At 34.2% G+C, this 144,179-nt stretch overlaps 1 pseudogene across 1 annotated transcript; it reads right to left on the bottom strand.

The window, feature by feature from the left end:
- Positions 1–70,326: 70,326 nt before the first annotated feature.
- Positions 70,327–126,319, bottom strand: LOC149575903 (uncharacterized; annotated as a pseudogene). Its single transcript, XR_016354214.1, has 8 exons — positions 125,871–126,319; positions 125,326–125,733; positions 125,132–125,240; positions 97,133–97,200; positions 96,976–97,032; positions 83,572–83,814; positions 83,143–83,400; positions 70,327–70,398 (listed from the first exon to the last, which is right to left on the bottom strand). The product of XR_016354214.1 is annotated as an uncharacterized LOC149575903 (transcript).
- Between the last annotated feature and the right edge of the window lie 17,860 nt (positions 126,320–144,179).

The following is a 144,179-nucleotide window of genomic DNA, read 5'->3' as shown; positions in this document are numbered from 1 at the left end:
TCGATATAGTTGTAAAGGTCAAACCTTGTCTTTTTGTTGTACCAATATCAATTGTTGTTCATTGAAGTGTTAATCCTTGGAACATGTGTATGGTGAGTGCCTATGACATAGATAGTGGGATCTGTCTATAATTACCTAAGGTTATAGGTGTTAATAGTAAACTATTTGGGTCATCTTAGTCCCAAGGTGGGCTATTATAATTATCAAATATGACAACCACATATAGAGGTAGGTCAAGGGGCTTACAACTAGGTGTGTACACAATACCTATTAGCTCCCTAAGCGATCCATTTATAAGGCCCATTTGAATCCGAAGGTTTGTTGTTAACATTGTTCGTTGGCCTTTACACAACGATAGTTCTTTTGGAAGTCGATCGATATAACTATCGAGGTTTGGTTGTAAGCGTGTTTTTTAATTTATTGAAATACTAAGTGCAATGGGAAGATTGAGTAATTTAAGCATTTTTCAATTGTGTATCCCAACTAAATTGTTTTTAGAGTAAAGGTGCATTGACTAATCAAATGCTCTTTGTTTGGAAACAAACATTGTTTTATTTCTACGTTGCATAAGTAATTCCCAATCTTGTTTAGTCGGATTTGCATTTCACATGTTGTACAACATGCAACATGCAACAAAAGTTGATTTGATCTTGAGCGTCACCTTGTTGGCGAAATATGGTTGTCAATGTGATACCTTTGTAAATTTATCCCAAAGGTATTTGGCATTTGAGTGTGATGCATATATTGGTTTATCCATGACAAGGGGTAGTGGTGCTAAGTCACCAACAAGAATTATAGATGTATCACTGAAGCATTTTTTTTTGTTGATGGGGGAAAGCCTCACACAATCTACTATCTATTTTCAAAAGCAATTTTGACCCTACAAAGCTAAATTCATCAATAAGGAGTTATTTCACATGTCTCATCTCTTCTTGAAAGACTAGTAGTGATTGTCCACACAGTGGGTACATTTCTATTATTGGTATTCTAAGGGTAGCATGTATGGTTGAGGCATGTATGTTGAATGCTGCAACTCCTGTAGGTGCAACAGTAAGGAGTGGACTATTATTTTTAGATGATAAAATCCAAAGTGCATGTTTGATGCAATTTATCAAGTATGATTTGCCTATGCCTATTGTTCCTTGTATGATCACATAGGGGGGTTGGTTTGAGGAACTATCATTATAATGCTCTTTTGAAGTCACAAGTGCTAGTTCTTGTTTGGGAAATAATGGATATAGTGGAGCATGCTCTTGTAATATAGAGTGGTCATCCATCTGGGATGTCTTGTTTGTACTTATGAAATGCTCTGTAGTGTTGTGCAAGTGGGGAGGTATATAACATTCATCCCAATTGTTGATATTATCAAAGTCACGTCGATCGAGTATTTCAAGGGCATTCAAGTTCTCACCACTAGTAACTCCCATATGTGATAACAACTCCCATTCATCCAAGGCACTTGTATTTCTTGGATCCACCTCACTTGTATCATTTAAATCCTCTTCATGGTCAGGGTCAGTAACTATCAAGTGGTCCACATGCCAGATATGGTAGTTATTTAATTTTAATTGTTTCCAATTTGTAACAATGTCATCTTTAGTGAGACCAATATCTGTAGTGATGCTATGATAGTGCTTTTACAAAAGTAGCTCACTCCAACAACACGTCTCAAACTATTCAGATTCCTCTTCAGGGGTACTATAGAAACGAGGAAAAATATTGACAATTGCCTTCTATTTTCTAACCTTCCACTTGCACCCTTTGCGAGTAGATGAAAACAAGAACGATCTAGCAGTTCCAATCAATGACATTAGTTCCATCTCAGCAAGTTATTCTATGTAGGAATGTAGATAACTCACTAGTAATGTCTTATCATTTGGATTTTTGTTAATCCGATGAAAAACTTTGTCCAACATTTAGTGTTATAAAAGAGAGACTACTAACAACAGGTGGTAGCTTTTGTAGCATATGATACATCTCTTGCGCTCTAATATCACAATCTGCAATAATCTTAGACATAAATCTACGTTATGTTGATAGTGCATGGTCTTCACCCACTTGTTGCTTGCATATGCGCATTAGCATATCAATACAACTCTATGATTTCCTTTTTGCCTTTGATGTGTATTTTGCTATATATTTAAGAACAAGCAACTTTGATACAATTGGTTGGCAATCCATATTGGCCCTCCATATTGAAATCATATCTAGGTTGTGTATATTCAATCTATCATCATTTCAAGATGAGGCATACATTTTTTTTTTCCAAACTCATCACAAGCCAAGGATGAATTAACACTTTCTAGCTAAGGGGCTTTGTAGCGACACTCTAAAATATTACCTCGTTTACGTAAGCACGTTGCTTTAGTACATTGTGTGTGTCATTGAACACGGTTGATCAATTCCTCATAGTCAACACACATGTCTCTAGAGAAGATAGTATTTGTTTCCAACAAGTAAGGATCTTCTTGCAATAATTGATGTTGTGTGTGTTTCTACAAGACAAAGTGCGGGGATTCCATGCACTCACATATTTGTCAAAGAATGACGTCGCTTGTCTTGATCCTCAACATTGCCATTCATATCTATACCAGTAATCTGTCACATGAAAGAGTTTTTCTATTACTTCTTCATGAAATATTGTGAACCTTTCATGCAAGAATAGAGAGGTCATATGTGGGTTATTGATAATGTTGTTTGTGCATTCTTTGTTGGTTTGAAGCATCGGTTGGTTTGAAGCATCGGTGGGAGGCCATTTGGAAAAAGTCATTGTAATTTAGGCTATTTAGTATCTACGACACTAAATGTGAAGAAAAGAGTAGGGGTTCCTATCTAGTTGATCATATTTGTAAGTTGACCACGATGTTTACTCCAATTCACACACTTTCCCCTCAAGGAAGATCCAAAGTGCATCAACTCTCCAACCAATTGAGTGTTGGGCATATGTTGTATGCGCAAACGAAGGTTTACAATGGTGGTTGGGATGGAGTCCTCTAGATTTTTCTTGACAAACACATAATAGATTCCTTGAGTTCAATGTCACATCATTAAACTGAGTACAAAATAGCAGAACCTTGGGTGGCTCCCAAATCTACTATCATGGTATCTCATTAAGTGCAACACATATTCATGCATCTTAACTTGTTGATAGTGAGGTTGCATTGGTAATGCAACACCATTTGGGAAAAGTGTGAGAAAAGTCATATCCAACAGTCCTTTAGTATTGCATTCATTTACTAGAGAAGGATCAAGCTTTGGCCAACAAATAAGAGAGTCATTTGCATTTGAATTTCGCATTGTTTCTTTGATGATATCTATCTCATGTCGTCTATTTGGTAAGTTAGCCATAAATGATGATGAGTATGCTATGCCATTTTTAGTTTCATCCTCACCACATGGATATGCAAATTCAGTTGAGAGCTCATGTTCATTGTGTACATCATTAGTATGAAGCATGCTTAAAATGTCTATACTTGTATCTGGGAGTTGTAGACATTCATCAGAAATAAGAACATCCTTATAGTATGGATCATATTTGATCTTATATTTTAATGCAACCCAAACACAACCCTTACTTACATAGCAATCATAGTAAGTTCCATGGGTTTGGAGTCTTCGAACTATTAAGACATCAAAATCCAAAATTCTGTGTGGGAGGTACTTCGTTATTGATCTAATGTCTTGTGGAAAGCTAATTGTATGATCATAATAGTTTAATTTTCCACCACGAGCATGGGTTACTTGCACTATTGGATTTACCTGTGTTATGGGCATCTCTTCAACTTGGGTTAGATTTTTTAATTCATCTGGTTGTTTTTTTGGATTCATATTATTAGATGTCGCAAAGTGATGTCTCCCTTTTTCATGAGAACATCTAGTGCAAATTACGACCCAATCTGCTGAAGAGGTGTGCATGCCAGGGTAACATTCATTGCACACTTCACATATTTGTCTATTAAGATAATATCTTATACTTTCTATAATAGTCAACTACTTGTTTGTAGTCCGTCTTTCAGTCTAGATAGGAATGTTTCCTATCCCGTCTCTTTTTTCTTCAGTCCAGATAGGAATGTTTCCTATCCTGTCTCTAGTTTTGTTTCTAATTCCGTCTTCAGTCTACGTTGTTTCTTTTAGAAACAACGTCCTTGTAATTCTTTATAAGGAACACATTTGTTCCACTGTTAATCAATGAATCATCCGAAAATCTGTTAATCTGCCAACTCTTGAATCTTGTAACATGGTATCAGAGACATGATAAGGAATTTTTCGAAAAATTTATAATTTCTTTTGAAATTATCTGCACACCACGACAGTCGTCTCTTTTTTGCAGCCTCCTAGTCTGCAAAATCTGTGCCTATATCCTTGGGAAAGCTCGGAATTTTTTTCTGCAAATCGCGTCAAAATCACACGCATTTGAAGCAACTCGCGTCCATATATTTTCCAGCTCATTTGACAACAAAATCGCGATTGTAGGGTCAAGGATTAGTTCGTTTTGTTTGCATTCTTCATCATTTGCGCTCTCCCTGAAAAAAATCTGCCATTTTTATCAAGAAATCTGAAGTTTTTTCAAGCCTTTTTCAGCCAGGGCCATTTTTTTTCGAAACCCTAATTTTTGGGGTCGAAAATTTTTTTTGTTTGCAAATTCTTGGTGGGTTTTTCGAGAGCTCAACTGAGTTGTCATCCGTTTTTCTGGGTGCCTCGATTTTTGTGCCTCAAATTTTGAGCCAGTAGATCCAGAAAATGACAACAAATTCCTTCTGGGTTTTTCGAGCTCTCTTCTGGGTCATTCTCTGATTCTTCTGGGTCTTTTGTATTATTGCCTCGAAAAATGTGCCTTCACAAATTTTCACAATTTTCATTGAAAAACGTGCCATGGCATCTTTGACAAATATTCTGCTCGAACATAATTCCAAATTCAATGGTCGCAATTATGGAACCTGGAAGCAGCGCATCATCGCAATCTTCGAATATCGAAACACCGATCAACTTGTTCTAGGTGTTACGCAGCGTCCGACTTCTTCGGGTCCTGATCAAGGCGAAGCTGCATTTTTCGCCTTTTGAATTTGTTTCTGAGATTTTGGGTTTGTTGATTTTCTCCTCAAAAATCATTTCAAGTTGTCTGTAATACGCAAGGTTGTGTGAGATTTTGGGTTTATTGATTTTCTCCTCAAAAATCATTTCAAGTTGTCTGTAATACGCAAGGTTGTGTGAGATTCTGGGTTTGTTGATTTTCTCCTCAAAAATCATTTCAAGTTGTCTATAATACGCAAGGTTGTGTGAGATTCTGGGTTTGTTGATTTTCTCCTCAAAAATCATTTCAAGTTGTCTGTAATACGCAAGGTTGCGTGAGATTCTGGGTTTGTTGATTTTTTCCTCAAAAATCATTTCAAGTTGTCTGTAATACGCAAGGTTGCGTGAGATTCTGGGTTTTACCATTTTTTCCACAAAAACGAAGTTTTGTAATTGCAATTTGTTTTGGGTCATAGCACTCTTCTGGCAAAGCTTCTTGGTTTCAGCATTCTGTAGATCTAGGGAGGGTCTCAGTTATCACAGAATGTTTCGACATCCGTACGTTGACCATTAAGGGAGGGTATTAAGATAATATCTTATACTTTCTATAATAATCAACTACTTGTTTGTAGTCCGTCTTTCAGTCTAGATAGGAATTTTTCCTATCCCGTCTCTTTTTTCTTCAGTCTAGATAGGAATGTTTCCTATCTTGTCTCTAGTTTTGTTTCTAATTCCGTCTTCAGTCTACGTTGTTTCTTTTAGAAAAAACATCCTTGTATTTCTTTATAAGGAACACATTTGTTCCTCTGTTAATCAATGAATCATCCGAAAATCCGTTAATCTGCCAACTCTTGAATCTTGTAACATTGTCAATGCGTCTATCCTAGTACAAAAGTTTTTAGAAGCTATTGCAAAGTCTATATCACTTTGGGGTACAAGATTGCCTGAATTAATTGTTGGTACTTGAGTATTCATTCCTAGATCTATGCTACATGTTTTCTTTTTTTGTTTGCATCGCATACAATGATGAATACTGATTTCTTCTTTATGGTAAGCATAGTACTTGCGATCTCTTTTACGATGCTAATTCTTTTTATTTTCAATTGCTGAGAGCAGTGTCTCACAATTTCAAGAGGAGGAGCTCATTATCTGCAAACAACATTTCACACTTCACAATAAATATTATATTGAAAATACTTCATGAAATAAGATGTGAATAATATTAATGTTAAACAAAAAAAGCATTAGCATTTCCAAATATGTGTAAACAGTGGATGTTGCAAGGTAGTAGAAACATCATTTATAGATTCAAACACCAAATATTTAATTCACAAAAAGTATATCATAAAGAAATAAGTTGTTGCTAAAGATATCATTGGATTGAACTAAATACAATCATAAACATTTGAAATCGACCACCAATATTCTCATTGGCTAAGGATACAAAAAGCTTGTAAATACAATCATAAACATTTGAAATTGACCACCAATATTCTCATTGGCTAAGGATACAAAAAGCTTGCTAACTTCAAAAAACATTATTGCAGAGGTAATCATTCATTAAAATTTATTTTCATATAATGGACTTAACCTAATGCAATCATAAATATTTAAATTTACCAAATATATGTTAGTTTAATATATTGGTACATAGCATGAATGTTAGGAGTACTAAATATAATTATAAACATTTAAATTCACCAAATATATTGTACTAACCCAGAGTGTGCCTGTATGATATGCTAGCTTTAGCTGAAGTATGTACCTATAAATACAATCTACAAATGTGTCTTTGCACTTTGTACAAGTCCATGTTTCATCAACATTTCTAACAACTTTTTTCTTACATTGTTTTCCATTCAAGTGAAGAGGGCAAGATGGATAGTAATCTGAATTCATTTTAATGAATTTAATTGTTGCCTCTACAATGTACTAAAAAGGTTGAGAGACATTCCTGGTTTTTTCCTCAATCTCAATAATTGTTTTCCTTGGAATTCATAGATAAGATAAGATAATATTAATGTCCTACAAGAGACCACAACACGGGTCTATGGGATTGGGAGCTTACAACCAAGAAGATAGCACCAAACAGAACAAAAAATGGTGCCGATAAAAGAGCAAGCACACAACCTAAAATAGAAGATGAAGAAGAGAGCAAGAGTCATCCCAAACAAGATTAGGGTTTCGGGTAGAGGCACATCTATAGCTTGTGTTGATGATGTTAAAATATCCTTCCCATTATCATCAAACCATAACCTCAATTTTGTTGCCTCCTCTATGTCTGGAATTATGAAGAGTAGCGAAAGTGCTTATGACATTTCCATTATATTTAGTAGCTTTTCCAATTTTAATTGCAAGAAAAACAACATTGTGTAAATGGTACATTTCTTGGAGTCATGTCCCCTCTTTTTGAGTTGTTGGTCTCCATAAAGTTACATTTATAGTAGACGAAGGCATATCCATCAATTGGACACTTCTTATAAGAACTTCTGTCTCATGAAACCTCCTTATTGTGGTACATGGATCCACACAAACAACTATGTCGATAACATCAATAAGGAAATAATTGGTCACGTGCACGATTTGATCAAGAGGGGTGAAAGTAAATTTATGTTTTGGAATTGACAAGTCATCATTTAAGAGAGAAACCCTCAAGTTGTCTTCCAAACAAATTTCAAGCTGGCTATTAAGTTTGTTGTAGAGCCTATTTACTATCTTGACGGTACCACTTGCTATTGTATATATATAGATCCTAATTGGATATTTACGTAATGAAGATATACAATTTTGTTGAAGCAAGTGATACATACCTCAGTTTTATCACAATCTATAATATCAAAGGAGAAGACTTTACCTTCTTCATATTGGGTCTTGAATGGGCGAATCAATTTTTTGGTTGTAATGTGACCCCTTATTAGGCACCTTGTTGATATGGGTTCAAGTTTCTAATTAGAGTAATAGTAGGGTTGATTTATTTATTCTTTAACAAAGATGTTATCCTAAGAACCACTCTTTGGGAAGGTAGTCATGAAACATCAATTTTTTAAGCACATCTGTCGATGCAGAACCCCAAGTCTAGTGCATGTAATTCTAGGCCTTGTTCCTTGCATATGTAGATGGGTTCACCAATAATATCATGATTCAAACAAGTGATGTCTATTTTAGAAGCAACAATCCACCTGCATGAGCACATTGAGTTCAACTATTATACATTGTAACATATCATGAAATGTTGGATTTAAAGATGTTTTTGTATTCATAACTAGAAATTATTGGATAAGTTTATAAAAGTACATACCTAGATTTATAAATAACAAGGTAACTATACCCTTTAAGTAACACTATAAAGCCCTTTACAATTTTTTCTGAGCTAATGTAATCATTATATTTCTTTAGAATGGTTGCTTTTTGTTTGGAAACTCCATCGAAGAGGTCCATTCTATATCGAGGTGTCGCCTTGCGATTCACACCCAACTCAACAATGTCTACAACTTGAAGGTGTGATTGAAATTGTAGGTTGTTGAAAATAGATTGATACAAGTATGAGAATGTGTTTCAATCATTGTTCTATCATTGATGTCAAACTTGCTACTTGCTGGTAACACAATTGTTATCATTTATTTGATTGGTAAGAAGGTTTTGATCAAATGAGTTAACAATAACACCTAGAGGAAAGGTTGAGTTATGGTATGAAAAAGAAGTACAAAGATCAATTAAGAAAATTATGTTATATACATTGATTATCTACTTAAGGTTGCAAAGGATGGATACACTGATTAAAGTTCAGAAGAACAAGACAAATTAAGTCTGCAAGCCCAACAAAAAAATAGTTGGAGTTGAGCAAAGTCAAGTTTCAGTATATGTCGAGTAATACAGTATAAGCCGAGTATAGTTTAGTTGATGCCGAGCACTTGTAAACTTTAGTTTGTGTCGAGTGATTTGATAGTGGATGCTGAGAAATGTAGTATGTGCCGAACATCAGAAGCAAGTTAATGCCGAGTGTTAGCATTATGAGAAAGATCGTGAATTTGATGAATCTAAACCGACAAGTTTGATTTTGTGGATTGTGTGAACCATGAGGAAGATAAGCTTGATGAGTTGGTGGCACAAAATTCAAGATGAACCATTTTGTGGCGAATTCAAAGAGGATGGAAGGAGAGGTTTCTAAAAGGGAATAAAATGAAAAGATGGGTAGATTAATTGAATCCTACCTAATCCTACCTAACCCTGAAATGGACGATAGAGGTTGAATGACAAAAGATCTTAATTTTCTATTTATAGAGATGGCTGGTCAAAAGAAAAGGTTGTCATGTGCGAGAACCTAAGGAAGACAAGGAGTCTAAGGTATTGATTCATATAGTGACCAAAGAGAAGAGACTACTATTGGCAAGAAAAGAAAGAAGGCTTAAGGGTACGAATGCTTGAAGTATGAACAAGCTATCAGAGCTAAAGTGTGTGAAAGCCAAGTAGAATGGATGACTGAAATAGAGATTTGTAATCGGCAAAGTGAGTTGTAAGTTGTTATCAGATCAAGCCTTACTCTTACTTTCTAATCATTGTACCAGTCTAGGGTAAATCCTTTGGATTAAGGTTGACCTAGCAGTCATTTTTAAATCTTTTAATCAAGTGACATTCCAAGTGAATGATCTAAAGTCCTCTAACAAGGCTTACTCCTAATAGGGTGATTAAAATCCTCTGACCATGTCACATTTAACAACATGCATTGTAACCTTTAACAAGGTTGGCCTTTCATAGGGCATCACTTTAGAAGAGTGAGAATGAGTAGCATGTTACTGATGTTTTTTTAAAAATTGGGTTTCCACGTTAAATCATTGTGTCAAATGTGTTACTAAATCTATTATGTTTCATGTTTACATTTCTACAAAGTTGATTTGATAATAACCTACAAGTTTAAATAATTGTATGATCTAATGGATGCATGCACGATGAAAATGATTTATGGATATGGGTTCACCAAGTTGTGAAAAGTTTTATGTACATCTAGACCTTGGATAATTGATCCACCACCCCTCTCAATTATTCTAAAGAATTCCAAGAATTGGTATCAGAGCCATCTACTTAAGAGGACAAGTTTGAAGGTACTAGAATAAAAAAGATCAAGATGTCAAAAAGAGAGGTATCCAAGTTTAATAGAGATAAATTTCTTGCATGGAAAATTTTGATGAAGCTACACCTAGGAGGTCTTGGAGATCATGTACAATCTACCATTGCTAATGAGCATGTTGATCTTGTTGGAGCCTTAATTGCTGAAGATATGAAAAAGAAGAAATAATACAACCAGACAATGTTGGAGATCGCCTTTACCCTAAATTATGCCTAGTTTGATGATATCAAGGGTTGTGACAGTGCAAAGAAAATGCGAGATGCTCTACACACCATCTATGGAGGTGATGCAATGTTTTAAGAGCCAAACTTGAAAGTCTCAGAGGTAAGTTCGATGATATGAGAATGCAAGAAGGTGAGAATGTTGCTCAATATTGCTCTAGGATAAAGGATGTTGTTAATGCTATAAGGGGATCTACTAGTAAGATAGATGATGAGACTATACACAGAATTTTTTTGAGAACGTTGCTGCCCATTTATGCTATTAGAGTTTTTGCAATACAAGAACTGAGATGTGTCCCAGGTTCTAATCTGACTCTTGAAGGTTTGATAGGTAGGCTCATTGTTTTTGAGCTATCTAATTTTGATAATTTCAAAATTTCCTTTGTTGAATATGCTTTCAAAGCCAAGCTATCATTGAAGGAACCTAATGAGAAGAAGAAGAAAAAGGTAAAATATGTGTCCAGTGACAATGAAACAGATGAGGGAGATGTAGAAAAACTTGAAGTACTACTAGCAAGGAGATTTTACAAAGGTAAAGGCAAATTCAAAGGTAAGTTTCCTATCATATATTTCAATTGTAATGAGGTTGGATATATTGCTCCTAGATGTCCAAAAAAGAAGAATTATAGAGGTGGAGACAAATACAAAAGTACAAGAGATGAAGACAACAAAGATTACAAAGACAAAGGCAAGAAATCTTGCTACATTGTTGAAGAGAAAACTAAAGATGGATCTGACAGTCATGATGATGAAGTGGTGTATGTTGCAATGAAGGATGATTCTAATGATGATGAGGCAACTACACTGGTGTCTTGTGTGAAAAATAATGATAGACGAATCATTGGTAGTGGGTGTTCACATTACATGACTGGAGATAAAAGTAAGTTCATTACCTTTAATTATTATGATAGAAATAGTGTAAGGTTTGGTAATGATGCACCTTGTTTGATAAAAGGAAAAGGTTATATCAAACTCACATAAAAGATTTTATGTGACAATGCCTATTATGTTGAAGGACTTAACTATAATTTACTGAGTGTGTCACAACTAAATAGTTTAGGTTGTAAGGTTGAGTTTGAAAACAAGATTGTTAAGATATATGATATTGATGGAAAACTAATTGGAAAAGGTGATCAAACTAGAGGTAATCTATTCTACCTTGATATAGAGGATGCTACTTGTTTAGTTGTAGAATTTGATGATGTGTGGCTATGGCACAAGAGGTTATGTCATGTTATCTTTGATAACTTGGTTAGTATCAGTAACATAAGAAGAGTCAGAGGTTTTCCTAAGTTGAAGAAACTTGACAATATAATTTGTAAACAATGTCAATTAGGCAAAATGATAAAGTCTAGTTTTAAGAGTAAGACTCATACCTCTAAAGGAATATTAGAGATTTTTCATATTGACTTGTGTGGACCAATCAATGTGCAAAGCTACAAAGGAGATAAATAAAATATGCTATTTGTTGATGATTATTCTAGAATGATGACAATCATATTTTAATAGAAATCTAATGCTTTCCAAGTGTTTAAGTGGTACTTAGCAAGAGTTGAGAAGGAAATAGGTAAAAGTTTGAAATGTTTAAGATGCGACAGAGGAGGAGAATTTACGTCAAATGAGTTTGAGATGTTTTGTAATGATAGAGGAATAAAAAGACAAACATCTGGTCCTATGACCCCTCCACAAAATGAAATTGTTGAAAGGAGGAACAGATCTATAATGGACCATGCTAGGACACTCATGATGGAGAAGAATGTTGCTTTGAATTATTGGAGAGAAGCTATATGTACAACTTTCTATACCTTGAACCATGTACAAGTCAAGAAAGGTACTCATTCAACACCTTTTGAACTATGGTATGGATACTCACCCAATGTAAAATATTTTAAAGTATTTGGAAGCAAGTGTTATATTCTCAAGGATTTCAAGAATGGTAAATTAGATGCAAAAAGTGAAGAAGGTATATTCCTTGGCTATTCCACAAGAAGTAAAGCTTATAAGTGTTTAAATACTAATACTAACAAAGTTGTGGAAAGTGCAAAAATGAAATTTGATGAATATACAGAAGTACATGAGGCTAAACCTATGAAGGAACTAGAGGAATACAAATCATTTGTATACTTTTATGAAGGTATGTTTGCTGATAAAGATGCTATAAATCAAGCTGAAAATCAACAATAAGTTTTAGTGACTGCAAAGTCACATACTATGAATGCCAAGTTGCATTCAGGAACCGAGCTACATTCAGGTGCCAAGTTATAGAATGAAGTTGAGGCACATTTTGATTGTGAGATTAGTGTACATGAAAGAGATGTTGAACTAACTGATAGAGATGTACATAGTGATTCAGAAGTTGAGAGACCAATTGAGGAAAACAGAGCAGATCCAAGATTGTCAAAGTATGTTAAGAGACATTGCCTTGATGCACAAATCATTGGAGATAAAGATGAAAGACTAATGAAAAGGAACAAGTTGAGGAATGATACATGTTTACTTAGCATGCAAGAACCTAAAATAGTGAAAGATGCCTTAGAAGATGTGGACTGGAGTAAAGCCATGAAAGAAGAGATTGAACAAATTGAGAAAAATAAGACATAGACTCTAGTTCCTAGACTAGAAGATAAAAATTTGATTGGCATCAAATGGGTGTACAGAAACAAGTTAGACAAAAATGGTGAAGTCACAAGGAACAAGGTAAGATTAGTTTATGAAGAATATGCACAAGAAGAAGGGATAGACTATGGAGAAACATTCACTCCTGTTGCAAGATTGGAAGGAGTAAGAACTTTGCTTGCTTACTCTGCATACAAAGGTTTCAAAGTTTATCAAATGGATGCTAAGTCTACATTTCTAAATGGCATATTTGAGGAAGAGGTTTATATAGAACAACTAGAAGGATTTATTGATTCTAACAACAAAAACATGTTATGTAGACAAAATAAAACTTTATATGGTTTGAAGCAAGCACCAAGAGCATGGTATGAAAGGCTTCATAATTATCTTGTGAAGATTAGATTTGAGAGGACTGATGATAACAACAATCTATACTTGAAGACAAAGAAAGGAAAATGTATTTTACTATCTAAATTTTTTGTTGATGATATCATATTTGGAGGTCAAGATACTTTATGTAAGGCTTTTGTAAATGAAATGAAGAAAGAATTTAAGATGTCCATGTTTGGAGGAATCAAATTCTCTATGGGTTTGCAAGTACATTAGATATGATATATACATCACTTAGTCAAAATATGTAAAGGAAATACTAATTTTTTTTGGATTGGAAGATTCCAAGCCAGTAAGCACACCTATGGTGATGGGACATAATTTTTCAAAGAATGATGATTCCGCTGAGGTGAATCAAACACTGTATAGGTCTATGATTGAAAAATTACAATATGTAGTACACAATAGACCTAATATTGTATTATCTGTTGGGATAGTTGCAAGATTCTCTGCTAATCCTAGGGGGAATCATTTGATGGCTATTAAGAGAATAATGAGATATCTGAAAGGAACATAAGACTATGGTCTATATTATAAGAAAAATGAGAAATTTGAATTGAGAGCCTACACTGATGCTGATTAGGCTTGAAATATTGATGATAGAAAGAGCACCAGTGGAGAAGTATTTTTTTTAGGAAAAAGGCTAGTTACATGGATTAGCAAGAAACAAAACCACATAGCTCAATCTACTGCTGAAGCTGAATATGTTGCTGCTGCAGTAAATTGTACAAACATTGTATGGATCAAACAACTACTCAAAGGTATGAAGGAGGAAATCACTGAACGTGTGATATTTTATTGTGATAATACAAGTGTTATGAATATATCAAAGAATCTTGTGATGCATACAAAGACTAAGCACATTGTAATCAAGTATCACCACTTGAGAGAGTTAGTTCAAGATAAAGAGGTGAAGATGAAATATGTTAACACAAAAGAGCAAGTAGTTGATATTTTCATAAAAGCATTACCTAAGGATGCTCATGAGTATCTAGGAGGTAAACTAGGGGTGATACACCTATCAAAGGCTATTTAAGAAGCATGAGAAGTGCCCTGCATCAAACAAGATGATTGACATATATTACACATTGATGCAATGGATCTTACTTTAGGACCTGCCTAAAGTAATCAAAGAGCTAGAACTACAAATTAGTCACAAGCTAGGTGACAGAGGGAGAAAATGATTTTTTTTTATATCTACATATTAAGATGACAAGGTCTTTGGCATTGTTCTCAAAGAGGGAGAAATCCTAAAGAGAGCAAAAATAAAGGGAGACAAACATAAATAAAGGGAGCAACCCAACAATCCAGAAAGGGAGAAAGAAGATATAGAAGAAACATTGAATACCTAGTCAGAGGGAGATAATGTCAAAGGAGATATAAGAAGTGATCCAGAGGGAGTCATAAGGATGAATTGTGTTAGTGAATAATTTTTCTCAAGAATTTTTGAAAATTTGAACAAGAGAGAAAATTGTCAACTAACAAATTGAATTCCCAATTATTGATAAGGAATTCTTTGCTTAAGAAATTTTCTTTATATTGTCCACGGTGCAACTATCCTTCATGAAAAGATAATTGTTTTTTCCTCTATTGAGGGAAAATCTTCCCAATAAGTATTTTATTGAAAATACTTAAAAGCCTAAAATTATTTCATAAACACAAGATAAATGCTAATGCTGAAAAACCATTTGATCTTAACAATCAATATCATCACATGATTGAATGTTAAAACAAAGGATAGATGATAAAATAATACAGATTCAACCTCCCACAACCTTCAATATTTGAAAACAAATAATTCCAGAACACGCAACAAATTTCAACTTCACCTCTACATATAACATACACTCTCAAGAATGCAAATTATCATAAAGCAGACAGTAGTATCTAACTCAAGAAGTTTTAGTATATAAAACTATAGAGTTTTACTTCAAATTGCTGCTAACCCAAGGAATATTATATTTCAAAATTTAAAGTGTAGAGTATCAAAACAAAAGTATTTTTTTTTAAAAGTCTATAGAGAGATTAACCCCATAAGATATTATCTATTACACACACACACACACACACACACACACACACTTTTACACACACACACACACACACACTTTTACACACACACACACACACACACACACACACACACACACACACACACACACACACACACACACACACACACACACACACACACACACACACACACACACACACACACACACACACACATAGGCAATAGGGTTGGATATTTGTCCAAAATTACCCCGACAGGAGTAAATTGTCTCTTAGTTAACACAACTGTGTTAACTAAAATGCATAAAAGAAATAAATAGGAAAATGAAAAACAACTGCCCAATGAACAAGTGCCATGTCAGGAGGAACTATTTGCACCAGCTGCGATCCTTATAGCCTTCCATGTTTTGTATGCAGTGGGAAATGCAGAGATAACTGATTTGTGAGGTAAGCCGATGTATGCAATCCTTTGCTTCTAGATTTCCTTTTCCCTCTTCAGTTCTGTTACCTTTTCTCTCTGCATCTCCAAATGCTTCAAGTTTATTATTAACATAGCTTCTATATGGGAAAAATTCAAAAAATCCTACCTACATGGTGTCTTCTTTTACTGGACTTCCTATAACTTCTTTTGGATTTCATTTATCAATTCTTCTACAGGGTCTATGGAGCCATTTTCCTTTCCTGCACAATGTTTGTTGAACCACTTCAAATTAACTTGGATTATCTCATCCACGAGCCTAAGACCATCCAAGATTTCTTTGATTTTAGTTATTGTCTAGACCAGTGCCTCATTTTTCTATTCGATGCAATCCTTAATCACATGTAAAGTTTTATCATCTAGACTAGCCATAGGGCATTCAACTTGAAACTTCTGCAATCTAAATCCTTGAATTTCCTCAATCTAGAGCACCACTTTTACCCAGTTATTTCTTTCTTTTTCAAATCCTTTGTTATTAGACTCCACCTTTTTAACAATGACAACAGTTTCTTTTGAATTTGTTTCCAAAAGTCTGATTTGTTTCCTAGTTTCCTTCAAGACAAATTGCAACCACTCCTCAGATGTCCTAGCAATAGCTTTGCACTTCTACAAATTATCAAGAAACTACTGGTTGGATGAAGATGATACATCTACCACTCCTAACATCTCATTCGAAGGTTTGGGTTTTGGATGCAGGATAATGTTGATGTACTGTGCCATGCTCTTCATCACTTCTTTCATATCCTACGTATCCTGGGCATCATTCCAAACTCTGTCTGCTATCTTTTTGTTTGAAGCTTTGAAAATATTCATATAAAATGCATGACTCCCCTTTCCAAGATCAATTCTTGATGCTTGATAATCTTGAGGAGTGAAGTCCTCATGCGTACTACCTTCTAGGGGTTTGGCTATTTCAGCAGTCTAGTGTCCTGAATCTTTATCAAACTTCAACCTGGACTCAGTCCTAGTTGTTTCAGTTTTTGAAGACTTTCCTAGGCACTTACTAACCAGGTCATTGATGGGCATGGATAATGGTACCAAACTCCTTTTCTTCTCTATAGAGGTTTCCAACCACTTGGGAGTAATGGGTTCCTTGCCTGACATGGGGGAAGCTTTGATTAAGGTGAGGGCACCAAATTGAGTACTAGTGCTTTTAGAAGACTTCTGAGGATCCAGAGTATTATCATCTATGGGAGAATAAGAGACTTCCCTAAACTTGTCTTTGTTTCGGTAGGACCTAGATCAACTATAATTGTCCCCTTTTCTTTGATTGGTATTGCTTTCTTAGTATTGGAGCGAGTTACCCTTCTGAGCTTCGACCTCTTTAGGAACTTGAAGTTGAAGTGGCTAGGGAGTTACTTCACCTTTAGCTTCCGGTGAACTTGCAATAGGGTCAACAATATCAAGGTTAGTGATGGCCTTTAGTTTTGGCTGGGCCTTTTTGCGTTTGCTCTTGAGTATTTCTCTGGGACTCCAGGGGCATTTGATTCAACATTCTTTGACTTCAACCTTTTTTCAGTTCTCCTCAACACATTTGAGATACTGGAAAATAGGTCATCTTCTTCCCTTCTAGTCTAGTCAAGCTCAGGGATGGGTATGCATTCAATTTGATCAACATAGAATGGGTCAATCACGTCCTCAACTTCATCTTCTATTATCTTGCAGGTGTTGAGGTTCACCTTAAACATATTAATTTGGCTGATTGCCAATCTAGACCATAACCTTTTTTAGACTTCGAATTCATCGGGACAATTGGCTCAATAATCTTCCAAATGTGGAACATGGACTAATGAGGATGCATGCTTGAAATTATCCCTAGCAAAACCTACATAATCAAATTCTTTTCTAGGAGCATATGGTTTGAGGCAAAAATGTGACAATGCGATTTTTGCCAGGGTATTTTTTAGTGGCTAATATTCGTTAATTGGCTAATTTTAGAAAGTTTTGGCTAATAATTTAGTAACTAAAATTATTTAAAATCACCACAATTTTATAAAATTTTAGTTCTAAAAATATTTAAATAATGTAAGATTTGCCAATTAATAAAAGAAATTATTTTATTTTTTCAAAATAATGTAAGATTCACCAATATTTTTATATCCTTTTTAGGAGGGGGTTGCTTGAAGCTTACCCTAGTTTTTGCTAAGATAGCTTGTTTGAAGTTTGAACATCTATAATGACCAATTTCAATGGGAAATAAGAAAGAGGCTAACTTCTTGTAGTTTCAGGGGGCTTGAACATATAAATGAACTGCCTACATATCTAAGATAAGACAATGCTGTCTAAACAATAGCGTGGCAACTTAAGAGGTTCACCAGAAAAACCCCCAACTCTAAGATACATAAATTTAGGGGAATATAGAAACAACCATAAATTTTGATAGCTTGCATTGATTCTTCTAAGAATCTTTGATTTTCGTGTCCTTGGAGCTCAACTACTAATCTCCTGAAGAAGACATCATTAACCCTCCTAAATTCCTTGCAAGATTTAATTGCCTGAAGGTCTTTTTAGTATTGGTAGATGGTCATCTCTTCAGTCCAGGGAATGTGTGGAAGTCCCTTCCATTCCTTGGATGTCACTAAAATGTAGACTAAGAAGGAATACAAAAAGAATGAGCTGAAACTACTCACTGCTATGAGGCCCCTATGTAAATTTTTCGCTATTAAATCTTCCAATCAATGAATTTTTCCCCTTCAACAATTTTTTGAATAAAAAGGTACATCCAACTCTCCCAATGGAAGGCGTGGTAATTTCCCTTGACTCTATTCAAAAGTAACACAATATCTACAATCTCACTAATGAAATGTTCAATTGTTAAAGGCTTAGGCAATCTTGAACCTCCTTCAGCTGACTTCAAAAGCTAGGTTTGAGTTACAATGTTATTGTAATCTTTCTTCTTGTCACAATACAAATGCTCAGATTCCTAAAAGGTCCAAGGCTCATAAGGTTCTTTATGAGGGATTCTCAGAGCCGAACTAACACTTGTCCTATTTATTTTAACCAACACCTCTCCTGAAACTTTCTTTATACACCTGCTATTGGGGTCATAGTGGTTCGCACACTCAACAACTAGTTCTGCGAATTCTATAGCTGATGGGAAAGTGACAAGTTTTAGTAACCCACTACTGGCTAATTTTTGATATATGGGACCAAACTAAACATTCCTCGCCCACTCAATTATATCAGCTGGGTTTTTGTTTACCAGGAAAGTATCTCAAATTTTAGGTAGGGAACTCAAAAGGAAAGGTTTTTCAAGCTTAGGCAATTTGGGGTGGAAAAGCGTCATGTTTTAATTTGAAAGATATAGATTTACAGAATTAAACCAAAACATTTCAAATGAAAACTAGGCACATAATTGACAAGGTAGGAGATAATGCACTTACAGTTTTCAGTAGAGATCAAACTTCCACTTTCCTTGCTTACCAGTCAGCGCTAAGAGCTCAAAATGGTTAAATGAGAAATTGTACAGGACAGGGTGTAATTGTAGGAAGTGATTTCTTGAAAATCCTAGGACAGATATGAGCGAGCAGAAATATTTATTACAATCATGCCACTTGTACCTTGACAAGACTTGCAAGATCATTTGTAGTTAACATCCATCAAATCCACACATAGCTCAACCTTTCATGATGTCACAAAATCTTTGCGACACCTTTTCCCATAAAAGTAACTATACTTTAGGACAATTTTTCATAATTGCCATAATTATTGCCTTTCACATCTTTGAGATCACCATGAGGTGGGACCCATTTCTTCGCTTTGCTAAAATAAGTTCATAATCTCTTAATGTACATCTTGCGAGAAAACAAGCAAACATTAGAAAACCTTGAAGTCAAGGTTGAGGTTGAAGTTTGAATCGATTCCCCCTTCAACTTCAACTTCAAGTATATGAAACTAGGCTGACGAGAAGAAATTTTGCGAGGATGATGGGAGGTGAGCGAAGTCGAACTTGAACTTGAAGTAGGTTGAACTTCAAGTTACAAAAGGACTCTTGGCTAGTAATATTGCACATTGCGAAAAAGGTTGGCTAACAAATTGATTGATTGTCTGTTGATTAGAATAGAATTTTGTAACCTATTTAGAAGATGAAAGTTGTTGATAGAGGGAGATTTTCAATACAAGGTTTTATTTTCTTTTTGGTATTTTTTTGGTTGTACTAATTAAGTTTGGTAAGTTTGGTTCTCCATCAATGCCAAAGAGGGAGATTGTTGAAAACAAATTGATACAGGTATGCAAATGTGTTTCAATCATTGTTTTGTCACTGATGTCACACCTACTACTTGTTGGTAAGACAATTGCTCAGATGATTTGAGTACTATCATTTTTTGATTGATGAAGAGGATTTGATAAAATGAGGTAACAATAGAACCTAGAAGAAAGGTTGAGTTCTGATATGGAAAAGGAGTACAAGGATCAGTTAAGACAGTGATATTATAGTGCATTGATAATCTACTTAAGGTTGCAAAGGATGGATACACTAATTAAATTTAGAAGAAAAAGTTAAATGAAGTATGTTTGCCAAGATTAACAATTTGCATAGTAGGTGCCAAGCAAATTTAGTGTAAGCCAAGCATAAAATCAGTTGGAGCGGAGAAAAGTCAAATTCCAGTGTATGCCGAGTGATATAGTGTAAGCCGAGTAAAGTTTAGTTGATGCCAAGCACCATTAAGCTTTAGTTCTTGCTGAGTGTTTTGATAGTGGATGTAGAGAAATACAATATGTGCCAAGCATCAGAAACAAGTTAATGCCAAGTGTCAACATTATGAGAAAGATTGTGAATTCAATGAATTTGAGCTGACAAGTTTGATTTCTAAGATTGTGTGAATTGTGTGGAAGATAAGCTTGATGAGTTGGTGGCACATAATTCAATATGAACTATTTTGAGGCAAATTCAAAGAGGATTGAAGGAGAAGTTTCTAGAAGGGAATAAAATGAAATGATGGGTAGATTCATTGAATCCTACCTAATCCAACCTAACCCTAAAATAGATGATGGAGGTTGAACGAAAAAAGATCTAAATTTTCTATTTATAGAGATGGCTGGTCGAAAGCAAGGGTTGTTATGTATGAGAACCTAAGGAAGACAAGGAGTCTAGGGTATTGCTTCATTTAGTGACATAAGAGAAGATTTTGCTATTGGAAAGAAAATCAAGAAGGCTTAAGGATTGAACAAGCTATCTGAGTTGAAGTGTATGAAAGCCAAGCAAAATGGAGGACTAAAACAAAGATCTATAATTTACAAAATGGAGTTGTAAGGTGATATTAGATCAATCTTTACTATTACTTTATAATCATTTTATTAGTCTAGGGAAAATTCTTTGGATTAAGGTTGACCTAATAGTTATTTGTAAATCCTTTAATCGGGTGACATTCCAAGTGAATGATCTAAAGTCCTCCAACAAGGCTCACTCCTAAGAAGGTGATGAAAATCCTCTAACTACGTCACATTTAATAGTGTGCATTGAAACCTTTAATAGGGTTGGCCTTTCACAGGTCATCACTTCAGAAGAGTGAGAATGAGTAGCATGTTACTGGTGTTTTTTCCCAAATTGGGTTTCCACATCAAATCATTGTATCAAATGTGTTATTGAATCTACTATGTTTCATGTTTACATTTCTACAAAGTTGATTTGACAGTAACCTACAAGTTTAAATAATTGTATGATCTAATGGATGCATGCATGATGAAAATGATTTATGGATATGGGTTCACTAAGTTGTGAAAAGTTTTCTTTGTACATCTGGATCTTGGATAACTGATTCACCCCCCCTTTCAGTTATTCTAAAGAATTCCAACAACATAGCAGGAGAATAAGCCAGTCTTCAAAAAAAGTTTTATCCTTTCAATTCTACAACTCAGATTATCTCATAGATCCCAAGAATTGTTGTTCATTCCATCTTCAGAATCACAAAAAAAATTGGAATACTATGAAAAAATTTGAATATTAAAACCATTTCAATATCTTATGTGCAAATTTAGTGGAATATAGACCCTACTTTCAAAAATGACCTACTTACCTCCTCCTAGTTCATCATCCTCCAACTACTTAAAATTTCTCCTCTCTAAAGCTTAAAATTCCTTACTGGAGACAAGAGTAATCCAACAATTTGCTTCAAAGCCACAAACATAATCTTTAAGAAAATATTATAGTTTCGAAATAAGAAAGACTCATAGATTGCAACTTTAATATATGTTTACTTGTGTCTCTACAAAGGTCCACAATTGTAAATACATATTTACATAAAAATGGCTCCTCTTGTGTGTCTTATTAGTGCTCAATATTAATTAATAGTGGTAATGTTTTGGTGTACAAAGATATGACATAGACGATTTGATTATATATCTCTTGTCATAAACTCTTGTCAATTTTATATGACATTCCATATTAATTACTATTGGAAAACCATAAGCTACAATTAGCCACCCAATTGTTACAAGCAATTCGTAGATAAGTAGTCTGAAAATTGATAATTGTAGTTTCTGCACAAGATAGATATGTTGAGAAGGTGATAGAAACTCTCGATCAAATGTAATAGTTGCACATAAAAAAAAAATGAACCTCTTCTAAAATTGATTTCTCTCATCATCAAAAGCTTGTTAATTTCATCGTGACATAAAATTTGAGTTGTTTCTAACTCTTTTAATTTTATTTAAAAAAAAAATCAAAAATTTATAAGTATATGTTATTATCAGTTAAACCATTGCACTTCATTTGGTGCAAGCGTTAGTCCCTAAAATCAGTGATTAATAATGCCTCATGATCAAACCGAGTTTGTTTCTATCAATGTAGCTTTAATTAAGACAAACTAAATTCTATTGTACTATTACAACAAGTTCCATGTAATGACTAGTACTTGCCAGTTAATAATTAATTGTAATTATAATATTAAATATAATCTAACTTTGATTTAAATAAATGGATTAAATATAATTAAATATAATTTTAATTAATAAAAAATTATATGATTTTAATTATAATAATTAAAAATTCATTTTTATAAAATTAATAAAAATATTCAAAAAATTGGAATAATTTTTTACAAATCTTAATTTAGATTCAAATTTTAATAAATGTGTTATATTAATTCAAGTATAATTCTATTTAATTACTCTCATTGACAACATTCTTATGAAGATTGACCTTTCAATTTCAAAAGAAGTTATGATCAATTTGCATGAATCCAAGTCTTCCATCTTGATCTTCTCCTCTTTGGACAATCAAATTCTCAACAAATGGTCTCATATCTTGTTGTCTTTTAATTGTTCCACCATACTATTCCAAACTTGACAAGATAAATAGGAATCTTAGTATTTGAAAACCTCACTCCCTTTCTCTTTTGAAGTCAAACTTCAATGATGCTTTAAGAGGTGACCATAAGGAACTTGGAGGGTAAGCTAATTGTTGCTAAAGAAATCCCTTCAAGCCAATTGTCGCTAAAGAGAACCCTTCATGTTAAGCATCTAATAACATGGTAGAGACCTAAACATTACTTCATGGAGTAAGCTTGGCAAACAAAATCGGGATTTCTCATTTACATGTTGTAGGGCATTTGTTGTTAATTTGGGATTTAAAAAAAAAGAAGTGTCCTAGATGGAAGATTAATTATGTTTTGAAGTAGGCTTGGTCATTCTTAGACAAGTTTGAATAATTTTTCATCTCCATACCAAGAGAGAAGGCAATTTTCAAGCTGATTGACTAGCAAATTTACCATGTGATGTATTCAAATTTCAAGTTGGAGGTAACATGGAGTACCTTAAGAAATATCAACACATAGTAGAGGCTTTGCATAAACAGAGTTTGGAGGTAAAAAGTCAATCATTATTTGTCTTGATAGATTAAAAGGATTGGTATCTAGATTTGTTCATACTACAAGAGCATCCTGGGGTAGCAAGCAATCCTACAGGAGCATCAAGATTAGCTTTGTGGACCTTATGTTTCACCCAGTTAGGGTTATGTTTGATCTTGATGCTCCTGTAGGATTGCTTGCTACCCTAGGATGCTCTTACAATATGAATAGATCTAGAAACCAATCCTATGTTCAACACTACATAATGTTATTTTACCTTATGATTTAGTTATGAATTGTAAACTTGGGGCTTGTCCTATGTGTGTATTTAATTTAGCCTATTAGGTCAACTTATGACTTGAGTGTTTATTTAAGATGAGTGTTTATATAATGTAACATTCCAGGCTGACCTGTGGCTTGGTTTAGTATAAGTAGAGGTCTTGTGATGTCTAGAGTCATTCAATTAAACATGGAGAAAATGGAGTAGCTAAGAGGAGCAAAGTTTAGCAAAGCTAGTAACTAAGTGTGGGCTTGGGAATAAAGAAGGTTGCATAGTGGCTTGTGAACATAGGTTTAGACTCTTCTTGAATTTTTCTACCAAATTATGGAGCTAGGCTTGCTAGGGTTTGGATCTTGTGAGGTCTTGCATAACTATTGCTGTAATTGCTTATGTATTCAATTGTAACTAGAAAGACCTTACAGTCAAGCATGTTGTAAGTTAATTTATTGATTCTATTATGAGAATATATGTTGCACTTGATCTAAATCTCTATTTTATTGTTTATCTTTCATAGTGTGGTTATTTTTTGGGGGCTAAGTCATCTCCTTTGGGGATACACCTACCTTTTATTGTATCAAGTGGTATCAGAGCTGGTTGCGAGTTGGTTAGTTGATTTAGTTGATCTTGTGGATTTGTGTCTTTGGGTTTATGAAGATCTTGAAAGATGCCTCCAAGAAGATTAGATCCTAGGGGAATTATAAATCTTTATGACGCTATGGAGACTAAGATTTTAGAGAAGGTTAGATCAGATTTTAGATATTAGACGAAGCTGATGAAGAATGATGTGATTGCTAAGATCATGAGAGCTATAACTAGTGTGCCAAAGAATGTGGGGAAAAAGGTGGGTAGGAAGAAGCTATTGAAGACTTTGAAGTTGATGGATCTAGCGAAGAAGGAAAAGTTGATAAGATGGAGAGACTTGTGGAAGACAAATCTAGTCAGTTGGATAGAACTAAAGCTTGGTTGAAGTTGAAGCATAAGATGGCCGTTTCTAAATTTTTAGGTACTTTGAACCCTGAAGACCTAATTGATTGGACTGGTGAATTTGAAGACTAATTTGAGTTAGAGGACATTGGAGATCCACTTTGAGTGAGGTTGGCACAGATTAAGCTGCAAGGACATGCTACTTTATGGTGAAAATAATTATAGTGGGATAGAGAAGAGGAAGGTGAAATGAAAATCACTAGGTGAAGACTGATGGTGACAAAACTGAAGGCTAAGTTCAGTCTTGTTGATTATGAACTTGAATTGTTTAAGAGACTATAGAATTTGAAGCAAAAGGATATGACTATAAATTATTATATTGAGGAGTTTACAAGTTGACTATATGGTCTGGGCATAGAGATATTTCTAAAGAAAAGGTGGCTATATATATTAATGGCTTGAGATTCAATAATCAAGATGAGATTGATATGCTAAAGATTGATTTAGTTGAGGATGCTTATCAACATGATATGAGGGAAGAAGATAAGTTGAAGAGAAGACATCAAGATAATTTCTGAGGGAAGGAGAAGTAGAATACTTGGTGAAGAAAAAATAGATTACTGAGGATGAACAAACTATTGAGCAGAGGAGGAGAACAGGTAGAGGTTCATTTAAGGGTACTTGTTTCAAATGTGGTGAGGAAGGACATAGATCTTTTGAATGTCCCAATGTTGATAGGAAGGTTGGAGATAGAAAATATGTTGTGGTGCATGAAAATGTGGATTCAGTGAATGAGCCTAAGGTGGAGGACAACTTGTTGGTTCGGTGAGCATTGCTAGGTAAGAAGGTGTTGGAACCTTGTCAAAGGAGGAATTTGTTTAGGACCTATTGTAAGTATGGAGGTAATTACCAAAATATGATTGTGGACAGTGGCAATACTGATAACATAGTTATTCAGGAGATAGTTTAGAAACTTGGTTTGAAGAGAGTGAGACATCCTTGTCCTTATATGATCAGTTGGTTACAAGATGAGCATGCTTTGGAAGTTAGAGAGAAATATCTTGTTAACTTTTAGAATGGACAGTATGTGGATCAAGTGTTGTATGATATTGTAGACATGAGTAGTTATCACATATTACTTGGTAGACCTTTCCAGTATGATTGTAGGGTAGTGCATGATTGTATCAAGATTTTTTCTACTATTGAGAAGGGTGGCATGAAGTTTTCATTGATTCCTTTACAGGATGCAGAATTTGGTAGGAGGAACCTGAATTTTGGTAGGTGAATTGAGTTTAAGTATTCTCGAAGGGTTAGAGACTAGCATGGAAAATAGATATATGTCACACTAAAGACAGATGTAAAAATGGAAATTGCAGGAAAGGATTTGTAGAAGTGGAACAAAGGCAAGAATGCATAAGTTGATAGCGTGGAAGATGTGTATATGAAGAACCAATTTAGGGTTTATGTGCTAAATCCTAGAAGATGTTCTTCGAGCTATTGAGAACAATTTTTTTGTGCATTTGGGGTGTTTGATGCAAGAGCATCCTGGGGTAGTAGGTAATCCTATAGGAGCATTAGGCTTAGATTTTGTGGACCTTATGTTTCATGCAATTTGGGTTATGTTTAAGGCATATCGATGGACCTTTTCCTATGTGCGCATAAGGTTTGGAGTGATCATGTTGGAGTTAGAGCCTTTTTGGTGGTTGTTGGTAACATGTTCCTATTTTCTAGTAGACTTTGGAGATTGTTCCTGTGAGCTTTGACTTGTGCGAGTTGGCTTTTGTGATCTTATATTTGGATCATTAGATGGTGTGTGGTCCTATGTCTAAGGCCACATAACATTATTTCACCTTATGATTTAGCTATGCATTATAAACTTGGGGCTTACCCTAAATGTGTATTTAATTTAATCTATTAGGCTGACTTATAGCTTGAGTGTTTAATTAATATGAGTGTTTATTTAATGTAACTTGATAAGCCAACCTTTGGCTTGGTTTAGTATAAGTAGAGGGTTTTGTGATGTCTAAATTCATTCAGTTCAACATGGAGAAGATGGAGTAGCTGATAGGAGCGAAGTTTAGCATAAATAGTAGCTAAGTGTGGGCTTGGGAAACAAGAAGGTTGCTTTGGCTTGCGAGTACGAGTTTAGATTCTTCTCAATGTTTTCTACTAGATTGTGGAGATGGGATAGCTAGGGTTTGGATCTTGTGAGGTCTTGCAAAATTATTATTGTAATTTCTTATGTATTTGGTCATAATCCAAAAGGCTTTACAATTGGGCATGTTGGATGTTCATCCATTAAGAGAATATACATTGCATTTGATCTAAATCTTTCTATTATTTTTTATCTTCTATTATGTGGTAATTTTATGGGGGATAGGTCATCTCATTTGGGGATACACCTACCTTGCACTGCATCAGTTTATGACCTAAGCATAGGGATACAACTCTTCTTATGTGTGATACGACTCTATTTTTTTTAATGACAATCCTTGAAAGTCATTGCTAATAGTGTACAATGGGATTAATTTTTTTAATGTTATTAATCAATTTTTATGGAATATGATGATATACCTTTTTGGAATGAATTCCCACTTTCTCACATGTAATTTTTTGTCAGGTTTCTTAATTACAAAGGATGTCACTTGACTCCACTTATATGAATTCAAATACGTGAAGTATGAGTGTAAGGAAACTAGCAAGAAAGAATATAACCATTTCCACATAACCCATAATAGATTTGAAATAAATATGTACTTAAAATCCACATGCAAGAGAATAGACAACATACCCACAAAGATATAATACAAGATATACCTTGGGAAACCCTCATTGAGGAAAAAAATCTAGCCTCCAAAAACATCCATCACCATGTATTACTCAGCAAAAAACTATTGCAATACAGCCATTGAAGCCTTCAAAGCCATATCCACTACCAAGAAATCCATGTGAACAAGCATGAATCCACATATCCCATGCCATGCTTCCAACCTTCACAAATGCTCCCTTCGCTAACCTATCAAGCCTTGTTCCACTCGACTCTTTCCTTTTTTCCCTTCTTCTTCTCACACCAACAACTACCCTTGTGGCTGTATATATAGTAACAAGTCCCACAAAACCACCAAATGGTATTGTAATGTGCTAAAACCATGTGCTACCTAACCCATTGACCCTACATTTAATATTAGGATTTTAATTCTTTTCTCCAATATTAAATATTTACATGAAATATTATCACAATGTTACAATACAACTCATCAAGTATATCCCATGGGAATATTTACATGTTGCACATCAATCTAGGTGCTCCTAGATACAATATTACATAGTAAAATAAAATAACAAAATTATGCAATGTGTGCAACACCCATTATCTCAACAATGAGGTCATTTGATATGATATCACATCTTAGTAAATGAGAATTGGCTCTTGAAAGAATAATTGTACACTAGCACATGAGAGGGAAGCCACATTAAATCCAATGCCAAGTTTTTAATTTAACTATTTGTGGTATTGAATACATGTTATTCTTGGGAATGGTGTTTCTTTTCAACAAGAAGTATAACTCAAGGTGGCGCCCATAGGTTTTCAAATTGTAGAACAAGTTTTCAATTGTAGACCATAGATATCGACATGATGCACTTTTGGTTGTGTGTTGGATGATGTTTGATATGGAATTTAACAATGCATAGTTTGTAGGGGCTTTCACAAGGAATAGGGGAGACAACCCAATAGTTGTCCATGTTTCAATGACTGCTACATCTATTGTTATAGATCCTCCAATTACCGCTCATTAAAAGCCCCAAAAAATGATAGCACATGTACCAATAACCAATCAAACATATACTAAATAGTTAACCTTTTTTTAGCTTTCTTGGTTCCTGATTGGTCCATTTGTGAAAAAGTACTTTTTTTTGGTGAGAGGCTATTGGGGGGTGAAAATAACGTATTTTGGGAGAAATTTTTAAGATGGCACTTTTAGACCACCTCATATACTACAAGTTCTATAGAGAGATTAGTAAATGTAGAAAAGCCAAAAGGTTAGCTATAAGTTCTTCACTCACCTACATAGGTTCACCAAAAAAAATGACAAATTTTGAGATACGAATTAGGATTTCTAGATGCCCAAAGTTAGCCTAGGTGACTACTAGGTCATCTATTCTATTTTCCATACAACTTCAAAATTAAAATGTCATTGGAGGTTTGGGAAATCCTTATTTGTAGGCACAAAACTAAGAAATTGTGGGACAAATATTTCTCATCGAGGTGCCATATCATCACATAATTATTATCTGCATTATAGGTGAGGAAAATACTATTTTCTCCCTCTTGTGTTGTTATTCTCCCTCCTTACATTGTCTCGATTTTACTCTCCAAGTCAATGGATTCGTTGCAATCCTAGTCCCTGCTAGACATAATTGTTAATAAGGTGGTTCAAGCATAATTTTTTGGGGGTAATAATTTATTAAAAACTTCTTAAATGTAATATTTTTTAAATGGTCAAGTCTTTGTAGGAGGTCCCCCCAATAGCCTCTCACCAAAAAATAGTACTTTTTCACAAATGGGCCAATCGGGAACCAAGAAAGCTAAAAAAAGGTCAACTATTTAGTACATGTTTGATTGGTTATTAGTACATGTGCTATCATTTTTTGGGGCTTTTTATGAGCAGTAATTGGAGGATCTATAACAATAGATGTAGCAGTCATTGAAACATGGACAACTATTGGGTTGTCTCCCCTATTCCTTGTGAAAGCCCCTGCAAACTATGCATCGTTAAATTCCATATCAAACATCATCCAACACACAACCAGAAGTACGTCATGTCGATATCTATGGTCTACAATTGAAAAATTGTTCTACAATTTGAAAACCTATGGGCGCCACTGTGAGTTATACTTCTTGTTGAAAAGAAACACCATTCCCAAGAATAACATGTATTCAATACCACAAATAGTTAAATTTTAATGGATATTCCTTTCTCATGGTATATGATAGTATTATAAAAGTCCCAATGACAAAATTAATGGCACCTTAAACATGGATGGCTTAAACATTACATACCAAGGCTTGATTTCTAGGCTAGAAGTGTTAAATAGTCAAAGTTGACTTACTTTTTTCAACCTTAATTTTTTTTTCTTAGTGCACGATGTTTAAGGTGCCCCCTTAGACAAGCTCTACAAGTGTATGAGTGGGTTCTTGGTGAGGATATGGTTGATTTGATTCAATACAAAGTGAATGCCTTTCTCCAATTTTTAGAAAATAAAAATAACTCTCCAATGATATCTACCCCTATTCAACCCGAGGTCTTGTTCCCTTCTCTGATAAAGGTATTGTTCGAAGATGCACAAATTACAAGGGAATATAATGTGTAGGATAACTTGCCAGATCTATCTTCTTCATTGAAATTGCCCATTTTTGTAGACAATACATGCAATGAAGTTGTATAAGCTTCAAATTCTCATTGGTGGGATATAAGGAAGGGGTTTTGGCTATGTGTAGGACACAATTATAATGCAAATGCAAATATAATATTCTCATCTTCAAGTGGACATCTCAATAATTGACTTATAAAATTTGAGTATTTTCTATTGTGATATTGATTACCATCAGATTATTGAGACATAATTATTTTTCTATTGAAGTCAATATAAAATTAGGAAGAAAGTCCCCATATGACATGAAATCTAGTCATTTTTTCTTGGCATTAATAGTTTGGTTAGGTGAAAGTTTTTGAGACATATAGTTCATATATTTGGAGCTTCATTGATGAGCTCTTTAACTTTAAGAGCCATTAAAATGGGTTTTTTAATATGGGATTATGTATTTTCTTCTATATTAATATATATAGGCTTTTTATACTTTTGTTTAACATAAAAAATTAAAATTGTGTGACAAAAACACAAAATTCTTTCTTAATAGCAAAAAAAAGGAAAACTATAAACATAATAACCAAAATTAAAGATCAACATAGCAACATAGTAGAAGAACTAATTGAGTTGGCAAAAGAAAATGTTAACTATTATTACAATATTTTCAATAGCATAGAAGCATCTAATATCAAAGCCCAAAAGGAAATGATAAACTTAATTTTAAAATTGACTATTGAAAAAGACAACAAATGGCTAAAGAATAAGATCTTTTTATCATAAATTAAATAAGTCATCTTCCAACTACACCCAGACAAGGCCCTAGGCCTGATGGCTTCAATTCAAAATTCTTTCAAAAATTTTGGCACTTGATAGGTCATAAAATATATGAAGCCTTAGAAGCCACTCACACTTTAGGAATTATACTTTAAAAGATTAACACGTTTTTAGCTCTCATCCTAAAAAAACTAACCACACAGAACTAGGGGACTTCAAACCTATATCCCTATGCAACAACATCTAGAAACTCCTCTCCAAAGTGTTACAAAATAGACTCAAATAACTTTTACCTAAAATTATCTTAGAAGAATATACATGATCTATACTAAATAGATCAATTCTTGAGGGAGTAATTATCACTCAAGAAATCATGCATACAACCCAAACTAACAGAGATCCTTTTATGATGATCTAACTCAATATACAAAAATCCTATGAAAAAGAAAACTTGAGACTTCTATGCAAATTTAAATTTACAAAAAGATGGATATATATGATCTTCAGTTACATCTCAACACCTAAAATTTTAATCCTACTTAACGCAAGTCCCAAAGGATTCTTAAGTATGTTGCATAGAAAAAGGCAAGGGGATCTTGCCTCCCCCTTTATTTTTTTTATAATGGCAAAATCCTTAGGAAGAACTATCAAAGAACACATTAGGAAGGGAATATAACATGAATCAAAATTGCCAATAATATCCCTAACATCACTGATCAACAATTTGTTGATGACATAATATTACCTATAACCAACACAAAGGAGGAAGCTTATCAATCTAACATAACCCTTAACCAATATATGAAAGCCTCAAATCACAAAGTGAATATAGAAAAAATAGAAATCTTGGATTCCTCCAAAAAGCACTATAACTCTTCTTCAATTTTGCAAGTCTTTTTACCTTTGTTAGCATCTAACTCTACTTTCATCTTTTCTTTTCTTCCACCTTGATCACATTCATATTTGAATTCACAACCAAAGTTCAAACAAATAACTACCCTCTTATTTTAATGACGTTTCAATAGTCTAGACTTCCCTAACCATTTTCCACTACCCATGTAAGTGTCTTGTTTCCTCTTTTAACCAATGAATACAACTTAAGCAAGCCAAAATAAAGCCCTGATAGCAATATCTATTACTTGACTTCTATACCAACATCTTCTCACGTGAATCTATTTTCTTTGATATTAAAAAATAATATAGAAAAATGGCTCTGCACCTGCAAGTTAACCCTAACAAAGAATTACAAGAGTTAATTTCACATATAGAAATACAAAAAATTAATATAATAGTTCCATGTTTTTTGGTTTTTTGGTCAGTAATAGGTATTTTATTAATGAAAAGGATTAAAAAATATACATAGCTTCATTACAATAAAAATTCAATCCATCTGCTACTCACCAGCTCACCATACTAAAACTAGACTATCTATACTACCTGATAGTAACATACACTTCTATAAAACATTCACCCTATCATTGCATAACAGTTCGACACATTTTTGAGTTGTTCATGATTTAACAAAGAAATAATAGCATTGGTGAAATAGACTATGTCCAAAACCAATAACAAAAATAATGTTTATCAAAAGAGATGCAAGTCTTCACATGATTTAATCTTTACCAGGCTACTACATTCCTACCCGCGGGTTTCCTCTTTCGCTCCATACTTCCAAAACCGCTCCTTTTTGCATATAGCCTCTCCATCGTCATATGGGTGGTATACTATTTTTCTATGCCAACAACACCATCCATCACAAGAAAAGCCACAATTTGGATTATCAAAAAGGTTAAAAAATAAACCACCTCTTTTTATACTTATTGCACCATCTATTCAAACCTTTTCCCATGGCGGCTGCATCATTGATAGGACACATCCCTTAAAATAGCACTAACATCTCTATTCCTTGGTTGCTCCACTCACGTCAGCTCCTCGTTCACCCTTTTCCATACCTCCCTAGCGAATTGAAACATCAGGGACTAATAAATTTTTTCTTTTCAGCAAAGAAATGACACATATCCATAATGACACCCTTCATCATCGTCCTTAAAGAATTCACTGAAATCTGCACCAACACTAGGAATAAAACATTCCAAAATTGATTCCAACTCACTAAGTAAATCTTGCTCAAAAAGGGCTCGCATTATCCTATCAACTTCTTGGGTGCTCTCATTCAACCCTAAGCCCCACACAACAAAAAAGGAGATGAAATTCAAATTTGTTGTTCTTTTTATAGCCCTCATTTGAAAATGCTCTCCAATCACATCAATAACTGCTGAAATCATCTCCTCTATTTTATATTTCAGAAAACCCTTTACCCTCTCCCAAATTTTCAGGCCGTTTGAGGATTTCATTTGTCTATCTAAATTAACTAAAAACTATGCCTCCATGGTTTTTGCAACAAACTTCATATACAAAAATCCTGGCAATAAAGTGCTCCACTTCCCATATAAAGGCAAATTATATTAAATGGTTATAATTATACCCTGTTAACTTAAGTAGCACTTTGCAACTCTCATGCTTGGCAAGTCACATCATATCTGCCCTCAATTTCTATTAATCACCTTTTCTTCCCTCTTGTAAACATCCCCAATTCAAGCCATTGGGTTATAGCCATCGATATTTGTCCTTATTGCTAAATCTACTCCAACTTCAATGATAACACTTCAACAAACTTGTCAGAGATTGAAAAGACTAAAAAGTTGAAATATTTATTTATCCTTAAAAATATCCATATAGTCCTAAAAAATAATATCACCAAATTCCTTGAAGGAAGTAGCCCAACTGGCCAACTTGTCCACCTCATTATTTCCTTCTCTATATGTATGGCTGATCACATAATTAGTGAAATCGTCCATCTCAAAATTTATTTCCTCAACTAAGTTTTGTATATGTTAGGCCTAAGAGTTACATTTCTTTAAAGCTTATACAATGATCTTAGAGTCTCCTTCTATATGAATATTACTTAGGCCTAATTTCTGCCCCAATTTCATTGCTAAAGAAGCTGCCTACACTTCTACCATATTATTTGTGCCATCTGATAATTTCATGGCTTCCATGGATAAGATCTCTTCCCTGATATTTCTAGCAATTGTACCTGCACTTGATATGCCTGGGTTTCTTTTCGATACCCCATCAAAATTTATCTTAACCCAATTGGCAGCCAACAGATTGCATACAACATCTTTTCTATAAATATTTTGTTTCATAGGGATACTTCCATTGTCTCCCTGGTTCACCCAAATCCTCGACCACTGCCTTTGAACGATACTATCGCAAAAGGAAAAAACCATGTTTGGATGCACATAAGAAGTGACTGTGCCCATGATTTCTTCAATTGCTTGATGAATTCTATTCCAAATAAAATCCACTGGCTCAGACTCATCCTGAAAGATCCTTATATTCTTCTCGTTCCACAATTCCCAAATAACTACAAGGGGCTAATAAACCATATCTTTGAAAAGGTCATCTTTGGGAGATGCATAGGCTAGCATTGAAAAAGGCTCCACATATTATTTGGCGAGGGACCAAACCAATTCAATTTATTCCTCAACATATCCCAATGTGTTTGTGCAAGCTCACATTGAATAAGTAAGTGGTCAACATCTTATATAGCCTTCTTTCACATAATACACATGGTTGGTCCAATAAAACCATGCTTCTTGCGTCTTTCACAAGTTAAATTTTTATTCTAAATAGCTAGCCAAGAAAAGGCTCCCACTTTTTATAAGGCCACTCTACATTTCTTGTGCCCTAGCTAGGATTTGATATCCTAGTTTTGCATAGTAGTTCCCACTCTTCATTGCACAACAAATAATCCTATTCCCTCCTTCCTTTAAAGATACACACCTTTCTCTGAAAATATTATTCATTGATGCCTTCTAAACTTTAGATAAATCTAGGGAAGTAACATCTTTCTAACCCCACTGAAGACTAAAAGGGGTTGATTTCCTTTTTAAGTAATCTAATACTTTGTCACCCTATACCAATTTTAAATATTGCATCAATTCTTGAATGCCATCTATCTTAGATTAAATACTATCTCCATTCGATGAATCCTCCTTGAAGGAGTCCCTTCTTCCATCACAATGTTTCCAAGAATCCTCATCTGTATCTAAATATTTTTCTTTTAGAATTTTCACCCACAACTAAGATGGGTTTGCATAAATATCCCATACTAGCTTAGCTCCAAGAGCATTATTTACCTACTACTATCTACGCAAGCCCACCCCACCATTCTTTTGTGATTTACAAATTGAATCACAAGCCACAAGGAGAATTTTGTCCTCATCATGTGCATCATTCTAGAAAAAATTCCTCATTCTTTGATCAATATATTTTAGCACCTTCATAGGGACCTTTAGACAACTCATTGAAAATATAGGAATAACAAAGATAACCAACTATATTAACAAAATTTTGCTTACATAAGTCAACTATCTTCCTTTCCAAACGTCCAATATTTTGACACAACTATCAATTAAATATTTTCATAGATTTTCTCTATTTGCCCCTTTAAAAAGAGGTATCCAAAGATATTTATTAGGCAGGGTACCTTCTTTCATGCCAAGGATTCTACATATATGTGCATGCAATGGGAGAGAAGTGTTAAAAAATAAGATATTTGATTTCTTCCAATTGATAAACTATCATGAAGCTTGACTGTAGATTTCTAAAACTAATTTGATGTATCTAGTTTCACAAATGAAGACTTCCCCCATAAGGTAATTATCATCTACAAATTGTAAATGTGTTACCAGGTCTATACCTGTAGCAATCTTTAAGCCTCTCCATTCCTCATTCCTTTTTGTCCTATTAATAGATCTGCCCAATAATTTTGCCATAATTATAAATAAAAAAGGGGATAAAGAACCACCTTGCCTTATACTTAGAGAGGTCTCAAAAAATCTTGAGGATTGCCATTAACCAAAATAGAAATACAAGGGTTTGAAATACAACTAAAAACCCCATTACACCAAGATGGTGCAAACCTAGATCTTTTCAATACTTCCATAAGAAATTTCCTATTTACACCATCATAAGTTTTTTTAAGGTATAATTTTATCATCATACCTCCTTCTCTTGCAACTTTGAGGGAGTGGATTTCTTCATGAACAATAATAATGCCTTCATAAATAGACCTTCCAGGAGCAAAACCACTATGATCCCCTAAAATAATTGAAGGTAAAACAAGTTTTAATCTATTAGCAATGACTTTGGAGATAATCTTATAAGTAGTGTTACAGAGGGAAATGGGTTTAAATCATCAAAGGGTTCTTTAGCAACTTTCTTAGGAATCAGAGTGAGAAAAGTGTTGTTGAAATCCTTAAACATGAAACCTCCCTTCCTTGATTCTTCTACAACCTCCCACAAATCCTTTCCCAAGATATTCCATACTTTTTGAAAGAAAAGGGCCGGAAACGCATCCGGCTTGGAGCTTTATCACCTCCTAGATTAAACAAAAAAAATCTTTACCTCCTTTTCTGAAATAGGTTTCAACAACATCTCATTTTGATCTTTTGTTATAATCCTAGGGATCACCTCTAAAAGCCCCTCATCATTATGTAAATCCTTTGAGTTATTTGTGAAAAATGTCATAATAAAACCTTATTGCTTCCTTTTATTTGGTCCTCCTTTTTCAGAACAACACCATCCTTATTCTTGATAGAAAAAATCTTATTTACTGCCTTTCTTCCTTTGACCAAGTTGTAAAAAAATTAGTATAATGATCCCCTTCTCTTACTCGTAATTATCTAGATTTATGCCTCCAAAAGGTTTATTCTCTTTGTAAAGTCTCATTGTGGCCTTTTTCAAAACGTTTTCCTGAGTAAAAATAGCATTATCCATTCCTCCATGCATGATTTTTTCATTTAGGTTCGCCGATTCCTTTTTGTTAATGTTATAATTCTGTCAGATAAATTATATTATATATATGAGATATATAATATATGAAAAATATTATATATGGAATATTTAACTTACATTAAGAGTGATATATATATATATATATATATAATTATTATAATATATTGATGGTATATTAATTGTGCTATAACTATAACTAATGTAAGTTAATATATTAAAGAGACATGTCTCTTTAAGAGGCATGCCTCTTTATATCACATATATATTCATTCATAGAGTAACTTGGAAAACACATAAAATATCCAAAAGTGCTATTACAAGTTACAAAATATATTAATCAATCCTATTTCACTAACATGGTATCAGAGCAGTGTTAATGAGCTTGGTTAATATTTTGAATATCAAACTTAGTGTAAGGTGTTAGCAATTAGTCCATATAGATCTGAATACAAAAGGTGCATGTGTTGTTTTGAATACACTAGTCACATAAGGAGTCATGCAAAAGTCGCATAAGGGGTTCTATTTGTGTAATGAGTCATTAAACTACTCCCTCCTTATTGTGCATGTTCTTACCTTTGCATAGGACTAGATAAACCATATTTTCTCTGCTTAGATCAAGAGACGGGTTCATGCATTCACTCCATCGATTCAATATTCGCCCCATTTTTCAAAGTAGAGTGAGGGCCTATTTAGGCAAAGTGGAAATGAGTGTATTTGGGATGGGAGGAATAACATCCCAAATCGAAAGAGCGGGGCCTGAGATTGAGCGATGCATGGATCATATTCTCTCTAAAAATAGGAAATGGATATGAAGAATAATAAAAGATTTTTATTTTGCAGTCATTTGTGGAATTACCCTATTAGAATTTGTTGAGAGAGTGAGAGCATGGATACTACAGAGGGTCAATCCATCTAAGATCTCATGGGACTTTTGAATGCCCAATCATAGTTGCAGGGCTTGCTATGAATTTGATTCCCAAGTTCACAATATTTAATTACCACCATTACCGTCAAATTTATGGTTGTGATCATAATTTTTGTGCCATCATGAGATGGAGAAGAAGTGGAGAGGATTTGAGTTTGGAATTTCTGTTGTAAATTTTCTTTTAGAAGACACTTGTTTTACTATAGGAATTATCGAGTTCAATTAATATTGGCATGGGCTCTCTTTGAAATCCAAGTTACAAATTTAAGCCAAGTAAATTGAGTGCACAAGAGTAATAGTAGATGGGGATAGCTCCATTTAATATTGGTGAAGGATAGGAAATCGTATACTTATTACTCAACTTAGAACTTGTATGCGACTTAGGAGGCATCATGTTGCAACTATGGTTGAGTGCTATCTTCATTCCAAGAGCCAAGTATTAGAAGATTTAGTTTTTGCATAGACATTGCTTATTCCAGTTTGGCCCTTATCTTCTCACTCCACTAGATGTGGGTATATTTCTTATGAATTAGGATCTTGAAAGAGCTTTCCTATTGAGAGCTCTCCACTGTTGAAAGAAGTCTTAAATTAGAGTAGACTTTAGATAACCATGTATAATGTTGTAGCTTCTCTATTTTCTAAGGATGTGGCTTCATTTGTTAGCATTGAGATGAATGATGTGACAAGGAAGAAAATTGTATGCCAAAAAGGGGTACACATAATTGCTAACCATAGTTTGAGCAAGTCTTTTCTATTAGATATGTGTCAGAGGTTCTAATGTTGTTTGACATAGGAAAAAAAAAATGGTTGGTGAACTTGAAAGAAACCTAAGGTGATATATGAGCAAATGATATTTAAAAGGGAATTGTCTTGATTGGTCTGACCCCTTATTGTCTGACACCATCTATCGATAAAAATATCAGATAACACTAGACACTAATTATTACTATTGAAACAATGATTAAGGAGAAAGAAAAGAGATTCTGTGATTGTGAAAAGGATAGTATACGAAAATCATTTCATCTCAAATGATTGTTGTATATGTAATAATTTGTGAATCACTCTTGTGTATCAACTATGGACTTGTAAATTCAATCTAGATATAAATATTGATGGATTCTTATGAAGAGATTCGAGGATCTTCAAGTGACTGCAATTAGTGTTTGTGAAGTTGAACTCCACGAACTTTGTTTCATAGCATGAAGGCATTTATGGTTCATACAGACAATTTTTAGTACCTTGATATAGAAGAATTATCATAGATGTCAACTGATATAGATTACAGATACCAAGTGAAGTTTAGGGTAGATGCCATGAATATTAAGTCTCCGTAAAAGTCGTGACTGATAATAATTATGTTTTCTCAAGTCAAACTTATTATGGCCATTGTGAAAATTATCTTTGTTCACAAAAGCTATTATATTGGTTTGCGGTTAATATCATGAATGTTGGCACAACATCTTGTTTCACACTATAAGTCTCGACATATAGTAACACTTAAGAAATGTGAGAAATTAGAGATCGTGTGATGTCTCTAGGCTAAGGGGTGCAAAAAAAAAGGTCATGTATTATCAGATGGAATTTGAAACAACAAGTTTCATATTAGAATGAATTGGACTTGAATTAAACAACTTGATTTTATGATTTAGCTACTCATTAGATATTCGGGACATCATAAACCAACTAGAGTCAAAAGTAATAACTATGCAGTTGCAATAATAAATATGATGAAGATTTGACAAGAGACAAATGTTATAAAGATCCCTTTGAATGGAGTCTTATTTAGGTTCATGATCAAGGCTTAGCATTAAAACCAAGCAAGAACTCAAAATAAAGGTAAGCTTCCATGGATCATATTCTATAAAATGAAGCCATTTGAAATACTTGGTATTAAAAAAAATTGTGGGACACAACTACATGCATGACAATGCCATGTTTAAATTATGAGCTATAATTTGAAAGTTGAAGCAAAAGAACTCAGTAATACATGGCTGATTATTGATTCTAAAGTGTTGATCATTGTGTGTGCACCTCACATCTATGAACTCTTATGAGAATGAATATAAGAAGTTTTTCATATTTCACGTGATGATTAAATTGTTCGAACAATATAAAATTGGGAAATTTACATTGTGGGAGGAAATAATAAACAATGTTCCATTCCCACTTGAACCATATTTAGAGAAGAGATGTTTCATTCTCAAATGTCTATGGACCTTCATGTGCAAATAAGTATTTCTCATCTTTTAGTATTATACTTATTTACTCATTGTAGTCTCTCTCTTGTTTGTACTTCTATATTTTCTATAAAGAGTCATTTGCCTTAATATTTTCCTTTGTCTTTGAGAATGTTCTTTTAGGAAAGAAGATTGGAACATTAGGCATGCTACCAAATATTGTGTAAATTCAATCTTATGATAGTTGCTCCAAAGAAGCTGTGATTTAGGATTCACGAATCATTTAATGATTAGGTTGGATAATGTGAATTTCTTAAAGTGAATATCCTTGATGATTGACATTATGAGAGGGAATCTGATAGTTCATTAAAGGAAACCTTAGAGAAAGAGAGCAGAAAATAAAAATGCTTTAATCAAACTTTTGATGATCTTGGTTCAGAAGGAGTAGACCTTGTTGATGGATTCAACACTAATCAGAAACTATAACAGCTAAAGGACTATGATTCATGGGATAAAGTCTCATGTATGTAGGTTGGAAGGATTTATGCTGTCAGGATACCCATTGAACTAGGGAAGCATGACATGACTTGCTACCAAGAGGTTAGAAGGATGATAATAGATTCAAAGGAAGTCTAACACTTCATTGTAGAGAACCTTGTGCTAAGAGGTCAAAAAAGTTGATATCAAACTAAGAGGGAGAAACCTTATTCTTTGATATGTTTTATGGTGAATGTTGTGACAAAACCACATGACAGTATTCATGGAGACTTCATGTGAAATTTTGATGTCATACATGTATGAGCCTGTCCCCTATGTACATCATGAAGAAGTGATGAATTCTAAATGATTTTCAATTGTATTAGGATAAGTCATTCAAAGGCGATGACCTTAGAATAACTTGTATCATGATATACATTTTGTGTAAATGTTGAAATAAATCATGAAAGACTTTATCTTATAAATCAACAACTAGGCATTAGATATTAATAATTTAACTATCTACAAGTTGTTTGTATACATATATTTTAGGTACTTGGTGAATATCTTGCCTTGATATTTTGATAGGCCATTACCACATAGAGTACTTGGTGAATATCATTTAGTTAATGTTCTGATAGGCCATCACTCAGAGTACTTGGTGAATATCATTTGATTGATATTCTAATAGGCCAATGCTCATGTTACCTAATATGATATCAAATAGTAATTGGTGAATATCATATGTTAATAATCTAATAGGCCAATACCTATATGATATCATATACTGGAAATCTTCTGATCAAAAATTTCCTATATGTATTATTTTTGAAATATTACCTATGGCGTAATATCTATGTGTTTTATCCTTCTTCAGTAAGAGGGAGTCTTAACGTTATAATTCTATCAGATAAATTATATTATGTATATGAGATATATAATATATGACAAATATTATATATTGACTATTTAACATATATTAAGAGTTATATATATATATATATATATATATATATATATATATATATATATATATATATATATATATATATATATATATATATATATATATATATATATATATATATATATATTGAGGGTATATTAATTGTGCTATAACTATAACTATTATAAGTTAATATATTAAAGAGAAATGTCTTTTTAAGAGGCATGCCTCTTTATATCACATATATATTCATTCATAAAGTAACTTGGAAAACACATAAAATATCCAAAAGTGCTATTACAAGTTACATAATATATTAATCAATCTTATTTCACTAACACTTTTCTAATTTCAACTTTTCATCAAAGATGTTTTAAAAAACTAATTTATTCCAAATCTTTAATTTTTCTTTGACAAACTGAAGCTTAAAAAAAAATTAAAGGAAAAATTACTTGATCTTCTTGGTGTAGAGTCCCACCAAACCTTAACCATATCCAAAAGACTAGCCCCCCTTAATCACATCTTCTCAAATCTAAAAGGGGATCTTTTCAGGGTCAAGTCATTCTAGATCCGAAGACAGATGGGAAAGTGATCAGATCCAATTAGAGGTAAAAGTTATGCCTATCACAACCACTTTGAGTCACTCCAATCCCCCCAAAAAAAAAAATGTCAATTCTTTCTTCAATATTTGAGAAGCCCATCCTATGATTGGTCCATGTGAATTTTCCATTACTTAACTCCACATCATGTAGATTTTTGGATGAAACAATATTAGCAAATTCATGATAGCTTTGGCTGAGACATCCTTTCCCACCCAACTGCTTTATAGGATAGAGGATAACATTGAAATCCCCACCTAGAACAAACAAATTATCCTTTATCCCATTGATATTTGGCAACAAGAAAGAACAAAGATATAATTTCAAATTTCTACTGTAAGGACCATAAATATTAAAGGCAAAGAAGAAAATCCCTAATTGAAAAGTGAATACATTAATTAGCTACCAATTTGCACCTGATTGCAAAAGATTAACACTCAGCAAAGAATCCTTTCATAAGATACACAATCCCCTAGAAGCACCTTCCACCTACACAAAGATGTTTCCCCATGGAATGAACTTCTTAGAAAAGGATATAATATTGTCACCCCTTAATTTAGTTTCATGAAGAAAAACCAAATTAGGTTGCATTTGATCAATACCTCACTTGATCAAATCCTTTCTTTAGGTGCATTGCAACCCCTAAAATTCCATGAAAGGAGATTCATTTCTACTAGGAAAAGGTATATCCTCTCCCCGATTTCAGCAGTTTGGTCTGGTCTGCTGCACTAAAAAGAATAAAAAGTTTTGCTTTAGCCAATTTAGGTCCTCTCCTATTCTTTTCTTTGACATTAGGTTTTTGGATTTGAGATGAAGTTTGGGAAATAGTTATTTCCTGGACATTTTCCAACTAATCATCAATACCAAACTCATCTTGTCCATTCTCCTCATCATGAGAATAGTATTTTGAGTAGGATAGCAAACTATCCCCTCCACTATCTCTTATTCCTTCCATGGCTGACTTCATATTCCTGATGGGAGAGATTTATATATCGTTGAAACCTTCTAGGTTGATTCCCATCTCCCCTTTTGGTGTGAAAACAATACTAGTGACAACATCAAAATTATCCTTAAATTCAAGCTTCTTACCTCTATCCTCCATAATATTTTCCAAGCTAGGAAGTGCATTATCAATTTCCTTCATGGTATCAAGGACAATAAGGGAGAGCCTACTTGATCCCATAACATCTTCATTGGAACAAGATTGATTACAGGTCTTTGTAGAAAATTGAGAGTAGGGTGTTTCCTTCACCACCTGTGTTGAAAGTTAGACATCTTGTGAATCATCCAAGTCCTTCCCCAATTTAGAAATTGATTTAAATTTATCCTCCTACTCAACCATTCCCTTACTATCATCCCTTAGAGTAGAGTGCATATGTCAATTCACAATCATTTCTTCCTCAAAGGATAAAGACTAGGGAGGATCCTAATCCTTTGTCTCTCAATCTCATTGACTATATCAAGGCATTTATTATCTTCTAAACCTTTTCCTTTAGTATTCATCTCTGTGACCGTCCTCGACTTTGAAAAATACACCTCAATCCTTAATCTCTATTCCCCATAAGAGGTTCCAAGAATAACATAATTTGGTATGACATAGCAGTTTTGCATGTTAATCAAAATCTTCAAAAACTGGAACAAGTTATTAGAATCTATGACTTCCTTAGACGATATGTATGAACCAAGAATATTTCCAATGGCTTTCAAAGTCTCTTCACCTTTATATTCCCAAGGTAGATTTATCAATTTCACCCAGACCAACACATTTTTAACCTCTTCAAGGTTAGGGTTAAAATTAGGGTGCCAATCACAAATGTAAATCCCTTTTCCATCAAGCATGTAAGGTTCATCATCTAGAATTTCCTATTTCTCATATTTTGTAGGGCATAAAGCCATATAAAACTCATTTGAGAATGTCTTTAGAAGCAAATGTTGTTCTCATTCCCTCTCTATCCAATTTTACACTTTAGAAATAGACAACCAAGGGCCCAACCATTTAAAAAAGAAATCCCCATTTTGGAGCCTATTAATAGAGTTGTTCTATGAAGGGTTATCTACTAGTAAAGTAGTAGCTCTAAAAATCTCCTTAAAACCTACATCTTTACTTACCTCTGCACCAGAGATATTTTGGGTTTCAATGTTCCCATTTCTCTTACTAGCTTTTAGTATCCAAAATTTTTGCTCAATTTGTTTGAAGTGAAAGTTACTTTGCATGGGCTAAACACCATTATGATGTTTCCATCCATTGTTCCTTTTATTACCACTCCCACCAATGTAGTTAAACCCAGAGAGCCTAACATTTCTATCCTTAGGAGCATTTCTTATTGCCTTCCCTAGTAGTCTTTTCATGGTGTTGAAAGTATGCAAGATCCATCCCATTAGGATTTTCTCTTACAAAGCCCCTGTTAGCTTGAATTTGTGATTGTCCATTTGGCTTGAATTGATTAGCCCATTTTCACTAAGAAGTTCGGTTTCCCCATGTCACATAAGAATGCATGCCAAACCCATATCCATGTCTTGGCAACTCTTTCCATGCTCACCTACTATCGCCATAGTCATTACCACCTAAGGTCACCATGAAAATGCATCTTTTTCAATAAACATGAAATAATAGTGCCATGTTATTTGAGAAGATATAAAATTTTAAAAATAAGAGAGACTTCTCTTCCTATATAAAGAAGAAAACCACAAACCTAGATTACACCACAAACCCACTATCTGACAACAACCATAAAAAAGCATTAAAAAAAATCCCAATTTAGAATTCATGAACTTTAGCAAAAGCTAAACTTCAAACAAGGGAGTCTTTAGTGTTAAGAAGGAGATTTTTGAAAACAGATTGATACAAGTATGATAAAGGTGTTTTAATCATTGTTTTGTTATTGATGTCAAACCTGCTATTTTTTTGGTAAGACAATTGCTTATATGATTTAAGTATTATCACTTATTTGATTGATGAAGAGGATTTTATCAAAAGATGTAACAATAGCACCTAGAGGAAAGGTTTAGTTATGATATAAAAAGGAGTACAAGAATAAGCTAAGACAGTGATATCATAGTGCATTTATAATCTACTTAAGGTTGTAAAGGTTGGTTACACTAAGCATGTTTAGAAGAACAAGTTAAACAAAGTTTGTCTACCAAGCTTGATTGAAAGGATAGTAGGTGCCAAGAAAAGTTAGTGCAAGCCAAGCAAAAAATCAGTTGGAGCCGAGTAAAAGTCTATTTTAGTGTATGTCAAGAAAAATAGTGGATGTCAAGTAAAGTTTAGTTGATGTCAAGCACTACTAAACTTTAGTTCATGCTGAGTGATATTATAGAGGATGCTGATCAATGCATTTTGTGCCGAGCGTCAAAAGAAAGTTAATGTTGAGTGCCAACATTATTAGAAAGATCATGAATTTGATGGATTTGAGTTGAAAAGTTTGTTTTCTTGAATTGTGTGAACTAGGTGGAAGATAAGATTAATGAGCTAGTGGCACAGAATTCATGGTAAACCATTTTAAGGAAAATTCAAAGAGGATTGAAGGACAAGTTTCTAGAAATGAAATGGAATGAGGGGCAGATTCATTGACTCCTACCTAATCTATCCTAATCATAAATTGGATGATAGAGAATGAATGACAAAAGATCTCAATTCTCTATTTATAAGGATCGCTGGTTAGAAGCAAGGGTTGTTATGTGTGAGAATCTAAGGAAGACAAGAAGTCAAGGGTATTGCTTCATTCAGTGACCTAATTGAGAGTCTACATTAGCATGTTAAGCAAGAAGGCTTAAGGGTATAGATGGTTGAAGGGTGAACAAGATATCAGAGTTAAAATGTGTGAAAGCCAAGTAGAATGGAGGACTGAAACAGAGATCTATAATCTACAATGGAGTTGTAAGTTGTTATCAGATCAAGCCTTATTGTTACTCTAATAATTGCATTAATCTAGGGTAAATCCTTTCGATTAAGGTTGACCTAAAAGTCATTTGTAAATACTTAAATAAGGTGACATTCCAAGTGAATGGTCTAAAGTCATCTAATAAGGCTCACTCCTAATAGGGTGATTGAAATCTTTTAACAGGGTCAAATTTAACAGTGTGCATTGTAACCTCTAATAGGGTTGGCCTTTCACAAGGCATCACTTCAAAAGAGTGAAAAAGAGTAGCATGTTATTGGTGGTTTTTCCCAAATTGGGTTTTCACATAAATCATTGTGTCAAGTGTGTTGCTGAATCTATTATGTTTCATGTTTACATTTCTGCAAATTGATTTGATAGTAACCTACAAGTTTTAAGTGATTGCATAATCTTATGGATGCATGCATGATGATAAATGTTTTATGGGTTCACTAAGTTATGAAAATTTTTATTTATACATCTAGACCTTGGACAACTAATTCACCCCCTACTTAGTTATTCCAAAGAATTCCAACAATTGGCATCAGAGTTATTTGCTTAAGAGGACTAGTTTGAAGGTACTAGAAGTAAAAAGATCAAGATGTCAAAAAGAGATGTACCCAAACTTAATAGAGATAAATTTCTTGCATGGAAAATTTTGATGAAACTACACCTTAGAGGACTTGGAGATCATGCACAATCTACCATTACTACTGAGTATGTTGATCCTGCTAGAGCCCTAATTGCTGGGGATCTGCAAAAGAAGAAAGAACACAACCATGCAATGTTGGAGATTGCCTCTACTCTAAGCTATGCTGAATTTGATGATATCAAAAGTCTTCATAGTGCAAAGAAAATGTGTGATTATTTACACACTATATATGGAGGAGACAAGAATGTTCTAATAGCCAAATCTGAGAGTCTAAGAGGTAAGTTTGATGATATGAGAATGTAAGAAGGTGAAAATATTGCTCAATATTTCTCAAGGATAAAAGATGTTGTTAATACAATAAGAGGATCTACTGGTACAATAGATGATAATATTGTACTAAGAAAAGTTTGAAGAACACTACTACCTATATATGCTATTAGATGTTCTACAATATAAGAACTGAGATGTATACCAGGGAATAATTTATCTCTTGAAGGTTTGGTAGGTAGATTCACTACTTTTGAACTATCTAACTTTGATAATTACAAACTTGAAAATATTGAATCTGCTTTCAAAGCTAAGTTTTCATTGAAAGAACCTAATGTGAAGAAGAAAAGGATGAAATATGTGTCTGGCAATAGTGGTACAGATCAGGAGATCAACTTGAAGCACTACTAACAAGGAGATTTCATAGAGGTAAAGACAAGTTTAAAGGTAAAATACCTATCATTTGTTTTGGTCATATTGCTACTAGATGTACATAGAAGAAGAACTACAAAGGTGGTGACAAGTATAAAAGTAGAAGAGATGAAGACAGTAAAGATTACAAAGACAAATGCAAGAAGTCTTGCTACATTGTTCAAGAGGAAACAAAAGATGAATTTGATGAACATGAGGATGAAGTGGTGTATGTTGCAATGAAGGATGAATCTAATGAAGTTGAGGCAGCTACACTTGTGTCTTGTGTGAACAAATATGATAGATGGATCATTGACAGTGGGTGTTCACATCACATGACTGGAGATAAAAGTAAGTTCATTACCTTGAATTCTTATGATTGAAATAGTGTAAGATTTGGTAATGATGCACCATGTTTGATAAAAGAAAAAGGTTCTATCAAACTCACATAAAATCTATGTTGAAGGACTTAATTGTAATTTTTTGAGTGTGTCACAATTAAATAACTCAAGATGTAAGGTTGAGTTTGAAAAAAAGATTTCTAAGTTATATGATACTGATGGAAAACTAATTGGAAAGGGTAATCAAACTAGGAGTAAGCTATTCTACCTTGATATAGAGGATGCTACTTGTCTAATTGTAAAATTTGATGATGTGTGGCCATGGCATAAGAAATTATGTCATATTAATTTTGATAACTTGGTTTAGTATCAGTAACATGAAAAAAGTTAGAGGTTTGCCTAAGTTGAAGAAGCCTGATGATATAATGTGCAAACAATGTCAATTAGGCAAAATGACAAAGTCAAGTTTTAAGAGTAAAAAACATACCTCTAAAAGAATAGTAGAGATTTTTCATACTGACTTGTGTGGACCAATTGAAGTGTAAAGTGGAAAAGGAGATAAGTACTCTATGCTACTTGTTGATGATTATTCTAGAATGATGACAGTTATGTTTCTGAAACAGAAATCTGATGCTTTCCAAATGTTTAAGTGTTACTTAGCAAGAGTTGAAAAGGAAATAGGTAGAAGTCTAAAATGTTTAAGATCTAAAAGAGGAGGAGAATTTACATCAAATGAGTTTGAGATGTTCTGTAATGAAAGAGGAATCAAAAGAAAAACATCTGCTTCTAGAACCCCTTCACAAAATGGAAGTATTAAAAGGAGGAATAGGTCTATAATGGACTATGCGATGGAGAAAAATATTAATTTGAAATACTAGACAGAAGTTGCAAGTACAACTATCCATACCTTGAACCATGTACAAGTCAAGAAAGGTACTCATTCAAGATCTTTTGGACTATGGTATGGATACTCACCCAATGTAAAATATTTTGAAGTATTTGGAAGAAAATGCTTATCCTCCAAGATTTTAGGAATGGTAAACTAGATGCAAAAAGTGAAGAAAGTATATTCCTAGGTTATTCTAGAAGAAGTAAAGCTTATAAGTGTTTAAATACTAACATTAACAAAGTTGTGGAAAGTGCAAATGTGAAATTTGATGAATATACAAAAGTACATGAGACTGAACCTATGAAAGAACCAGAAGAATGCAAATCATTTATATACTTTTATGAAGGTAAGCTTGCTAAAGAAGATGTTGCAAATAAAGTTACTAACCAACAGTAATTTTTAGTGATTGTCGAGTCACATATTATGAATGCTGAGTTGCATTCAAGAACCAAGCTACATTCAGATGCCAAGTTATAGAATGAAGTTGAACCACATTCTAATTCTAAGATTAGTGTACACAAGAGAGATGCTGAAATACCTAACAGAGATGTACATAATGAATTTGAAGTAGAAAGACCAAATGAAGAAACTAGAGCTGAACCAAGATTGTCTAAATATGTCAAGAGACATCATCTTATTGCACAAATCATTGAAGATAAAGATGCTAGACCAATGAAAGTGAACAAGTTGAGAAATAATACATATCTGATGAGCATGAAAGAACCCAAAATAGTGAAAGATGCCTTAGAAGATGTGGACTAGAGTAAATCCATGGAAGAATAGATTGAATAAATTGAGAAAAATAAAACATGGATTCTAGTTCCTAGACCAGAAGAAAAAAATGTGATTGGCACCAAGTGGGTATATAGAAACAAGCTAGATGAAAATGGTGAAGTCACAAGAAACAAGGAAATACTAGTTTGCAAAGGATATGCACAAGAAGAAGAAATTGACTATGGAGAGACATTTGCTCCTGTTGCTAGATTGGAAGGAGTAAGAACTCTGCTTGGTTATTCGACATACAAAGGTTTCAAAGCTTATCAAATGAATGTTAAATCTGTATTTCTGAATGACATATTAGAGGAAGAAGTTCATATAGAACAACCAGAAGGATTTTTTGTTGTAATGGTATGTAGATTACACAAATCTTTATATGGTTTGAAACAAGCACCAAGAGCATGGTATGAGAGACTACATAATTATCTTGTGAAGATTGGATTTGAGAGGACTGGTGATAACAACAATTTGTGCATGAAGATAGAGAAAGGCAAAGGTATTTTGTTATCTAAATTTTTTTTTGATGATATCATATTTGGAGGTCAAGATGCTTTATGTAAGGCTTTTGCAAATGAAATGAAACAAGAATTTGAGATGTTTATGTTTGGAGAGATCAAGTTCTTTGTGGGTTTGCAAGTACATTAGATGGAATATGGTATATACATCACTCAGTTAAAGTATGTCAAGGAGATACTAAAATTCTTTGGATTGGAGGATTCCAAGCCAGTAAGTACACCTATGGTGATAAGACATAAATTGTCATAGAATGATGATTCTATTGAGGTGAATCAAACATTATATAGGTCTATGATTGGAAAATTATAATACATAGTACATAGTAGACTTGATATTGCATTATCTATAGGGATAGTTGCAAGATTCTCTGCTAATCCTAGGGAGAATCATTTGATGGCTATAAAGAGAATAATGAGATATTTGAAAGGAATAGAGGAATATGGTTACTACAAGAAAAATGAGAAATTTAAATTAAGAGCTTATACTGATGTTGATTAGGCTAGAAACATTGATGACAAAAACAACCCCAGTGGAGGAGCATTTTTCTTAGGAAAGAGGCTAGTTACATGGACTAGCAAGAAACAAAATTGCACTTAACAATCTACTGCTGAAGCTAAATATGTTGTTGTTTCTATAAATTGTACAAACATTGTATGGATCAAACAACTACTCAAAGGTATGAAGGAAGAGATCATTGAATGAGTGACACTTTATTGTGATAATACAAGTGCTATAAATATATCAAGGAATCCTGTAATGCATACAAAGACTAAGCACATTGCAATCAAGTATCATTACTTGAGAGAATTAGTTCAAGATAAAGAGGTGAAGATGGAATATGTTAACACAAAAGAGAAAATTGTTGATATCTTCACAAAAACATTACTTAAGGATGCTCATGAGTATCTAAGAAGTAAACTAGGGTGATGTTCCTATCAAAGACTATCTAAGAAACAAAAGGAGTGCCCTACATCAAACAAGTTGATTGACATATGTTACAAATTGATGTAGTGGATCTTACTTTAGGAGCTGCCTAAAGTAATCAAAGAAGCTGAAACTACAAATCAATCACAAGAAAGGTGACAAAAAGAGAAACTAAAGAAGTTCATATCTACATATTAAGATGACAAGTCTTTAGCATTTTTGTCAAAGAGGGAGAAATAAAAGAAGAGGGAGATAATAACTGATTAGAAGAGATATAGAGCATAAAAATTGAACAAAGAGGAAGAAATCCTAACACACAGTATGAGGGAGAAATGTTGACTGCTGAGAAAGAAAGTGTATTTGTTGATAAAATCTACCTAGTAAGAGGGAGATACTGTAGAAGGGAGATATAAGAAGTAATTTAGAGGGAGTCATAAGGATGAATTGATTTTTTGTTGATCAGAACAAAATAGAATTTTGAAACCTATTTAGAAGATGAAAGTTGTTGATAGAGGGAGAGATTTCAATACAAGAAATTATTTTCTTTTTGGTATTGTGTTGGTCTTACTGTTTTAACCAATTTAGTTTGGTTGATCAGTTTAGTTTGCCATCAATGCCAATGAGGAAGATTGTTAAAAGGATATTGTTGAAAATAGATTGATACAAGTATGATAAATGTGTTTCAATCATTTTTTTGTCACTGGTGTTAAACCTGCTATTTTGTTGATAAGACAACTGCTTATATGGTTTAAGCACTATCACTTATTTGATTGATAAAGAGAATTTGATCAAAAGATGTAACAATAGCACCTAGAGGAAAGGTTGAGTTATGATATAAAAAAGAGTACAAGAATCAACGAAGACAATGATATCATAGTGCATTGATAATCCACTTAAGGTTGCAAAGGTTGGTTACACTAAGAAAGTTTAGAAGAACAAGTTAAACAAAGTTTGTTTGCCAAGCTTGACCGAATGGATAGTAGGTGCCAAGGAAAGTTAGTCCAAGCCAAGCAAAAAATTAGTTGGAGCCGAGTACAAGTCAATTTTAGTGTATGCCAAGCAAAATAGTGGATGCTGAGTAAATTTTAGTTGATGTCGAGCATTAGTAAACTTTAGTTCATACCGAGTGATTTTACAAAGGATGCCGAGCAATGTAGTTTGTGCCAAGCATAAGAAGAAAGTTAATGCCGTGTTCCAAAATTATTAGAAAGATCATGACTTTGATAGATCTAAGTTGGAAAGTTTATTTTCTTGGATTGTGTGAACCAGGTGGAAAATAAGATTGATGAGCTGGTGGCACATAATTCATGGTAAACTATTTTAAGGAAAATTCAAAGAGGATTGAAGGAGAAGTTTCTCGAAATGAAATGGAATGAGGGGTAGATTCATTGAATCCTACCTAATTTTTCCTAACCCTAAATTGGATGATGGATAATGAACAAAAAAAGATCTAAATTCTTAATTTATAGGGATGGCTGGTCAAAAGTAAGGGTTGTCATGTGCGAAAACCTAAGGAAGAGAAGAAGTCAAGGGTATTGCTTCATTCAGTGACCTAATTGAGAGTTTGCATTGGCATGTTAAGCAAGAAGGCTTAAGGGTATGGATGCTTGAAGGGTGAATAAACTATCAGAGCTAAAATGTGTGAAAGCCAGGTAGAATGGAGGACTGAAATGGAGATTTGTAATCTACAACTGGAGTTGTAAGTTGTTATCAGATCAAGCCTTATTGTTACTTTCTAATAATTGTATCAGTCTAGGGTAAATTGTTTGGATTAAGGTTGACCTAACAGTCATTTGTAAATCCTTTAACCGAGAGACATTCCAAGTAAATGGTCCAAAGTCCTCTAAAAATTCTCACTCCTAATAGGGTGATTGAAATCCTTTAACAAGGTCACATTTAATAGTGTGCATTGTAACCTTTAACAGGATTGGCCTTTCATAGGGAATCACTTCAAAAGAGTGAAAAAGAGTAGCATGTTACTGGTGGTTTTTCTCCAATTGGGTTTCCACATAAATCATTATGTCAAGTGTGTTGTTGAATTTGTTATGTTTCATGTTTATATTTTAGCAAATTGATTTGACAGTAATCTATAAGTTTTAAGTGATTGCATAATCTTATGGATGCATGAATGATGATAAATGTTTTATGGGTTCACTAAGTTATGAAATTTTTTATTTATACATCTGGACCTTGGATAAGTGATTCCCCCCCCCTCTCAGTTATTCTAAAGAATTCCAACAATTGGCATCAGTGTTATCTGCTTAAGAGGACTAGTTTGAAGGTACTAGAATAATTTAGAAACTTGAGTACATTCTTCAAACGTGTATGAAGAAGATGAGGAACGTAACCTTGACTCAGTATCTCATCCAATGGAAGAACTTACTAGTTGAAGTGGCCACATGGTAGGATGAGGAGTTCATTCAAAAGAATCCACACTTGGTTAGCTTTGAGGACAATGCTTCTTTCTAGAGAGGGGGCATGCTACACCCTTAATATTGTTGTATATAGGATTATGCATAGTCAAATTGTGGCTATCTTAGTCCTTAATTAAGTCATGTTATCATTATATTATTATTATTTAGGTAGGTAGGTTGGCCTAGGTGTTATGTAGGGTTTTGTCTATTCAACCTAAGCATAATTAGGTATATATAGGAGGTTGTGAGCCTTATTTCAACATCATATTGTGAAGTGTGTTCTCATTGGAGATATATGGAGGTTGTTCCCACGAAGTGGCCTATTACTCTTTGTTATTATCAAGTATTTATATAATATTTCATATTATTTCTTCTATTGTGCAAGTTATTTCATTACAACAAAAGATCTTAAATTCTCTATTTATAGGGATGGATGGTCAAAAGCAAGGGTTGTCATGTGCGAGAATCTAATGAAGATAAGGAGTTAAGGGTATTGCTTCATTCAATGACTTAATTAAGAGTCTGCATTGGCATTTTAAGAAAGAAGGCTTAAGGGTATGGATGCTTGAAGGGTGAACAAGCTATTAGAGCTTAAATGTGTGAAATCCAAGCAAAATGGAGGACTAAAACAAAGATCTATAATCTGCAAATGGAGTTGTAAGTTGTTATCAGATCAAGCCTTACTGCTACTCTCTAATAATTGTATCAGTCTAGGGTAAATACTTTGGATTAAGGTTGACCTAATAGTCATTTGTAAATCCCTTAACTGGGTGACATTCCAAGTGAATGGTCTAAAGTCCTCTAACAAGACTTACTCCTAATAGGGTGACATTTAATAATGTGTATTGTAACCTTTAATAGGGCTGGCCTTTCACAGGGCATCACTTCAGAAGAGTGAAAAAGAGTAGCATGTTATTGGTGGTTTTTCCTAAATTGGGTTTCCACGTAAATTATTGTGTCAAGTGTGTTGTTGAATTTGTTATGTTTCATGTTTACATTTTAGAAAATTGATTTGATAGTAACCTACAAGTTTTAAGTGATTGCATAATCTTATGGATGCATGCATGATGGTAAATTTTTTATGGGTTCACTAGGTTGTGAAAAGTTTTATTTATACATCTAGACCTTGGATAAATGATTCACTCCTCCTATCAATTATTCTAAAGAATTCCAACATTTAGTTACATTAGCAAATGTTTTTTGTATCTTTTGCACTCATGGATGAGATTAAAACTATTTTTGAAGGTTAAAAAGGATTGGATGAAAGTTATATTGAGAGAACTCCTATAGTAATTGAAGTAGTTTTTTTAATCCTTTCCACTCATGCTTAACATTAAAACTATGTATGAAGGTTGAAAAGGATTGGGTGAAAGTTATATTGAGAGAACTCCTATAGTAGTTGAAGTAACTAAACAACTTTAAAGATTTGGATAGAATACAATAAGAAAATAATATTTTGCAACTCAATTGAATTTCTCTAAATCAAACAAAATATTCAAAATAATGATTATTTAAGCATTGTATTTGACTTTGTTAAAATGAAACTTTTGAATAACACCCAAAAACATTTGCACACATTGCATATAACAATCACATGCAACTAAAAATTTTCCATTGTTAGGGCTAATGTGGGACAAATTAAACCTGCAAAGTAAATGTTTGAAGTTAAACAAAAATTAAATCTAACTATACTATTCTACCCTCTATTTCACCCCCAACATTAAAGAGGTATCCATACAAGGATTAATAAACCTCTTGATGATCTCTAGGTTCTGAATGATATAATATTAATTCTAGTACCATTCCCAATTACTTCTCTATCTTCTATGAAGTGTTCCCTTCAAGGTCCTTCCTAGAATAGATATTCTCTATCTAGGGCCCTTATCACATATGCATATGTTAACTTCAATGGAATATTCTAATCTTATAACCATATTAAGATCACTCTCTTCCCTAATAGGGACTCTCTTGATCTTAGAATTAACCATCTTAAATCATGTGTATCATTATCTTAGAACTTTATGATGACATATACATATATACTTTTGTATATATGTATAACTATAAATTATCCATAAGATATATTCATAATTACCGTAGAAATATATTCATAATTATAATAAAATATATTTACCAATCATACTTGGAATAAAGAATTTAGAAAATGGCAAAGCAAGTGACATAGAGGGGCTACAAGCTGAATTTTTGAAATGGGGAGTTGATCTCCTAGCTCCTCACATAAAGCGGATCTTTAATACGGTCATTCAAGATGGATTTCCAGATGATTGGACCACTAGTGTGGTTATACCTTTATTTAAGAGAGGGGATACTAACAACCTTTCATATTACCACACTATAATGGTCAACCCATTGTTTGGAATTTTTTTTGGGATCATGGTGGAACATGGGATAAAAAAATGGGCAAAAATGGAAGGAAAAAGAGAAAAAGGACAAGCAAGTTTCAAATTAAGACATTCTACTATTGATATTAGGTCACTCTTAGGCATTTGATAGAGAAAGTATGGGACAGTTGGGGAGAGAATATTTTTTTTTCTTGATAGACTTCAAGAAAGCCTTTGATACAATATCTGGAAAGAAGCCATGGAAAAGAATGGAAGAATTAGGCATCATGGATGTGTATGAAGCATCAATGCATAGACTTTATGAGAAAGTTAGAGCCAAAATCAAAACTAAAGAGGGAATTTCTGAGTGTTTTGGGAGTGATATTGGTGTGAAGAAAGGATGCCCATTATCCCCCACTTTTTTTGGCTTATATATTGATAAAATAGAACCTTGGTTGGATGAAATTGGTGGGAAAGGGGTCTAGTTAGCTATCTATGTGGTGAAGCTTCTTCTTTACGTAAATGATCTAATCTTAATATCAAAAACTTCTCAGGGATTAAAATATCACTTAAAAGCATTAGAGAAATTTTGTTAGGAAGTGGGGATGTAGGTGAACAATTCCAAGATGAAAATCATGATTTTTCTTTGAAAAGAAAGGATGATCATTTAGATTTTTTTTTGAAGGAAGCCCATTAGAAGAGGTGGAAGAATACAAATATTTAGGGATTGACTTCAACCACAAGCTCAACTAGGAGACTTTTAGAGTTAAAAGGATACAGGAGAGATGTAAAGTGCTATATCTGCTACAAAAAAAATGTAGGAATGTTGAGCTATGGGACTGGAAGACCAAGAAAACTCTATTTGGTTTAATGGTAAGTCCAGTTGTTCTTTATGGTAGCAAGGTTTGGGGGGGCAACATGACAAAGTGAGGGTGGAGATAACTAGAGAGGATCTAGAATCACCTAATCACTACTATTATCAAGGTCAAGGCTTTTGTATCTTATGAAATCCTATTAGCGGAAATTGGTATGTACCCATTGGAGGCAATTGCCATAACTTGGCTAATAAGTTATTTGAGGAAACTTGACAACATGGATAACCAATGTTGGCCCAAAATTGCAATGAAGGAGAACTATTCTTGTAGGAAGAAGACTTGGATGAAACACAACATAAAGTGGTTGAAAATGTGGATTATCAAGTTGCAAGAGTGTCCTACCACCAACACAGAAATAAAGAAGTTTTTCATGGAAATTTTTTAAAACTGCCATGTGGTCTCTTAACATGGGTCAAAAAAAGACACATTATATCAAAGTTTTCAATCCTTCTAGGGGGCATGGGGATCAAGCATATATGGGGTTAGATATCAATAGTAAGGCTAGGATGTTAATTGCTTAGTTGAGAACTAGATCACATCATCTCAGATGTGAGACTAGTAGATGGGAGAAGCCTAAAGTAGAGTGGGAGGAGAGGATCTATAGGTTCTATGAAAAATGGGTGGTTGAGATAGAATGTAGGTTCTACAAAAAAGGGGTGGTTGAGATAGAATGAAAGTTTTTCAAAAAAGGGGTGGTTGAGATAGAATGACACTTTCTTATTGATTGAAAGGCATATGAGGATATTCAAGCCCAATACAGGGTCATCTTAAGGGATGAAATAAGCTTATATAGTTTGTTCGATGATGATAAGATACGATATACTATTGGTTTGATTTCCAAGATTCATAGTAGAAGGTTGAATCTAGAAAAGAATCAAGATTAATGCTTATGATTTGTGGTCCCTTAGACTGATGGTCTCATGGATGTCATTAAAATCCTTCATTCATTCATTACACATACTTGATCCACACAATTATTTTGAGTGGTTTTAAAAGAATCCTTCTTCGCATTAGATTCACCACTTTATTATATTATCTTCCAAGATCTTTGATCCCCTTCTTAGTGATAGGAAAGTGAGTAGGTACAAAAATATTTTTCTTCCATTATTGATTGTAGTGTTTGTATCTATACCTCTTCCAATATAATGTGATGTAATAGAATTTCTACTTGTTTGTATGCTTCCTTTTTCTAATTTTTATATTTCCTTCAAGGTGAAATATGTGGCAACCCTAATTTGAAATTTTGTTTTTCTCTTTTTGTAGGAAATCTCTTTTTAATGTTGTCCATCATACACTCCTTTATTTGGATCACCTTCCTTTGATTGTACTCTTGTTTATCGAGGACCAACTGTCTTTCTTTCCACATGGTGTTCCAGTGCATTTTTCATTCTTTTGTTGGATGAGTAATGTAGTATGATAACTATGATGTATTTCCCCCCTTTTTCCATGTATGAAAATGTAATACGTTGAGTGTTCATGGGTCGATGGGGCCCTCTTTACATAAGATTTTTTTATGTCTTCTTTTGTTTGTTTACGCATTGGGGGTAGTTAAAATTCTTATGTAATGTATCTTGTTTTATAGCATCAATCATTCTTTTTGAATATGATCATCCTTATATTATTATTTTTGTGTCCTTTTTGTCACAGGTCTATGTGGTATTTATAGATAACGTACCATTCTCAATGGAGCATGCCCCTTAGCATGTTGAATCGCAAGTGTTAGGTTGATTAATTTAATTTATATGTGTTTATCAATTAGTTTGTTGTTTATTAACTTGCATTTTTTATTTAATAATTAATTGTTTAGAATAATTAAATTACTATTTAGGTAAATATACTCTATGAATCTATGTATCAAATCATTTATTATAGATGTGGAATATTACAATAGATGTCTAAATAAAATGTTTTATTATATTAGTTAATCGATTATTTAGGGATATCAAAAATATTGAATTTCATTGTTAGAGGAGGGATATTACAATGACTAGCTAGTTTACAACCTCCTAGTGTAACAGAGTGTAGTGATTGTTTCATGCACGTCTTCAGGATGAGACCTTTGGTTACACAACTAAGAATATTATTAGGACATAATAATTTTTTTACCATTCAAAGGGTTTGTTATTATGATGGTACTCAAGACATTTACAAGCATTATAGATGAGGGTGATAGTATTCTTGAGGATTGGCAAGACCTCGTAGCAAATCCAATGGATTTGATTGTTTGTTTGGTCTTCATGATGCTCAAGGATGTTCTTGGATCATGTGTATGATGATATGACAACTAACATTGATATAGGTGATCAAGTTTAAAGAATCTCCCAAATTATAGGAGGTATTCTGATGTACTTGGTTGACATGTCAAGAAACTTGTTAAAATATTTTAGAGCACTCAGTGAAACATTTTTAGGAAGAGTTGTGATCTCAAAGTGATGATGAAAGATCAAAGTATGTTGGATCAAAGCTTATTTTGATTGGGATCATAGATCTTGGCACAGAGAGACCTAAAAATTAAATTTAGGTTTAGTTCTTAATAAAATGTGATATATTAAGGCAAAGATATGTGGTGTGCAAGACATAAATTCATCACCGATTCAAGGGATTTCTTGTAAAGTAGTTCTACATATCTTGTGAGCCTTGAGTTTCTCTTTTGCCTTATTTAGAGAAAATAGCAACAAAAAATTTGATTGTACTTCAATAGACATGCCACTATACAATTCATTAATTCAATTGATTGTAGTCTAATTTGTGTTTTGTAAGATGAGTCTTCTTTATGGTTGGAGCCCAAGGTTAGTCAAGTAGTGAACTATAAAAAGTATGCCTGAGCATCTGTGCATTACTCAATTGTAATAAGTTTATAGTTTTAATCGACCCCTTGGAGTTTTCACCCTAATTTGGGTTCCCATGACAAAAACCCTTGTGTTATGTGGTTTGGTTGATTTCTAATTTATGTTTACATGAATCATTCATTGCAAATTAGTAATTTGGGTTTTGGTGCATAAAGGGTTAGAGGTTAAAGAGTTAAAGTTTTTGACCCAAAATTAATCCCCTTATTTTACTTTTTTTCATACAGTTGGTATCTAAACCTGATCCCTTGAAGAAATGCTACAACATGAGGGATATTTGAAGAGGACAACATACAAGGACTAACCAAGTTTTGATGGAGATCACTACACTTTTTAGAAGAGTCGCATGATAGTGCATCTTAGATGTATTGATGAAGATTGTTAGAGGATTACCAAGTCATCCTACGATGCTCCTGAAAACCCTACTAATCCACAAGAGATCATTGATGCCCAAGAAAATATTGAGGACAAGGAAGACTTTTTGAGTGCCTTGAGAGATGAAAAATGACGAATGTCATGAAATTGGGAGCTACCAATGAGATATTGTTAAAGTTAGAGACTTTGCATGAAGTGCACAAAGAGGTAAAAGTTACAGAGTTTAAAACATAAATATGAGAGTTTGAAGATGAAAATATTGCTTCATTCATGCTTAGGGTAAATGAGGTTGTAATTATTAGTAGATGTGTTGGAGGAATCTTGGAAGATGATAAGTTTTTGCAAAGATGTTGATATCACTACCCCTTGCCTACAACCATAACATTGCATCCATTGATAGGATAATGACATATGTGACAAGAGACGAGCTGGTTGGAAATATTACAACCTTTGAACTAAGTACTTTTGGTAATGTGTTACCTAAGGTTACAACTACATTCAAGACTAGTGCACCTAAGAAGGAAATGCAAAGATCATGTCAGAGTAAAGAACCCTCAAAATTGATGGAAAAATATGAGGAGATGAAGGAAATGGAAGAAGAAAATAGAAATCCTAAAAGTTTGGAGGAATTGGTTTGAATGAGAGTAAACATAGCTACTACTAGTAAGAACAAATAAAACTTGTCACTCAAATGTTTTTCATGCAATAAGATAGGTCACTTTTATTCTAGATGTCTAGAGAGAGATGAAAAATAGAAGAAATATGCCTATTGTTGTAAGGAAATGTTACTTTTCTCTGAGTGATGATGCAAATGTTTCTAATGATTAATATGATGTAATTAACAAAAGTGATGATGAATTCACTTTTATTGTTGTCAAAGACAAGGATACTAAACCTGCATATCCTATGTCTGCAAATAAATTCATTGCTACTAAGAAAGATCCTATCGCTACTAGTACTATTCATTGTATTGTTGACAAGAAAGCTCTCGTCACTCAAGTTGTCAAAGAACATGAATGGATCATAGACAATGGATGCTTTCATCATAGGATTGGTGATAAGAGAATATTTGTGGTCTTGATAAGTATGATGGTGGTATGGTATGGTGTGGAGATAATATTGGTGGCATGATAAGATGTAGAGACTCTATTTCTTTGGATGTAAAGAATAATGCTAATGATGTATAGTATGTTGAAGGTTTACAATATAATCTTATGAGTATTGGGTAGTTGGCAGCCAAAGGTTATTACTTTCATTTCAAGAATGATACATGGGAGATATTGGAGGCAAATAAAGAACTTATTTAATTTAAATACTAGTATGATAAGTTGCCTAATTGCTCAAATAGAAAGTTGGCTATGGCATAAAAGGCCATGTCATGTAAACTTTGATATAATTATTTCTATGAGTTTTTTTGTTAGATATTTTCTTAGAATGAAGAAGCCTACAAATGTTATTTAAATGGAACGTTAGTTGGGGAAGCTAGCAAGAGTTATTTTTCATTCCAAATCTAAAAATTCTAATGGATTGTTAGTTATTATTCATACTCACGTGTGTGGTCCCTCTAAGATAAGAATCTGTAGTGCCTGCCCCTAGTTCACATTTTGTTTTAATTGCCAAACTCTTTTAGGCCAGTTTTATACTTGATGTTTAGTAGCATCACATTCAGATTATCAGATATTGTTTTACATTCAGTTTATTATATAATGAGATTACTTGGTACTCTATATTTCATGCATGTATTATGATTATTCAATGTTTTCAGTTATTGACGATGATTAGTTAGATGGTTTATTATCACATGTAGAAACTCGAGCTCTGATACCAGATGTAATGCCCCACCAAGAGATCCAAAAGAATTAACCTAAAGTTTTACTAAGTTTGCCAAACATTTTTTTTTTTTAAAGAACAAGAAAGTATAACATACACATCAAACACATAGTAGCGGAAGCAATAACATGTAATCATCAACAAACATACATAACAGGTTACATTCCTTAAGGATCCCAAGACGTTGAGTCACATTTAAATTTAATTAATCTAAGTTTAACAACTACCACATCCACATGAAAGATTATATACTTGATTATATACTTTTTTTTCTATTATTATGCAATTCGATTTTCTCTTTTATGTTTTGGAAAATTTATGTTTATACTTTTAAAAGTTAAAATTCATTTTATATATGTGGATCATTTTTAATATTAAAAATTGTATTTGATTTTTAATAAATTTTAATTAAATCAAATCTATGTTATTAATTATTAAAAAAATTCAATTATTAAATTATATTAAAATTTTAAAAATTGATATAATAACAATGAATGCAATATATTTAAATAAATTATTAATTAATTTATTTGAATATGATTTATTAAAAATAGAATTTATTAATGGAAGTTTAATTATTGATGTTTAAAAAAAATAAAAATAAAAAAAATATCATTGACTTTGATAAAATCGTAATTATGTTAGTTGAAAATGGTGATTTTTATAGTTTTGATATTGTAAATGATTATTACAATAAGATTGTATTAACAATAACTATCAATTAATAATATTAGTTATATTTATTATTTAAAAAAAATTTGAATATTAAGATTATTTGTATTTAATAATCAATTAATTATTACTTTAATAATTTTAATAAATGATTATTAATACTTTTAAGTCATGATGCAATTTCTTTTATTATAAGAACGAGACCGGGTTGATTGTACAGGTTAATTGGTGGGAAAAACTAGAAATTTCATCTATCTGATATATATATTGGAAAGAAAACTGAAACTTTACTTTTAACTCAAACTATGTGTTTTCTTAATTCAACCAAACTGTGGACTATCCTATTATGTGTTCTTGGTACTGTCTATGTTTTGGGGTGTTTTGGGGTTGTCCTAGCATTGACCAGTATAGGTTGTTACCAGAGGCTTGGGGGTTATGCGATTGCGACGTTATGATGATTTGTTCTTGATCTTTCTAAATCCAACCATGGTAATGTGATGCTATGCTCTATGACATGTTTGTATTTGCTTTCCAGTTTCCTTGTGTGAAGTTGAGGTGTATGTATATGAGATACTTGACTTAACCATTTTTGAGTCATCGATCAGTTATATTTGATTTGCCTTCCAGTTGCTTTGAGAGGACTGAGATGCTTTGGATGATTTGTTCTTGATGATGTCATGTTGTGACATGTTTTGACTTGTCCATTTTGGAGTCTTCAATCAGTATTATGATCTATTGTTGGGATACATTTTGGTTGCTCGTTGGAGAACCATTGGATATTGTGATTTATCATTGATGCCTTCAGATACTGATAAAGATATGTTGTGATCATTATGATTATTATTTGATGCTTTTCAGTTGCTCATGGAGAACTGATGTGATTATTATGATTATCTTTATGATGCTTTCCAGTCGCTTGTATAGGGCTGAGGTGATTTTGTGATTTGTGATTTCATGTGCCTAGGGTAGGTTATCTATGTGTAGTGTTGGGAAGTGGCTTGCAATGGGGGCCGGGGTCCTAAGTGGCTGCCAGGGTAACTCATTGTAAGTTGTTTTAATAAGTGATAACATTTACACTAAGTGAGAGTAAAATGAACCTAACAAGATTAATTGTATGTTCTCTCCCATGCCTTGAGTGCTAGTACAGACTAGGATGGGGTAGAGAGAACACTTGGTTACGACCTTGCATTCTGTAGTATGCCTCGTCAATATGAGAGGATCCTAGTGGTCACAGGGATCACTAGGGACCCGAGATTCCTAAGGGATTGCTCGGGTAAATTCTACGTGACTTTTGTGATGACACTTTCTCACTTGCATAGTAGATTCCTACGTGTCTTTGTGGTGCCTCTGGGTCTAGATGTCGATCTATGTGTTGGAACCTTTGAGTTAGTATACTTTTAGGATTTCTTGGACTTAGAGAGTACTTGTGATTATGTGATTTGTTATCCTGTTTGGGACTTGAGACTATCTCCTCAACGCGGTGGGAGTGGACCATTTATGTTCCGCGCGGTCGGGTGGTAGTGCTTTTTCACTCATACCATTGGAGATCCGTCTATTGCTACCATGTCTGGAGCTTCTTGGTATGCTTGTTTATCATATTTAGATGATGTTGTATACTTATGCTTTATTCTAGTATGTTAGATTTCTTTATACATATGTTGTAGCATGTTTTAGGTGTGATATCCCTATTACTATAGTATCGACGATCTTATCAATGACTTGGGATGTTATGCGTGGGGGATGGCTAGGGCCCACGATGGTCTAATGATGCTATTGATGGTTGGGAGGAACCACACACTTAGATTAGTTGTGTTTTATGATAGATGGATAGTTGTATTTCATGTTGGATGTTTATATCTTTTATGATGGATGGATGTATCATGTATAGTATATGGTTTCATTTATTTTACTGTACTTTGTATCATGGATTCTTGGAGGATGATGTATCTTTATTTCTACTTATGTATATTCTTTTAGCCTTTCATACCCTGTGACATGTACAGTGGATGATTGAGCATTCTGAATTAATTTGCCAAGAGGCATTCAGAACAAATGTATATTAGATGGACATTGGACTTTATAATTATTCTTTCATGTGGATGTGGTAGTTGTTAAACTTAGATTAATTAAATTTAAATGTGACTCAATGTCTTGGGATCCTTAAGGAATGTAACCTGTTATGTATGTTTGTTGATGATTACATGTTATTGCTTCCGCTACTATGTGTTTGATGTGTATGTTATACTTTCTTGTTCTTTAAAAAAAAGAAATGTTTGGCAAACTTAGTAAAACTTTAGGTTAATTCTTTTGGATCTCTTGGCGGGGCATTACAAAATCTTGCAAGGTGACACATACTTAATATCACTCATTGATGATTACTCAACGATATTAAGGATGGCTTTCTTGAGAGAAAAATTCTGAAACCTTTAACATGTTTAAGAATTTCAAGTTCATGATTGAGAATGAGATGAGAAAGAACTTGAAATTCTTGAGATGTAATAGAGGAGGAAAATTCATATAAGGTGAACTCGATACTTTTTGTAGATGCATGAAATAAGAAGGCAATTTTCTACTTTGCGAACCCCACAACATAATGGAGTGGTGAAGATAAATACTAGATAGTGCTTGGACTATGATACTTGAGAGGAATGTTTCACACATATTTTGGATAAAAGAAATCATTGTTGCAGTATACACACTTAACCAAGTACAAATGAGAGGAATATGTAAGACATTTTATGAACTTTAATGTTAAAGTGTACCTACTATTAAGTATTTCAAACTATTTGGTAGCAAATGTTACATTAAACAAGATGAGGATATAGGAAACTTTGATGGAAGGAGTGATAAAGGTATATTCCTTGGATACTCTACAAGAGAAAGAGTTGGGTCAACAGTTTGCACTAGAGATGCAAAATGAATTTGAGATGTTTATATTATTTTTGGGACTACAATTTATTCAATCTATGGATGGGATTTGTGTATCCCACGTGATGCAAAGGGCCTAGGATTCTATATAATAATCACTTTTAAATAAGGTTTCAATATTAAATCATCAAATGATTCTTGTTGCTTGACTTCCCACCAATCTAAGTTTCCAAGTTTGCTCCTCCAACTTTCCTCCTAGGTGTAGTTGGTCTAGTGTAGACTTAATCTCCCTTCTTATACACTAGTCCTACTAGTCTTTCTTTCCCCTAGAACCCTAACCCTTGCTTAGGACCTTGTATTTCCCCTACCTTGGAGTCTACTGATGATGTAGATACCCTCTATAACCTTCCTAACCTTATTCAACACTTTTGGTCATAACAAAACCCAAAGAAACCTCAATTTCTTCACATAGAGCTAATTAGGCCTAATGACTTCTAGGTCTAGTAACCCTATTTATCTCCCATACTCTAAACTATTCCAAAAAATCCAAAAAAAAACCCTAGAAATCTGCTAGCTATCTCCTAGCACTCCAAGATTCCAAAATTTTAGAGCTTCAAGACACCCATAACCCTATTTACTCTTAAGCCCTAGTTTCTAGCCTTTATTTTAGGCCTCTAGTCAAGTCAGCAATAAAAAATCTCCCAAGATCTTCAAACCTCCAACCAATCTTCAATTCCACTTGCACATTCAAGGTGACACTCTAAGCCTCATAGTAACTCCATTTGTTAGATCCTACACGATTATGGGTGTGCTCTACAACATCTTTTGCAAAATTGTTCAGGCTCACACACTCTTAACAGTTAGCCTAGGGCATCAACTCATGGATTGGAAACTAATGAAAAAAAATGTAGAACAAAGAAAAACCACTATGTTCTAACCTATCATCCCAACTAGTTTCATGCATTTTCCACCTTGGGTGATTAGGTTAGAGGCATTTTTGTACAAACAACCCTGTGAAGGCAATATCCGGTCTAGTTAGCAAGAAAAAGCTATAACTTGAGAAAGTGATAAATTAAACACAAAATTGAATATGGAAAAGAACTAGTAAAGACTAATCTATCAAAAACAAAAACTTGACCTCATGTTCCAATCCATACACTGTCGTACTACATCATAAAACAATGGAAAAACTTTGCAAAATGTTTGTACAATAGTCCCGCACATGTAGAAAACTGATGGTAATTCTTCCAAACCTTAAAAATATGGTCTACCATGATCATATACCCAAGAATGGGTAGTTACAACCTCCAAAACTGCTAATTGCAATTTCTTGCAAAAATTGCAATAGTTGCTCAAGCAACTTTTGAGAAACTTTTGCTCTTTGGCCCTTTTAGTCAAATGGGTTCACCTAGAACCTTTCTAGGACCCTAGATAAGACACCTAAGATCTATTCATACCATAAAAGCCCTTATTTTCCCATCCATAATCTCATTTTACCTATTGAGCAACCTTTGGCTCAATCAACAACTTTTGAGTAACCTAAAACCTAGTGAGCAACTTGGCTCTTACATTTGGATGAGTAACACTCTAAGAACTCTTGGAGATTATTTAACAAACTCACACACCTAAATAACCTCTAATCACACCAAAAATAAAAATTAGGGAGGTTCCCTAAACCATACTCCCATGTGACAAAGAACTCAAGTCCCTTGAGTTAGGAGGTCTTCAATGGTAACCCCATGCTTTAGTATGTCTGCTTTAGTCATCCAAGTGGCCTTGGCATCTAGTAGTCCCTTCCATTTCACCAAGTAGGTCTTGTAGGTACCCTTCCTAGTCTTCTTGATCAACTTAGAATCCAAAACACTATCTAGTTGTAAAGATTGGGATGTTGGCAAGTCTTGTACCCAATCAACCCCTCCCAAATCTGCAAGAGTGTGGTGATCAACATCAACATGAGTACCCTTGTAGGAAAAAAAGTCACACACATTGAAAATAGGTGATATGCCTAAGTCAGGAGGAAGTTCAACTTCATAGGCATTATTTCCATATTTGTATAGGATTTTCAAAGGTCCTATTTGTTACATCCCAATTTAGGACCTAATTTGAAATATAGCTATTGAGGTTCACATGAAGTCAGTTGGCATTTTAATTTGTCATAATCTGACGCAATGGTAAGATAGTTAGTCGTTATGATTTCAAGTGAAGATAACATGCTAGTTGATCGTTAATCAAGAATTCATGGAATTGGGAAGATGGTTAATAGTTATGATTAATTATGATTAAATAATTTATTATTTATTATGATAATATAATTTAACTACTAGGGATTTCCTTGTAGGAAACACGTCAAAGGGATGGAAGCATTTTCAGAAAAGAATTAGGTAGGGCATCACCATCACTGGGCAGATAGGTAGAGGTCCTAGCAACTCAAAACAAGATACATCTATGGGGCCCACATGATTTATTTAAATAAGTCTCTTAAAAAGACATAAATTATTATTTTATTAGTTAGTCATTTGTGGGTAGGTTTGATTGTTGAGTTTGGTGAGTGGCTCATGCATCGATTCTTTAGAAGCAAAAAAATATGCAGCCCTGAAGGAAGTTCAAACACAAAAAAACCAAGCCTGAAAAGATGTCAAGAGATCATCCTCCCTATCTAGAGAACTCCCGCCCAATCAATTAGAAACCCTTGTTTATAAAATTTTGAAAATGGAAGGAGTTAATAGTTATAGAGAAATGGTACAAGAGTTTAAGCCTCTGACAATGTTTCACCTCTCCTCAAGATATTGGACATGCATCAAACAGAGATAAGCCATGCATTTAGTTGTTTATCAGAAACAAGTATTATCATTTTTATTTATGAGGAGGTAAGATTAAATTGAGTTAATTTATTATTACTGTTATTTTACACCTAGATGCAAGATATAGATTCGTGGATTGTTTTTCATTTATATGGATATCAAATATAAGTATATTTCTAACCTTCAGTTACTGTCACAATTAAGCAATCAGAAGGAAAGGATTCTGAAGCCTTAATTGATTCCATCATAGCAGAAGCCCTAATTGATTCCATGGTAGCGAAAGCCCTAAATTGAATCCATGGTAGCAGAAGCCCTAAATTGAATCCGTGGTAGCGGAAGCCCTATTTGAATCAGCGGTATTGCAAACCCTATTTGAATCAGTGGTATTGGAAGCCCTATTTGTAATGGTAGTATCAAAAGCTCTAAATGAACCAATAGTAAACAATGCCCTAATTGATACAGTGGTATGTGATGCCCTAATTTTCAATTTGGTGGTATTTAATTGTCATTATCATTTGATTTTGAGATAGCAATTTTTTAGATGATAGTCGTTATGTGATATTGTTAAATTGGTATTGTGGACTAACCCAGTGGTTGCAGAAGCATCCCTAGTTTTGATTTCAATCTCAGATTCTGAGGTATGTGGTTTTTAATTTCTGTAGTAATTTCATTTGATGGTTTTTTTTAGTTAAGAAATTTTTTCTAATTGATTTTAATGATAAATCTTATTCACATGAACATGAATGATGTAACTATCTTCTTATTAAATTAAAGTTATAACTGTATTCTCTTTGAGTATGTTAGTTGTTAAATTAGACCCTAGAAAACTGGATATTACACTGTCTTCTTCATCAACAACTTGGTTGGATATCCTTTTGGGAGCCTCTCTTTCTTGAGATAGGCAAGTACTAAATTTCCCACCTTGAACTGCAAGTCTTTCCTTGTCTTATTTGCCTTTGTCTTATACTTCTCTACTTGGCCTTGCAATGTCTACCCAACTTTCTCATGCAACTCCTTCATCTTCTTAGCAAATAAATCTTGTTATGAACTCTTTTTTTCATGTAGGCTGAGATCCCTCAACTCCAAGATCCCCCTAGGTTGAGTCCCATACATAATTTCAAATGGGCTCTTTCCAGTGATCCTATTAATGGAGTCATTATAATCAAACTCTACCTTCCCTATAATATGATCCCATGATTGACCATGCTTCTAGGTCAAACACCTCAATAAGTTTCCCAAAGATCTATTCACTGCCTTTGTTTGTCCATTACAATGAGGATGGTAAGCTAAAGAAAAGGACAAGTTGGTTCCCAACATCTTCTAAAGGGTCTTCCAAAAGTGGCCTATGAATTTAGTGTCCCTATCTTCACAATGTTGAGTGGCAAACCATAGATCCTCACTATATCCCTAAAGAACAAACCTACTATATGGGAAGCATCATTTGTGTGTTTGCATGGGATGAAGTGTACCATCTTTCTAAAATGATCTACAACCACAAACACACTATCATGCCCTCTGGGTGTTTTAGGGAGTCCTTAAACAAAGTCCATACTTAAGCACTCCCATGGCCTTTTTGGTATAGTGAGTGGTTGGCATAATCCTACATTACTACTCTGTCCTTTAGCCCTCTGACATACATGACATTATTCCACAAACTTCCTTACATCAATTTGCAATCTAGGCTAGTGATAATACCTAGAAACTTGTTCAAGTTTTTTTTTTCTACCTCAAAATGTCCTCCCAAGATACCTTGATGCTTTTCCTTGATGATGTTCTCCCTCGTGGAATATTGGGGAATGTACAATAGATGTCCCTTAAACAAAAAAACCTCTTGCAACATATACTCAGTATAATCAATTTTCAAACCTTGTTAAAATTTCATACATGCCTTATAGGCTTCTTTGAAGTCTTTATCCTCCTTGTAGAGATCTCTCAAGTCCCTCATTCCTAAACTTTGCAATTGGATCTCTTGTATGGGTGGGAATCTTCTACTAAGAGCATCAACAACCTTATTACTCACACCTTTCTTATTTTTGATCAAAAAGGTGAATGCCTGCAAATATTCCACCCACTTGAGGTGTCTTTGATTTGGTTTCTCTTGCCCATTCAAAAAACTAAGGGCATGGTTGTTTGTATAAACCAAAAATTATTTTGGAATGAGGTAGTGCCTCTATTTCATCAAGGCTTGCACCATTGCATACAAATCCAAATCATAGGTTGAGTACTTTTTTTGGCCTCATTTAATTTCTCTGAAAAGAATGCCATAGGATGTCCTTCTTGGCTTAGTACTGCTCCAATAGCTAGCTAACTGTCATCACACTCCACCACAAATAACTAAATAAAATTAGGAAACCTAAGGGTAGGCAATTCTTCTATCCTCTTCTTCAAAATTTCAAACCCCTTATCTACTACATCTATCCATTTGAACTGACATTTCACCCCTCCTTTGATGGTTTTCAATATAGATGCACATATGTGACTGAAACTTCTTACAAATTTCCTATAATAGGATACTAACCTATGAAAGCTTCTAACATCCCCTATACATTTGGGAGTTGGCCATTCTAATATGGATTTGAACTTTTCAGGATCCATCTTGATACATCCATTGGCAACAATAAAACTACGGTAGACTAGTTCAATTTTTAGGAACTCACATTTTTCTTGATTAATCAACAACTTCTCCTAGTGTTGCCTCCTCAATACCATCTCCAAGTGCTTCATATGCTCCTCTTTGGACCTGCCAAAGATTAAAATGTCATCCAAATACACAATAACAAATTTACCTATGAAATCTACTAGCACCTCATTAGTCTCATGAAGGTACTTGGGGAATTTGTTAAGACAAAGGGCATTACTAGCCATTCATGCAACCCTTCATTTGTCTTGAAGTTTGTCTTCCATTCATCCCCATACCTCACTCTAATTTGATGATACCCTGACTTCAAATCCACCTTGGAGAAGTAGCAATAGCCTCCCAAATTATCTAGCAAATCTTCAACCCTTGGCATAGGGAATTTATATCTGATGGTGATCTTGTTGACTACCCTAAAGTCCATACACATCCTCCATTTTCCATCTTTCTTAGGTGCAAGGACTATAGGGACTAAAAAAGGACTCAAACTTTTCCTTATGAGCCCTTTCTCCAAAAAATCTTGAATCTACATTGCTATCTCTACAATTTGGCTTGCTGTCATCTTGTAGGCTACCTTATTAGGTAGGTTTTCCCCTAATATTAGGTCTATTTGGTGATTTAATTCCCTCATAGGAGGTAATGCACTAGGTAACCCATTATCCACTATCTTATGATATCTTTCCAACAATTGTTGCACTTCTTGAGGCACTTGAATCTTCCCTTTGGTCTCTTCTCTAGGCCTTACCACTATGGCACAACACCCTCCCTTCTTCTTCATAGCCTTTAGGAACTCCTTTCCACTTAACAACATCGCACTTGAACCCACGTGCTTCTCCTCTTTAGGATCAATCAAAGGGTCCACCTGAAATTTCTTACCTTTTTTGGTTATCACATAGCTAATCTACTCTCCATCATGTATGGCCTTTACATAATATTGCCATGGATGTCCCAACAAGAGATGGTATGCATCCATAGGCATGATTTCATATAGGACCTTGTCCTTGTATTCCCCAATCTCAAACTCCACTAGGGCTTGTTCATCCACCAAGACCTATTTACCCTTGTTCAACCATGACACCTTGTATGGTGTGGTGTGGGGTATTCTCCTAAGCTTCAACTTGTCCACCATTTTAGTTGACACAATTTTTTCAGTGGAACTATAATCCATTATCATCTTGCAAACCTTGCCATGTGACTTGCAAGTAGTCCTAAATAGGCTCTTTCTTTGAGGTGGTTCTACCACATTTGGCATCTTCAATAAAGTTCTTAACATCAAGTTCTCACCATCTAGTACTGGTCCTACTTTAGAAATGGGTGATGTGACACTTTCAGTGTCATGTTCTTGCACTAATTGGGTTCTCCTTTCTCCCATAGATGAAGAGGAATCCTTCTCAGGATATCTACTCATAGTATGGCCCACTTGGTTATAGTTGTAACATTTGCTATTAAAAATAGTACTACCTTTGCCTTGTGACTAGAATCTGCCTTGAGGTGGCCCACTTCCTCTGAATCCTCCTCTATATGATGACCCCTTATACTATTTTTTTCCACTATTGTTAGCAAACTAAGCTTCATCAGTCCTATTAGGACTTTGTCCTCTTCCAAAGCTACCTCTGCCACTGAACCCTCTATTATTGCCTCTTCCTCTTTGATATGACTCATTCTTCCTTTTAGCTTTATCTTCTACTCTCAATTCCATTTGAAAGCATTTATGCATACTATCAGGATCCATCATAGTGATCTCATCTTGGATCCCTTGTCTTAGGCCATTAAGGTACCTTGCTACCTTCTCCACCTCTTCTTCTTGCCTTCTGGCTCTGAGACTCAATCTATTAAACTCTTCAGTATAGGCACTTACTATCATGTCTCTTTGTCTTAGATTTTGCACCTTTTGATACATCTGGATCTGATAATCAGTAGGCAAGAACTATACCTTCATTCTGATTTTCATTCTCTCTCATGACACTATCTTATTCTTCCCTATTACTACCCTATCATCTTGCATCATGTTCCACCAAACTAATGTTAATCCCTTGAGCCTAGCCTTGGCATAGCTGAATCTCTTCTCCTTTTGTACCTCCTTGTAATCAAACTAGCTATCAATGGCTTCCAACCAATCTGACAATTCCTCCCCATTCAACTACCATTGTAGTAAGGGATGTGTTCCATGTTAGAGTAATAAGATATTGTCTTATTAATTAAATCATTTAGATTTAATTATTAAGTCACTGATTATCCCTGGTTTACTTAAGCTAAACTTTAGGCATATATTAATTAATTATTTTATTAATTATTATCATGCAACCTAGGTTTTACCTGTTAGGGTTTTGATCTCTTTTTATAAGGATTGATCTCTTTGTAATTTAGTTTTGATAAAAAACAATTTATCTTTTTGTTCATTAAGAATGTCTCACCTATGGATCTGAAAATTCCAACCTCCATAGCTTTTTACTTCTCTCTTCTGTGACAGGTGTTTGCATGTAGGTGATTCTTGGGAGCTATAGGGTTGATCTTTCATCAACTTCAACATGGTATCAGAGCTCTAGATCTTCATGCCCTTGTTCAATTATGAGAAGTTTGGCTTGACTTTTAGATCTATGTTTTCTCTTTCAGAGGGTTTCATTTTTCATAGTGTTTTTGTATTGAATTTGGGGGTCACCATTTTTCAGAGAACTTTGAGCCCAAACGGACATTGTCATTGAGCTCAAAGCGCCGAAAAACCTTTATTTTCATATTTGTCCAATTTGGACATAGTTGGAATTTGAGGCTAAATAATATTGCTTCCTGATTGAGCACATTTCCTAAGGTGACAATTTTTTGATTTTTTGCCACGATTCTCAAGGCGACGATTTTCTGGTTTTTGGAGCGCTAAATCAAGATTTTTTGTTTCAAAAATTGAGATTTTTGCACATTTCCTGAGGTAGTTTTTTGGCTTTTTGGTACACATATCAAGATTTTTGACACATTTCTCGAGGCAAAAAAATTGTAATTTTTGGCACAAAAAATAAAATTTTTTGCTACATAAATCAAGATTTTTGGGCACACAATTCAGGACAATTTTGGTACATAACTGGTCAACACGCTTCTTGAGATAATTTTGGCACTGGTGGGCACATTTTTTGAGGTATTTGGCACTAATCTTGAGACAATAATTTTTTTATTTTGCCCTTCCAGTGCTTTTTGAACTACATGTGGTTTTTTTGGCCATAACTTGCTCATCCAGACTCTGTTTTTTGATCTGCAAGAAGCACTGGAAAGCTAATTCCGAATCTATCATGATGGTGAAGTTTATTTGCATTTTTTTATGCTTTTTGGTGGCCTATTTTTTCTGTTAAATTCAGAAGTTCTATTTTGCACTCTTAGAGACATATATTGAGACATTCTATTTTCCAGATTCTCCTTTAGACACATTCCATTCAGTTTTTTTCTTTTTTGCATTCTGGTGGATATCTTGGTTTTTTCAGGTTTGAAGATCAATATTTTTTTTCTTTAGATGATCTTACATGGGTTCTACTTTCTCTTGTATCAGCCTTATGTCTCTTTTGATCTTTGTTGACATCCTTTTGTAGTATTTTTGCAAACGCAGATAGATAAAGTGCCACTATACTGCACCTTAGGAACTTGCACATCTTTGTATCTTGTCGTACTTGCACTACATTATAAATTTCCTTGGGGGGTTTCATGTTGGCCATATTCGTCATCTTCCTTTATTAAGTGAGTTTTCCTTCCATGGCATTAGCCTCATGATGTGTTGATGACACGTGTCATTATAGGTGTTTGTGCTTCTTTTGAACTCTCAATGTTCTCGATTCTTCTTTTTGCAAGAGATATTGCATTTAGTTTCAATGTTCATGTCTTACCTCTTAGCATTATAGGGGTTTTATATTAGTTCTATTACTTTCTTGGTTTGATGGAGTGAGCTATATATTCAATATTTGATCCTGTGTACTAGGCACTTACAGTGGCTAGATACCTATGCATTTCGGTGAGATGGATCATTTACCATATAGACATTCTTTATTTCCTATTTTTGGAGGCCATGAAGATACCTATCATCTTCGATTGATAAGCTCTTCAGACTTAGTCTTCTTTACTTGATCATATTCTATACAGTGAAGATTCTTTAGATCAACAATTTGGTAGTATTTGCAGCTTCATGCTTCAGTGGTTTTCTTCATGATCATCCTTTTGTTACTATATTTTAGAACATTTTTTCCATCTCTTTTTGGAGTAGGGTTTTTCCCATGTGGTTTTCTCTATTTCTCCTCTTTACATAGATTTGTTTGTACTTGAGTACCTCATCAGGCCTTGTTGCCGGAACCCAAATTTACTTTCAGTAGTAGTTTCTAGGTTTTTAGCTACTCCCTAAGTTTAAGGGGGGGTAGGGAGGGTGTTAGAGTAATCGGATATTGCCTTATTAATTAAATTATTTTGATTTATTTATTAAGTCACTTGTTATCTCTAGTTTACTTAAGCTAAACTTTAGGCATATATTAATTAATTATTATCATACAACCTAGGTTTTACCTATTAGGGTTTTGATCTCCTTTTATAAGGATTGATCTCTTTATAATTTATTCATTCAATTTTGATAAAAAAATAGTTTCTCTTTTAGCTCATCAAGACTGTCTTATCTATGGATCTAGCAATTCCAGCCTACATAGCTTTTTACTTCTCTCTTTTATGATAAGTGTTTCCATGTAGGTGATTCTTGGGAGCTGTAGGGTTGATCTTTCATCAACTTCAAGATTCCATACTATCGTTATTAAGAGACTTAAAGGCATCCAAAAACACCTTTTTATCCTAATCTACCTTAGGATCCTTACCATTAGATGTCTCCCCTATGAGGATTTCATCTTCTTCCCCACTCTCATCTCCCCATTCTATGATTCTTTTCTTACTTTTAGGGTCTTCCTAATTGGCTTTGGCCAATAGATCCATGATCAAATCCACTATGGCACCCTTTCTCATTGCCTTGGGAAGCATACTGTCATCCAATTGGTCTTCCATGTTTGACATACACCAATTGAAAATAGGCTCTGATACCACTTTGATGTAGAGGGCCTAGGGTTCTATACAATAATCACTCTTAACTAAGGTTTCAATCTTGAAGCATCCAATGATTCTTGTTGCTTGACTTTCCACCAATCCAAGCCTCCAAGATTGCTCCTCCAACTTGCCTCCTAGGTGTTGTTGGTTTGGTGTAGACTTAATCTCCCTTCTTAGGCACTAGTCCTACTAGTCCTTCTTTCCCCTAAAACCCTAACCCTCACTTAGGATCTTGCACATCCCCTAACTTGGAGTCTACGGATGATGTAGATACCCTCCATAACCTTCCTGACCTCATTCAACACTTTTGGTCACAACAAAACCCAAAGAAACCTCAATTTCTTCACATAGGGCTAATTAGGCCGAATGGCTTCTAGGTCTAGTAACCCTATTTTTCTCCCATACTCCAAGGTATTCCAAATAATCCCATAAAAAACCCTATGAATCTAGTAGCTATCTCCTAGCACTCCAAGATTCCAATTTTTCAAAGCTTGAAGACACTCGTAACCCTATTTACTCTTAAGCCCTAGTTTCTAGCCTCTATTTTAGGCCTCCAATCTAGTCAACAATAAAAAATCTCCCAAGCTCTTCATACCTCTAACCAACCTTCCATTCCACTTTCAAATTCAAGGTGACACTCTAGGGCTCCTAGAAACTCCATTTGTTAGACCCTACATGATTATGGGTGTGCTTTGCAACATCTTTTGCAAAACTATCCAAGCTCACATACTCCTAGCAGTCAACCTAGGGCATCACCTCATGGATTGGAAACTAACCATAAAAATGAATAATAAAGAAAAAACACTATGTACACAATCTAACCTATCACCCCACCTGGTTTCATGCATTTTCCATTGTGGGTGATTAGGTTAGAGGCATTTTTGTACAAACAACCCTGTGAAGGCAATGTTCAGGCCAGTTAGCAAGAAAATACTGCAACTTGAGAACTTGATAACTTCAACACAAACTTGAATATGGAAAAAATTAGGAAAGAATAATCTATCAAAAACATAAACTTGATCTCATGTGCCAATTTGTATACTGATGTACTACATCATAAAACAATGGAAACACTCTACAAAATGTTCGTACAGTAGTTCCACATGTGCATAAAATTGATGGTAATTCTTCCAACTCTTTAAAATATGATCTACCATGCTCATATACTCGAGTATGGGTAGTTACAACCTCCAAACTACTAATTGCAATTTCTTGCAAAATTTACAAATGTTGCTCAAGTAATTTTTTCTCTTTAGCTGTTTTGGTCAAATGGGTTCACCTAGAACCTTTCTAGGACCCTAGATAAGATACCTAGGACCTATTTAGATCATCAAAGCACTTAGTTTCCCATCCCTAATCTTATTTGACCTATTGAGCAACCTAAGACCTAGTGAGCAACTTGACTCTTACATTTGGATGAGTTGCACTCGAAGAACTCTTGGAGATTATTTAACACACTCACAAACCTAACTAACCTCTAATCACACCAAAGATCAAAATTAGGGAGGTAACCTACACCACCAGGTCAAGTACGTGAAGGAGATGTTAAAGAAGTTTAGATTCAAAACCATTAGGTACACTTATGGTGACTGGTTGCAAGTTTTCATGAGATGACAAGTCCCCCAAAGGTAATCAAGCAAGACACGAATTAATGGTTGGAGAATTATTTCATTTGACTCACTCTAAACTAGATATTATAAATGTTGTATCTTTGGCAATATTTTAGGCAAATCCTAGACACAATCATGAGTAGCAATCAAAGAGAATACTAAGATATGTGAAAAGGGACAAAGGACTTTAAGATGTGGTATTATAAAGGTAATGACTTCACTTTATGTGATTATGCAAATGTTGAATGGGCAAGCGAAGTTGACAAAAGAAAAACTATGAGGGGTGTTACATTCTTTCTAGGAAAAAGATTGGTTTCTTGGTTGAGCAAGAAGTAGAACTCCATCTCTTTATCTACTACAAAGGGAGAGTAGGTTGTTGTTGCTAACATTTATACACAAATAATGTGCATGAGATATATGTCAGACATTAGATTTGTATTTGACGAGCCTATTTCTATATACTATGATAATTCAAGTGCAATCAATATTTCTAAGAATTCAGTACAACACTCAAAGACAAATCATATATCAATCAAGTACCATTTTCCAAGTCAAAAAGGTGAATAAGAAAGAGGTGCTACTGGAGAATGTTCCTATCAAGAAAAAAATAACTGAAACATTCACCAAGTCTTTTTCTAAGGATGCATTTTTGTATCTTAGAGGCTAGTTAGGGGTTATTAGCCTTCCTGATTAGAACCAAGATGCAAGAGGTTGCGTCAATCTAGGGTACTAAATGGAAATATCTTACAACTAGATTGGTGTTTAGAGGCTACTACTAAAGTGGAGTAGTCAGCATGGTAAGAAAGGTGTTTATTTTTTTTGTGTTTGATCAATGGTTAGATGTGTTAGCAGCTCAGAGAAAGTACAACTGCTACACCAGTGTCATTGATGACAAAGGGGGATAAGAGGAAAAATGTAAAAGAACAAGTTAAACAAGTTCAAATGGGAGAAGAAAGTAGATGTGAATTTGTTTATACTTGCACATGAGAAAGAAGATATTAGCTATAGAGAATAGATAGAGATAAGAGAGCAATGTCCATCCGAGAGGGAGAAACTAATGGCAATAAGAGTATGTAATCAAATTTTAACCAAAGGGAACTTCTTCTTAGAGAAAGCAGTATTAGAGCAGGGATTTTAGTAATAGTGTTGAATTAGAGAGACTCTAAAATATCAAAAAAAGTATATTGTGGATATTGTTGATAGTATTGTTAGTTGGGAACCTCAAGGGAAGGAATTAATTAGTTTTTGATTGCATTACTCATTTTTCCTATCACATATTGCCATCAATACTAAAGGGGGGGTTGTTGGCAAGTTGGATGTGTTGTCCTTGACAATAAAGGATGATTGTTGAGGATGAGGAGTCATGCGCCTCATAAGATGTTTTAAATGTTGTCTACATGATTCATTCAAGTTTTAGGTTCTAACATGTGGATTTGATCGAGTTATGAGATCGCATAAGGTGATTGACTACTTTACAGTCTGCCAATATAGCATAGAACTACAAAAAAATGGCACATGTTCAAGATGAGATCTTTGGTTGTACAACTAAAACTATAATTAGGACATAGTTATGTCTACCATTCAAAGAGTTTGTGATTTTGAGGATCTGCAAGGCAAGTGTTACATATGACTGATAGTGTTCTTGAGGGTTGGCAAGAATTATTGGCAATTTCAATGGACGCGATGAATTTGATTATTTTTTTGTCTCCATGATGCCTAATTATGTTCTTGAATTATGTGCCTAATAAGCTGGTAGCTCACATTGATCTAGTTTGTTGAGTTTAAAGAATCTTTCCAATTATAGGTGGTTTTCTTGTGCTCTTAGCCAACATGTCAAGAAATTTGTTAAAATATTTTAGGGTGACTAAGTAAAATATTTTTTGTAAGAGTTATGGTCTTGAGGTGATGATGAAAGATCAAAGCATATTGGATCAAAGCTTATTTCGATCAGGATCATAGATCTTGGTGTAGAGAGGTGAAAATTGAAAGTTAGGTTTTCTTGACCTAGTTCTTTATAAAGAGTAATGAATTAGGGAAAAGATTACTGTTGCACAAGAGGAGGATTAGTGTAAATGCCAAGGAATTGTGTAGAAATCGTGAGCGATGAATTTCTCATCTAAAAGAGTTAGATAGAACTCCAACATAAAGTTGATTGTACTTCAATGGAACTAACTAAGACATTAATAGATACTACTGCATAGTTCAAAAAATTGCTAGATTGTAGTCTATTTTGTGTTTGTAAGACACTTACCCTTCCTTAGAGTTGGAGCCCAAGGTTAACTGGGCAACAAGCTCTAGGTGGGGTGCTTAAATGGATGTGTATTCCTCATTTGTAATAAACTTATACTTTTAACAAGGTATTAAGTCTTATTGTGGGGTTAAACCCTACCGGTGTTTTCACCCTAATTTGGGTATTCACGATAAAACAAACCTTGTGTTGTGTTGTGCTTGGTTTTTTATTTGTGCTTACATGCCTCAATCATTGCAAATAAGTGTTTTAGTGCATAGAGGTTTTAAGTGTTTGAAGAGTTCAAGCTTTTGGGTGGATCCCCTCCCCCGCAACACCCATAAAGAGAGTTTCTTACGGTCATATTTTTTGCATAGAGCATAGCATCAAATGAATCAAATTAGTTCATCATTGAATAGTAACATAAGATGTCATCAATTGAATCAAATGAGTTCAAATTTCAATTTCATTCATTCATAGATATAATTCATTGAAACAATGAAAAGTATCCAAAGCTCAAATGTATCTCCTCTTTGCAAACTATTGTACAAACTCTCCAATGAAAGGTCTTTGGAATGAATAAGCAAGCAAAGAGTCGAATAACTATTCTCTCAATAAATAGACCTCTCCTCTCAAATGCAAACCTCTCACAATGAATGTCCCCTTATAGTGTATAACTGAGCCCAAAAAATGGAAAAATTAAATTGTAACATAAAAGTATGTCCAACATTGATCTTATAACATATTTTATTATTTTTGAAAAATTTCGCAGCTACAACTACATAGATGTAGCGAGGAGAGAGAAAATAATTCATGAAAAAATAAAACAGTTGTTGAACAATGATTTATTAATCATTGATAGTTTACAATATGCATAAGATGCATAATATATAGAAAATCAGCCATCATACAAATTAAAATTAAGGTGAAGATTTCACAAAGAAAAATAATGCTCTTCTTTGAATGCAAACTAGGGTTGTTCTTTAGTTAGATTTGCTTCATGAAATCAATTTCCCTTCATATTAAATAGCACATCAAATCAAACAAGTCATCCATAAACGGAATCACAAGGAAATGATTTAAAAATAACGCTAACACCCCACCCCTACCCCCTTTAAGGTTGAGGAGAATGAAAACTAATGAAAGAAAATATACATCTAAAAATTTGTAGACAATTGCCATAGCGTTTAATGAAGAACCTTTTTTAAAACCAAGATGATGATAAGGATCAATCTATGTGAGTGCCCCCAACAATACTAGTCGAACAATGAGCATATGACAAAGAAAGGCAAAACATTTGCTAATCAAATCAAAGATACAATAGACAGTAAATCTACATAGCTCCCTCAAACAAATAATAGATGACAAATAGAGGCAAAACATCTATCATTCAAGGATGCAGATGACACACGAGTCTGTACAAGTGACCCTAACAACACTACTCAACCATGCAATAATCAATTGATGATTCGAAATATAGATATCGATCGTCAACAATGGAAGCAAAGGAAGCATTTACACTAAGAGGCATGACAAGTCTATTGAAACAAGTGTCACTAAAGAGAGATCCATACGAAGAGAGCGTGATCTTGGCCTATCTCTGATGTAGAATTGGGTCCAACCTCTATTGCCATGACTTTTTGTTACAAGCCTCTACTTGTGGGCCTAAGTAGAATTAGTGACTTCCATTCATAATAATTGTATGACATAAGAACATAAAATATCGAAAACTCCATTCTTTCAAGCTATGATCTGTTGTACTTGAAAACAAAAACTCACATTTCTTTTCCAACAACTAGGCTTTGATACCATGTAAAATTTTGCAGCTACAATTGCATAGATGTAGTTAGGAAAGAGAAAATAAAATAGAGAAAAAAAAGTTGTTGAGGAATGAATTTTATTAATCATTGATAGTTTACAATATGCATAATATACAGAAAATCAGCCACCGTACACATTGAAATTAAGGTGAAGATTTTACAAAGAAAACTAATGTTTTTCCTTGAATCACAATGAATGAGGAGTTAACAATCTCTTAATTCAAACAACTAATAGTGAAAGAAATTGGGGCTACTCTTAAGTTAGACTTACTTCATGAAATCAATTTCCCTCCGTAATGGAATCAAAAGGACATGATTGAAAAATAATGGGAACAATTTTTTAGCCAATAGCCTATTTGTGGGAACTTTGTTCCCGAAAATTAATTTCTTGTCGAAAAAGTTGTCGGTTGGCCAGAAAAGTTGTCACTTTGGCTGGAAAATTGTAAATCATCTTGTTAATTATTTACCAACTACTTTTTATCTCACTCCAGTTTTAACTCTTGTTTTGATATTTATTAATTGTTATCTCTACTTTTAACTTTTTTTTTCTATTTATTTTAAAATAATTATTACTTGTGATCTCCACGTTAGCTCATGTTGTGATCTCTATTGCTTCTTAAAATTGATTTAGATTTTAGTTTTTAAATTATTTTAATTTAATTCTTTATATTAGATTAGTTTTTTTTTTTTACTATTATTTTTTAGTTTCTATAATTTATTTAGTCAATAGAATATTTGTTACAAACTTGCTATTTTTTCATATTATTTTTTTGTATTTCTTTCATTAATTTTTTGAAATAGATTTTTTGATAGGAATTTTTAGATGATTATTATTTTCATATTTGATAAATTAAATTTAAATAAATAATATTTATTAATCTATTTAAAAAAATTTAAATTAAAGAATCGATTGATAAAAAAAGATAGTTACAAAGTCAAAAAAGGGGGAGGCGAACCTCTAACCACCAAGTTCAGTTGGAAAATAGCAAAAAATATAACAGTTATCGAGATTACAAAAATGTAAGCCAAAACATCTATTCCAAGACATCATCATAGTCCTCAATCCAAGAGTTAATATTATGTTAATTAATTTAAAAATTATTAATAATCTAATTTGTTCACATACTATTATATTTTAAATCTCCACTTTTAATTATTATTTTTCTTTTCTTATTTATTTAAAAAATAGTTAGTTTGTGATCTCCATTTATTTAACTTTTCATTTTAAAAATTGATAGATTTTAGTTTTTAAGTTATTTTAAATTATTTTTATTATTTATTATTTTTATATTAGTTTAGTTTTTTAAAAAATATTATTCTCATTTTTGAAAATTTTTAATGATTTTTTTCATATTTAATAAATTAAATTTAAATATATTATATTTATTAATCTATTTAAAAAATTATAGTAAATATTATATTATTTAAATTAAAAATTATTAATAATCGAATTTGTTCACATAAGATTATATTTTAAAAAATAATTATATTATTGAACAACTATGACTTATCATTGCAACTACTAGTGATAATGGTTGAGGAAATGTAAAACAGTTTGTGAATATTTATAAAAAAAAATTTAGAATGCCGTTTGTCGTTGGAAATGGGAATCTGTCCCAAGGACAGCCAGGAGATGGCTTGGCCATCCTACAGACAGTCGTTGAGTATAATTTCCAATTTTTTGGCTGATCGATTTAAGTATGAAAACACGTTTTCGAGTAACACTAGAAAATTCCCTCTACGACATGTCCCTCATGAAGAGAGGCGGCCACCCATTTCCCCCGCTTACACCTTTTGTTGTCACAACATCAACAAACCATATCAGTAATACAATCAACACGGGCATTGTATTGGTGTATATCATGTGAATAATGCATGGCAGTGGTGAATAATATTTAAAGCACACATATTACAACATTCAGTATTACACGATTACATTTAGTTCAAAATATTATTACACGATTACATTTAGTTGAAAATATTATTACATTCAGTATTAGCAAACGTTACATCCCTAAACCCAAGTAAGTGATAACAAGACGTTAAGCTTGAACAAAACTTAAAATTTAAATCCAGTCTTATCAAAATATGAAGAAAATCTAGGCTAAGCCCTACTAGATTGGTTTCTTCTGCATTAAAATACGTCAGTGCAAACAGAATTCTCAGTTCTACTCCATAAGCCCATTCCAAAAAAATCAGCGCCTGTAATTCCACCTTCTGGAAAAGGTGTTTCTGCTACCAGTTCATCAAACGTCGTCGGCCTGCTCTTGCATTGATTTTTGCCATCTTTTTGACTCAAGGGTTTTTCAGATGGCTCTTTATTGCATGCCAATTCATAAAATTTGGAATCATCCATGCTCATCAACATCTGCTTCAGTTCTTGGTTCTCTAAACCATACCCCTGTAGTAGAAATGGTAATTAAATCGTTGAAGACTTTAACAGTACAAGATCAGATTGTGAGGTAACAGTGGAAAGTCTTTTTCCAAGCAAGATTCTTAGAGTAGAGTGTCGAATAATCATTTTTTCCCAATATTGGATTTCTAGAAGACAGAAGCCCAAAAATGCACTCACCCCTCCAAAGGTACTGCTGTTTTGATTTCCCAAAGAAGTTGATTCAAACTGATAACTGCCCCTCAAATGGCCGTGATTATTGAATTAGCGCGAAGAAAATGACATACTATTCCAATGAGTTTTAGCTTTTTCTCCAGAACAATTATTTGATCTCTTCTTACCCATGTCTGGTTTGGGAAAATCGTCACTATTAATGTCCAAGAACATCGCTTTCAATTCAGCCAGGCCATCTGCTGCATCAATCTGGATTTAAATAATCACAAAGATAAGTTTAGAAATCAAAATCTGATTCATAATAGTTCTGGGCAAATATTAGATTGCTTTATGAACATGCAAACTTCTTGTAATAGATACCTAAGAGTAAGGAGAAGCATAAAATTTTGCGGTCAAAGTGGATTGCATGAGATAACATAAGGATCAGCATCAAATACTTAAATTTAAAACTTTAATTTAGCAAACAGTAGAGTTCAACCCTAATCCAGGAAGATGAAAACCATAAACACGAGTTCATGTATCTCAGTTTTAAACTAAATCATAAGGTTTGCATTCGAGTTCAAGTTCAGCAATAATATAAATCTAATAAATTTAACTACTATTTGTAAAAGAAGGATCTTACGTTTGAATTTATTATAAATAAATATTATAAAAATCTGGCTTAAAAAGATAGAATTTAAACTTATCTTTTTGACTTCAAAGCTAAAATTTAAATTAAAAATTCAAATTATAGATACATATTATAATTTTTTAATGAATATAAAAACAAAACAATAAAAATTTTAAAATACACATTAGCATTCATTCAATAAAAAGTCAACGTCAACAGGTCTTTGGTCTATTGGTGAAGTTGAATGGTTCACAAAGAGCCCACCAGGGATCAAGTCTTGCTGAGTGCAAGGTCCAAAGAAATAAAAATGGGATGAGGCCAGGATTGTGCCCCGGGCAAATTTGGCAACGTGGATGCTCCTCAGTCCTTGGCTCTTAGCCAAAGAGGTTTCAAGCACACGTGAGCCCATATCGGGTACCTAAAACGTCTTTGTGGATGACCTCCATCAAAAAAGAAAAAAAGTCAGAGAACCCTGACAAATATCTAAAAAGGAGTGGCAGCCTAAAGGAGGGGTCTTATGAGGGGGGCTAAAGTAAGAGCTCGCATGTTTTAGCAAGCTGGTGAAAAAGAGCTGGGGCTAGAAATTACCCAACCAACTTAGTAGTTCTTTTTACCACTTGTCAACACATTTTACTTGTAGATTTTTGTTGATAAATTATTTTATAACAAGATTAAACCTTGTACTTATTTTTTATGTATGCAATATAAAAGACAAAAAAAAATATCAGCTTCTTTAAATTTTGGAGCTAAATTTAAGTTGAAATAGACCACACATTTCATAAGACTGCAACTCTATTTTTGAAGAAGCCCCCTTCCATAGAACCCCAGCCTGAATCGAGGCACATCCAACTTGCTGATTATTCACACTGTTAGAAGTAAAATGGGGCCATGTCCACTTGCTGCACTTTTCTCTGGAAGAAACCCAAGGAAAAAGCACACCTAACAAAACTAATGTTTAGTAAAAGTCAGCACATTTTTTGACGTGAATTTGCTCACAAATTTTCGTTTTTTTCATTGTTTAACATTCGGCAGATTCAAACTTCATGTTTGAAGTTCACCGAATGTTGCGACTTAGGTTGTAAATGTATCACTTGCTATTTAGCATATGTAAGCATTTCTAGAGTTTTTCCTTCAGCTGCACTGTCTTTGGATATCGTATAAATAATTATCTAGTCATGAGAAATTGTGGGCTGTGTTTCTTTATAGTTCAGGTTCCAACACTTCTCACAAAGTTGATAATACTTATGGACCTATGGTAATAAAAGGCTTCCTAATGTAAATTTAAATTACACAGGCATTTCCACTACAGCTGCGTTCATGTTTAATTAAACACTGATTGCCAGTTACCTATTTTCGTTTGGGTATAGGATTGGCCATTTTCTTTGGGACCACAAACACGGTAGGGCTTGGGTATGTCCATACCAAAACAAATGATGAGACAAATTCAACAAAATTAATTATTAGTACTTGCAACTAGCACTAAAAGGAGGTGCAAGGGATATACTGATAGGTGTTTGATTTGAAAGAATAATTGAAGCTTTACATAATAAAAAGAGTATATAAGTGTAAGATCCTTAAAAAGCATAGCACTCAAATGCATGGAAAGACTTTAAAAAATGTAGTATTTGTAATTATAAATCTTCTTTATTTTCTCCAAATGTCTACAAGGTAAAGTTTTATAATTCATAAACAACAGTAACATTAATCAATTGAAGAAAAGAAATAATTTCAAGTGGAGTACATAGAAAGTGGGTGTCGAAGTAAACACACCCAAAATGAATGAATTATCAAAATGAGTGTACACGTAATGTGTAATCTAGTTGTTTGTCTCAACGAAACAAAAATATTCAAAATATAAAATATATAATTAATACAGGGATATAAGGTCAGTGCCAAATTCAGATACCATAATTGATCATACAAAACTATAAAACATAAATTATAAGCCCATAATGCAATAACTTTCAATAGTTGAAAACTAGATGGATGGAACCTTCATATAGAGATAACAACAAAAGTAAAAATTGAAGAGTCAAATTTTCTTATTCCATATGCCTCTGTAGGAACAAAACAGGAGTTTAATAATTATAGGTACGAAGCTCTCTAATTTTGTTGTGTTTGGAGACGGTAAAAAAATACTCTTCTAAAAATTCTCCAATTCCATATATAAAGAAGATGTCGAAATTGTACAAATTTTTGAAATCTAATTTTTTTCTTAGACACAAGTTTAGACTTTACATTAAAATATTCAAAACATTTTATTCCACTTCCTAATAAAATATGACCAATCAAGTATAGATATAATCTACAAGCCTAGGCTTTACAATTTTATTTCAAAACATCTAATAATCTGATGAAAAAATTCTTTTTAGGTCCTCTAGCTCACTCCCAATCCTTCCTTGTAGTTTCATCTACTATGGTCTCAAAATAATCATTATGCTCATTGATTTTGAGCACACCAAGTTATTTCTCTATTTGACAAATGATATAGAACTCGAGAGAACTAGATAAAGCTAAAATCTGCTAAAATCTACTATTTCTAAAATCTTGGCAAATATATCCATTACCATTTTTGTAAGAGACATAAATTTCCCTCCTAATTTCTTGTCCTCCAAACTTACAAAAATTCATCACAGACGAGAAGAAAATAGTAATCAATGCTTGTATGAGATGGTAGCTCATTCCTTTACTAACATTAGTTACTAAAAACCACCTTACATGACTATATTCTTTATTGGGAAATCAATATACTCTCACACAACACAAATAATAAGAAAATAAATGGAAGGATAAAGTAGGGGGCTTGACATGTGATAATTTTTACAACCAATAGGAGACAAATTTTAAATAACTATGGTGTCATCTGAAATTATGATTGCTACATAACATAATTTGGTGCAATTCTTTTGCAAAATATCTTAATTATTTTAATAACACCACATTCCTTTAAACAATTAACATCAAGTTTAGATGCATGAAAATTATATATCATGTTGTCTTTTTTTTCAGCTCATCTTTTAACACTATCATTATTTTTTTAAATCATTTTTATATTTTATGTACTGCCTCTTTCAAGATGAACCAACAACACGACCTCAAAAAAGCAACAATCCCTATACACTAACCTTTTTCCGGGTAATTTTTTTAGATTGAACAAGTTAAATAGTTTGTGTGGCTAAAATATTATGCCAGCATTAGAAACCTCAAGACAATGAAGCAATTAAGGTTGTGACAAAAATTTCACAGTGAATAAAATGTGGAGCCACTAAAAGTTTGATAAATGAATTGTGTGGTTTAAAAATTATTCTAAAATGACCACTCAAATTAAATTGTAAATCTATATATCTAATAGAAAAAGAACCCCTTAAGAAGAAAGACATCTCTAACAATTAGGATGTCAAAATATTCTAGAAATTGGAAGCTTACGTTCAAAGAAAAAATTTGGTAAAATTTTGAAATAATGCCAATTGAAGCTTTTCATTCTTGTGAATGATGATTAATTTTTTTTTTTCTTACAATTAACTAATGTTTTAAGCTACATTGTCAACATATGCAATTTAAAAACTATTCATGAAAACCAGACCTAGGTCATTTTATGTTGATAAAGATAAAGAAGTCTATTTAGGGATTATACAAAATTAGATTTGTAGGTGTATAAAGGTTGCATGAACAAATTAGTTGTGGAGTGGTTTATTATCAGAGAAAGTGATAGTTCTGCAACAACAAAAAAACATGGTTAAGACAAGTCATATAAGTCTAATGGCTGTATTAGGAATGATGGATCTTTTGGTACAATGACAACCCTAACTTGTACCGGTTGTATTAGAAATGACAAATCTTTTGGTACAATGACAACCCTAACTTGTAACAAGTGGTTAAGACAAGTCTTAGAAGTCTAGTGGTTGTATTGGGCATTGACAAGTCAATCTTTGAGGCAACGACAACCCTAACATGTAACAGAGCCAAAATTCCCTAATTACAATAACTATAACAACTAATTACCTGTTTGTCTTCTTTTTATTTTATTTTATAAGTTTTAAAATTTGGGTTGGTTATAGTCAAATTATTATAGAATGAAACAAGGTCAAAAAATGTTCTTATGGTCCATAGGCCTACACATTAAATTGTAGAAGCCTATTTTCCAATGGGTATGTAAACCTAGATTAAACTCTTACAAATTACTTATCTATTTTCGTTAAATTATAAAATATTAGGTATAAATAATGAAGCACAAAGGAACCAATAAATGAAATAGCTAGAGGAGTCATATATGAGTGTTGAATAGTTCTCTCATATCTCTATATGGAATCAACTTTGTTCCCAAGCTTAAAAAATTCATTATACTAGCCTTAGATTTCAATTGTATCATCAATGTGATGAGTATTGTCTTTGTTTGACACTCTAGTAAACTCTTTCAATTGGAAAGGATTACAAAGGAAAAAATGAAGAAACATATTAGGTTGGAGTAGAACGATTTCATAGTCTATCAAAGGTTCATGATCATATGATGAGAAGGCCAAATATGGATACTTAATTTTACCCTTTGAGATTTGACATTGAAAACTCAAGCTACAAATTGAAACCATTTATAATTTCTAAACTATATGCAGCATTTTATAGGCTAAAAGATGAGTTTACAAAAAATGGAACAATGAAAAGGCCTATGTAGTCATCCATCAAAGAGCTTCAATTACAAATATACAAATTGTGGATTGAGTCAATCTCAAATATTGCGAAGTCTAGCTACTAATAATTAAAGAAAAAAGTAAAAATAATTGTTTTATTTATTAAAAAACAATATTAAAATAATATGTAGTTTAAACTATATTCCTATAGAGTATTTGACGAACAATACTTTCTATATTAATAAAGATAAATTCATTATTGTAAAGTAAAATTTAAAAATTAATTATGTAATTTTTAAATCTTTTGATAACATATATTATTCAAGCAGTTGCATGCTTTTGTGCTTGCAACGATAAGCTGATAAGTGCTCGATAATAAAATTATTTAATCCATAAAGACATCTATTATTAAAAATTAATAAGAGAAATAAAAAAGTAATATGAAAAAATAACGTCTCTAACAAATGTTCTATTGGCTAAATAAATTATAGAAACTTAAAAAAAATAAAGAAAAAACTAAACTAATATAAATAAATAAATAAATTTAATTTTTTTTTAAAAAACTAAAACCTAAATCTATTTAAAATATCAAAAATTAAATAAATAGATATCACAACATGAGCTAATGTGGAGATCACAAGTAATTATTTTTTAAATAAATAAGAATAGAAAAACAATAGTTAAAAGTGAAGATTTAAAATATAATCAAATTAGATTATTAGTAATTTTTAATTTGAATAACACAATATTTACTAAATTTTTTAAATAGATTAGTAAATATTATTTATTTCAATTCAATTTATGAAATATGAAAAAAAAACATTTAAAAAAACCCATCAAAAAATATTATGAAAAAAATGACGTCTCTAACAAATAATATTTAAAAAAAAGAAGTAAACTAATATAAAAGATAAATTAAAATTAATTAAAAGCTAAAATCTAACTCAATTTTAAAGATTAAAAGTTAAATAAATAGAGATGTAAATTATTATTTTTAAATAAATAGAAAAAGAAAAACAATAGTTAAAAGTGGAGATAACAATTAATAAATATCAAAACAAGCATTAAAAATGGAAATAGATAAAAATTGGAAGGATTTACAATTTTCCGGTCAAACTAATAACTTTTTCAACAATTGACAACTTTTCACAACAAAATTCAATTTTTGAAAACAAAGTTCCCACAAATAGCCTATAACCTATCGGCTAAATTATTTTCATATTTTAATATAAAAATTAAAATAATAAAAATAATAAGTTGTTCAAAATGAATAGAATAGAAGAGAATTAGAATACTCACATATGAAGTTCAATTTATTCCTAAAACAAAATTTATCCTAAATTATCTCATTGTCAAAATTAAATTTTAATTAATCATTTATATTTAAAATATTATTCTTATATATTTGTTATGTTTATCGGTTTACACTTTACAAAATTCATCACAATTTATATAATTTAAAAAGTTAAAAAAAAATTGTGTTAAAATTTTGAGTATTTCTTCTTTTGCATCCTTTTTGTATTAGGCAATGATTAGAATTTTTTTTTTCCGTTCTTTTCTCCGAGAACTTTTTTGAACCAGTTATTATTAATATAAATATAATGTTAAGCAAAAAAAAATTAAAAATTAAAATTTTAATAATAAATTTACATATTCCCTTAATATTAAAATAATATAAGAAAATTTAATATTAGAATGAATCCAACCTAATTTGTTTGCAATTAATAAATTTAAATAATCAATTCATACAAATCATCATTTGAAATCCACATTTCAGATTTTCATACCAATTCCTAAATTCCTTCAAAAATCTATCTAACCTAACATAAAAACTTAATAATAATAATAATAATAAACATACTTAATATTAAAGTAAAACATAATCAATTTATTACTTGTAGTTGATCCAATTTTAATGTTTGTTCATTTTATAAGTAACTCTATTTTATATTTTTTACCTTCTTAAATGAAAAATATATACAACGAGAATGTTCAGCAGTGGACACGTCAAATGAAATGTCAATAAAGGCAAGATTCTTTCGTGGAGGAAAGAGTAAAGTAAACGATCGACGGACGTTTCAGACATTGCAATCATAAGGAGGTTAGCTGCCGGTAAAGCGCAAGATATAGATGGGCTTCACGCTGAATACTTAAAATGGGGTGTTGAAACCCTCACACCACACATCACTAAAATTTTCAACAATGTCAATAGAGAAGGTTTCCCTGTAAAATGGACAAGTGTGGTGATCCCACTCCACAAAAGTGGAGATATAAATAATCCTTCTAATTACCGAACCATCATGATCAATCCACTTTTTGGCAAGTTATTTGGTAGCTTGGTAGAACAAAAAATCAGCAACTAGGCTGAAACAGAAGGCAAACGTGCAATAGGGCAAGTAGGCTTTAGACCAAAACACTCTACTATAGATCATGGCATCACTCGTAGATACTTGATTGAGAAAGTTTGGGACACTCCGGGGAACGAGGCTTTTTGTTGTTTCGTGGACTTTAAAAAAGCATTCGACACAGTGCCACGTAATAAATTATGGGATAGAATGGAAGAGTTGGAAGTTCCTAAAGAACTTAGGTCAGCAATTTATAGATTATATGAGCAAGTCAAAGCTAAAATCAGAACGACAGAAGGGCTATCAAAAAATTTTGACAGCAACATTGGGGTTAAGCAAGGGTGTCCGCTATCTCCAACATTATTCGGGCTCTATATTGACAAGTTAGAAGAGTGGATAAACAAGACCAATGGTGAGGGGGTGCAGCTGGCCCACTTTGTGATAAGATTGCTCTTATATGTAGATGATCTCATAATTCTTGCTAGAACAGCTAAAGGTTTGAAAGAGCACTTGACAGCACTAGAAAATTTTTGTCATGAAGTAGGAATGCAAGTTAACACTAGTAAAACCAAAATTATGATCTTCTAGCTGAAGAAGAATAGGGACATACAAGACGAGTTTCTATTGGAAAATAGCCCACTTGAGATTGTGGAAGAGTACAAATACTTGGGCATCGATTTTCATAACAAACTCAATTGGGATACTTGTAGATCAAAAAGGATCCAAGGGCGCTGGAAGGCATTATACTATTTACAAAACAAGTGCAGGAACGTAGAATTATGGGATTGGACGACCATGAAAACTCTTTTTGGTTTGCTGGTCACTCTGGTTATTTTATACGGATGTGAAGTGTGGGGAGGTAGTATGTCCGAACAGAAATGGCGGCAAGTAGAAAGAATTCAAAAACACTTCATCACATGCAATCTTAAAGTCAAGACCACAGTTCTGTATGAGATCCTTTTGGGGGAGGTGGGTTCCTTTCCATTAGAAGCTGTTGCTTTGGTCCGAATGATAAGCTACTTAAAGAAAAACCAAGGTCTGGAAACACATCGTTGGCCCAAGTTGATAATAGAGGAAAAACTTGTGAGGCGAAAAAGCACATGGATGAAGCAAAATGACAAATGGATGTGAAAATGGGATATCAACATCCAAACTTGCCCGGATAACATTACAGAAATAAAAAAGTTTGTCAATGAAAAATTTCGCAATATTCTGTGGACAAGACACATAGGGCGGAAAAAATCCTATTACATTAAAGAATTTAATCCCACTTCTAGTCATGATGAAAAGGCCTATATAAGAGCACCTATTAACTGGAAAGCAAAAATGTTGATGGCACAACTTAGAACTAGTTCACATCAGCTGCGATGTGAAACTGGTCGGTGGCAAGTTCCAAAGGAAGAGTGGGCAGACAGAACATGTTTATTTTGTAATATGGGAATAGTTGAGACAGAGCAGCACTTTGTCAAGGACTGCCTGGCTTACAATGACATCAGATCTGGTTATACAAAAATACTGCAGAACAAGGACTTCAACTATTTATTCGAGGAAGATCAAGTGAAGAGAGCAGCGGATTTGATTACCAAAATTCAGAGAAAGAGAGACAAGTTAACCAAAACTTTACAACTGACTAGTTCCGCTCCTGACTCGGGAGGGTGATTGCATGGGTCCCATAGACTACTTTAGTCTCGTGGACGTCATTAAAATCTATCATATCATATCATCAATCAAACCATCGATTTTAAAAGCAAGTAGCCTTCACGTTACCTTAAGCTATCACATCACCTTAAATCGTGACTGGTAAAACATGATCGGAAAATAAGCTGGTTTATCTGAAAACAGCCTGCTTTAATGGTGTGAGTCAATTTCCGGGTGAAGCCAACTCCAGAATGAAAGCCTATCAGCTAATAATATTGATATTATGTGTTAGAAAAGCCATAACATCTGATGATTAATAATTCAATATGTGAGTTGTTCTGTGAAATATGATATATCACACAGGTTTATAAAGCCCCCCGAACTGGGAAATAATTGAAGATTATAGTCAAATTGAAGAAGCATGTGACTATGTCACTATACTACATTCATATTGCTCTCCATCAGCTGCATCAAAATCAGTGAAGGGTTAATTAAAAATGCAAAACCAGATGCAGTATAATTATCAGCAGTTCAGTTAATTATCTTTGACTTTTGTTACTTTTTTATCGCTGTGGTTTTAAATTTGTGTATTGTCATTGGCTTTTTTGTGATGTTTTCCATATCAGAAACATGATTTTTATTATGACAGTTGCATACCCACTCCCATGAGGTAACTATAACAGCGTCATTTTGTACAGGTATTGGGGCTGCGGGTCAGAATCTACTTCTAGTAATCAAAGCTTATTGCAACCATATAAAACAAATCCCAACATATGCATATATACAAGCCACCTTAAACCATACACCAAAGCAAGAGATGGTAGGAAGAGCATAACAGGGCAAGCTCATTCCAGCACAGGTTAAAATTTGCATCACTATTGAACATTCTGAAGGCTGTCTAAGTTTTCCCTAAAGATATATAAGGCTTGCAAAAAAAGAGCTAGAGAAATCATTGACTCGTTCGAGTTACATATCACATTAAATGGTAGGTCAATATGCCTTGTTTAAAACTTGGCCCTCACCACGGTAAGTTATCCTATTACAGGGTGAAGTGTGCCATGGGGAGAACTTCAGGAGACCTATGCAGAACAAATTTAAGCTTTAATAGCTCCTGAAATATTTTATGTATTTCATTGCTTTAACCTGGAACATATCAGGGCTTAAATTTGAAGTCGATTTAAAGAATTTAGGGAACATTTCATTTGTGTTTCCCCAAATTCTTTAAATCACTTGTCTATCATCTTTGACCTTTGAAACATGAAATGGTTGAAGTCTTGAAACATAGTGATGCAGTCTTTTCTTTCTTGCCCAAATCGTTAACAGTTGTCACATTGTTTTCAGCTCACACCCTTTCAATCCTTCTGATTCTTGGGATAGTAACCCCCAATAATTAGAAGTTATGTTGGCAGAGTAAATTCTCCACCTACCCACCATCAACAGCTGCAGAGAAACAGACCACACATTTTCCATGTGCAGCCATCCAAGCACCGGCCAACACACCAGCTTCACCGTCCAACATTAATTATATTGCCAAATCTTTCCTACAGCATTAAATATGCATTTGCTTATAAATAGAATAAGTTGGGCCTGTGTTCAGCAGAGCCTGTTTTGGGTTTCTCATTGTGGATCATGAGTGGATAGAATGTTGTAGCATTCTAAGGACTTGTAATAGATTTTGGTTATGTATGAAGTGCTGTAGCACATTGTGATTAGTCTTTGCATTTTACATATTGAATTGAATGCTTATCTTTTAGTTGGTGTTTGTCTTTGATCCACTCTATCCACCTCCTTCAAGTGGTATCGGAGCTAATGGGAGATGATCCTAGAGATCGTGGAGAGGTCGACGAGTTTAGAATTGGTGAAGAGTGTTGTGGCATCATAGCCCAACAGGCAATGGCATTTGAAGTTATCTTTTGCAAGAATAAAGAGAAGAACAAATCAAGAGACTGCTATGAGAAACAGAGAAGTCATGAAAAGAAGGAAACGAAAGTTGAAGTCTGTTTGAGTTAATGCTATATGATGGTATCATTCATAGATTAGAAGCACGTGGAGCATCTCTCTGCAAGCAAGAGTGCCAGATAATGCATACACATGGCATAGAAGATATTGATCATGGAATTGTTTATTATGCCTTTGTGTTTTAAGTATGTGTGTTTGATGTTATTGAATAATTATTGAAGTTAGTTGTGGTGGCAGTAAGTGAAAGTAGATTTTATTGGTGGTGAGTTGGTTGTCATGATTCAAAGGTTTGTGTGTGTGCTGACTGGATAAAAGTGTTGGGATTGGAAGTGAGAATTTGTTTGTCTAATTGTGAAGGATATGATGTGCTTGATAGTGGTCATATAATAGAAGTTGGTTGCATTGATATTCCCCAACCAAGTGATGAAAATTGAATTAGTGATGATTGTTAATGGGCTATGTGAATGTATGGGGTGCATTATCGGTTGTGCCCAATACCCCAAAGGTTTTTGGTTTGACATATTGATGAACCATGTATGTGAAAAGGATTCCTATAGAACTAGCGAGTACAGCAATTGGGCACCCATGTATCTCGGTAGATGGATTTCTTTTTACATGGACTCAATAATCAGTCCGATGCAGGTCAAGAAGGAGAAAAGCCAAAGTGATGATAGTTTTACCATCATGTGAGTTAGTGGTAATCTGAAACCATTTGTAATGTTTGGTGGTCTATTGTAATTGCTATTATGTGAGGTTCGTGGTTAATTGAAACCATTCAAATGAAAAGTTTTTGGTCAGCTAGAAACCATTTGTATTACAATGTTTAGGGGTAAGCCGTAAAACCCAAAGTAATTATGACAAGGGAAAATAATATAAATGTAGTAGCATTAGTGGAAGAAATTAAAGGGCAGTGTTGGCAGAGTAATTCCTCCACCTACCCACCGTCAACAGCTGCAGAGAAACAGGCCACACATTTTCCATGTGCAACCATCCAAGCACTGGCCAACACACCAGCTTCACCGTCCAACATTAAGTATATTGCCAAATCTTTCCTACAGCATTAAATATGCATTTGCTTATAAATATAATGAATTGAACTTGTGATCAGTAGAGCCCATTTTGGGTTTCTCCATGGCTTCTCCTCTCTATGGCTTTCTCTCTTGTTTGCTCTATTCTAATTTCTATCAACCCCCAATAATTATAGCCTGCCATTTTTTCCTGGCAAATTTATCTTCATCATGGGCTGTTTTAAACAAGACCATTTGAGATTAAAACTACATTCGATTGAAGATGAAGCTTTCTAAATCATTGCAGACAAAACCCCTAACCTCCATCAACTACATGCTAACTAAACATGTCTAAGGGCTTCGTATGCCTAGTGTTTGGCAAAAGTCAAATGAATGAATGCCACTAGAAATAGTTGATCAAATGGGAACAATTGTGTAGCAACTAGAAACCATTGCACATTGCGTAGCAACTGAGAGCTATTGCACAGCAACTAGGAGAAGTTGTTCAGCAGCTAAAAACCATTATGCAACCTCTTGTAACTATTAAGCAAGAACTAAGGTTTGTTGCACAGCAACTAAAATGATGCACAATCACAAAAGACTTGTTTCTATGTTTTACTTATCTATTTTTTTTGGTGGTGCAATATCAATTGTAGATGTGGGAAGCTCTTGCATCACTCAGTGATTAGTTAATAGCGCACAATTTAATGCTTACAAAAGCCAAGTCCTAGAATTTACATTATTTTAGACGAGGTAGAGGACTTATAACCTATGCTCTCTACTGCCCCATGAAATGACCAGGAAAGGCAAATAGCCACAAGTTACTGGAACCTATATGCTAATGATATTCACTAATGCAGAGACCAAAGGTAAATTTTGTTAGCTTTTTTCCCTTTATCATGTTACTAAGAACAATAAATTCTTCAATTCTTCAGACATTCGGAATTTATGTTTAAAAGACTAGAATTACATTATTTTTTCAATACAAAACATTGTATAGAAAAATGCTCGTTGAAACCAGGCAAGTTCACCATGGGTGTCCTGTTTTTATATATATTTTGAACCATCAACAATTGTATACTCCCGTTCTAGCTCTCATTGATACTACCTCAAATATAGTCCAAGTTATAATCGCCTTCAACATTACAACCATTGCTTTGTGTTTATATTCATCATGTGTAAGATTTAATTAATGCACCTCTACAATGGTGACTATAGAAGCATACCTCCTTTGCTGATTTTGACATCATTGTAGCCATTTCTCCTACAGAAGAGCTCATTTCCTATTCATGCAAACAAATTTTCAAAATAAAGTATTACTACAGAACACAAAGTCATGAAACCCTACAAGAAAAAATTAACTGATTTAATGACACTGCACACCAATTCGTTGTCATCATCATCATAGACTCCTGCATCATACATTAAGCGCTTGTTGCTGTTGGACAGGACTGCAAAATAAATGGAAAAAGGTTGCTTGTGAGAGGCCCTAAACCTGACTAAGATTGTTAAGAACATGAACTAGATATAGAAGTTCTGAGACTACCTCATTACAATGGCAACCAAAATGAGAAGTCATTAATTGTGTGATAAGGGAGGAAATTTATTGTTAATTGTTTACAAATATTCTGCTCATACAATAATCAACATGAGACTAATGTCAGCACCTTATACTAAAGTAACAAGTTCCATGGGCGAGCTGTATGCCCTCTACTACAATTACATGCTTTGAATCTAGCCATAATATAACTTGCCTATTCAATAAATTGAGAACGTGAAGTTCGTTCCATGGTGACAACCAATGAGCTACTGCATTTGGCAGAAACCCATCTGTAATTTTTGAAATCAATCTTCCATGAGAATTTCATCAACTTCTGCAATCCAATCCTTAATCCCAAGTGAGAAGCTTGACCGACTCCTCCAATATCACCTAGGGTACATAGTTCCATCGTCAAAAAACAACGTTCTTAGAGTTTTTATCCCAAGCCTGTAGATCTGAGCAATTCTCTAAATAATAATGTAAAAAATCATAAATCACTCGCTCTTCAGCATCAATCCCAATGCCACTTAGTTAATATTGATTTCAGCGCCCATACAGATTTCACCATTAGTTAAGTGGTATTAGTTCATATTAATTGTGTAAGTCGCTTTCATAAATATTAATATTACCTTTTAGTTTCCAATTGGATATTAATATAAAATAATTAAATATAATTCCTCTTTTTGTACATTTTAGTTCTAATGAATTAAATAATATTTATTTCATAACCTGTCAAAATTGGTTTATTGCAGACATACCCACAAAGTGCAGCAATAAAGAAAGCTGATCTGACACAAAAAACTGCAAACTAGAGATGCCAAATCCTAGTGCCTTCACCAAAAAGCTCCAGATTGGATGGCTAGAAGCGAGGTGAGACAAGAAGAATGACACCAGAACATGCTGATAGAATCTCCTCAAGCTTGCTGCCCATTCAACCACTCCAAGCACCAAGCACCTCTCTTGCAATGTACAATCCTCTTGAGAAAGCATAGCCAGAAAATGAATCGTATGGCCAACCAAGTGGAAGCATGAACAACTGCAAACTCCTCAAACACTCCTCCAATCATAATAAAGGATTATTAATTAATTTAAGATAACTAGATTGTATCAAATATCAAGATATTGATATCCACTATGCCCACCAACATTTCTAAAATAGTAGCCCTATTAGTTGGTTCAATCAATGACCAAAACTAAAGCATTATTATTTAATTTAAAACAACTAGACTATATCAAATATCAAGATATCGATATCCACTATGCCCACCAACCTTTCTAAAAATAGTAGTTGTTACATCCTAAATTTTGACCTAATTTTAATTTATTTATAGCCGTTAGATTAAACGGATTTTCTTTCATAATCATGTGAAGAAGGTAGTTAAATATATCCGTTGTATTCATTATGTTAACTATTTAATGAAGATGGTTGTTATCCATTATTTTTCATGTGATGTTTAGCAGTTGTTTGATTTTGGAATTATGGTTAATAATTAAATTCTTTATCTCTATTAAATGTTATTACGAAATTATTATGGAACTTGTTATTATCATGGAAATATTGCACAAGTGATTACAGGAGAAGATGAAGGGGGGAAGCATTGCTAAACGGGATCAACAAAATGGGATACTAGCTTAGTCCAATTATTAGGTTGACATGTATGACCTTAAATTGCCTTGGTAAGGACCTGGTGACTGGCGACTTGAACTTCAGGATACAATCGATGGACCCGCATGAGTTATTAAATAAACATTTAAAAACATAAATTAATTTAATTAAAAATAATACGTACCTCAAAAGGTTTTTGATTGATCTTTCCACCATATCATCATAATGTATACCTATGTACGTACACATAGATATAAGAATGAAGTGACACCATAATATTATTTTTATAAGTAATATGATGCCACCTCATAAATATATCTATGTGCAAGTAGATAGATATAAACTATAATTATTCTCGATTGATAACCTTCAAATCTTTTTCGATATTTATTTCATTTTCTTGCTAAAACCGAATGAACATTTGGCATATTTATTTGGTGTCCAAGAGCCAAGTCTCTTCTTTAGGAGTTGTGGCTTCTTGGAAGCCAAAGAGACTTAGAACCTTCTTATATCATGAAGTCGAGAGAGCTAGAAGGCGTGAACTCAACATCCGACTTCCTTCTCATCACCCAACTTCCTATTCTATCACCCAATCTCAATTCTTTTTACCACCTGATACCTCTACAGATATCACACTATATCTCTACATTATAAACTTTGCCAATCTCTTCCACGCTCTGCCTTTTATTAATTTTTCTTTGCTAAAGACGTGATTATAAGTCTCACTAATTTGCGCTTGGAGATTATTCCGAGGAAGAGCTGAATCATTAACGTCTAGCAAGACTCCTTTTTTTCTAGATTATACCAGGTTATGTGGTCAATCATATTCCAAGTGTTGCTATATATTTCAGTGTTAGTTGTTACTACATTCCAATTTCCATTGCAATCAGCTACAGTTTATATTCATCTTGCTTAAGTATCATTGGTTAGACCCTCCCTAGGAAGGAGTTATTTATGACAAATAAAAGTCAAGTATCCATGACATGATATCATAATTTATTTCTACCATTGATAGTCAGAATCAAATGATATTTTTTTTGCAAGTCTTAAGAACACATTTTTCAAATCACAGATTGTGATAAGCTAGAAACATAATATTCATGAATCAGTTGAGGATCAATGGACAAAGCTGATTGCTTTGAGATTTGAACACCTAGGACTCACCGGTAGTATAGCCATAGAAAAGGTGAAGAGGTGAGATGGAATCTACAATGCCATAGAAACAAAAGTCAAACATGACACAATAAATCTAAATTAATTTCATTTAATAGCGCATGCTCGTTCATATTATTGTTCCCTTGTTGTCAAGTCGCGATGGTGATCGAGTAATCGAACCCATCAAAAATCCTTGGCCAAGGTCATTTTAAGGCATGTTTGCCCTCTATGATCACTTGATGTCAGTAAAGCCGATTATTCAGACATGTTCGTCCATAACTGTGTGGACATTCTAAACACCATAATGCTTAGGTGGTTGGACTAAAAGTATCCCAAGCCTAATCCCAAGGTAGGGAGGGTCTTTCTATTCAATAGATTGTGTGGAGATAAATGTGGTCCGAGGTTGGGAGGTTAAGTCTAAGTCAATGCTTCTCCTCTTATCGAAATCCGAGGCTTGCACAACCAATTAAAGACTCACCGAATATTTCTTGTATGTTCTCCTTTCTTTTTCATGTTAAACATTTACTTTACTTATATGTATGGAAAGATAGTAAATCGTTATTTCAATTATTACAGTTGATCATTGTTACAATTATATCAGTTAATCGTTATTTCAGTTATTGCAGTTGATCATTGTTACAATTAATTCAGTTAATCGTTATTATAGTTGATCATTGATATAGTTATTTTAGTTGAGCTTTGTTATTTTAGTTAATTGTTGGTAGTTAAAAGCAGTTAATGTCCCATGGAAAGGAATTCATTATATTTGTTCAATAATTTGTTGAGGAAAACTCTTTCTAGTTCGCCTTTATTTTGTTTTGAAAATCCGTTTGTTACAGTAGCCCTATTAGTTGGCTCAATCAATGACCAAAACTAACTTACAAAAATATTAAGTACTGGAGAACTCGCCTAAAATCATTTGAGAAAAGAATGGTGTGCACAACATAACTGCTGGAGCTCAAATGAATGTCTAAAACTGCCATCCTGCTATATAAATTGTTTGCCAAGCTCTCCAACTTTGACACATTAGCTTACGAGAACTCACTAGATATGCTAATTGTCCACCATGTTGAACTGATTAGAAAACGAACATTACAACCGCTCTACCCAAAATTGCTTGTCCTCTAGCAATCCCAACTCTAGATGTTGCAAAATCTACTCATTCTCCAGCATTGCATCATCTACTAGAAAGTTTTTTCATTTGACAAAAAATTCTTTAATGAACCTCTTCCAAGACCCTACACTTTAGAGTCAATAATGGCCTTTGGAATCAATATCAACTTCCCATCCTCATACAATAGTAACAACTTTGAGGGAACTGCATTGTGCCCAATTGTCTTCTTGAGCATGGATATATTTATGTACTATGTTGCCAGTTGGTAACTCAAGCTCATAGGCAACCTCTCTAAACCTCTTAAGACACTTTGAATGGACACTAGAATCTGAATTAAGCTTCTCTACTCCACTCCTCTTGAGAGTAGGTTGTTTATATGGTCTAAGCCCCAAAACAACTATGTCCCTAACCTTGAAAGTGCGCTCTACTTCATATCAATCAATATATGCTAATTTTGTGCCTAGTGCAAGTTTTCCTTCAAAGTTTCATGATATCCTGACTCTCCAAGAAGAAATCTCTTGCCTTAGGCACTCTACTACACCCAAAAAACATATCCAAGAAGTTAGGTGCTTCATACCCATACGAGGCCATGAACGGGGACATAAGCCGTATTGTAGAAATACTCACTAAGGTGCAGCTATCTAATCCAAGCTCTTTTCCATTCTAACACACGGTTTCTTAGATCCTTGCACACCTTTGTTTACTATCTCCATCTATCCATTTGTTTGAGGCTGGTAGCTCAAGCTAGGAGTGAGTTCAAACTCACTCAACTTGAAGAGCGCCTACCAAAATATGCTTAGGAACTAGTTGTCCCTATCACTCACTATGCTATTGAGCATCCCATTCAATTTGAAAATTTTCTGAAGAACAACTCACCTACTTGCACTGCCATATGTGTTTTAGTAGAAAAGAAATTGTACAAATTCTGTCAATTTGTATACCACAACAAATTTGCAATCCTTCTAGTGAACCTTAAGTAGCCCGGTGACAAAGTTCATGGAGATACATTTCCATTTTTTCATTAGGGATGAGTAAAGGCTAAAGCAGACCAAAACGATATGTGTGCCTATTCTTACTTTGCTAGCAACTGGGACACTCTTTGACATACTTAAGGGCTTCATTTTTGAGTCCTTTCTAAGTATATCTCTCTTGAATCTGCCTGTAGGTCTTGAAGAAACCCAAGTGACCAGCCATAGGTGCAAAATGAAATGTCCTCAACATCTTAATCTTTAGCTATGAAGCAGGCACCAAATAAATCCAATCCTTAAAGACGATTAACTCAATAACAAAAAAGTACCTTCATTATGAACTGCACCAAATATGATTCTTGCTGCCCAAGAATCCTTAGCATACTCTGCTGAAATCAACTCCCTCCAATCAGCAGTAATCTCCACCAAAGAACATAAGTGAGGCTTCCTAGAAAGTGAATTGGCAACTACATTATTTTTCCATTGACATATACAATGTCAAAATCATAAGATTGTAGTCTACTCACCCACTTTTGTTGCCTGTTGTTGAGATACTCCTAGTTCATAAAGTATTTGATGTTGTGGTCCATTTTGATGATGAACTTATCCCTACCTAGATATGGTACAAATTTGGCCAAGGTGTGCATAATGGTCAATATCTCCCTACCATAGACAGAGTAGCTCCTCTCCACACCTCTCAATTTTCTACTCTCAAATGCTATGGGCTATTTCTCCTACATCAAAACGACTTTGATCCCCTCTTCTAAAGCACCACACTCCAACTCAAAGGGTTTAAAGAATCTAGGTATCACCAATATGGCGGATGTAAATATCAATTGTTTGAAGTACTCAAAACAAGTTTGTTCGAGTCTAACCACACCAAACCTTCTTGGTCAAATCTGTAATTGGAGCTATAGTTTGTGAGAAACCTTTAATAAGCCTCCTATAGAACCCACATAGATCAAAGAATCCCTTAAGCTGAGTGGGATTTGTGCACGTAAGCCATTTAACAATAGCCTCAATCTCCTCATGATCAATTCTCAGCCATTCTGCACTAATCATGTGTCCAAGGTAGAGAAAATTTGTCACCCAAAAGCTAGACTTGGACTCCTTAGAGTATCTATATTCACTCTCCAAAACACTCAAGACCTCAAAATGCCTCATGTGTTCTTATCAAGCCATACTAAAGGTCAAGATGTCATCAAAGAATATCAACACATATTCCATCAAATGTCTCTTGAATACTTGATTCATAAAACTTTGGAAAGTGGTTGGTGCATTTGTTAAACCAAGGCCATTACCAAGCACTCTAGGTGACATCTGAAAGTTTTCTTTTATGTCCTCTCCCCTTATCCAAATCTTAAATTTATCTTTGAAAAATAGCAAGCCCTATGCAACTCATCAATCAATTCATCTATCCAAGGAACAAGATACTTGTTTTTAATTGTCTTCTTATTGAGCGGTAATAATCAATACACATCTACATAGTTCCACCTTTTTTCTTCACCAAAACCGTTGAAGCAAATGGGCTCTTATTAGGTATAATGTGCCCCATCTGCAATTACTCAATTGTTTTTTATCTCATCCTTATGTATCTTAGGATGTTTGTCTGGCACAATAATTAGTGGTTTGGCACCCTCATCCAACTCTATAACATACTCTATCCCTCTCTTAGGTGGTATTCCACAAGGGAAACTCCCAAACACCTACTATGATTTGATAGCAAATTTAAGAATACATGGTAGTTATTCCTTTGTTGATTTTCTATCCTAGGTATGATAAGAAACTTTGCAACCCAATCTACCTAATCATGCCCAATCAATAATTCCATCCTCTTGAAGGACACAACTCTTGGGCCTCCATCTAATAGCCCCCTAAGCACTATCTTTTTGCCATTAGACTCAATGTCATCTCCATTTTCTGCAGATTGAAATAGAACTCTACAAGTAATAACATCTAATGCATCCTTGAGATCACCTCAATGTTAACTACATAGAATTCATCTTTCAGCTCAAAATCATCCGACTAGATACTTAGGTTTGAAATCTTACGAGTGAATGAGAGTTGTACACATCAGCTCTCATAACCTTAAACCCATCATGCTCCTTTGTTTGGAGGCCTCTTCTAGTCAAAAATCCGTCATCAAAGTTATGAATGGCTCTTGTGTCAATGAGTTATCATTTTTAGTCTTTGTAACACTCCTCTTACCTTAAATATGATGGCTTTCTAACAAATAGAAAGTTGAGTAATGGTACCATCACTCTTTTGTTCTTCTCTTAATGAACTCACCCATCACTGCTCTCTGAATCTGATTGTTATTTGATTTTCCTAATGCAGATTCTTCAACAGAAAAGTACTCCAATTGTTGTTGGAGGGTTTCTTTTCCTTTGGAGCCCTCCCTTTGTTTTATTTCAGTTGTTGCTTTCTTCTTAGAGCACTATTTCGTGTCCCTACTGCAGGCTGATCCCCTTTTCAATGCACTTGGCAGTCCTTTTGACCATTTGTGGTCTTTTGTTGGACATTAATTTTTTCATCTTATCTCAGCTTTGGCTTTTACACTACACTAGATGTGACGGGTCCCAAGGTTCTCAAAATTGAAAGCATAGCTTCTTTCACCAAAAGTCATTCAATTGCTATGTCTCCAACTTGTTAGTCTGATTACATGGCTGATGTGATTCCCTATCAAATTGCAACTTTTTTTTTTTTTTTTTGAATCCTTTTGATTGAAATTTGCTTCTAGAAGTAGAAGCCTCCATACATCTAACCTTTTTGATGGCCTCTTGCAAAGTATGTGGCTTTACAACCTTGATCCAACCTCTCAATGGATCTGTCAAACGATACATTAGAGTAATGTGAGCTTCCTCTTGGATGTCTGTAACCAACACTATAAATCTCTGAAGATCAGCTATATAGGTATCCATTGAACCCCATTGCTTCAGTGGCACCACTTTCTTAAAATGCACTTTGAATCTTTCTTATCAAACCTTTAATCAAACTCTCTATAATCTCAGCATAAGAGGTGATCTTATCATCCCCGTGGTGATCATTCTGTGATGCCACCACTCATGTCCAATATTGTCAAGATGCATTGTTGCATACTCAGTGGCCTCTTCCTTTGGCATAGGAATGAGCTAAAAATAGCTATCTACCTTCTAAACCCAAGCTTGAGCTGAAATTTTTCCCAAACCATCATAATATAGAAGAGTTTACTTCCCTACCTCCGGTAAATCATAATTTTGTGCTCTATTCATCTTAACATTAGTTTAGTCTCTCAATAAAATATCAACCTAAAACACAAGACCTTTTCTTTCCCAATTTTGTCCGAACTAATGTTACAAATAAGTTATTTGGTGCTCATTGTCAACCTATGGTGGTGCCCTAGGTGGAACCATAGGCATAAGAGTCCTCAAGGTTACAATTCTTGCTTGCTGATTTGCATCCTAGTAGAATATTGTAATGTTTCGTTAAAGGTCATCTTAGTTAGTCTTTAGTTTATTAAGTAATTTATGTTTTTGTCTTTAGTGCTTGATTGTTCCTTTTAGAAACATCGTATTTGTAAATCTATATAAAGAGCTTTCATATCCTCTGTTTAATACAACATTGATTTATAGTAACATGGTATCAAAGCAGGTCAATGGGATCAAATCAAAATTTGGCAAAATTTTTAAGGAAAATTTGAGCCTCTTCTAATTTGGATTTCTTTTTTCTTAAAATAAACTGTTAGAAACAATAGTCCACCAAGATAACTGGGGAGGGGGGGGGGGGGGGGTGTGGGGTGAATCAATTATCCAACAATTAAAACATTTATTTTCCTTAAATAAACTTAACCATTCAACCAAAGTAAACAACCACCATACAAAGATGCACATAGACAATTACACTAGATATTCTGACTAAGGAAACCCTTAATCAGAGGGAAAACCCTGGTGGGAATGATGCCCACAAGATGATGTACTAATAAAATATCCTTTGTTAGAAAATGGACCCTATTAGGAGTCTACTACAACATTTAGTACATATGAGTTCCTGTTAGGAAACTTTGAATCCCTGTTAGGAGATTCCAACCCTATTAGGAGTTGTAGTACAATGTATGCAAGATGAGCCCATTTTCCAAACATGCAATTTCAATTACAAGAAAAGCTCACTGCTCAAACATGTAATTTACTGTTATGTTCCTCTTTCCATTGTTCTGTCAACTAAACCAATCACTGTCAGACCTTGTAGACCAGGTCACAAACCTTGGATCCAAATATCAAACCTCAAATCACTCAACAAAACCTCAGCAATGAAGTTTCCTTCACTTCCGCTTTGCTCTACTCAACTTCGCATTTCGCTCTTTGTTGCTTACAATCACTTCGCATCAATACAATTCCATACTTCATGATAAAGGAAAATGTCCTTCCTTTATACTAAGTCCATAAAACAATTCTCTGAGTCGATTGTTAAACCTTCTCAATTAATTATTATAGGACCACATTAAGAACATGTTACACTTAGCGATAACATTAAATTTTCGTCTTGCAACTTGAATAACTTTCTGTACACGCAATATTACAACGAGCGAACTTAGCCACGTCATCACCAACATATCTTCTTCATATTCTCAACCTCGATTCTCAGAATAACAACTCTACTAAGAGATATAACAAGTTTACCAAAACATGCCTTGGTAAACTCTATCTCAGAACATACATCACCAAAACTTACACAACTTCTTCCAAACTTATCATTTCTTCATTCGACATTAATTGCATATACCAGAGACTCAGATGTATCTCCCATAACCTCAGATAGTGAGAATACTCAACTAGCCATCCGTACCAACTTGATCTTTCCGCTGTTCTTCTATCAGATACCACTTAAAACTGTTACGTTGACATTAATGACAAACTCAGTCATGAATGTAACATATCATCATAGTAACACATATCTACAATACTCCCCCATAGGAATATCATCAACATTCATGCTTCCAACAATCTCCCCCTTTGGTATTGATGGCAACATAGATGAAAAACATCTAGTTCCAAAAATACCAACAAAAGACTATTCATCTTTCTTTTCAAATCCTCTTCATCAATCATTCTCCCCCATTGATATACCTCAATGTGCTTTCTGTCAAACTATCATTCCATGTTGTACTTCTTCCGAACAAGTTGTTCTTCCTCATAATCTTCTCATGATGTTTTTCATGCCGAACTTCTCCCCCATTGACATCAATGTCAAAGGTTTCAACATCCATCAAATTTCTGCAACAACTGATTCTTACTAGTTCAAGTGTCCAAAGACATTGTTCAAAACAACATCCAACAAGAGTCCTAGATGATTCTGTTCATCACAGATACTCCCCCATACAAGAAGCGTCAGCATTCAGTCCAGACAAACAATGGTGCTTTGTTACACTGGATTGATGCACTCTTGCATCTTCTACTCTAATGTAAGAAGGGGCATAACCTCTAGCATGCCTCACAAATACTCAAAAGTCTCTTTGGGAAGAGGCTTAGTGAATATATCTGAAATCTGCTCTTTAGTGCTCACATACTCCAATCTAATTTCCTTTTCTGCAACTTTCTCTCTCAACATGTGATACTTAATAGAAATGTGCTTGGTCTTCGAATGGAACACTGGATTCTTAGACATATTTACCGTGCTTGTGTTGTCACAATATATGACAACAGGTTCACTGATTTTTATCCTTATATCCTTTAGCATTTACTTCATCCAAACAACTTGATTGTAATTGTTTGTTGCTGCAACATATTCTGCTTCTGCTGTACTTTGTGAGGTATAATCCTGCTTCTTGCTTAGCTAAGAAACCAATCTTCCTCCAAGAAAGAAGGCTGCACCATTGGTGCTCTTTTTGTCATCCATACTGCTTGCCCAATCAGCATTAGTATAAGCACTTAAGAGTAAAATCATTAGATCATCTGAACTCAAATGTTCCTTTCACATATCTAAATATCCTTTTGACTGCTACATAATGTGCTTCTCTAGGATCAACTTGGAATCTTGCAACAATTTAAATTGCATTTGCTATATCCAGCCTTGTGTGAGTCAAATATTGCAAACCTCCAATCATAGATCTGTACTTCTACTCAACAGTAGGTGTCTCATCCTTTGTAGATAACTTATCTCTAGTTACCATAGGTGTTCTAACGAGTTTACATGTTTTCAAACCAAACCTTTTCAATAAATCTTTCAAATACTTAGTCAGAGAAATAAAGATTCCTTCTTTATTCTGCTCAATCTGTAATCCTACAAAATATTTCATTTCTCCTATCATACTCATTTCAAATTCTTTTTTCATCTCTTTTGCAAACTTGTCACTTCGATCATCATTTCCTCCAAATATGATATCATCAACAAATATTACCAAAATCATCAAACCATCATCAATTTCTTTCCAATATAGATTACTATCTGCCATACCTTTGCTATATCTAAGCTTTGTCAAATGCTTGTCCAACCTTGCATACCAAGTTCTCAATGCTTGCTTCAAGCCATACAATACTTTCTTCAGTTTGCATATTATGTCCTTATCATCTGTCAAAGGACAACCTTCAGGCTGTTTTATGTACACCTCTTATTCAAGTTCTCCATTCAAAAATGCTGACTTGACATCCATCTGATACACTTTGAATTTCTTTTGTGTTGCATAGGCTAAGAATAATCTTACTGCTTCTATTCTAGCCACAGGAGCATAGGTCTCATCATAGTCCATTCCTTCTATGTGTGAGTAACCTTTACATACCAATCTTGCCTTGTTCCTTACAACTTTTCCTTGCTCATTCATCTGTTCTTGAATACCCAATTAGTTCCTATCACATTTTTGTTTGCTAGTCTGGGGACCAATTCCCAGGTCTCATTCTTTACTATCTGATCCAATTTCTCTTTCATAGCTTGTTTCCAATAATCATCTTTACATGCTTTATCTGCATTCTTAGGTTCAACTTGAGATATCAAGCATAGTTCTTCATTGACTCTGCTTCTTGTCATCACACCTTTATCTTTGCTTCCGATGATCTGCTTGGATGGGTGATTCTTTATTCATATTCTTTACAGAAGTAAGAGTTGCTATCTCAACTCTTGGCTCTACTGAAGGTTCCGAGCTTTGTTCTTGTCTTGGCTCTCCTTCATTTTACAAATCATTATTAGTCTCAAGAAATACTTCATCATTCCTTGGCTTAGTAACAATATCATCATCTGAATAGTAATCAATCATTCTTTCTTGTATCCTGAATTTCTCATCAATTCTCACATTTGCACTTTCCATAATTAGTGCTCAGATTATAACATCTATAAGCCTTGCTTTTCAATGAATAACCAAAAAACATACCTTCATCACTTCTAACATCAAATTCACCAATATCATCATCTCTTTTGATATAACATTTACTACCAAAAATTCTAAAATACTTAACTGTAGGTAAGTGACCAAACCACAGTTCATAAGGGGTCTTGTTTGTGTCTTTGACTTGCACTCTGTTTATAGTGTAGACTGTTGTACTCATAGCTTCTCTCCAAAACATCTTGGATACATCATTCTCAACTAAAATAGCTCTTGCTGCTTTTGTTATTGATTGGTTCCTTATTTCTGCAATGCCATTCTGTTTAGGGGTTCTCGGGGCTGATAATTGTCTTTTGATTCCATTTTCTTCACAAAACATGTTAAACTCATTTGAAGTAAATTTTTCTCCTCTATCTGATCTTAAACATTTAATCTTAATACTAGATTCATTCTCAAATACATTCTTGAATATCTTGAACTTATCAAATGCCTCATATTTCTCTTTAAGAAATGTAACTCACATCATTCTAGAAAAATCATCAACTAGAATCATAAAATACCTTTCGCCATAGAATCCTTTAGCCTTCATAGGACCGTTGAGATCTATGTGTACAATCTCCAATTTTTCTATAGTAGTAAACTTCTTGCAAGGAAAAGAAGTTTTGTTATGTTTTGCCAACACACATTCCATGCAAATTGTGTTAGTAGGCTTTACAATCTTAGGCAAATCTCTGACTACAAACATACTACTAATCTTCACAATACTATCAAAGTTTATATGACCAACTCTCTTATGCCATAACCAATTGTCATCTACCTTTGCAATCAACCATGTCATTTCAGTAGGATCCAACTGAAATACATTACCTCTAGATCTGGTTCCTGTTCCAATTACTTTTCCATCTTTGTCTTTGATCATGCATGTCTTCTCTGTGAACTCCAGCTGAAAACCTTTGTCCACTAATTGTCCAACACTCAAAAGATTGTGCTTCAAACCATCAACAAAATATACATCATCAATATTAGTTTTACCATCAAGAGTTATAGATCCAATACCTTTAACTTGACATGCTGCATTGTTTCCAACTCTGACAATGCCTCCATCCTAACTTTTGAAGTCAACAAACTTTTTCATATCACCAGTCATATGATGTGAACAACCATTGTCAATTATCCAATCAGATTTTTTTTTAATCTATGACACCAATGCTACTTTTTCTGGACTTTTTTCTTTAATTGCCACAAATCCTATTTCATCATCACTAGCACTTACTGCTTGTTCATCAAAATCATTTTCTTCATTTGCATACAAACTCTCTATCTCTTCTAGGTTTGTAATTTCCTTTATACTTTTTCTCTCCTTTAAGACACTTAGATGCATAATGACCATATTCATCACAAGTCCAACATTTAAAGATTTTCTTACTGCCTTTTCCTCTTCTTACCAGAAGAGCTACTACTCCTTCAATCTTTTTGTCCTCATCAAATCTATTGCTGTTAGCAAAATCTCCTCTAGCACTTGTGCTTCTTGATAAACAAGGTCAAATATTCAAGGCACTGAAAGTTGTTTCAATTATGGTCAATTCTCCTAATTGTCTAAGCTCATTCTCAATTGCTTCAAATCTTCCAAGCAATGTCTCCTTTATGAAATCTTTGGTACAAGATATCAACCACTGTATCATTTGAACTACTGGCTTAAATGGTGATGTTAAGCTCTTCAATACCTTCCATATAACTTCATCATCTTCTTTGGTTCCTCCTTAAGATCTAATACCTGCAGTGATTTCTGATATCTTGCCTACATATGTTCTTACAGATTCATCTTCCAACATTTTAACATCTTGAAATGCACAAATCCAACTTTGTAGCCTCAACTTCTTAGAATGTTCATCACCTAAAAAAATATTTTCCAAGCTTTCCAAATCAAATGAGAAGTAGCAAGTGACTTGATTGTATTCAATTTCAGGAAGTGCAGTCAATAATGCTTCTCTAGCTCTCATGTTGCATATAAAAAGATCTCTTTTTGCCTCAGTATAAGTTTCCAAATCATTTTCAGCAATGATTGTCTTTGCTGTTTTTGTCAACATCCAAAATCTCGGACCCTTACACAGTAGATGTATCTTCATCTTTTCTTTCTAGCTATCATTATTTGTTCCATCGAACTTCGAACTATCTTTCTTAAACATGCTCGCCACGGATCTCCCAAAGTTGTTAAAAATTATCTTCAAGGACCTAATGCCTTGATAACAATTGTTGGAAACAATAGTCCACCAAGATAACTGGGGGGGGCGGGGGGGGGCGGGGGGGGGGGGGGGGGGGTTGGGGGGGGGTGGGGAGGTGAATCAAGTATCCAACAATTAAAACATTTATCTTCCTTAAATAAACTTAACCATTCAACCAAAATAAACAACAACCATACAAAGATGCACATAGACAATTACACTAGATATGTTGAATAGGGAAACCCTTGATCAGAGGGAAAACCCTGGTGGGAATGATGCCCACACGATGATGTACTTATATAAATATTCCTTGTTAGAGGATGGACCCTATTAGAAGTCTATTACAACATTTAGTACATATGAGTCTCTGTTAGGAGATTCCAACCCTGTTAGGAGTTGTAGTACAATGTATGCAAGATAAACCCACTACCCAAACGTGCAACTTCAATTATAAGAAGAGCTCACTACTCAAACAAGAAATTTACTATTATGTTCCTCTTTCCACTATTCTGTCAACCAAACCAATCACCGTCAGACCTTCTAGACCTGGTCACGAACCTTGGATCACTCAACAAAACCTCAGCAATGAAGTTTCCTTCACTTCCGCTTTGCTCTGCTCAACTTCGCATTATGCTCTCTCTGTTGCTTACAATCACTTCGCATCAATACAATTCCATACTTCATGATAAAGGAAAATGTCCTTCCTTTATACTGAGTTCATAAAACAATTCTCTGAGTCAACTATTAAACCTTCTCAAATAATTATTATAGGACCACATTAAGAACATGTTACACTTAGTGATAACATTAAATTTTTGTCTTGCAACTTGAATAACTTTCCGTACACGCAATATTATGACGAACGAACTTAGCCATGTCACATCAACATGTCTTCTTCATATCCTCAACCTTGATTCTCAGAATAACAACTCTACTAAGAGATATAACAAGTTTACCAATACATGCCTCTGTAAATTTTATCTCAGAACAAACATCACCAAAACTTACATAACTTCTTCTAGACTTGTCATTTCTTCATCCAACGTTAACTACATATACCAGATACTCAGACATATCTCCTATAACCTCGAATAGTGAGAATACTCAACTAGCCGTTCGTACCAACTTGATCTTTCTGCTGTTCTTTTGTCAGATACCACAAAAAACTGCTATTTTGACATCAATGACAAACTCAGTCATGAATGTAACATATCATCATAGTAACATATCTACAATACTCCCCCACAGGAATATCATCAACATTCATGCTTCCAACATAAACATCATTGAAGGTATTTAATGAAGATTTTGTGGTTCTTCTTCGAAGATTATTGCTCAAAATCACATGCTTGGTTGAGGGTTTTGATTACGCAATTTCCCAATTTGGGCAAGAGTCTCTGATTTTTTAGGGTTGCATATACTTACATGTTGCTTGCATTTGCATTTTGTGGGTTTCGAGTTGCTTTCATGTGATGTTTTACTACACAAAGTCTCCTTTTTTGCTGCATTAGGTTTCTCTAATGGTTTAACATAATTTTTTTTGTTAAAAAAATTGTGATGGGTTTTCATAATTATTTCCCTTCAAAAATTTCTGATGGGTTTTCACAATTTATTTCCTTCAAAAATTTCAGATGGGTTTTCATATTTTTTTTCCATGAAGAAATTTTGATGGGTTCTCATAATCTTTTTCCTTTTAAAAAAATTTCTAGTGGGTTTTAATAATTTTGATCCTTGAATTTTTTTTAAAATTTGGGTTTATAGTTTTCTCGTAAAAGATTAAGGGTTTGCTCCTGTCAAGGGAGACTCTCTAGCTTCTAGAAAGGTTTTATCATTTTTCCCTTAAAAATGATGTTTTGTATATTGATTTGTGTCTTGGATTTTGTGGCACATATATGTTTGGTTTTTTAGTTTTCCCTAAAATAAATAATGACTTTTTGCAATTTGTTCCGAGACACTGTGCTCAGTTGCAAAAGTTTGGAGGTTTGTCGATTTTTCCTCAAAATCGTGGCAATTGCTCTCAGTGCGTCTCTGGCTACAAGGATAGACAAAACTCTGTTAACCAAAATCAGGTTGGGTGTTTTGTAATGATATTTGGTTAGAAGTTTTGAAGATTTTGGGAGGCTTAGTGGACTCATCTCCATAGTAGAGTCAATGACAAGATCTTGTCTCTTGTTATGGAGCATTCTGAAGAAATGGGTAACTTTCTCTATTTTTTCTAGAGGAATTTTTGGCTACTCTTGGTCTTTGACGATCTGTAGATTCGGGGAGGGTCTTAGCAACAATAGTTCTAAAGAATATGTGAGTAACAAACATTATGTCTTTTGCATTGTAGTTAGATAGAGACCATTAAGGTAGGGTTTTAGAATATTGTAATGTTTCTTTAATGGTCATCTCTTTAGTTTATTAAGTAGCTTCTATTTTCATCTTTAGTTCATGATTGTTCTTTTAGAAACGTTGTCTTTGCAAATCTATGTAAGGAGCTTTCATCTCCTCTATTCAATATAAAATCGAAACGATCCCCACCATTCCTACCATTCCCACATACCTACGACATGTAAAAACCCCAGCTGGTTATATTCTTAACAATCATCAATTTTCTTCATTTTTAAAAATAGTTTGACATTTCCCTGAACAATTGGGGTACAATTCAGCTATCACTATACATTGTCTTAATTTCAATGCTCAGTGCTAGAATGAGTAATGAGCTATTCTCCATTACAAGCTTAAGAAATTTTGCAAAGATAAATATTGGACACTGATATCAATTATTGCCTTATGGGACAATACATTCTAAAAATATAACTCACTTGACTCATACCATACAAATAATAGCTACTGAAAATTCCACTACTAATTTCAGTCTATATGAAATGTACAAGAACAACTAACATTGAATATTCTAACACAAAATGGAGGAGAACCTAGTTTAACAACTGATGATGAATGGCCTTGCCCTACGGCTCCAAACAATAATTCGTTCCAACTCCTTACTTGCTCGTTCACTGCAGAACGTTATTATGAAGGTCCTTGTTGCCCTACATTTGATGCACATACTCCAGTAATGGCATCCAAAGAATAACGCAAGAATATGAGATTGCTCTTTGCACAATGTGAATGAAATACTCCTCCCGTATGCAGACGCAAGCCCCAGCTGGTTTAGAACAGACCAGTTCCACACACCCACAACAATTAGCTGCACACGTGGGTCAAGGAAAATCACAGGCTTAATATCAACAGCTGTTCAACCTCCAAATGCCCAAATGAATCACCATAATTTATCTATTGAGCCTCCTCTTGTTCCAGACTCACAAAGAATGCTGCCAACAGATATGCAGCTTCAGAATTTATAATGTCCTCCAAAATCAGAATTCACAAATGCCAATCAGATTCTGATTACCAAGTTGAAGATGTTCACAGCCAATCTCTCCTTAGCTATAAGAATACAGTAGGAGATTGTTGGCCAATTGTATACTTCAGCACCATTGCCACGAAATTCTCAAAATTAACCCTTATACTTCAGCAAGGGTAAAGAAATCGACAAACTTAGAAACTCTTCGCAGGCAACAAAAGGAAATAATCAATAAGATGCTTTACTCATCAAATGGGCTCATATTTATAATCTCCAAATGGCACAAAGTTTCTCAAATGAACTTCACTTAAAAAGCTTCCCACACACAACATTAAAATATAATAAAGTGTCATTATAAACTAATTTATTAATTGCTTTTGGCTCCAAAAATGACCTTTTCCTCCATAACTTCAAGTTCTGACACATAAGGGCACTTTTTCTTGTTCCCATGATTTAAAAATTTTCGTCCCGGTTCCAACGAGCTATGATACTGAGGTGACCAACCAACAACACCAACAAAAATAGTAACCTCAGTGTATTTAGATGAATAATAATAATAATTCACCCATCTTACCAAAACCACTGAAGAAGCATTAGAATCGAAATCTGACAACACCAAAGTGATCCTGATGATGAAAGACGATGAATGAAGTTGATGGGGTGACTTACTATAAATAGACGCTCCCTCCAAGATTCTTGGAGCCCAAATTAGAACCTTGAAATAAAAACAAAGAGCATCCTCCAACTCCTTTGACTCAACTGAGCTCATCGGAACCAACAGATTAACTTACCATAAATAGTAAGTCCTTTAAATGGAGCCAAAACACACCATAGGCTGTTGGAAAGCCTGTAACCACACAACTGAGACCCTCAAATCCTACTATCAACTCATGAGGGCCGTGATGGTGAATTGACCTAGCAGCTGCAAGAACCTGCTTTAAAAAGGGACATTAAACAACATCAATTTACCATAAAATTGCATCAAAGCAAGACAATGGGATTTCATGAAAATTTGGTGAATTTTTAATCTCGTAATCAAAGAAAATTTTGTGGTTCACCTTCTAAACAATTGGCTGAAAATCGTGAGCTTGTTGAGGGTTTTGATTGCCCAATTCACTGATTTGAGCAAAAGTCTTTGCTTTTTGAAGGTTGCATGTTCTTTCATGTGCTTTTTGTTAGATGCATGTTGCTTGCAAATGTTGTTTCCCACACAAGTCTTGTGTTTTTCTGCATGAAGGTTTTTCTTAAGGGTTTTTATAAATTTTTCCCTTAAAATTTCTTATGGGTTTTCATAATTTTTTCCTTAAAAAATTTATGATAGGATTTCATCATTTTAGTTCTCAAGTCTTTTTTGACTTTGTAATTTACAAAGTTGCATGGGATTCCTTAGTGGGTTTTAATAATATTTTCCTCAATAATTATTTGTTGGGTTTTAATATTTTTTTCCTCAAAGATAATCTATTGGGTGTTAAGAAAAAACAAAACTTTGTATTTATTGATCTATATCTCGAAATCTATTGTCTGGTTTTGATCAAATTTTTACCTCAAAAAAATGTTTACATTTTAAATTCTCCTAGAAATGTGGCTTTTTGTAGTTTGTTTTGAGTTGTAGTGCTCATATGCAAAAGTTCTTGGTAAATCATCTTCCAATTTGTTTTAGGGCATAATACTCATTTGCAAAAAGGGATTGATGGTTTTCCTCAAAATCATGGCTTCAATTTCATCTTTGTGTCTCTAGCTATATGGAGTAATACCTTTGTTACCCAACATCATATTGGATAGCTTCTTGGTCATTAACAATTTGCAGATACAAGGAGGGTCTTAATAGCAACAAAATCTTCTAAAGAATTTATGACCACAAGACATGTAGTCCTTTGCAGGGTAGTGAAACGAGGACAATAAGAAAGGGTATTAGAATGTTGTAATGTTTCTTTAATGAACATCTTAGTTTTTAGTTTACTAGGCAGTTTCTATTTTCATCTTTAGTTCACAATTGTTTCTTTTAGAAATATCTTGTTTTTTTAAGAAACATCATCTTTGTAAATAAATATAAAGAGCTTTTAATTTCTATGTTTAATACAACATCAATTTAACATACCCGCAAATTGCACCAATAAAAAAGAATGATCTTATACAAAAAATTGTAAACTAGAGATGCCAAACCCAGAGCACCTTCACCAAAAAGCTCTAGATAGGATGGATAGAAGCAAGGAAGGTGAGACATGAAGTATGATGCCACAAAGTGTTGATAAAATCTCCTCAAACCCAAATTGACAAATCCAAGCACCCAAATGCCACTCTCTAGCAATGACTAGTCTTCTTGGGAAAGTATGTCAAGCAAATGAATAGTATGGCCAAGCAAATGGAAGCATGAGCATCAGCAAACTCAAACATTTCTTCAATTGGCTTCCGAAAATTAGATATGCAATAAAACTCCAGCAACAATTGTCTAATGAAATCTCCAATCAGTTCAATTGTGTAACTATATAATGAAACCTTTAATCAGCTCAATTGTGTATTTTTATATGAAAACACCAAGGAATCCTTCAAATTGTGTCTTCCAACAATGTGGAACTTGTTGCCTATAAGGGTTTTCATCCTCACAAACCCTAAGAACAATCTCCTTCAAACCAAGAACAATATCAAATATCAAATCCAGCATATCCAAATGAATTCCCAAGCTTCATTCATACAACCTGCAAAAGGTTCAACCCTTTCCTCAATTTCCTTAACCTTGCCAATTGGCTTAGTCTAGTACCTGAATTGACTTACCAATATACTAAGTATTGGAAAACTAACCTGAAATCTCTCCAAAAAAAGGTGTTATGCGCAACATATCCATTGGAGCTCAAATAAATCTTTGATACTGCCATCATGTTAGATTATCTATCTCCCAAGTTCCCTAACCTTAGCACATTAGCCTACAGTAACTTGCTAGATAGGCTAATTGTGCACCATGTGAGTTGGTTGGGAAGGTACATTACACATAGGGACAACACAAGTAAGGCTTGCTCTATTTTCAACATTGCAACGACCCAACTCTTAATGGCTCCATGTGATTGTCCATTTTTATCCCACCTAGATTTTCATCAATTCACATTTATTGATGAACAATGTTGGAAAAGCCATCATATCCATTGGAGCTCAAATAAATCTTTGATACTACCATCATGTTAGATTATCTATCTCCCAAGTTCCCTAACCTTAGCACATTAGCCTATGGTAGCCTGCTAGATAGGCTAATTGTGCACAATGCTGGGTTGGTTGGGAAGGTACATTACACATAGGGACAACACAAGTAAGGCTTGCTCTATTTTCAATGTTGCAACAACCCAACTCTTAATGGCTTCATGTGATTGTCCATTTTTATCCCACCTAGATTTTCATCAATTCACATATATTGATGAACAATGTTGGAAAAGCCATCACCACATGCCACAAATGAATTGGATAAGACCACTAGATTTTTGAGAAAATACAACACATTCAATAGGAGGTTCCTGAAATCTTGTACAAAACAAAAGAAAAGTAAAAGTAGCAATATGATCAACATTGACTCACTCATTAGGCTAGTCTTTAGGTGTGGAACCTTAGGGGTTCGACCCAAACATTTGAGGATTTATGATGAGCTTATGTTGTGGGTCCACAACGTACGCTCCATTTCAACTTCGAAAATGAGGAACCCCCATAGTTTTTCCACTACATAACTAGCATCCTCACTTTCAGAATAAAGCCTCTCCCGAGAGGTTTCGATAGTCATGCTACTGGGAAACTAGCAGCAATTGTTTAGTCGTCTTGTTTTCTATTTTTTCCCACCAACGTTCATTTTTTGCGTACGTATGCAACATGCACAAGTTTACCCCATTCCTACAACTCCTACACACCTCACAGAGGTGTGTACCTACGCAAGTCCACTGATGTCAATAGGCCCTCCAAGTGCCTATAAATAAGAGGGAAGGGTTTGAATGGTTCATTTGCATCTGATGAGCCCTGAGTTGCACACCTTCAAACCTCATGACCTTTGCAGCGTCTGCATCTCCGCTTACCAAGGGTGAGCATTGACTCCCACACGTGTGCACTTGTGCACATCGTGCACGTCCACAAGTGCACACACTGCACTTCCAAAGATGCTAGAAAGCAAGACCCACACACGCAAACGCACAGGTTGTGCAATTGCACACATGCACACCTCCCCTTTTCCACTTGCTTTGTCGAACCTTTTCACCTCCCTTTAGTGCATGTTGCACAAGTGCACACGTGCGCAAGTCCTCCCTTTTTTGCATTATTTCCACTTTCTTGTCAATTTTGCATTTCCACTACTAGGTTTTTTCAAGTGTTTTTTGAGTCGTCTATATGCTTATGCCCCTAATAGAGGTACTAACAAACATCTTGGTGATGCAGGTAACCATGACTTCTATGTCATCTTTAGCAGCAAAATCGAAGATATCCCCAAAACCTGTGACCTTCTAGGGGATGCCTAAGAAATCAAGGTTTGTAGACTTCCACTCCGAGATTTGGGATACTAAACTGGGCCACATTGACTGGAATGAGTTCTTGGTGCTTTGTAACAAACCACATGAGAGGTCAAAGATGATCTCAACACTAATACAAAACAGACTTGTCAATGCTATGTCAAACCCTACCTCTGTGCAATCATCAAAACCGATCATGACTCTAGCGCAACATTATGTTCCTAATGAGAAGGTAGTGAAAAGCATCACTGGGGAAATTGTCCTAGGGCCGAACAACATAGAAAGTATTTCATCTTCCCATCTCAAATGAATACTACGAGATTTCATATGAGAGTGCAAATAGGTGGTACAAGGAGCACCAGGAAGAAGCAAATGCTATAGTGCAAGAGAAGTATTTATTCACTTAGATCGCGTATAACAAGCCCGACAAAGTTAATATGACTAGGGACTATATGCTTACAGACATTGGTTGTTGCATGGTTACGTTGAGAAGAGTAATGGGGCTTCCTACAGCTAGCCATCTTGAAACATGGATGGTGTATTTTATTGAGAAAATCAAGACCAGGGCTAATAGGATTGATTTGGGCACTATTATCAGTGATTCCTTGGATGAACAATTGACTTCTGTCAAAATGGACTCACTTTTACATGACATCATATGTAGTATACTTGCTCGCCACCAAGGCAGAATACCTAAGGCTTACTAGGAGCGGAAGCATACGGGATGCAAATGCATGGCCATGCATTGTGTATCCTCGGTGCTGAAGGAGCTTTGGGACAACCTAGAGTACAAAATAGTTAATAGCGTCTTCATTTTCGTAGTAATCCAATTCATTGGAGGGGATTGTGCAAAGAGCTTATTAGTCGAAGCAGTTGCGAAGGTTACCCAATTTGGGTAGGTACATTATTTAGTTTCATACTTTCACATACATTTGGATGGTTGGCATGCTATTGTGCCCCAAAGAAACTACCACACTATCCTTCGAATTGATTGGTCTTGCTTGAGATTGTCGGGCAACTTAGTTCAGCCTATGTTAGGATCCACACGAAACACAAAAAGACATGGGTATGGCCCGTTTGCATTGGAAATTATGAGGTCAAAGAAAAAAGAGATATTGCTTGTTATGAGGTAGAATGGGATAAATATCCCTTGAAGGAGTACCCAATAGCCCACCTGTACTTCAACAACATAGGGATGTTTAAACATGTTGCAGGATGAGAATTCATACCTAATGCATCCACTGAAGATCACTAGCTCAATTGTGTGGATAATTATGAAATCCAGATCAAGGACTATTGCAGAATGAATCTGAAGCTAGCAGAACAAGTCTTAAGGCTTCACATCCCAAACAAAGTATGGCATAAAGATACTCCCAACATCCTAGATCCCATGTATAATAAGGATAATGTATTTGATCACCCAATAATGAATGTCGAGGTAGACAAGGAAGAAAATGATGATGTCCAACATCAAGCCTGACATATGATCAAGATAACTAAAGACTGGGTATAAAGACCCTTCCCATTGGACCCATTACCCAATGTACTAGAGCACTTAAAGCGCCATCGTAACCAAAGAAAGGAAAAGGGGCACCTTGTACGAAACAAGCTCCTCCTTTGATCAAGTACTCCCACTTGGAAAGAGAAGTCTCCGATAAGACTTGAAACGATATACTGGCATGATCGGGAGGTAGTTTACTTCCACAAGAAGGAGAAGACCAAAAGCAAAATGAGGAACGCGAGAGTGACAAAGGAAGAAGCACAACCAAAAGAGACTTGAGCTCAATTTGAAGCCTCCCTGTTAGTTCCAAAGAAGAATAGGACTGAGATAGTAGTCACTCGGCAGAAGGGAGGCAGGGTGAAGAAGAGTAGTACTGTGTCACCCTTTATCCCTAAAATATATCATAAGATCCAAAAGAAGGGGAAGAGGATCCAATTGACTACCTCTCATTAAAAAGGAGGACGTGCTCGACTAGGGCAACTGAAGAGCAAGAAAGGAGTCAGACCTAGACTTTGCCCACCATTGAAGAGCAACCGATTCAAATCGAGGAATCGAGTGATCAAGAGAACTAAGGGTGGACAAAGACAACAATTGAGGATGTTTCAGATACCTTTAACATCTCTGATTTTAACTTTGTGCCTGTAGAGATATACCTAGAGGAAGGAAACAAAACGATACACTATGCAAGGAGCCAAAAGGTGATGACTCAAACATCATTCCTAAGAGCCTATAGATAGTAGGCACTAATTGAGTTCATTGCTATGGGTACAAAGATAGACCTCCTCCTTCACCAGGGAACCCAAATACACCACCTCCGCCTCCTCTAGAGCAAGATACAATGCCTACGCCTCCCCCAACCACAGATGAGAAAACTCAAACAACTATTAACGAAGCAGAAAGGATAGATCAAGGAGGGGTAGGGGGCTTAACAAGAGCAAGCTTCTACAATTGAACAAGCTTCACCTGCAGTATCACAACCTCCATCTTCTCCTTGGCAAACAATGACCACATAGGTGGTAGAACGGAAAAGAGTAGAAATGACTCCGAAGAGGAGTATAGACAAAGGAAAAGTACAAGCATCGGTGACAACACCATCACCTAGTCAATTTATATCTCCATCAGGCACCGCACCAAAATGGTTAACACAAGAAGTAGAGACTCAAAGGACATATATTACAGATCCCACTGAAGGAGCAAGAGTCCTTGCTCAAGCCTTGTAAACATCAATGCCTCCCGTGCCTCCCCAAGAGGATCCTTAGAGGTTAGCTTTCATGATGAGGGACAAACAACACAATCTTGTGGCACAAGTGGTTGTTCTTCCCCTGCATGCCAACGCAAAGTGTAACTGCCCAAGATTACCAAATGCAAGAAATCATGTTGGGTTGGCTTACAAAAGATACATGCAAATCTTTGACCACCTTGGATCTACGGCAAGTCTTTTACCAATTAGACCTAGGTGAGGAGGAAATATGGGTTTGGAAGAAACAGAACGAGGTATTGTGGGAGTTTGTGAAAGAGGTAGCGAATCCCATTGACCCTGCTAACCTTGAGATAGCATTAAAAGATGCCCTCAAGAAACGAGCTTTGGCCCCACTACAAAGAGATTCATTTTTGGATGCTTGATACAGATGGTGTCACAGTTTTGAAGAATAGGGAGTAAAATGATAGAAATAAATATGCAACTACTACATGGCATTAGGAACTTTGCAAAAAAGATGGGATGGCATAGTAGAGCAAGATTTTGGGTTGGTAGATGAGATTTCAACATGGTCCAACGACTTAACAACTTTGCAAAAGATTAGAGTTCAAAGATATCGAATGCTGCTAGCCATTTTCACAGCTGAGGAATTGGACACGTTCAATGACTAGATTGTGAAAATACAGGCCATGATAACAATATTCAAAGATATCTAGGACATGCAAGAAAAGGCTCAAGCCAAGATTTTAGAGGCAAATATAGTCCGGTGAGCCTGGAGATTTTTTATGACGGCTCAAGAGAACCCATTGTTCAATAGAAGCAATATTACAACAATTTTGGGTGTCTTTCAAAGTGGTCTCCTCGGAAGATGATATAAGGAGGGTTTTCAAAGTCGAGGAAACGCTAAAAGAACTAGATAGTAAGATGGAGAGTTTTGATGGAGTTCGGAAAAAGGTCCATGATTTTCATAGGGGTACAAGGGCTAAATATAAAGCATTTGATTTGCTGAATCCCCAAGAAATCACAACAGCTATATATAAGTTAAAGGTAGCTCATCCAGACATCGTTCTGGTCAAACCACAACAACACCCAAATGTTGGAAATTAAGATTTTGACTTAGAGAAAAATATGCCACTATTGACCTAGGGACCTCTGCATGTGAGCACCTCTGCAACTCCAGAGTTTTGCAATTTTGAAGTATGCACAATATTCACCTCTGCATGAGCGCACGTCCACAACTCCGCACGTGCAACAATTTCAGAAAACTTACAGTTGCGTTTGCAGTTAATTGCTAGTTTCTAAATTTGGTATTTTAATGCACCGAATCCACATTTTTCGAGTTTGGTGGTGGTCAACTAGTGGATGTGCATGGAGGAGGTCAAGTCTCTATTTTTGGAAGGCTCCTAAGCTCTAGTTTCTTCTCGAAGATGTCTCCCCTCTTATCTTCTTCTTCTATTTACAATTTTGAGTCATGTAAAGGCCCATGCACTATTTAATGAATAAAAATAAGAGTGTGGGCCTACTTAACACCATACTAAGGACCAATCTGTATATATTTAGCTTTATTCTAATAGTTTTAGCATACTCTTTGCATGGGAAAAACTCTAGCTCCAAAAATAAATGAAGGAGAGGGTTCACTATAAATACAGGGATGTAACATGCATCCAAGGCCAGCATTTTATATAATAAAGTTCCATTGACAGTTGCATCAAGGAGATTACGGTTGCACTGCTCCAAATTTCATTGGTTTCCTAACATCCCCTTTGAAGATTTAATTCGCAATCACGTTGCTGTTATGGCTTATGTCCATTTAGATTTTATTTTCAGCAATTTGTTTATTCTCTTGGTACCCTGTCTCTTTGCAATTTACTTTCACAAAATCTGGTTAAGTTAGAAATTCATATTAGTTACGCATTAGACTTGCATGCATCAAAAGAAATCAGAAAATATAAAAAATAAGGTTTTATACGAATTATTTTTGAAGTATCCCAGAGTTACATATTGGACTTCACTGAACCAGCAAAGGCCTCCTCATTAAACATAAAACATTTATCGTCAAATTGAGCTACCCAGACCTTGGAGTTGATATTTTATTGACTTTTCAAGAGAGAGATTCTCACAAATTTTTGTTGTTGTCATTGTGCAATTACAACGCTCAACAACTCATATGGACACCATCTAGTTGTTGGGAAATGCAAATTTCCTGTACATAGGGACATCATAGGTCCACCAAACTATGTGGGACTCAACCTTGAGACATTAATTCTGATACTACTAAGGCCTAAAACTAAAACTACATCTAAAGACTGACCCAGTGGTGAGAGCAACAACCCATAGATGCTAAGGATGGCCCTATAGGCATTCCACTGAGCATTTGAGGATATATGATGCCCATGTGGGTATTGGGGCACATCTATTGCATGCAAGGACATCACATTATGGCACACTTGAGGGCACTTATTCTTCTACTAGTATAAGTTAGGTCACACAAAAGAGACAAGCCCCTTTTTAGTTTTTTTTTTTCATTCTTTTAAATAATGAGTTATTTTAAAAAAAAATTAGGCTTGTTAGGGTTTAAATATGCCAAATATAGAGTATAAGCTTTAAAGGTTCCAATTCTAATGTTGTAAGATTAGGCTTTAAATGTCAATAGCATTTATATCAGTAAAATTTGCAAGTAATCTACTGTAAGCATTATAGATCACATTATTCCAGAAAAACCTAGCTATCTTAGCGGGTAAACCAGTTACAATCCTGCATATTTTCGCTTTCACTTATCACAGGGAATTTTTATGATTTTTCCATTTGGTGAACAGAATTTTTTGAAGACAGCTCGTACAATTACACCTGACGAATTTCAAGAAATTTACTAGTGCTACTTGTGAACGATTAAAAGCATTAAATACACTAATTAACCAGTGAATCATAAGTATTAACCACTTCCTTAAGCAGTGAATCAAAAATATTGCCTGAATATGCTTCCTGTATAGCCTGGAATCGTATCTTCGCATTCTCCGATGCTTCGGTAGAATCTGCTCCAGCAGACTCATTTGTACTACATTTGTCTGGATGCCATTTCTGTCCAGCAATATAAATTCAACATATATTATAACCATATAATCATTTGAGGAAATTTCTAGGAAGCATATCATGTTAGCCATACCATAGCCAATTTTCTGTAAGCACAGCGGACGTCGGTTGCAGAACAGTCTTTCCGTAAACCCAAAATAGAATAGAAGCAATCCTCTTTGAAGTTCTCCATTCCTCTGTTCAGGACTTTCTTGCAACCTTCAACAGCTGCTATCTATAGCCCCAACCTTGTTTGTTAAGGTATATAAGCAAACCGTTGGCATCTGACCTCCAAATAGCATGCACCTCGTTCCTATGGTATAAACCTAAGATCCATAACAACTCTTCGACCAATCGAAAGTGAGACAAACACCTTAAATTTATCATCTGCTGGTAAGGAATCTCAATTGGATGCTTGGTATGGATTTCCTGCCAATCGTTCACCGGTTAGGTAGGCTGTAATTTATCACATTTCGAATTAGTCACTTGAAGGCTGCGCTACCTGCCAATAACAAAGATACAACCCAATTCTTTGAAAATTTACCCCAGAGCTTACATATTCCCAGCAAGACCACCATAGCTTTACAAATGTGGAAAAGAACAGGTAGTTTACAACCCAAAAAATAACTAGCAAAGTACCAAAGATGAAAAGAAATATGAAGGCAGCATCAATTCAGTTCCAAAACTCGAATAGGATGAGTTTCACTGGTACATCATCAGGAACTTATTGAGGTAAAATATGGCATCCACTCCGGTCTTAACAAAAAAGCTAAGAAGGCCAGCTGCAAGTCCCGCGTAGAAAACGAAGATTACCCCGCAATGGAATATTTAATCAGTAAGAGTGGAATACGAAGACCAAAATTTACGAATATGAAACCTTCAGCTCGATTTGTGACTTCCCTTGGAATTTAAGAAATAAACAACTGCAGTCAAAACAGTTTACAGAACTCTTCAGCAAGTTAACGATTTATTTTTTGTGTTTTATTTCAATATAACACAGACGTGAACACTTTTCAATCCGTCTTCTACAGGTTTTCCGCTATAATACGCAAATCGTCATCAATAGACATCGTTTGCCATTTCCAAATCAGAAACCTTTCTTCAAATAAAGATGAAATATAATGAGATCGTGGGATTAAAAAAAAAGCCTAATTCTAGCACAAAGTGTAAAGAAAGGGATAAAAAAAAAACCTCGAGGGAAAGGAAAGGAAAGGAAAGGTGGTTTTATAGTCCACGACACTATGCCATAATTTTTGGGTTTACGTATGGTGACAGTGATATGGGACTACCTTGTACTCTTTTTCAAGAGTCATTGGATGAAGATGCAGGCACGAGGCGAGGCAAAGTCTTTGAGTGCAAACGGTCCTCTAGAGCAAAATTCTCTAACTCCGAGCTGCAAAGATTCGATCTTTGAAAATCTCCGCTGCGTTGAAAACAAAAAGGCCTGCCAATCCACCCCCGTCACCGGCGTCGGAAAACGCAGAAGTGTATCCAACTTTATCGTAAAGATGACAAGCTTCCTATGAAACACATGAAAAAAAGTACGTCTGATGCATCTAGAAACCCACGATTTAACTGTCTGCTGCCACCTCTTTTAGAACTCTAGAGAGTCGGAAACAAGTTGGGTTGCCGTGGCTTTCTAACACAAGATTATGTGGCTTCCCATCTGATTTGATTTGTTCGTTTGGTGGATAATCGAAGCCCTTGGGTCCACCGATGGGCCCCTATATTGAAATTATTATTATTGACGACGATTCCCTTAGCGGGGTGTCTTTATACAAATGTGGTCACATGGAATCATGAAGTAATGTTCTACCAGATAATGTTGGAGATTCTTTATGAATGGTTGAATGAATGAAAGATTTTTAATGACGTTCACGAGGTCATAAGCCTAAGGGACCCACATAAAACTCCTAGTCAGTTTGATGTGATTTCTCCAGCCTGTCTTTTTTGTTATGAATCTGCATAAGTAAAATGGTCCCCTTGAGGAGTCATGGTCCTTCGAAAATGTCTTTTATGTTGTTAATTTTTAATGTTTCTTTGTGTTGGCTGCGAATGTCTTCGTATGTTGTACAATCCTTTAGATAGTGCCACTTTGTTTCCACCACACCCTCATTGCAAAATCTACAAATTTTGTCCTCCCACTCTTCCTTAGGGACCTTCCATCTACCAGTTTCACATCTCAAACGATGAGAACCAGATCTCAATTGACCAATTAGGATTTTTGCCTTTCCTTTGATCTCAGCTCCTAAATATTCTTTGTCGTCATGTTCACATGTGGGATTAAATAACTTGACATAATAGGCTTTTTTTCTTCTGAATTGATTTGCCCACATGACGGATCTGATTTTTCCTACCACCCATTTTCTTATTTCAGAATTGTTTTCTAAGCACTCTTGGTAGTCAATGTTCCACTTGTTGAACCATTTATCATTTTGTTTCTTCCATGTCTTCTTCCGACGAGCCAGTTCTCCATTAACCACCCTACTAGGCTAGCGTTGTGCATCTATTTTATTCACTTTTTGTTAGATAGCTCAACAATCTAAAATTTGTTGAGGCCTCCACCGAGAACATGTCTGCCTCTACTAAAATAATCTCATATGGAACTATGGGTTTGATTTTGAGATTAGTTGTGATGAAGTGCTTCTGAATTCTTTCAATTTGTCGCCATTTATGGTTTGATACACTGCTCCTCCATACCTCGCTGCTGTATAGAATAACCAGTATCACCAGCAACCCAAAGAGGGTTTTCTTAGTCTTCCAATCCCATGACTCTGTTGTCCTACACTTGTTTTGAAGAAGATAAGAAGCCTTACATCCCCCCTGTATCCTTTTTGATCCGCATGTTTCCCAACTGAGCTAGTAGTATGCATCTATCTCGAGATACTTGTATTCTTCTACAATTTCTAGCGCTTTGTCATTAAATATGAAAGTGCATTGTTGTTTTCTCTTCCTCAAGGAAAAGACCATGACCTTGGCCTTGGAAGTGTTGACCTCCATCCCTACTTCTGTGCAAAAGGTTTCTAAGTTCTTCAAATGTTCCCTCAGCCCTTGTGTTATTTAGCAATGAGAATGAGGCCATCAGCATACAAAAGCAATATGATCACATATTCAACCAACCGAATTCCCTCTTCATTGGCTTTGTTTAGCCAATCCTCTAACTTGTCAATATAGAGGCCAAACAAGGTAGGAGATAATGGGCACCCTTGTTTGACCCCTATGTCACTGCTAAAACATTCTAACATGCCCACTTTGGTTTTGATTTTTGCTTTAACCTGTTCGTAAAGTTTATAAACAATAGCTCTATACTTTGTTGGGACTTCCAATTCTTCCATCCTATTTCATAACTTATGCCTAAGAACGGTGTTGAAAGCTTTCTTAAAGTCAACAAAGCAATGAAAAGCCTCTTCCCCTTGTTTATCTCATGCTTTTTCGATGAGGAACCTTAGGGTAATGTAGTGATCAATGGTAGACTGTTTTGGTTTGAAACCCGTCTGTCCCATAGCTGTTTTCCCTTTTTTTTCTGCCCATCCGTTGATTCTTTGCTCTACCATACTCCCATAGAGTTTTCTTAATAAGGGGTTCACCATAATGGTGCGGTAGTTGTAAGCGTTCATGCTTTCATATAGGTTCAATGGAGTGGACAAAGCTCTCCATGATTGTTGAAAAAAATAGTGAAGTAACAGTTATTTTCATCGTACAACGAAGTAACTATAACAACAAAGTGTGGAATCTTCCTACTATTCTCAACAACAACATATCAATTGTGCGACAAGGGCAATGACAACAACAAGGGGAGCGACAAGTAATTTGCAAGGCAGTGACAGTGACAAGGGTAGCGACAACAACAACAATGGGTTTAGCAGAACAAGGGCAATGACAGGATCTACAACAACAAATAGGGAAGAAACAATAGGTCGGGACCACATAGAGACTAAGCATAGGAAAGGAGATAGGTTGAGTCCACTATTATTTTATCAACATCAAGATTCTAGGTTAGATTCTGTAAACTCTCCTTTGTTCTCCATTTTTTGTTCTACTGTATTTGTTTATGAACGGTTTGGAACCCGAAAAATTGCATTCACCTTTTCTCTTACAATAAAACAAGAACCCCAACTAAACACATACTGAACAAAAACACACACAGATTCTATACCCAGGTTAACTATGTAGAATATGGTGGGACTAAGAATAGGAGGCCCTACACCAAAAATTTAGGACCATGACAGGAAACAATATGGGAACCTAAACCAGTGTTTGAACAATCTCAGGATGGCACAGTGGTCGCTCTACAGTCCTCAAATGCGATCACAACCAAGGGCTATCACAGATCATCAATACATCTTGCTAAAAATGCAGCAAGAAGAGCATCACAAGGTGAACACAAAATTCATTTTTGTCAATGAAAAGAAATACCTAGGGATACTTAAACAAAGACAGATCCAAAACAAGAAAAGACAACTGCAGAAGAGGAAACTTATCATGATTTTACCAAGGATAGCTAAAAACCTCTTGGTAACTGATACAAAGGAACAAGCAAATGATGTTTCACCAGTACAAGAGGAAACTCAGGAAACTATGAAAGGGATGCCTACAATAAAAGATGGGGCAGATAAAGGAACTTGCGAGGGGGGCTTTCTACAAGAACCTTATAGCCCCTCCTCCTCTCCTTTGCTTTGGTGTTAAGAAATGTATGTGAATGACCTTATGGACATGAAAAGAAGGATAGGGGACTTGAAGGAGAAAGGAAAACAGAATAGAGAAAGGTTGTAAGAGGTCACAATAACCAGCTGGGAATTTGAAAGAGAAAACAAATGGTTGAAAAAGTAGGTCTTAAATCTACAAGACGATATCGAGAGAGGGTAGCAAGAAATAATCACTATCAAAAAGGCTTTGAACGAAGGGAAAGTGAAAATAGAAAGTAACTTGGAATGAATAACTAAATTAGATACCACAACAAAAATGGAGGAAGTTCAAGCAACATTAGCAGGCATGGAGGTAAGAGAAAATGAACTAAAAGAGCAAACAAAAGAAGCCAAATCATGGGAACAAGTGGTCAATGAACCATCCATGGAACAAAAAGAAGTAATTCAAAAACAAGTTAGGAGACAAATCAGAGAGGAGAAGGAAATACAAGAAAAAGGTTGTAAACATCATTATCAGAGGCTTAAAAGACCATAGGGAATGTGAGAAAATGGAGATTTTGACACATGACTTCTTAGGGACAAACTAAAATGGACGAGTAAAATCCGGCAAGCAAATAGAATTGGGAGAAGTATGGGAATGGGGAAAAATAGACATGTGAGAGTTATTTTCAGCAACATAGAAGATAAGTGCACAATCTTGAAGAATAGGGGGCTACTTAAAGACACCAAATAGACGTAGACAAGGATTTAACCATTAACCAACAAGAGGAAAGGAGGAAGGAGTGGGAGAAAGTAAAATCAGCTAGGGTTGCCGAAAAATCAATGAATCAGAAATAGGAACTTAGGGCCCCACAAGAGTATTTAAGCATGGTGAGTTGGAATTGTAGAGGTTATCCATGGAGAAGAGGACTAAGGTTGGGGCCCATAGCCGAGGGGCAAGACATTATTTGTCTAATAGAAACACATGAACATAGGGGGTGTAGGATTTCGGATTTCGAAGGGTACAATAAAGTCTCTGTGTGGAATGAAGAAACAAAGACAGGTAAAGGTCATGGAGGGATTACTATCTTGATAAAAGATGTGTGGAACAAAGACATAAAATTGGAGAAAGAGGACCCAAATAAACAATATATATGGTTGAAGATTGAGGATGATGAGGAGATCAGATGGCTAGTAGCATGCTATTTTGCACCAAAAAGCTCTAAATTCTACAAAAAGAGGCATCTAGACAACAAAGATCCATTCGCAGCTTTAAAGAAAGGCGTGCTTTCCTTTAATCAAAATGGTAACACAATCCTTCTAGGATATTTTAATGCTAGGACAACAAGTAACTAGGCTATTTAGTTGGGTAACGATCTAACAGAGAAAAATAATCCCTTGTGGCTAAAAGAAGATGATGACAATATCAACAAACATACTTCTCAGGATGAAAAAGGTGGCATGCCTCACTTTGGGGTTGAACTCTTAGGGCTATGTAGCCTCCATAGGTTAGTTGTGTGTAATGGTATGAAGATGTGGCCTAAATCAAACAAATTTACTTGTAAAACATATAACGAACAAAGCACGGTAGACTAAATCATATGTTCACAATCAATCATCACCAAAGTAGTTGATTTCATAATTAAACAATGTCCTATAGAGCTAAATTCAAACCATATGCCTCTTGTATTAAATACAATATGAAGGTCAAAAGATTGAAAAGTGATCAGGTCCTAGATGAAAGCACAAAATGACATAAAGAGGGCAAGATTCTTATAAACAATGAAAATAAAAAGATATTTTGCATCGCTCTTGAATAGTAGATCCAAATGCATCATGACATTGCAAATATCAAGGAAAATAGTGATAAGAAAAGTCACATCAGCAACGGCTCGCTAATCCCATTAATTTAGGAAGCACTAAAGGGTTGTAAGAGAACAAAGATAAAGAAGAGCATCTCAAAAACCTTTCTGGCTAACCCATGGTATAATGAAGAATGCAAGGCCACAAAAAGAAAATTCAAAGGGAGAAAGGAAAACAAAACAAGCATAAGAGAATACAGATAGCTAATCAAATCCAAAAAAGAAGAACATGTGATTAATTGAAGGAAGGAGCCAATCATGCTAGGAAAGCACAATCCTAAAGAATTTTTGAAAGAAGTTATAACAAGCTAGGAAACAGATTGAAAATAAAATCACGGATTCTCAATGGTTACAGTATGCAAAGTCTCTTTATGAGAGACTAGAGGATGAAGCTTCACTTCCCACAACCAACAAATCAAATGAATGATTTTCTGATGAGGACATTACTCTCGGGATAAGGAGATTAGCAAGTGGAAAAACTCTGGATATTGATGGGTTGCAAGCTGAATTTCTAAAATGGGGGACATATTTGTTGACTCCACACATCAGGAACATTTTTAATATGGTCACGCAAGGCTGCTTTCCCACGGAATGGACCACCAGTGTAGTTAGCACTAGGTTTATTTTCTTCTTGGGAATTGGCTAAATCCAAACTAATCCAAGGGAGTTTTGAAAAGAAAAAGAAGTCTTCTCTTGGTAAGAGACTTGTATGTTTTTAAATTTCTATGGGCTATGAAATGTGTTTGTTAGAAGTAGTACAACTCAATGGTGTAAATGGTGTGATTGGTCAAAATGGTTATAAAAGGGCCAAAATGCATTGCATGTGATTAGATGATTTGTTTGTATTTGTTAACTTAATTAAAATTTATAAAAGCATTATATTTGATTTTTTAAAAAGCCAAAAAAATTAAATGCATCTACATAGAGATTGTGATTAAATTATCTATATAGACATTGTTGTGATTATTGGTTATTCAGGCATCACAAAATAATAATTAATTAGAAAACCACTATGATTGGTTGGCATGGATAATGATAACAAGTTAAAGATATCAGAGGTCAAGGAGCAAGAAACAGACCTCAAGGTTTGTGATCTGTCTGCAACAAATAAAGCCCCATCAAACAATGGTAGTGCTCTAAAAAAACAAGAGCTCTTGAAGAGCAAGTGTCCCTACCTTTTGAAATAGAAGGAATTAATCAGGAGTTGATGAACCTCTACTCATGAAACATGGATTAATGAGTTTGACTAAAAAACTACACAATTGAAAAATATAGTAATATCAAAAGATTTTTTTCAGTTAAGATCTAAATCATTTCTTAACCTTATTTTTAGTTAAAATCTAACCATTAACCTTTTTTCAAAAAGTTTTAGAAACTTGCACAAGCATCTAATTTCATCAATTAAAAGTGTTGGACTATGAGTGAAGAGTTTAAAATAATAATACTACCAAAAAATCAAGAATTTCTTAGAAAATGTAAAATAAAAATTATTAAATACTTTCAAATATCAAATTAGTTGAAAAAAAAAAGAAAATATGTTAAAGAAGGAAATCTCAAATATTTAATGATTTATAATAGAACCATTTTAAAAATAATTTTATTATATAATTTAAAATTCTATAATAAAAATATGTTTTAGAATAAAAAGTCATACTTTGAAAAATAAATTAATTACTAAAAGAAATAAACCAACGTATAATATAAATAAATTTAATTAACTTAAAAAAAAAATTACTAGAAAAAATAAACCAACATATAATATAAATAAATTTAATTAACTTTTTTTTAATATTTTTAAGATTAAGATAGTAATACTTTTTAAGAATTTGGAAGAAATATGCATTGAACAATTAATTCCCTCTGTGTGACATATGCCTATGGTTAAAAATAGCCTTCAGCTTGTAAGACATGAAAGTCAAACAAATAAAAGATGAAAAACTAAGCTTTTCTTCCGATAGGTTTGCACAAACATAAATTTTATCCCTCGACTACCGTGCACCACATGTATTGGGCAATAAAGTCTGCCTCCTTCATTTAATGCATACTTATCTCCTTTGGATATTTTTGTTATTTTTGTTGTTTAAAAAACATTTAAACCCCATAAGATTTAGTGTTCACTAATGATAAATTAGGAATTGATATATAAAAATAGATTTTAAAAGTAAAGTTCACCAAACTTTAGACTTCTATATTGTTTTTGACTTAAAAGTTAATTAAGGGAGTCTAATGAAAACATTAGTTCCCTGCCTATATATAGGCAGAGACTAACAAATCTAGATGTCATAAGAAATGCTTGTAGTTGGGTAATTGGAATAGAAAAACATGAAGAATGAATGAAAAAAAAAGTATAAATGGAAAAACATGAAAGTCTTACTACAAGTAAACACATTTATAGTAAATAATGAGGTATTTCATGATAAGGAGAGATCAATACATCATGCTAACTTGCTAGGAAAGACAAAGGTTAAAGAGGACAAAAGGAGTTTCTTAGAAGTTACCAAAATATGGGATAAAAATAGTAAATGATTTGCTTGTGCTCAATCAGTCTTCTCTCTTGCTTAGTTCCTCCTTTTCAAATTTCATCAATGTAGTTTTGGGAACCTCTTGGTTACCCCTTCTTGGGATAACCTTGGTAAAGGTCAACCAAGTCAATTTTTATCCCGAGCAATTTTGGTCATAGGGACTTAAATTGGAAACACGGGTCACCCTATCAACTTTCTTTATTTTCAACCCCAAAAATAGTATAAAAGAAAGCCTAGGAACCTCATTCTCATATCACTAGACATCCAAGGAAATCCAGACACATGAATACAAGCTCTCAAGAACACTTAAGAACACTCAAGCTAGTAAATTTTAAAGTATTTTCAAGCATTCAAGATGTCATCTTCAAGGATCCTTTGTAAGAATTTCCTCTTCAAAATCTAGGGTAAGTGCACCAAGATGGTCAAGAAAAAAGGGGTAAAAGTGGACACCTTCTTTTGAAATCAACTAAACCTAAACTTGCACGAGACATTTGAGGGTCATCCACTCAAAATATAAGATATCTAAAGAATGAAAATTGCAGTCCTCTGAATCTTCTTTGTAAACTACTAAAGTTTTTTATGAACAAATAAGATTAGGTGGGTCCAACCCCGTGCACATTAAAAATTATTTTTGGTATTTTAGAAAGACGTAACATAGATGTAAGGAAACTCGCAAGAAAGAATATAATTGTTTTCACATAACGCTAATAGATGTGAAATAAACATGCAATTCAAATCCACATGCAAGAGAATAGACAACATACCCACAAAATGCGACACAAGATATACCCTAAGAAACCTTCATTGAGGGAAAAAACTAGCCTCCAAAAGCATCCGTCACCATGTATTATTCAACAAAAATACTATTGCAATACAACCATGGAAGGCTTCAAAGCCATAGCCACCACCAAGCAATCTATGTGAACAAACATGAATCCACACATCCCATGCCATGCTTCCAACTTTCACAAATGCTCCCTTGGCTAACCTATCAAGCCTTTTCCTACTCTCTTTCCCTTTTTTCCTCTTTTTCTTCTCACTTTATCATGCAACAACTATCCTTGTGGCTACTTATATAATAGCAAGTCCCACAAAACCACCAAGTGGTATTACATAAACCATGTGCTACCTAATCCCTTGACCCCACATTTAATATTGAAATTTTCATTCTTTTCCCCAATATTAAATAATTACATTAAATATTGTCACAATGTTACAATACAACTCATCAAGTATATCCCATGGGAATCTTTACATGTTGCACGTCCATCTAGGTGCTCCTAGATACAACATTACATAATAAAATAAAATAATACAATATAACAATATTATGCAATGTGTGCAACATCCATTATCTCAACAATCTCCCACTTGTATACATTGCATAGGGTCAATCTGTAGCCACATAAATGAATAAGGGAACAATCCCTCCCAACACATCCACCATCATGGATCAAATTACACTATGTGCTCCATCTTGGTACCCGCAACAAAATCAAAGTATCGAGCATCTCAAACATGAATGTTCTCACCTCCTATTATGCCACTGACACCAGGCACACATAGAAGCCATCCAAAGAGAAAGCCACCCAACCTATCACATTAGAAGAACATAAGATCCTGTACCAACTAAAATGCCAAGCACAAAAATCTGATCCAAAGGTAATCGCATGTATCCATAGTTGTCAAAATATCCATAGCTAAAATAACACCCACCCATCCAACTATCCATACCTCCAAAGGTATACCAAGTGAATCTCACATCATCAACATATCAAATATGTAACATGCAATCACAAGCTTCAAGAGAAATACCTGCCACATACATACCAAGAAGCTCCCACTGCAAAAGATAATGTCAAATATAAAACCAATTCACTCACAACATCTCAAAGAAGTGAATCCATGTAGTATCAAGGACATCCGCAACACATAAATTGATAACCTACAAGAACAACTCTCATAACAAGTCTCTAATAGTCTCCCAAGCTCTCCACAACTAACAGAGGAAAGAGATAAAGGAATAACCATGTCATCTCTCACATGACATACATGAATACAAACCTGTGATCATAATCTCCAACCAATCTCAATTTCAATGTAAGAAAAACTAAACATCCAAGAAGATAACCAAGACCAAAGAGAAACCTTGAAAATAATAACATGTATCATGTCCTTCTACACACACCTCTAGATGTAAATTGTGCAATTATGATCTCTTCCATAAAACCCCAACTAAGAAGCCTCAACAACACCCAAAGCATATAATTAATCATGGGTGTAAGCCTCTCGAAAGAAGATCAAACTCATAAACCATTCCTAACTCAAGAAATAATCATTCCTAATCCAAAGAATATATCCAATATAAAACCATCTCTCAAATGAACCCTCCAAAACTAACTCATGTACCATAGCTCAAGATCCATATCCATGAAAGAAAAGTATAAATATAATGCACTTGAGAAAAAATAATGGACTATACCTCTCAAGTAGCAAATTGCCGAGTAGATCAAGAGTGGGAATAAGAATGCTCATCAAGGTATCCAAGTCTCCAACCAAGACTCATCTAAGAACAATCTCCTCTCAAGTCCATATCAGGTGAATGCCCTTCAGACTTTTTGCTGAAACCATCAACTGTCACAACAAATACTTCTCTAATCCAACAGAAATCAACATCACCAGTATCTCTAAGTATCCATGTGCACCTATAACCGATCAACCCATGCCAAATCCAAATGCAACAAAGCAATATCATGAAGTATCCAGCTTACGATCAATGTACTCAATACCAAGAAACTAAACCAAGATCAATGTCAAAGTTCCAACCATGGTCTCAAGAACATAAACATGACAACATGATCTTACCATCTCAGCCAAAGAGATAACATGCTCCATATGAACATACTATAACATGTCAAAACTCTAAATGTGTATCAAGAGTATATCATGATAAAATAATGAAACCAGATCCTTACACCAAGGATAACATGACAAATGAAAACATAAACCACATCTTTACCAAGAGCCCTATGAGTCCTCAAGAAACAACCATCTCCACACACCATGAAGAAAATTATATCCACAAACCATGAAGAACCATCTCCACACACCATGAAGATAACCAAGAATTCTTTGAGTCCTCAAGATCTAACCATCTTCACACATCATGAAGATAACCAAGTGCACCATGCAAATGTTAAAGATCCTTCTGCAGCAACAAGATCTAAGACAAACCTCCAACATCTACAAACACTCAATAAATATATCAATGCCAATAAATTCTACTCAACCATGGAACCAAGTCACCTATGGCATCATAAAATCAATTTCCTACATGAAGATCATCTAGGTCTACACTCACACAACCAAAGTATTAGTACCAAGTGAAACTAAGATCTCCAAATTGAGAAGATACAAACCAAGCTAGGAACCACTCTCACACTATCACAAGCTCCCACTAAACCATGTATCTAAGCTATCCATGACATCATGATGAAAAATCATCCTCTAACTATGAGAATCAACCAAGGCATCAAACCATCAATGAACTCAAAGTACACATCATGAGCTCCTCAAAAGAAACCACATAACCATGATCCTTAACCAAGAAGATATACCACTATAACCAAATCAAGAATCCAAGCCAATGAACATCAAGGATGTACCTATATATCTAATCATGTCATGCCAAAATCCATGGCACCATGATCACATCCATGAACCAAGCATCTAACTCTCAATATGTCCAACTTGTGAGCATAAAATAGTCAACCACAATTCTCTTCCATGACTATACCTAGTAACAACATCTCATCCCTTCTACATGAAGAAAAATTAGCAAACCATGTGGCTTGGGGCATAGATAACTCAAATACAAGCCACCAATATGAATATGCATCAATAATGAAAGATCAATGGGCAAAAACAACCCATAACCAAGCTATAAATGCAACCTGTAAGTATAGACTACTTACACTACTACACAACTTGTAGACCCAACAAGTCATCATACATATCCAAACAAAATACTGATAACCATATCATCACGAGACCAATCTGAAATATGAACTGAGTATATAATGATATCAAATCCAAATCTCCAAAACATACAATATCATAAATTCACAATGTTACCATAGTTAATATATACCATTAATTGTTCAAATGAATATATTACCAAATAAACTATGCCAAACCTGCACCAAATCTAAACCAATATGTAGAGCTCTCCAAGAGCTTTTTGTTGACTATTTGAAGTCCAAAATCCGACACCGTATGCCCAAGTTATGCCTTAATATGTGCCCAAAATAAATAACATCTGACTTTTAGACTCTTAAAACTTGACAAAATGTCAAAATTATAGAACCAAACCTACACCAAGTTGTAGTGCTCTGAATTAGCTTTCCAATGCCTGTAAGACGTCTAAAATCTGATATCCTAATAGAAAGTTATGGTCATTTTACTAAGACAATCTATTTACCATTTTCTCTATGACCTTTTTTTTGTGATGAAAATTCTGATGGGATTAAATTTGACGGCCATCGTGAGCTAAAACTAAAAAACTCTTTAATTTCATCTGAACATGGCCAAACCAGGGCATATTATATGTCAAAATTTATGAAAACATCGATCTGGATCCAATGGTGAGGTCTATTTTTCCAGGAGGTCATTTTTGCAAGCTCCCCCTAAAACTCTCATTTAAATGAAACATTTGAAAACTCTTTTGTCCAACAATTTCACATGCCCAAAATCTACTAACATCCCATCATAACAACAAACCCAAAAACCCTTAGATCTACAATAAACAACTCATATATCTTGCCCTTTCTTTTATCCTCTCATGCATTCCCATGGATTCAATCTAGGGTTACAATAATAAAACCATAGCTTTGATACCACTTGTAAAAAAAATCACAAGAAAGAATATAACTGTTTTCACATAACCCATAATAGATCTAAAATAAACATGTAATTGAAATTCACATGCAAGAGAATAGACAACATACCCATGAAATGTGACATGAGATATACCTTGGGAAACCCTCATTAAAGGAAAAACCTAGCCTCCAAAAGTATCTATCACCACGTATTATTCAACAAAAACACCATTGTAATACAATCATGGAAGCCTTCAAAGCCATAGCCACCATCGAGCAATCTATGTGAACAAGCATGAATCCACACATCTCATGCCATGCTTCCAACCTTCACAAATGCTTCCTTGGCTAACCTGTCAAGCCTTGTCCCACTCGACTCTTTCCCTTTTTTCCCCTTTTTCTTCTCACTTTCTCATGCAACAACTACCCTTGTGGCTGCTTGTATAGTAGCAAGTCCCACAAAACCACCAAGTGGTATTACATAAACCATGTGCTACCTAATCCCTTGACCCCACAATTAATATTAAATTTTTTATTATTTTCCCCAATATTAAATAATTACATTAAATATTATCACAATGTTACAATAGAACTCATCAAGTATATCCCATGGGAATCTTTACATGTTGTACGTCCATCTAGATGCTCCTAGATACAACATTACATAATAAAATAAAATAATACAATATAACAATATTATGCAATGTGTGCAACACTCATTACCTCAACAATAGATGTTTTTGTTTCAATACACAAAAGCCATAGATATATTTAGCATTTTTTAAATCTCTTTGGTAGAATGATAGTTAAGAGTGATATCTAGAAGTTGTATATTTTTTGTAACTTTTTATGAGTATATTTTTTAATGAATATTTGAAGTGACCACATCCTAAATTTTTTGTAATTGCTTGTGCGTTGGGCATAACTTACATTGAAATAATTAAAAATGAAAACTTTTTTTAGTGTATAGAATGAAGTGTACAACAATAATATGTATTTTTTTTTGAATTTGGTAAAGTATATAAGAGGTTATTAAAAAAAGGTAGACATATGTCTGTGAGGACTGTAAAGACAATGGTAAAAATAATTAAAGTTTACAATACTAATATTGTCCTAAAATAGAAAAATGTGTATGGTAAGAAAGCTAAGAAGAAAAATGAGATTATGATTGTGATTTTAGAGATACTCACTTCACCATTTGCAAACTTGGTGAAGGCAAAGATGAGAATTCATCTTGGAAGATGAATTTTTTCTAAAGGAACATAATTGGACGGAAAATGAGCCATAACCTAATCATGTTTTAGCTTTTCAAATAACTCAATTTGGTTATGAATGCATAAAGTGTGTTTCCTAGTTTTAGATAACTTGATCAGGTTATTATAATATGCAAACCCGATCAAATTATGAAGATTACTGACTCAATGCTATAATGTATTTATGAAAGTACATTTATAACTTTATCATATTCATATATATATATATATATATATATATATATATATATATATATATATATATATATATGTATGTATGTATGTATGTATGTATGTATGTATGTATGTATGTATGTATGTATGTATGTATGTATGTAATTAAATATTAATATTGTATTTATGTAATATAATTGCATATATTCTTAAGCTGTCTTTCCCTCCCTCCCCCTCTCTATCTCTCAGTAACCCTTAACCTCTCTCTCTAACAATTAACCCCTAACTCCTCTCCCTCTCTCTCTCTCTCTCACACACACACACACACACACACACAAAACCCCCCAAACCCCTATCCTCTCCCTCTCTCTCCCCTAGTTCTACATAACCATATCAGGTTTTGTAGAACTATCAAAACTTGTTTGGGTTATGAGATAATATGGACATTGCATTTATATATTCAAAACCTGATTGAGTTATTGGAAAATTTGAAAATATAAAGTTCACAATGGCCTAAATACTGCCTTTTGTCTCCTTGGAGGTTCCATTGTTGCATGACATGTTTTTCTACAAGAGTATTGCACATGTTTTGTCACATTTACTTAGAAATTATTGATTTGGTCTTTTTTCATGTCTTCATGTTATTTACTAAAGCATTGATTTCTCTTATTTTTCACTTTGTTGTTTTACTTCAAATTATAAAATAATGATACAAGTTTGTTGGCTTTTTGTATTTGATTGTGTAGTTTGATCATGATAATTTTTTTAGGACAACTAACATTCTACAATGGGAAAGAACAAGAGATGAAAGATTGAAAAACAAGAGGCATCAAAGGAACAACAAATGGAGCGTTTGAGGAAATTAAGTTAGTGTACATCAAAAGCATGTAATGTAAGTGATGAAAATGTAACAATTCAAATTGACATGATGAATGCACCTAATATAGAAAATAAAAATCAAGAGCATGCACCAATTGATACTAATGTGACAAATGCACCTAATATGACATCTCAATTTGATGTGATAAATACATATAATGAAAATGTTAAGCATGCACCTACATTAATACCTCCTAGAATAATTTGTAGAAAACCAAAGTTTCTAATTGACACTGATAAGAATAATTGCTAAAAAGAATTGGAATAACTATTTTAATAAATTAAACCAAATTTGAAGATGCCAAGTTGTTGTTGAAATGATTTAAATCCAAAATTTAGAGAGACAGTGAGAATTTTGGAGTTAAGAACATCTAAAAATGGTAATGAAAAAACCATTGTAATAAATATATTTGATGCATACGAAGCCGCTGGTTTAAAATCATGCACTAAAGATGCTAATGTTATTTGATGTGTCCTCACATCAACCATAATGGAAAAGGAAATGATAAAATCTTGTATAATAAGAAAAACAAGTAAGTCATTAAGGATAACAAAAGAAACATCACACAAAGCCTTAGAGAGGCAAGAGAAATTTGAGGATCCAAACAATAGTTCTCTTTGGTCATTCTCGAGTAGATTCCCACATAAGAATAAGGTGGTTGTTGATGCACTTTGAATATTAATTGAGAATTTTTGGCGTAACAACATAATGGCTTCACCAAACAAAAAAGATGTTGTCAAAAGACAAATTGGAATAAGAAACTACAATCCACATGCAAAAACATTATTTGGGTATGACTCAAACACAATTTTATTAATTTTTTCTTCAAAGCTTTCCTCAAATTAAAATCAACCAAATCTTTTTTGTTATTACAAAACCATTCTATGTTAAGATAAATCGTACACGCACTACATGTTGTTTTAGGGTACATGTTGGATTTTCTATGTATTGTGATATTTATCATTATATATGTTGTATTTTGCACACTAACGATGCTTTGCAAGAATGTGGTTATCAAGTACCTCCTAAGTCATTGAGAGTGTTGGAATATCTTAATGGAAAGAATGCTTCTAAGAAGGGGGGGGGGGGGGGGGGGGGGGGGGTTGAATTAGAAGCATTAGCTTCTAACCTTTTCTCTTTTTATTTTAAACCCTTAATAACATAGTATTGAAATGAACATGCATGCATATCAACATTAAGCAATTATGAAAAACACATGTGCATCACCACATAACACTTGAAATTTTGGTAACCAGAAACCCTCTAGGAATAAGAAGGTAAAACTGGGGTGGGAATGATACCCACAAAATTACTGCAACAATAATGTTTGACCACTTCTGATGATCTGCCCTGTTAAAGGCTACAACACATTTTTGAATGTGACCTTGTTAGAGGATTTCCAAACACTTTACATAAAGTGTTACCCTGTTAAAGGATTTAATCACCTATTTAAAGGATCTACAAAATAGCTGTTAAGCTAACCTATCACCACAGGGTTTCCTATCTAATACAATTGCTAGAGAGTATTAGGTATAATAAACCTGATAGTTTACAATCCTTTGATTGCTGAATACAGGCACTTGTTCTGCTTACTTTGATCTTAATCCTCTGAGATCTAATACTCTTCACTTTGAAAAATAGTTTCCCTTACACACCCTTGTCCATTCACATATACAATAAGTTTTAGTCTTCCTTATAAAGACATTCGAAGACTTAGGGTTAGATGTGGATCTATGATCCATATTGAATCTCTGTTTCTCACTCATTCCTTGCAATTTTATTATTGGTTGCATGCCTTCTCCATTTTTCTTATTGGCTATATGTAGATTGCATAGGAAAAATAAAAGATTTGATCTTATCATTTTAATCCTTCAAGATTTGTCATATGTCATCCATGAAAATAGTTTACATTTGAATTAGTGAAGTTAGAAACTCATATGTGTATTCTGTGTTACTCGGCACTTATTGATTCTAGATGCTTGACACTTATAACAAATTGGCTTACTCGACTCCTGTTGCATTTTTGTATTACTTAGCATCGTCTGTGACTTGGCATTCAAATATCACTCGACACTTGTATCATGCTTGGCACCTGAAGTCATTCGGCACTTGATCTTCACTCGGCACCTGAAGGCTGCTCGACACCAATGTAGAAAATGGTTAAGTGTGGTGGCACTCAAATGTCAAAACCATTTTGAGACTAACAATAAGTTATTGCTAGTGTATTATGTAAACACAATGATGGATGTATTTATTATAAGATCATGTTTTTGAAAGGTTTTTACCCTAAATATGGTGGTTTTAAATAGTTACATAGATGCCTACATCTAGACAACACATATGAAATTGTTAAGAAACTAGTTTCTCATGGATAATAGAATTTAGATACATATGGTGTTAAAGATGGAAAAGAATCAAAAAGTTGTGAGTTAGTAAAAAAGGATCTATTCTTAGCTAATTTTATGAAAAAAAATCTATAGAAACTAGTTTATGAATACATGCATCACACACATAGAGTTAGATGGTTAGATGAACAATGTAAGTTGTGCAAGGACACTTTTCCCCTAGGTACTACTGTGTTTGTTGTTGACCCTGCTGAAAATTATATACTAAAACCTAAAAATTAAGTGCAACACATGTATTACCACTCTAAATGAGTGTCAATTTTTGTACACATAGCATTCAATCATCCACGTGATAGCACAGAGGAGGAAACAATTATTATAAGAGAGTATCAATTCTATATTAGTGATGA

The sequence above is a fragment of the Cupressus sempervirens genome, chromosome 1 (assembly GCF_028749045.1).
Source record: "Cupressus sempervirens isolate cs-2001-9-10 chromosome 1, ASM2874904v1, whole genome shotgun sequence".
In the NCBI taxonomy this organism is placed as follows: domain Eukaryota; kingdom Viridiplantae; phylum Streptophyta; class Pinopsida; order Cupressales; family Cupressaceae; genus Cupressus; species Cupressus sempervirens.
Note: the sequence above shows the minus strand (reverse complement) of the source record. Positions and strands in the feature narration are given on the sequence as shown.